The sequence below is a fragment of the Mytilus trossulus genome, unplaced genomic scaffold (genome assembly GCF_036588685.1).
Source record: "Mytilus trossulus isolate FHL-02 unplaced genomic scaffold, PNRI_Mtr1.1.1.hap1 h1tg000373l__unscaffolded, whole genome shotgun sequence".
NCBI classification, from domain to species: Eukaryota; Metazoa; Mollusca; class Bivalvia; order Mytilida; family Mytilidae; genus Mytilus; species Mytilus trossulus.
Genome location: NW_026963340.1, coordinates 1,678,749 through 1,822,927, shown reverse-complemented (window position 1 = coordinate 1,822,927; position 144,179 = coordinate 1,678,749). Strand labels below are relative to the sequence as shown.

At 32.8% G+C, this 144,179-nt stretch overlaps 1 protein-coding gene and 2 long non-coding RNA genes across 5 annotated transcripts; all 3 read left to right on the top strand.

Moving 5' to 3' along the window:
- The first annotated feature begins 5,313 nt into the window (after positions 1-5,313).
- On the top strand, positions 5,314-15,601 carry LOC134701921 (uncharacterized). 3 transcript variants are annotated; one of them, XR_010104254.1, is made up of 3 exons: positions 5,314-5,812; positions 13,781-13,867; positions 15,232-15,601. It is a non-coding gene; the product is annotated as an uncharacterized LOC134701921 (long non-coding RNA). The 3 variants fall into 3 exon arrangements; XR_010104255.1 differs by lacking the exon at positions 5,314-5,812 and adding an exon at positions 10,463-10,504; XR_010104253.1 differs by lacking the exon at positions 5,314-5,812 and adding an exon at positions 10,515-10,858.
- Positions 15,602-43,369: 27,768 nt separating this feature from the next.
- On the top strand, positions 43,370-86,054 carry LOC134701987 (uncharacterized). Its single transcript, XM_063563097.1, has 21 exons — positions 43,370-43,480; positions 50,544-50,589; positions 53,563-53,653; positions 55,153-55,315; positions 56,499-56,724; positions 58,164-58,230; positions 58,818-58,880; positions 60,808-60,879; positions 61,554-61,610; positions 61,986-62,042; positions 63,431-63,535; positions 68,291-68,431; positions 69,542-71,185; positions 71,927-72,001; positions 75,493-75,699; positions 76,987-77,021; positions 78,262-78,385; positions 80,084-80,158; positions 80,924-80,998; positions 82,419-82,532; positions 85,831-86,054. Coding segments are annotated over exons 1-21 (3,600 nt in total). The 5' UTR covers positions 43,370-43,478; the 3' UTR covers positions 85,992-86,054.
- Positions 86,055-93,886: 7,832 nt separating this feature from the next.
- Positions 93,887-95,325, top strand: LOC134701908 (uncharacterized). The gene is made up of 3 exons (XR_010104249.1): positions 93,887-93,927; positions 94,679-94,746; positions 95,155-95,325. It is a non-coding gene; the product is annotated as an uncharacterized LOC134701908 (long non-coding RNA).
- The last annotated feature ends 48,854 nt before the right edge of the window (positions 95,326-144,179 follow it).

Below are 144,179 nucleotides of genomic sequence, written 5' to 3'. Positions count from 1 at the left end.
ATCATAATTATTTGGACTATATGGCGACCTATGGTTGTTAATGTCTGTGTCATTTTGGTCTCTTGTGGACAGTTGTCTCATTGGCAATCATACCACATCTTTTTTATATTGGCTCATTGTTGAAGGCCATAAAGACCTATATATAGTTGTTAATGTCTGTGTATTTTGGTCTCTTGTGGACAGTTGTCTCATTGGCAATCATACGACATCTTCTTTTTTATATTATGAACAATTTCCTCAAATTAAAAATGAATATATGTAATAAAAAGAAGATATTTCAAAATCTTTTTTCATTTACATTCAAACAATTGTCAACAAATTGTTTGTGACTTTTTGTCCTATCAACTTTGTTACTTTATGTATGAGTCTGACATGTGTCTGACTTTTTGTTCTGTGACTTTCTGCACAGGCACTTGTTTCTATCCATTGGAAGAACAACTATCAACGTATATTACGTAAATATACGTTGATAGTGGTTCTTCCAATTGATAGAAACAAGTGCCTGTGAATTTTTGTCGGAATGTCCTGTGACTTTCTGTTCGTTTACCTTCCATCTTAATCAGTGAACTGAATAATTGTTTTTTGCAGAAGTCCGGGGAATGTTAAAAAATCACATCTGCAAATTAAGAGTCAACACTTACACAGAGACTACACATTTACTTTTTCAGAATGTCAGCAAAAAAGGATCACTGGTGACAGGGGAGTGTAACCGATGAATTGATCCTGAATCAGATAAGATTTTCCCGGTACGTCTAAACAACGCGCAGGAGGACCTCCTGAGTGCACTCATGACAGACCCTATATAGTCGTCGTATCTGCACACATGATGGATGTATATATTCGTTATAGATCGTTATATACACTTTTCATTTTAGAGTTAAATTCGCAAGTAACGGCCGGGTAACCTCTTAAGATTTTAAAATAATAATGCTACTAAAAATATATTATTTCCCCTAATTTTCGCAATTTTTTCGCTATAATTATTGAATCTTTAGGCGACTGTGCTTTTAGTGAATATAAATAATGACGAGGGCCTCACAAATAAATATAAATATGAAATATACTGGAACATCGATTAGCATAGATCGAGAAGAAGAGTAAACTTCCACATAAATCTCGAAGTTATTAATGCCGGATAATATAGACTGTGCTCCTGAATAAGTTGTCAAATACATTAATTTGTGTTTTTTTACTTCTACAAGAAATTTGATTCAAATCCTAATTACGCACCATTTGCTGAGCAGAGAATCATTCTAAGCCAGGAACAATCTATACTAATTGAGTGACACGTTCTCATCTAAAATTAGAAATTCTCCGCATATATATGCCACTTAACTTATTTTTGTGTGAAAAGGCCACAAAATTTGGGATTATTGATATATTTCGCGTAAAAAACTCACTGTATAGCATTAACAATATTTGTTTGTCATCTTTTGGCGAGATTTGTGATGATCTGTGATCTTTCTGTGTAAATGCGAACCAAAATTTCATTATTTTATCATAAACCTTTTTCATAGGATGCTAGAATGAACTATTTTAACACCAAGGAAATAGTTCAAGTAAATAAACAGTAAAAAAATACTCATTCTGCATTTTTGTTATACTTTTATGTCATTTTTGAAATATATACATAACATAGCATTTACCCATCTTTATTTCAGATGTTTCAATGAACAGAATGCTAAATTAAGTCTTTTTTCTTTTACTTGTATTTGTCAGGTCTATATGCCTGCATACCACCCTGGTGTATGCTTAAACCTCACTGTATGTGTATACTAGAATTTGTCAGGTCTGTATGCCAGCATACCGACCTGGTTAATGCTAAACTCTCACTCTATGCATATATACTTATATTTCAGGTCTGTATGCTAGCATACCGACCTGGTGATTGTTAAACTCTCACTCTATGCACATATACTAGCATTTTTCAGGTCTGTATGCTAGCATACCGACCTGGTGAATGTTAAACTCTCACTCTATGCATATACTAGTATTTGTCAGGTCTGTATGCTAGCATTCCGACGTGGTGTATGTTAAACTCTAACTTTCTGCGTATATAACTAAGTATTTTTCAGGTCTTTATTACTGCATACAAATCTGGTGTATTTAGAACCTTAATATATTTATTTTGGCATAGTTAAGGTTTGTATGCCTGTATACGAACCTGGGATATGTAAACCGATTTTTTTCCTGCTAGGTACTTGTATGCCTGCATGGATTCTAAAACTTTATTCTGGATTCATGTTTGTATTGGCAAGTCTGTATGCCTGAATGCTAAGTATTTACTGAGTTGTAACATTTCTTTTTTAAATTATGTTTGCATACCTCCCTTAGAAAATAAGGAGATGTGTAATCTTTCAGTCAGTTTAATTGAAGTCTGGAGCTGGCATGTCAGTTAACTGCTAGTATTCTGTTGTTATCTATGTAGCTGAATACTAAAATTTATGATAAAAGGGATGATTTTTCATTTCCTATCGTTAATTATCCGTTTTTAGATGGTGACGTTCCCTTGTCACCATCTTACGGTGTTTATATATCTCAACTTGTACGATTCGCTCTGTTGTTATCTATGTAGCTGAATACTAAAATTTATGATAAAAGGGATGATTTTTCATTTCCTATCGTTAATTATCCGTTTTTAGATGGTGACGTTCCCTTGTCACCATCTTACGGTGTTTATATATCTCAACTTGTACGATTCGCTCGTGTTTGTAACAATGTTTTAGATTTTAACGAGAGAAATTTATGTATTACTGAAAAATTATTACACCAGGGTTTTCGATATCACAAACTAGTCAAAACTTTTACTAAATTTTATCATCGATATAAAGACATCATTCGTAAATATAGCCCAACATGCAAACTTTTTATACGTTCAGGTATTTCACATCCAATTTTTTATGGAAATATTCTTTATAAAGCACAAAGGTGTCAGTATTCACCTCAGAAACTTACAAAACCTTTAAATAGACTGATTAAGAAGGGATATAATTACGATACTGTTGTCAAGTCATTAAAGATTGCATATTTTGGCGTTAATATTGAGTCACTGATAAGGTCTTTGCGTCCGAACTAAAGACATTTATTTCAAAAACAGTTGTTGGCATGACACGGGTTATGTTCTTCTCATATATGTTATGATGGTATGATACTAAACCCCTAACGGGAAGGATTGTGCCTGATGTTCATATGATGAAATCATAATCTTTCAGTCAGTTTAATTGAAGTCTGGAGCTGGCCTGTCAGTTAACTGCTAGTAGTCTTTTGTTATTTATGTATTATTGTCAATTTGTTTATTTTCTTAGGTTACATCTCCTGACATAAGGCCACATTTAAAAATATTTTGGTTTGCCCAAACCCTACCCTAAGGTTGAGACAGTGGGTAGGTAGGTAGGCATTTTCTTTTTTTTTCTTCCAAAAAATAAATTGTAGTATCATATGTTTATTAGTCTTCATGCCTATTTGATTTAAAAAAACTTCTTCAAATCAGGACAATAAAAGAATTTGAGTAGGCAGCTTTTTTCTGGGTAGGTAGCGTTTGGGCAAACAAACCTATTATTTATTATGGCCTAAGACTCGGACTTCTCTTGAACTGAATTTTAATGTGCGTATTGTTATGCGTTTATTTTTCTACATTGGTTAGAGGTATAGGGGGAGGGTTGAGATCTCACAAACATGTTTAACCCCGCCGCATTTTTGCGCCTGTCCCAAGTCAGGAGCCTCTGGCTTTTGTTAGTCTTGTATTATTTTTATATTAGTTTCTTGTGTACAATTTGGAAATTAGTATGGCGTTCATTATCACTGAACTAGTATGTATTTGTTTAGGGGCCAGCTGAAGGACGCCTCCGGGTGCGGGAATTTCTCGCTACATTGAAGACCTGTTGGTGACCTTCTGCTGTTGTTTTTTATTTGGTCGGGTTGTTGTCTCTTTGACACATTCCCCATTTCCATTCTCAATTTTATTATTGTCATTTTGTTTATTTTCTTTGGTTACATCTTCTGACATCAGAATCGGACTTCTCTTGAACTGAATTTTAATGTGCGTATTCACGTTATGCGTTTACTTTTCTACATTGGTTAGAGGTATAGGGGGAGGGTTGATATCTCACAAACATGTTTAACCCCACTGCATTTTTGCGCCTGTTCCAAGTCAGGAGCCTCTGGCCTTTGTTAGTCTTGTATTATTTTGATTTTAGTTTCTTGTGTTCAATTTGAAAATTAGTATGGCGTTCATTATCACTGAACTAGTATATATTTGTTAAGGGGCCGGCTGAAGGACGCCTCCGGGTGCGGGAATTTCTCGCTACATTGAAGACCTGTTGGCGACCTTCCGCTGTTGTTTTTTTTTATTTGGTCGGGTTGTTGTCTCTGACATATTCCCCATTTCCATTCTCAATTTTATTTTTATGATTGTGAAATGTAAAGGTCGAATTACATGGTTGTTTGCCATTTTCAGTTCACGGTATTCTTGCATACAACACTGGTGTACGGTGAAAACTTATTTTTCTTGCATGGATACATACAAGCTTTAATTGCTTGTATACCAATCTATGTTTTATTGAATTGTAGTTTTACATACATTCTAGTATTGTCAAACCAAACTGGTGTTCAGTAAGTGTATGGTTTGCCCCCAGTCTTAAATGTATGCATATACAAATTAAAGTACACAAGAAACAGCATAGAAAACGAACAAAGTCTGAGCAACACGAACCCTAACCAAAAACTGGGGATGATCTCAGATGCTCCAGAAGGGTATTAAGCAGATACTGCTCTACATGTCCAACAGTGGCACCGTCGGGTTGCTCATGTTTTTATAAACCCGATAACTAGCTTTATACAGTAAGTCAAATCCATGAAAAGGGAAGGGGATTGTAGTTATGACGTGAGAAACATATCAGCAATTATCTGTGAAACGGTTATTCCATAACGGTCAACCAAGTTGAACTATATACTATGGTAACAATTGTGTATACACTGGAGTTGTAAAAACAAATCCTTCAACCAGGAAAGCCAAAGAATTGATGCCTTTTCTAGTGAAGCCATGCATACATTATTAGCAGGAACAGCAAACAGACTGTTGTTGTTCATTGGTGTCATAGTTTTCTAGGAAGGCATTGTTTTAACCTATTCAGTCACTAAGAAGTGTTACAATTAAATTCATAAGCAACACATAAATAGTTACATGAAAGGTATAGCCAATGTTTGAAAAATGCTGAAACGAGAAATGGAAACTACATTATTATATTCATATATATATATATATATATATATAATCGAAATATAGATTGTTGGTGTCCGTTTATATGTAAAATTGGTACCTTTGGGGTAATAAATTCTTTGGGGTAATTGAAAAAAATTCGCCCAAAGGTTTGTACTAATTTCAACCTGTTATGTTAATGTTATCATTTTGTGGTTTTAATATGATATACAGCTAGATAATATCTCCCCAAAACGCTTCCAAACATTTAAATCGGACAACTATTTGAACAATTATCGGTTTATGAAATATGACCGTCTGTAAAGTGCATATCTAGCTGGAGTTATAAACGGGCGTTTGGGCTAATTCGCCTTTTTTGGTTTTCCACCAAAAAAACTGATATATATCACTTATATTATTATTTGAGTAAATTGGTGGGAACTTTCTGCAGTTTTCGATTAATTTTCTCCAAGAAATTGTAAGAAATAGAAAAAATATTCGACATATATATGAGTAGCACGTCTGAAATTTCACATATATTCTTTCGAAGATCTTATTCGGAACACCTTTGGATTCATTCGCTTCGATTAAATAGGACAAAATGGCAGCTTGCAGGTAAAATCGTTCCGTTATATAATCATTATTTTATATGTCAATCTTTCAACTGAATTTTAACGTATTGTTGCAGATAGATGTATTTTTGATGGATTGAAGAAAAAAGGTTTTTTTTTTATCTTTTTATTGTTTATTCGTTACTCATGCATGTTGGTTGTACGGAAGCTTGCTTCTGACTGTTTTGTCGGATATTTAAATTATAAATCATGCATGTAAATAAAGAAATATACTCCTTCTTCAACAAGTCAAAGATTTAAGATATTTTATATTTGTTTTCTGTTTAACAAGACGATTGTTTAGTCAGGTGATGAGATCCAGTGAAATTGATATACTTGTGAAATTTGAGCTTTAAAAACTGCCACTTTGACCTTTTGGATGCATCAGCCGTCTGGTGTCTGTCTGCCTGTTGCATATCTGGTGGTAGATCACATTGGCGGATCCAGGGGAGTTTGAAGCTTTAAATGGGGACATAATTATTGTTGGAATACCCCCCCCCCTTTTTTTTAAATTGCTGGATCCTCCCCTGGATCATTCTTATGGTCTTCTTATGATATACAATGTACAACTTAAACTCAAGGATCTGTGGCATGAAGGACATCAATATGCATATGCGAGTGTGTTACTTGGTTGTCTTTTAAGTTTTAGATGTACATTATGTTTTTTCTGTTTATTCATTTATTCCTTGGCGCAAATGGCTTCTTCAGATATTCATGATATATATTTTCAAACATGTTTCTGTCATTTTTGTAAAACATAACAAGTCTGGTTTCCTTTCTTAGTTATTGTAGGGAGTCCATCATGTCTAGCAGTTGTCACATACCTTGCAGCCCTTCTTTGTATAAAAAAAATTGTTCTATTTATTCGTGTTAGTACTAAGACATGTAAGACAAAATGGTAGATGGATTCTTTTGCGAATTTTCTTTTCGTACGAATAATATTTTGTCAGCCTGATCTTCTTTCAACTGGTGGCTGTATAAATGGTCTGTTGATTTTTTGATAGGTTTCTTCCTGTTTGTTTCCCTTTAGACATTGCATTGGTCATGTTGGTGGGGATAAAATTGCATACACCATGATTTTTCCAATATTGCAAGTGTTTCCGATAGGCATGTTTGTAAAATTTTAGCATGGATAGACTCCATGTCTGATTTGCTTACCTGGCCCATAGGGCCAAGTGAGCTTTTCTCATCTTTTCACGTCAGTCTTCATCGTCCATTGTCTTTAACCATGTTTACATATATATTATTAACTTTTAATTTTTAATTTACAAAAATTTTTAATTTACAAAAATCTAACCAAACTTGGCCACAATCATCATTAGGGTATCTTGTTTAAGAAATGTGTCCATTGACCCGGGCAACCAACCAAGATGGGCACCATAGCTAAAAATAGAACATAAGGGGAAAATGTAGATTTTGGCTTTTAACTCTGAAACCAAAGCTTTTATGAGTAAATCTGACACGGTTAAAATTGTTTATCAAGCTAAGATTTATCTGTCCTGAAATATTCAGGGGAATCTGACACCTGGTTGTTGGGTTGCCCCTGGGCTGAATTAGTAATTTTAAGGAAATTTTGCCGTTTTTGGTTATTATCTTGAAAAGTATCATAGATAGAGATAGCCTGTAAAAGCAATAATGTTCAGCAAAGTAAGATCTACAAATCAGTCAGCATGACTAAAATGGTCAAGTGACCCCTAAAGAAGTTATTGACCTTTATAGTCAATTTTCAACAATTTTTGGTATACAATTGCTTTAGAGCAATCTGTAGACTTATACCGATGGCTCAGAGCATTACCCTCACGTCAATCTTTTTATTCTAACAGGGCCGTAGCGTAATGGAGGCAAATGAGGCAAATGCCTCACTTTTGAAACGACGACCAAACTTTTAAAGTCTCATTTTTTTTTAATTATAGATTTTACATTATCAATATGCAAGTTTCGCGTTTCAAATTATCTACCAGCACACTACTCGGGTCTCCATACAATATGTCCAATCTGCAGCAGCGATTGCAGCTTTTACCATAGCGAATCAATGACAGTAAAAAATAAGTGTTCCGAATACAAATCAAAATAAAAAAATTGAAACGAATCTTAATGTCGTTACAAAACTGGTTGAAGATGGGTATTTTAAAGAGAAAAAATATGAAAAAGGTAACTCATGAGTATAAACACCCCATTTAAGTATGCTGGCTTATTACTTTCCTTGGTTTATTTTTAAATCGATCATAGTTATTAATCTTTACAGTAAAATAATTCTTTTTGGCCAAAAATATAATAATTATTCATAATTAATTTAAACAAAATCATTAAGCGCCTTTTCTATGGAAGTCTTAAATGTATAAGGCAATTCTTGATTTTTATTTATCTTTAGTAAAAGAAGGAATGATATATTTTTGGTATTGTTTGAAAAAAAATTAATCGTGTTTCTTTTTCTGTTTATGATCAGCATTGTCTGGTTGTATGCAAGCGTGTTCCATTGATTCTAGTGCGGTAGGTCGTGGGTTCGAACAGCGGTAGGTCAAACCAATGACTTAAAAAATGATAGTCTAGAATAATGTGTCCAAGTAAAGGTCTTCCATCAGAATAATGTGTTCAGGTAGGTCTTCCAGTGGAATGTTTACAGATAACTTGTGATCACTTGTGACATTAGAACGTCAAAAATCCGGTTAAGTAACAATGTTGGTCTATTTGTCTCTGTACCTATTCTTATGGTCTTATAGAAGCTTAAAACTTGACTCGATGTTGGACATAATATACATAAGAACGTATGTTGAAGCAGTACAAGTCACAGGAGAATAGGAAAGTTTTAGTTGACCAACAGAGATTAACTTTAATATTGAAACTTGATTTGTTACTTACTAGGCTAGTTAATAAAAAAAACGCATTTCTGTTATATTTTTTAATTTTTTATTATAGATGTTAATGCTGGAAAAAGCTTCTCCCGTACGTGTCAGACACCCGAACCACCCTTAAAAAAAGCCCAAATTTTTTCGCCTCGCTCCGCTCGGCAAATTGCCTCACTTTAAACAGACCTGCCCTGCGGCCTTGTCTAAACATTAAGGAACATCTCAGATACTTACATGACTTATGATTGTCTTGCTTTAATTCGGTAAGTTGGGTAAATTAGTAGGGTTTATTAAACATAGTAAAATGATGTCCATCTATAATAAAGCAGGTGAAATTGATAATCAGCAGTACTAAGAAATACCTCGGCCTGGTTAAGGCCAAAACAAATTTTAAATAACTTTTTTCAAATTGGCACATACTGTTTAAAAATGCATATTAGGATCAAGAAATATCAACAAAAACATGAAAAACATGAAGATTTTTATGTGATGACGTCACAATTAGGTATTATATATACTGTTTTCACAAAAACGATGAAAAATACAGAGTTTATACAGTTTGCTATCTTTATACAATGTATCTGTTGTGAAAACATATCAGCCAAGAAACAACAAAATAATCATAATAATTTAACAGATGCTTTATTACAACTTTTATGCTATTAACAAAATATCACCAAAGTTGTTTCTTAGGTTGGCACTTCCTTTTCAATCTAAAATATACTTAAAAATTTGAAGAACAACAAATAAAATCAAGAAATTTTACAAATTATGCACATGATGCAAATTAAGTCATGATTTGTTGCCTTGGTAACTCGTTCAATGTCCAAAATTGTTTTCCTTTTTCTGTATACCTTGTATCTTAGATATTGTACAGTAATTTAAAAATATGTACATGATAACTTTTAAATTAACAGTAATTTTTGGAAAGGGCCAAGTTTATTAAAGATAGAGAAAATTGTAAGTAGCAAGAATGTTCAATAAAGTAAGATCTTCAAACACATCGCATCACCAAAACACTATTTGCTCATGAATCCATCTGTGTCCTTTAATTAATATGCACATAGAACAAGGTGAGCGACACAGGCTCTTTAAAGCCTCTAGTTAAATGATGCCATATAAAAAAGAAGATGTGATATTATTGCCAATGAGACAACTATCCACAAAAGATCAAAATGACACAAACATTAACAACTATACATTGTAGGTAATCGTACGGCCTTCAACAATGAGCAAAGCCCATACTGCATAGTCAGCTATAAAAGGCCAAGAAAAGACAATGTAAATCAATCCAAAGGAGAAAAATAACGGCCTTATTTATGTAAAAAAATTAATGAAAAACAAATATGTACATGTACATGTACATATAACACATAGACAAACGAACTACTGAATTACAGGCTCCTGACTTGGTACAGGTACATACATTTTTTGTACATAAATAATGTGGCGGGGTTAAACGTGTAAGCCGGATCCCAACCCTCCCCTAACCAGCTGGGACAGTGGTATAACAGTACAACATAAGAAGGACCTATAAAAATCAGTTGATAAAGGCTTACGTATTGTTATGCGTTTACTTTTCTACATGGGCTAGAGGTATAGGGGGAGGGTTTAGATCTCACAAACATGTTAAACCCCGCCACATTTTTGCGCCTATCCCAAGTCTTGTATCATTTTAATTTTAGATCTTGTGTACAATTTGGAAATTAGTATGGCATTCATTATCACTGAACTAGTATATATATTTTTTTAGGGGCCAGCTGAAGGACACCTCTGGGTGCGGGAATTTTTCGATACAGTGAAGACCATGAAGACCTGTTGGTGAGCTTCTGCTGTTGTTTTTATCCAAGGTCAGGTTGTTGTCTCTTTGACACATTCTCCATTTCCATTCTCAATTTTATTAACTTGTCAGATAGACAAAAAATACAAGTGGACGTGGCTGGGTACTTAAACATCCCGACACAAAAAGACACAATGAACAGATGTGAGCTCGAGAGTACTCACAGTTATCTGACACAGCTAGTTCAAAGCCATTAACAACTAATAAAAAATCATGCAACTAAGACTAAACAATCAATCTGTACACATCCAACATCCAATGGATTTAGTGTAAAGACGTCTTAAACAGCCAGAGAAAAACATGACCTTGTGCAATGCCAAGTTACAGGTATCGACAGATTGTAGATCCATGAATATGTATACATGTATGTATATAACATACCAGTAATATTTAGTTAATCTTTTAATCTACTGATATCAAAATCAATATTTATACCAATAAAACAATGTTCAATGATCTTATTACAGTGTTGAATTGGTAACCTTTTAGAATAAGTTATTTAAGGGAGCGACAAGTTTACATGGATCATTTCTAAATTTCTGGGCACTGTTAACAACATTTCCGTAAAAATGAGGATGTGCTATCCGGTATGAAATAAGTTTGCTACAGGTACAATCAAGCTTCAAAACAAATCTTTATATCTATCATGTCTATGGAAAAATTCAGTAAAGGTTTTAAGTAATTTATGGTAAAGATATCCATGATATCCCTGGTTTTAATAATTTACCAGTAATACATAGGTTGCGTTCGTTAAAATTAAAAACGTCATAACAGACATGGGCATAACAAACAAGTTGTGAAATATAAACACGGTAAGATGGTGCCAAAGGAACATCACCATTTAAAAATGAAAAAAATAACAATAGGGAAAGAAAAGTCGTCTCTTGTGTTGTAAATTTTAGAGTGTAGTTTCCTGTTTAAAACCGAAATATCTAAATCCAGGAAAGGACAGTTATTACCGAATAAATTTGATTTATTTAAAGTAAGATCCTTAGGGTAAATTTCAGCAGTATATTGAGAAAATTCTTGATTATTTAATGAAAAAATATCATCAAGATAACGGTAAGTCATGTAAGTGTTGTTGAATTTATCAAATAAATTTCGATGGGTCTTTGTTGAGTTTAGTCATTAACTGTGATTCGTAACAGTAAAAAAACAAGTCATAGAACATATTCATAGAAAAGTAACTCTCTGACAGAATGTATAAGTACAGAGCTACGTCATATGTAATACAGAAACACAAAAACCCATATGGAAAAAGCATTTTAACAAAAACGAAAGACAGGCCTAAACACTTTTATTACAAAATATATATCAAATCCAAAAACAAATGTTGAGTGCATCTAATTCATCCCATCTTAGGTAAAGTAAATAGTAATGTATTTGTTGAAATTGCGAGATAATAATATCATTTTGCAGATCCCTTTTGCTTAGAAACTAAAAGACAAATAGAAGAATATGTGTTCTTATCAAATCTATCTACTACTTTGAATTGTAAGATGCACTCTGAGAATGAAAAAAATCTTTAATATCGAATAGATTTTATTTTGATAGAAGAACTTCAACATATTTCATAGAAGTTTGCAGTCTTTCAATTTATGGTTATTTAAATCTTTCTAAAATGTGAACTAGTAAAAATCATCGTACTTTTTTTCAACAAAACCTTTGTAAGTATTTCTTGGTACTGCTGATTATCCATTACACCTGCTTTATTATAGATGGACATCATTTTACTATGTTTAATGAACAAAATTGATGGAAATACTAAATTCTTTGTTTTTCAATTTTGACAAAATGCAAGACACCATTTTGTGAACTTTAAACTGGTCCTTCACTTTTGCTTGTGCAAAAATAATCATGAATATATTATAATGCCTACCAATGTTAAAACTACAATAAACATGATAAAGTATTTCTTAATATATATTATTTTTAGATAATCCCCCAATATCATGTCAGAATAGAGTAGCCTTACTTCATTTTTTATACTTTCACAATTCTTATACAGACTCTGACAAGAGTGTAGATACAATTGTAAATATTGCCATTTAACATGATCCCATGCTTAATTTTCAAAATCATCCATATTGCTGCATCTTTGTTAGCCATGGATTACATGTACTTTCAAGTCCCCCTCTTCTGATTTGATTTAACACAAAGGTAATGTAATAAGATCAAAAATACATGAAATATATATATTTATCATATACTCAGACTAAATAACATATCATTTTTACTGTGTGATAATAGCATTTAATTAACGTAAATTCCATATTTTTCGATTGGTGCTTGGCGGGCTGATATGAAAAGTTTATCATTTGCTTCGATTGTTATCGCATGCCTTTCCGTAACATTATCGCATGGCATTCCGGTGATACTCGGAAAATTCCGGAAAATACACCTCAATGCAACGTTTTCAGTGAAAACACATCAATTTACAAAGAAGTGTACAAAACAATATTTGGATACTTGAGAATATATTGTGTAAAATAATTAGAAAAAAAAGAAACAAACAAATTATTAAAAATAATTGCATTTTTAAAACAGTTTCAAACATATTAATTTAGAAAGTTGCTTAAAAAAGTTGACCTCCAAACAATGTTAATTATGTATATTGTTTAATTATATATTTTGTCGATTCATCTATAACAAAATATTTTTCTTCTCTGTTGAGCAGATGATCGAAAGTATTCATATCGAATGAACTTAATTATGAGTCCGACTTCCGTAATCTTTTCACTCTTTGAACTCTATCTGGTAACCACGTAAAATGATTAATTATGATTTTAGCCGTTATTATTCTCCATTGTTGAAGCATATGATAAAAAGATCATAACATGTCATTTTTCTTATCGCATGTATTATCAGCCCTGGGTCAATATCAGCCCTTGAGCCATGCGGCTTTTGGGCTGATATTGCACCTAGGGCTGATAATACATGCGATATGAAAAATACCATGTTATAATCTGATAACATTGTACATGAATATAATCACAAAAAGATGTGTTATCGTTACCAATAAGACAACACTCCATTCAAGCCCCAATGAGTACTAATGTGAAACAATTCAGGTAGGACGAACTTATTGCCAGTCTAATATAAAAAGATTAACAAGCTACATGTACAACCACTAAAGATACTGAGTCGGGACAGGCATATTGTGCATATAGTATAACTGCAGTTAGGTTAAACATATTTGATGGATCCAAATTTTAAACCCTCTCTCTAACCTGAGATAGTGGTGTTAAAGCACAAAAATAAAAAAACATTTAAAACTCTTTTGTAGGGGTTTTTACTCATCAGATGCATGATTCAGATCAATACAGTGGTGTCTGCATAAAAAAAGTTGATGGGAGAATGATGTTTATCAAAGGTAGGGTTTGAACTGGGTAAGAGAATGACAATAGAACAAAATAAATCTTGTAATTTTATAGGGTGTTTTTCAAGGGTTTAAGATGTTTTTAGAACTTTATAGTTAATACAAGTGTTGATTTTGGACTTCATCATGTTCATTATGCGCTGGATGTCACTTTAACTTCAACAAAAATAGAATATACATGTATGGGGTTTTTCAATATGCTGAATCTAACCATGTATTTAGATTTTTAATATTTTGGCCCGGTTAGAATTAAATTGCTCCACATTGAGATCGAAACATCTAAAGGGTGTAAAATTGTACGTTATTTGATTTCATCAGAAATTGAATTTTGGGGTTCTATGATATGCTGAATCTAACCATGTAATTAGATTGTGGGTATTGGACCATAATTTAAAATTTTGAAGTTTCGAAGTTTCGAAGTTTAAGATCTTAGACAAAATTCATTCTGTGATAGAAACCTATGTTGTGTCAACTATTTAATCACAATCCAAATTCAGAGCTATATCAAGCTTAATTGTTGTGTTAATACTTGCCCCAACTGTTCATGGTTGGACCTCTGCGGTCATATAAAGCTGGGCACTGCGGAGCATATGGTTAAATGGGGAAAAAATGCAAATGAATTTACAGTAACTTGTGTATAGTCGGGTTTGTATAAAATTTAAATCAATTAGATTATTAATTAAAGTTATTAAAAAGTTTTCAAATTTTAGATTTTTGAAATTATGATCCAAGTTTTTAGAATATCAAACAGATCATTCAAGTAAACCATTGTATATATTGCCCAAAAAATTTGTGCTACCATTATAATCATTGTATATTTATGAGACTTTTTCAGTGTACCAGGGTTCGATTCCCTGCCTAGGAAATCATCATAGTGCTGGTGCAAAGTGGGCAAATATCCTAGTGGCCCCGCACTGATTAAAGTCTCTTTTATACTTTGTCTTTATTATTTTTTTGTACATGAAGTTATAAATGTGAATGAAAAGAGGGATACCTTACAAAAAGAACCCCAAAAAGTATTTTATTGATAATGCATGCCATTGTATTAAAATTACATTTGTCAATGTGAATGAAAAGAGGGATACCTTACAAAAAGAACCCCAAAAAGTATTTTATTGATAATGCATGCCATTGTATTAAAATTACATTTGTAAATGTACATGTTTGTCATGCATGGTAGAAAAAATATATATGTTTTTTGCATGGTAATAATTTGGCCTCAAACATCACTGATGAAAACTATTTGTTGATCTGCACATCTGGTGCAGCGAAATTGGTATTTTAACATTATTCCCTACAAAGGCCTACACGGACAAGTATATTAAATATAAATGCTATACTATTTGTTCACATTTAAGGTTGATGTAAACAAAGAAAAGAAAATTCAACAGATGAGGCTTTTTGACAAGAAGTGTTATTTTGAAATGATTTTTAGCCAGCAAATCAAGGTTAACAGCATCTAGAGAAATTTGCACAGCAACATGGAGGAGAAAAACCATCAATCCTTGCAAATCTTGCTGGACGGAATTGAGATTTTTTAGCACAAGCAACAATTCATGGAAAAAACTATGAAAAAAGGCTCTAGGTGTAATACCACCATTGATTTTCCCCTATTAGTCTTTGTTAAATTTGCACTTTTCAAAAAATTGTGCAGAATTTATCTTTGTTTCAAATAAAGAAATACTTGGCATGAGTAAAGTTTTATCCTGTCCAGTTCTATAGAAAAAGTTTCACATCACATTCCATTGCATATAAGAAAATAACCATCATTGGAAGTTAACCAATCAAATTTCTCCCCTTATTATACCCCACGCAACGAGTTGCGGAGGGTATAATGTTTTTGACTCGTCAGTCCGTCCGTCAGTCCTGTTTCTTGTCATCGCAACTCCTCTCAAACCACACAACAGAATTTCACGAAACCTGTTCAGATAATAAGGACATACTATGTAGTTGTGCAGATCAACGGGAAATTGCGATTCCCTTTTGAACTTATTTGCCTCAATGTACTTCTGCAACAGTTTGTCATCTTAACTCCTCTGAAACCACACAACAGAATTTCATGAAATTTTGTAGATAATAAGGACATACTATTAAGATGTGCATATTGGCAGGAAATTAATTTTTCTTATACAATTTATTTTTCTTACACTTATTTAATTTCTCCAATGACATGTGGGGACGTGGAGTATGTTCTTATTATCTGAAAAGGTTTTGTGAAATTCTGTTTTGTGGTTTGAGAGGAGTTGCGATGACAAACTGTTGCAGTAGTACATTGAAGCAAATAAGTTCAAAGGGGCGTTACTCCTAGAAAAAAATTGAATCGAAATTTCCCGTCAATATGCACAACTACAAAGTATGTCCTTATTATCTGAAAAGGTTTTGTGAAATTCTGTTGTGTGGTTTGAGAGGAGTTGCAATGACAAACTGTTGCAGTAGTACATTGAAGCAAATAAGTTCAAAGGGGCGTAACTCCTAGAAAAAAAATTGAATCGCAATTTCCAGTCAATATGCACAACTACATAGTATGTCCTTATTATCTGAAAAGGTTTCTTGAAATTCTGTTGTGTGATTTGAGAGGAGTTGCGATGACAAACTGTTGCAGTAGTACATTAAAGTATATAAGTTCAAAGGGGCGTAACTCCTAGAAAAAAAATTGAATCGCAATTTCCCGTCGATATGCATAACTATAAAGTATGTCCTTAAGTTATTATCTGAAAAGGTTTCGTGAAATTCTGTATCAGAGCTGCATCAATTTTAGATATTGTGTCCAAACTAATCACATTAAATTTTGTTTAAATTGCGACCTCTGCAGTCGCAGCCAGGTACACCAAATATACCCAATGTATAAAGTGTATAGGAAATGTAAACCAAGTACATTCAATGTATCACCGGTTATATATGGTCCAATGTACACACCAAATATTGTGCACGAAGTAAACGCCCTGTATACGACATGTACAGGGTTTATGCCTTATGTATTACGGTGACATCCCATTAGTCCGACAACCATTATTCCGACAGCCCATTACTCCGACAGCCCACCATTTCGACAGCCCATTACTCCGACAGCCCATTATTCCGACAACCCATTACTCCGACAGCCCATTATTCCGACAATGCGTTTTTCTTATGTGTATTGGTAAATTTTCTTTAAAAAGACCAACTCCGTTCTTTATGATATGTGTGGTTGTCCGTCTTGATTACAATTACTTTTTCCATGCGGGATATTTGTCTCAGTATATTGGAGTTAATACAAATGCTAATGGCAACTGCTCAGTCTTTACCCACTTCCCATATTCGTTTTAAGTGTAAAGGTACTTTATCTATCTTAATATTTCGTTGTTTGTGTGTCCACTATCAGTATGTGCTGTTCTAGTTCACTATTTGTTCGCATGTGTGTCTCGATCTACCTTCTTTATAAAAAAGAAGATGTGGTATGATTGCAAATAACACAACCATTCACAAGAGACCAACATGACACAGACATTAACAACTATAGGTCACCGTACGCCTTCAACAACGAGCAAAGCCCATACCGCATAGTCCACTAAAAAAGGCCCCGATATGACAATGTAAAACAATTCAAACGAGAAAACTAAAGGCCTTATTTGTATAAAAAATGAACGAAAAACAAATATGTAACACATAAACAAACGACAACCACTGAATAACAGGCTCCTGACTTGGGACAGGCAGATACATAAATAATGTGGCGGGGTTAAACATGATAGCGGGATCCCAACCCTCCCCTAACCTGGGACAGTGGTATTACAGTTCAACATAAGAACGAACTATAAAAATCAGTTGAAAAAGGCTAAACTCATCAGATGGACAATAAAACAAGTGAATGTGGCTGCATGGGAACATGTACATCCCGACAACAAAAAGACACTAGGAACATATCTGAGAGTATTCGGAGTTATCAGAAAGCACTTTAGTTCATAGCCACTAACAACTAATAAAAAAATCATGCATCTAAGACTTTTAAACTAGATCTTCGGCTCCCCCTTTTCGCGTATCAGGGGATTGATGTTTTCCCCACTATTAACTACATATAAAATAAATACTAGAACACACCCGCGAAATCGCGGGCATTCAGAGCGTAGTTTAAAGTATGTAAAGTGTTGTTGGATGAATTTTTTAAAATATTGAATGACTGGAGCAAAAAAAGTATCATAAGTCATAGGTTATTGAGGACAGGAAAATACTTTTTTTTTTATCCCTCCTCCTTTATTTCCAATTATCCCATTTTTTGGTTTTCTATCAATTTCAATATGAACATACATTTAGTATGTTATGAACATTCAAGTAAGGAGCCTGTAATTCGGTGGTTGTTGTTTGTTTATGTGTTACATATTTGTTTTTCGTTCATATTTCTGTACATAAATAAGGTCGCTAGTTTCCTGGTTTGAATTGTTTTACATTGTCAGTTCGGGGTCTTTGAAAGCTAAGTATGCGGAAGGGCTTTGTTCGTTGTTGAAGGTCGTACGGTAAGCTATAATTGTTAATATCTGTGACATATTGGTCTCTTGTGGAGAGTTGCTTCAACATGGCAATCATACCACATCTTCTTTCTTTTGTAATCAATGAATTTTGTAAAAGATTTAATGACTGGAGAATTTCAGAAAAGGTATCAAAACTTCACATGACTATTTTTAGCGCTTATCTGTATATCATGAACATTCATTACTATATAAATATAGCGTATTTACTTTCGATTCTAAGTTTACTAATCGATCCATAGTGGTCATTGATATACTAGTATACAGACCCTCTCTATTTAATAAAGTAAAAAATCTAAGACAATGTGTGACATTCTTGTCCTGCTTGTGTCTTTGTCATATTGTCTAATTTTAAAAACATAGTACATTATGTGTTTTGTTGGAAACTTGACATTTGTTTTTCATTTAAAACATTTTTCAAGAAGAAGAAAAATATTTAAATATTATTGATTTTAAGAAAGGTAGGTCATATGTTAATTCACAATCAGTGCTCTTCCATTACATTAAGAATTGGAAATGCTCGATACTAAAACAATCGTTTTGTACAGCTGACAAAGTTGAGGATGGGAGTTATTTTTCAATCGAATGCTCACTTCATAATAATTTGAGGGTGGAACTCTTTCACCATATTTCTAGCACATGTAAGAACTTTAAAAAGTCAGATAAATAAGATAAATTTTGTTAACACAAGAAAACTTTACTATTATGGGGGGAAATGATGATTACATTCAATTTGTTAGTTCTTTTGACGATTATGGATTACATGTCTTGATACTGACTGTAATTTGATATCCATGTGTTAGTTGGGTTTTTTTCTATTTTGTCTTGGCTCCGATTGTGACCGAGGCTTATAGGGCTATAAAGATAATTATATCGTATTAGTATTGTAATGTTTTAATGTCATGAATGTTGACCCAATCATTAGACCGCCGCTTCGAAAAAGTGGGGTAGACTGTTTTACCTCTGTCTGTCGTATCGTCTAACCGTCAATCCGTCAGTTTGTCCGTCCGTCCCATAAATATTTTCGTTCCATCTTTTTTCATGAACTACATTACAAGGATTTCTGAAAGGTTAATTGAAGTCGGCTGTGGCGTGTGATACTTTTTCAAATTGATTACGCATTACATGTGACAGCCAAGTTGAAAACTGTCGTCACATTTTACTCAGGAACTACAAGAAATTATTTCTGAAATTTGATTTCAATATTTTTATAAGTCAGTTATACTGTGTGATGCTTTTTCCTGTCTACCGAAATGTTTGGGCGGGGTTGTCATCAGTAGCTCGTACCACCAATGGTTGTTCTTGATTTATACATGTATGCTCTTTAAGATCCTTTAATTTGGAAAATGACATATTCTTTTCTGTTTTATTCTATATATATACAGATTTCGAATTGAGTATATATAGAAAGTATTCGAACTACCTTAGCCTCATGTTATATATACGGGATTATTTCTTAAAATATGTTAAAATATTACATATCTAAACGTAATAATACAGACAGACACATTTTATTTTCCCCTGATACCATCAGTGTCGGACTTATGGGTTGTCGGAGTTTTGGGCTGTCGGAGTAATGGGTTGTCGGACTTTTGGGTTGTCGGACTAATGGGTTGTCGGACCATTTGGGCTGTCGGACTAATGGGCTGTCGAAATAATGGCGTGTAACCATGTATTACGCGTACACCGAATATACACAATGCATAAAGTGTACACGCCATGTAAACCAAGTACTTCCAATGTATCACCGGTTATATATGGTCCAACATACACATCAAGTATTGTACACAAAGTAAACGCCCTGTATACTGCGTATACGACAAGTACAGGGTGTATGTCTGATGTATAAAAGTGTATAGGCCATGTATCACCGGTTGTATATGGTTCAATGTACTCACCAATATTGTGCACAAAGTAAACGCCCTGTATACGACATTTACAGGGAGTATGCCTAATGTATTAGCTGTACACGTCATGTTCACCAGATATATCCAATGTATAAAGGGTACATCCAATGTATCACCGGTTATATATGGTCCAATGTATAAATATATATATTAGTTACCATGCGTCTTCATGCAAAATATTCATACCTAGAGAGTACAGTCCCCTCTTCTGGAATGCAGTCCTTCTTTAAATATATATATGAAAGCATGCGTCTTCATCCAAATTATTCATAATAGAGATTGCAGTCCTCTCTTTATGAGTGCAGTCCTCCTTTGAATATATATAGGTAACCATGCGTTTTCATTTAAATTATTCATATACAAGTGAGTGCAGTCCTCCTTTCAATATATTTAAGAAATAATTCATGGGGCATACATCAAAGTCAAAAGAAAAGAAAATATGATTGCTTGGAATAAGTAGAATGTTCTATAAAATAAAAAATAAATGTTATGTCAGTTTGAACTTGAGAACTTGTGCATTTCCACTGCACACAATTATCATACCATCATAACATATATGAGAAGAACATAACCCTTGCCATGCCAACAACTGGTATATTAAAAGTAAATGTGTTAAGTTCCGATGCAAAGACCCCGGGCTATAAGCGAATAAATTAAAAATTATTCAGCTTATTGGTTAAGTGGTTTGAGAGTAAAAGATCTTTGAAATAGTCTACACTGAAGGACGGACAACAGAAGCGACAAAAGACACCAAGTTATTGCAATAACTTAATAGATATAGGATGATGTGGTGTGAGTGCCAATGAGACAACTCTCCATCCAAATAAAAATTAATAAAAATAAACCATTATAGGTCATGGCCTTCAACACGGAACCTTGGCTCACATCGAACAACAAGCTATATAGGGCCCCAAAATTACTGATGTAAAACCATTCAAAAGGGAAAACCAACGGTCTAATTATATTTAGGGAAAGGTGAGCTAAAAAGTTTTCAAGGAACTCTGGTAATATTAATCAATACAATTGAAATCACTGCAAAATTGACAAAAAAGCATAAATTTGTTTACCTCCATCTTTACTGTAACTTTCATTTTGACTGGCATCTCCTGCATCTAAACCAACTGACATAAAAAAAATAATATTATAAATCACTGAAATTTTGCAAATAAGCTACACAAATAATTGTAAAAACTAGGATTACACCCAAAAATTATCTAAATATCTTCTTAAAAGGGCAATAACTCTTATAAAAGATGGTTGACAATTTCGGTCATTCTTACTTTTAAGTAAATTTTAATTGTTGATTTTTTTTTACTGTTTCCAATTTCACTTTACCTGTAAATAAATTCAAGACAATAATTGAAACTGTAAAAATAATCATCATTACAGGGTCGGTAACCCAACAATATGTTGTCAATTTGTTATAAAATTTCAAGAACACAAAGATTTGGACTTGTTCACATTATTCATTAAGCTGGGGTCACACATTCACGATGTTTACTACCGTCCTTGACAGGACCATTCCCGATTGAAATTTATTAAAAGTCTGATCAAGATCCTGTGAATCGTGGATGGAAATTCAAACTTAAATTTAAATCTGTAAAAAAAAAAATTTGATCACGACAACAATCAGATAGTGTTCAGGAAACGTCGATATTCAACCGTTTCAAAGCGAATTAGTCCCGATAATCCCGTTCTGAATCCGCTTCTAATCCGATTTGTATTTTTCGCCGGGTAAAATTCGACCGAGTCTTTCACGATTCCGTTCCGGCTTTACCGAATGTAATCCGACTGAGATCAGACAGTGACCAGACAGTGAACCGACACTGACGGAAGTTATCCGTTCGAAAACTGTCGGCATATTCTGGATGATCAGGTACTGTCGGAACGTAATCCTATCACGGTCCGCTCCATCGCATTGCAAACGGCTTTGTCTGGTCTCAGTCGTATTGTATTCTGTAATTGTCGGGACTCCGACGTGGGTATCATTGACGAATTTCGTATTAATAACGGGACGGTTTCGGAACGGTTTCGGCAAAAACGGTTCGCAATCAACAAGACCTGGATGCAATCTGGACTCAATCGGCAGAAAAAAAGCTATGAAAAATTACTCCAGATCATTTCCGTTCCACAGGACACCGTCCAGAATACACAAGACATTGTTCGGAATTCGATCCGATACAGCAGAATCTGTCACGACATAGCCACGATTGTAATCCGACTAGACAAAATCGGCTGAGTTGCCCCGAATGTTACGGGACGCACCTTACTGTCGGGATGCTTGGCCGAACTATTCGGACCCTTCCCGACCCGTAGGAATCTGTTACGAACTAAAACGACTGCGTTCAGACAATGATAGGACATTCCAGATAATTGAGGATACTAATCCGACTTTTTCACTTTTCGTGTCGTATTGCTGTCTGATCTCAAACGGGAGCAAAAATCGGCAATGTGTGAACCCCGCATTAAATAAATTCATAAATTCAGATCACTGAAAAAAATACATTCTTAACTTCATAAAAAAAAGCCTAGTTTAGATAATTACTAAAATCTACTCTTAATGTTCTACAAACCCTACATAAAAAAATGATTCAAATAAATATACCCATAGAGGATTTAAGTGGCATATACAAGAGAGCACAGTCTTTGGAGTGCAGTCCTCCTTTCAATATATTTATAAGTAATCATGCGTCCTCATGCAAATTATTTATATACTAGAGAGTGCACCTTCTCTTTAGAAGTGCAGTCCTCCTCTTGATATATTTATAGATTATTACATGACATTTTCCATATGGCCCTGGTATGAGCTCTAGACTCCCATATCAAGCCAGAGGGCTTAAGCCCGAGGGCTTGATATGGGTCGTGGGCTGATACCATGGACCCTATGAAAAATGACATGTAATAATCTATTTATCATATATTTTTAAGTAAAAGAAAATAAATAGCTTACATCAAATTATGTTTGATATTTCTTCAAAAATCAAAAAGATGTTTAACGAAAAAAAAAAATGTATCACTGTGAGTTAAAAAAAAGTTCGTATCACAGTACAGTAGATAAACAACGTTTTATGAAAAGTTTCAGAAATAATTAACAATAAATATATTAATTCTAAGAATTGCAAACATTAAAAAACTTCAAAGTTTTACATTACAAATGTTAAAAAATGCTTTAAGAAGAATCCTATATTATCGCTACTCATTCCAGTGTGGCTTCATATATTTTCTAAATTCTTTCTAAATTCTTTCTAAATTCTCGGGCCTATAAAGGCCCTCGGGCTGATATTGATGTCTCGGGATGATACGACATATGATACGGATTTTGCCATGTATTATTCTCTATATACATATATATGTAACCATGCCGGTCTTCATGCAAATTATTCATATATACTAGAGAATGCAGTCCTCTCTTTTTGAGTGCAGTCCTCCTTCAATTTTTTTTTATATGTAATCCAAATCGTCTGTCTTCATGCAAATTATTCATACACAAGAGAGTACGGTCCTCTCGTTAGGACTTCAGTCCTCCTTTAGTTTTCTATAAGTAACCGTGTGTCTTCATGCAAATTATTCATATACAAGAGAGTACAGTCCTCTCTTTTGGAGTTCAATCCTCATGCGCGTAGCTACATGTACGTTTACGTCAAAACGCCCGGGCGTACACTTGAATTTTGAAAATAAAACAAATAATCGACATAGAATAAGAAAAACTGGTCAGAAGCACATCAACCTTGTGCTTCTCTATTCAATGAATTGTGATTTTAAATAAAAAGGGAATAAATTTATTCAAATAGATCATTTATTATATATTTGTTCGAATTTTTGTAAAAGTCTGAATCTTCTATGAATTCTACGTACTTTTCTTATACTTAAAGCAATTCACCATCTGCTCAGAGCCGATATGCTGTTTGTGTTTTTGTTGTAAGCCCTAGTCCTACTATGAGCCTATGATTTATGTCCCTAAAGCGAGACAAAGCAGCCGCAAATATTTAGGTTCCGAATGTGGATAAAGTCTTTTGAATATCGTGTGATGCATTCTCAACAACTTTATGTTTACCGAACACTTTTTACATGAGAGCCAAGTTGTAAATTTTCGTTAAATTTTAAAAACTACAATACAATGATTTCTGAACTTTTGTATCAAGGTTTATATAAGTCAGTTATACTGTGTGGTGCTATTTTAGAATCACAACACAACAACTTCCTGTCTACCAAGATATTTGACAGGGTATCATCAGTAGCTCGCACCATCACTAGTTGGTCTTAATTTGTTTGCTCTTTATAGACCCTGTAATTTGGAAAATGAAATATTCTTTTGAGGCTCCCGCAGGGTAAAAAACGACCTCCGACCTCCGGGCTTTTTAGAGGCGACTTCCGACCTGAGGGCCTTCTAAAAACGACCTGCGACCTTGCCATTTTTATCGCGATGTTTTCCTATGTGGTTCTTTGTCGCTACTTCTGTTATCTGACAGATCTGCAAAATTGCGCGCGATTACTGGTTCTCTGTCTCAGCCTATTCCCTAGCCTGGGATCCGGCCCAATCTAGCTGCGCGTCGTTATGGCCGGGTGGGGAACAAATACCCATTTGACTCTGAATCTAAAGTGAGGCTGAATAAATCTTTGCATAAATTTTTGATGTTTGATGTAAACCAGCGCAATTGGATTCCAATTGACACCTTGGACATGTGAAATTTTAAACTTTTAACTTTCTCACCAGGCGATTAACCCTTTTCTGCTTACTAATTATCATCATACTACTAATTAGATATGATAACACTATACATCAATTCATAAAGAAAAATTATTACAGTCTAATTTTTAGCTCACCTGACCTGAAAGGTCAAGTGAGCTTTTCTCATCACTTGGCGTCCGTCGTCCGTCGTCCTGCGTCCGTCGTCTGTCGTCCGTCGTCCGTCGTCCGTAAACTTTTACAAAAATCTTCTCCTCTGAAACTACTGGGCCAAATTTAACCAAACTTGGCCACAATCATCCTTTGGGTATCTAGTTTTAAAAATGTGTCCGGTGACCTGGCCATCCAACCAAGATGGCCGCCATGGCTAAAAATAGAACACAGGGGTAAAATGTATATTTTGGCTTATATCTTTGAAACCAAAACATTTAGAGCAAATCTGACATGGGGTAAAACTGTTGATCAGGTCAAGATCTATCTGCCCTGAAATTTTCAGACGAATTGGACAACTTGTTGTTGGGTTGCTGCCCCTGAATTGGTTATTTTAAGGAAATTTTGCAGTTTTTGGCTATTATCTTGAATACTATTATAGATAGAGATAAACTGTAAACAGCAATAATGTTCAGCAAAGTAAGACCTACAAATAAGTCAACATGACCAAAATTGTCAGTCAACCCCTTAAGGAGTTATTGCCCTTTATAGTCAATTTTTAACAACTTTTCGTCATTTTTTGTAACTTGTACAAAAATCTTCTTCTCTGAAACTACATGGCCAAATTTAACCAAACTTGGCCACAATTATCATTGTGGTATATAGTTTAAAAAATGTGTCCGATGACCCCGCCTACCAAACAAAATGGCCGACATGGCTAAAATTAGAACATAGCGGTAAAATGCAGTTTTTGAATTATATCTTTGAAACTAAGACATTTAGGGCAAATCTTTCAAGATTTAAATGTCCATCAGAATAAGATCTTTCCCCTCACAAATTTTCAGATGCTTCCGACAACTCGTTGTTGGGTTGCTGCCCTAAAATTGTTAATTTTAAGGAAATTTTGCAGTTTTTGGTTATTATCTTGAATACTATTATAGATAGAGATAAACTGTAAACAGCAATACTGTTCAGCAAAGTAAGATCTACAAATAAGTCAACATGATCAAAATTATTAGAGGACCCCTTTAGGAGTTATTGCCCTTTATAGTCAATATTGAACAACTTTTCGTCATTTTTGTAACTTGTACAAAAATCTTCCTTTCTGAAACTATGGGCCAAATTTAAACAAACTTGGCCACAATCATTACTAGGGTATCTATTTAAAAAAAGTGTATAATGACCCCACCTACCAACCAAGATGACCGACATCAGTAAATACAGTAACAGGTGAGCGACACAGGCTCTTGAGAGCCTCTAGTTACTAATTGATGTTAAACAAGAATTGATTGGATACAGATGTAAAACAAACATTGAGGACAAAATTAGTATTAACCAATCATTGACAGGCAGTACATTGATACACGCCTGGCTATACTGAGAAGATTAGTCAGGACCCCAGGCTACCTATTCCCCCCTTCCCCCAAGACTGTACGTTCTTCCCACATGTAGAACTAGATCGGGATGAACAATCGGCTTGCGTCATCGGACCGATCTGATGAAATAAAATGCCCAAATTACATGTCTGTTATTAAACATAAACTGCTAACTGTTGGTCCCACCAACCATGATCAGCCATACTGTTTTTCCGGCCATCTCAGTCACAATTTTGTCTACTGTAGTCTGTATTATACCCCACTACACACAGTAGAGAAGTTTTACATGGCATGATGGTTTGATGTCCGTCCATACTTTCATCTGTAGTACCGTCCCATAGTGGTATCCAGATGAAAACTTCAGAACGGATCAAAGATTTATATCGTTTGTTCCCATTTGTTTAAGCCCTAGTCCTACTAGACCACGATCGCCCTCCGCTCGCCGCGATCAAAAATAAATTCAGATCGTGGTGAGGTCGCGGTATGAGCGGCTTGAAATGTAAATTTTCGTTGCTTTCACGATATGCTTCTACGTCCTCATTAATACGCTTCTACAACGATCCCGCTACGATTAGACCTCGTTCTCCGCTCATTTTGCGATCTCTACGCTTATCAAGATCTTTCTACGCTCATCACGTTCTCACTACGACCATACCACGAGTTATGCGATTGCAACACGATCTTACAACGCTTTTACTGCGATTATTACATACGTTCATACCGCGATCTTACTCTGTTATCTGTAATAACGCCAAACTCGTGTTCCATATCAACAACCTTCCATTCCTTCTATTTCTGAATAATACATGTACATAGATTTCTTGGAAACAATTATACATTCATGCCACCAAAATGTCAAACTGAAAGAACACATTCAAACGGGAAAACCAACGGTATAATCTATTATATGGTTGAGCCATTAGAAAAAAGGGACAAGAACTACATACAGACAAACAAAACCTGGATATGTAATATTTTTATGTGCAAATGACAATGAGAATGATGGTCGTAGTATGAAAGTAGTCAGGTCGTATGGAGAGTGTGATGAGGACGACAAGGGCGTGCTAGAATCGTACTATGCCTTGTTTCTTAAAAAAGAGAGGATTTTAAAAATAAATAACTCAGCCTTGATAATCACAAAAATAAATGGTTTGTTCTGTGGTTGTTTGAAAATAAATTACCTGACTTGCAATGTATTGTAAATAAATAACTCGGCAGGGTTTATCGAAAGTATGAGATGGCACAAGATTCTTCATAAATTCATCTTTTTACCCCAAAAAAAATCGGGAAACACTTCACAATTTTTTTTAACAATAAAAGTATAAATATTTCTTAAATATACTTGAAATGTCTGAAAATTGGTTTCTTTTAACTTGAGATATATTGTCTCAGGAAACCTTACCTCACTTTTATTCTAACAGGGCCGTAACTACATTGAGACAAATGCCTCATGTAGGAAATTTCAAAACGAAACGCTTGTCTCCATATCAAATTGTGTTCACGGCGAATGCCTTGCAAGAAGCAAGTTCTGTTTTCACTCAGACATAGCCCTGATTTTTCAGAATCAATGTTTCTTATTTTTTCAGTTTCAGGATCAATGTTTCTTATTTATTTGTCTTTTGTTCGTTGATTGCCCTTCTGCATTCTGTTGCATTCCTTTTTTAATCTAGTAATTTTGTTATGAACTTGATCATGAGTTTAAAAAAATAGCAGCCACAGACTTAACTATGTGAATTCCAATTTTGCTTAATCATGCACCTTGGTCTTTTTGTGTATTCTCTAGAAAGTCACTGAATTTATACATTTTGCTTTGAGACCAAAATATAGTAAAAAAATATTAAAACAAAACTTGCATTTTCAAATTATGAAAGGGTCTTCAGGACACCCAGAAAGCATGAATTTGCATCATTTGTTCTATAGCTTCTTGGGCCTTCAGTGGCTCCAAAACGCCTTAAAAAATGTTGCCTCGCTCCGCTCGGCGAAATATCTTGGCCAATACTTTTAAAAGAAGCAAGTTACAACAAAAAAAAAATTCTATGTACGTATGAAATACATGCATATGCAGTTGGGAATATAAAAGATTCATTTCTGCAGACGATGATGATTAAATGGTACATAGTGAATTGACTATACATGTATTATTTAATAAATAAATCATTTAAAAATTTGATGTTTTCGAATATTACAAATAAAGTTGTGAAAATGAACCATCAGTTCCTTGCTTTAATGAAAATGAAAAATCTTGCTTCAATAGTGCAGAAAATGAATAAACTTTCCTGTTAGTTTACAAAAAAAATACTCCCCCCCCCCCCCAGGATATCTAATGGTCGTCCCCTAAGTCGAATCTTCATGAAAATTTGAACCGTACTTTGTATTTATCATAGCATGGCCTGACTAACAACTGTGTAAAAATTGGGGAGTCCAATATAAAATGGACATGAGTGCCGAGCGGGACACATCTGTCTTCAAGACATTTCCTTGTTGCCATCAGTCTATAGATCGTGTTCAAAGTATCAGTAGGTAAATCCAGCTCTACATCCCCGGTGATTTTGGGAACTTGCTCAATATGAATATTGGTTTGGATTAGTGATATACTGAATGTTTGGTTGAAACTACTGTTCTGAAAAATCGAAAAGTTCAAGTCCTGTTTTTGGTCTCAATATGGAAAAGAACGGATATGGGTTAATGGCACGAAGACATCACATATTAATCATTAAATGCCACACAAAATATAAATCTAGAGCTGACAACACGAACTTCAATAGAGCAGGAGCTTCTCGCTTACAGACGACCATCTCTTGATGGCCTCAAACAAAACAAGAACAACCCAGCCCAAGGGCACATCAATGACTTAAATAGACCCTTTAAATATAAAAACGACATCCGGCCTCTATGTTGGAAAAAACGACCTGCGACCTGTACATTTCCCTTAAAAACGACCTCGCGACCTTGCGACGAATTTATAAGCGACCTTGCGACCTGAGGGGGTACCATGTGGGAGCCTCTCTTTTCTGTTCTAATCTATATATAGATTTTGAATTGAGCATGCAGAAAGTAATCGAATTACCTTAGTCGTATGTAATATGAACGGAGTTATTTCTTGAAGTATGTTATTACATCAACGTAATAATACAGACAGACACTTTTTATTTTACCCCGATACGTATACCCTGATACTTGACTTGATAAGTGTCGGACTTATGGGTCGTCGGGGTATTTGGCTTTCGGAGCAATGAGTTGTTGGACTATTGGGTTGTCGGACTAATGAGGTGTCGGACAAATGGGTGTCGGACTAATGGGCTGTCGAAATAATGGCGTGTAACTTCAACGTATATATCCAATTAAAAAAGACTGTTCTATCTTGAATATGAATAATTTGTACGGCGGAAACGGAAAACTGAACGGAGACGGAAACGGAAGAAATAATTATATGAACAGAACATAAGGGGTAAAATGGAAAGAACTATGAAAATGAATAACGACTGAGGTACAAATAAAATCACACAACAACTATCTTGACAATAGAATAGGAGCTATATATCAAAGACAATAGCAAACAGTTTTGGAAATACACAACATTGACAGCTAAAACCCAAAAATGCTATAAAGACCACGTGACATTCTTCTGCTCTAGGTAGATGTGTTCAACAATGAGAACTCTTCAACATTGTAGACTTAAAAAGTTCATGATAAAAATCTCTCTACCTTCTCTAGTTTCAACCAAAAACACAAGAGAAGATGAAAAGTCGTCCGTCAGTAAAGGTCCATCATTACTCTGAAAAGTCTACTTACATGTATTATATCGGAAATATTAACTTGTTTGTAGATCTTGTCTTGCTGATCATTTTTGTTTGAATAGTTTCTAGAATACTGATCGCAAAAACAACGTAGTTATCTATCCTGGGATCTTGTGTTTCAAAAACATAGTCTCAGTCAGCCTCTTGCCTTTGGTAGTCTTGTTAGATTTTTGTTTTTTGTTTTAATGGTCCACTTACGGTAAATGGGCATTATGAGTTCTGGACTGTGCGCCCGTCTGTTCGTTCGTTCGTCCGTCCGTCTCTTCGTCCGTTCCTTCCAGGTTAGAGCTTTTGGTCGATGTAGCTTTTGATGAAATAAGTTGATGTCCAATCAACTTGAAACACAGTACACATGTTCCCTGAACAAATCTTTCTAATTTAAATGCCAAATTATAGATCCCCCATTTTCTCGGTCCATTCAACATAGATAATGATAGTGCGGATGGGGCATCCGTGTACTGGGGACACATTCTTATTTGTGTATAATTCGGAGTTTAGTATGACGTCAATCATTACTGTAGTAGTATACATATTTGTTTAAGGGCCAACTGAAGTACGCCTCCGGGTGCGGGAGTTTATTGCTGCTTATAAGATCCATTGGTGGCCTTCGACTGTTGTCTTCTCTATGGTCGGTTTGTTGTCTCTTTGACACTTTCCCCTTGGTCATTTTCATCCATACCCTGCTTAACTTTTTCATTACTTTCTACTGGATGTCAACGAGTACTCGAGTACCAGAGTATTGATTACAAGGACCAAAATGATACTCGACTAAGGCAACAACCATTTTCTTATCGGGGGGGGGGGGGGGGGGGGGGGGGTATGGGCTGGGATTTTTTGGAAACAAATATTTTGATGGCCTAGCTGAAAGAAAAAAAAATGTTTTGCACTGTAGCTGAAAAAAAATGCGTGCTTTCACCTGCTTGAAAAAAAAATGTGCACTGCTGAATTTGAGAATAACAACAGTTATAAACATGAAATATGAAAAAAGAAGATGTGGTGTGATTGCCAATGAGACAACTATCCACAAAAGACTAAAATGACACAGACATTAACAACTATAGGTCACTGTACGGCCTTTAACAATGAGCAAAGCCCATACCGCATAGTCAGCTATAAAATAATAGTCCTTTTGTAACAGGGATAGATAAAGTAAAATAAGCAGTCTTTTAAAGGCCTTCGATTGTGTAGGACACATACTTGTATACCGGTTATTCGTTATACCTCTTTTTTGAATGGAATGTCAATTATCATAGTTGGAAACAGTGGATGTTTATAATTTGGAGCTACTCACTCTTTGCCATTACATATGGCAATGGTGGCCACTTCAATTGCAGTATTAAAATTCAAGGACTGAGGTTCCTGTAAGGCGGACTCAGAGAATATCAATATGTAGAAAGTGGGTTAAAAAAACTACAGAGACAACAGCCAATGTCAGGATATAGATAGAGCCATGCACTTTACAATTTATATCAATTAAAAAATTAAAATGAATTCTATGTAAATTTTATGGTTTTGAGAGAAAAAAAATAAGTTTCTGTTCCACATGATAGGAAAAACATGTTTGCTTTCCTTCTCAAAAGAAAAAAATATTTTATCGAACGAAGGTTCTGAATTTTTTTTTATGAAAAAAATAAAAATTCGAATGTTATGTTTACGTAAAGCGGTCATTAAAAATTCCTGCGACCAGAGGTACGTGTAGAATATATGGACAAGAGCATATTTCCAACGAATACGATTTCCAGCCCAATTAATCTTAGTCACTCCCCAACTTATGTACCGTTAGAGCATGTAAGTTCACCAGTAAAACTGTAAGTTACCCAATAAATTTTAGAAATTGCTACGTCCAAGAAAAGTTGGCAAGATAATATTTTTTAATTAGTACAAATTCGTTGCACCATGTATCGACCCTCAGAAAATAATTAATGACATTAGTTCTAATCAACCCTTTTTAGTATTTTTAGGGCAGCTGAGGGTGAAACAAACATTTTTTATTTTCAGAATCAAAAACAAATTATTTTTTTCTCTCCCAAAACTGGAGAAAAACTTAAACTAGAGGCTCTAAAGAGCCTGTGTCGCTCACCTTGGTCTATGTGCATATTAAACAAAGGACACAAATGGATTCATGACAAAATTGTATTTTGGTGATGGTGATGTGTTTGAAGTTCTTACTTTACTGAACGATTTTGCTTCTCACAATTATATCTATCATTCTATCATGAACTTTGCGCATTAGTAACAGAGAACTATATTTGGTAAAAATTTACATAAATTTACCAAATTAATGAAAATTGTTAAAAATTGACTATAAAGGGCAATAACTCCTTAAGGGGTCAATTGACCATTTAGGTCATGTTGACTTATTTGTAGATCTTACTTTGCTGAACATTATTGCTGTTTACAATTTATCTCTATCTATAATAATATTCAAGATAATAACCAAAAACAGCAAAATTTCCTCAAAATTACCAATTCAGGGGCAGCAACCCAACAACCGATTGACCGATTCATCTGAAAATTTCAGGGCAGATAGTTCTTGACCTGATAAACATTTTTGTCCCATGTCAGATTTCCTCAAAATTCTTTGGTTTTTGAGTTATAAGCCAAAAACTGCATTTTACCCCTATGTTCTATTTTTAGCGGTGGCGGCCATCTTGGTTGGTTGACCAGGTCACGCCACACATTTTTTAAACTAGATACCCCAAAGATGATTGTGGCCAAGTTTGGATTAATTTGGCCAAGAAGTTTCAGAGGAGAAGATTTTTGTAAAAGATTACTTTAATTTACGAAAAATGGTTAAAAATTGACTATAAAGGGCAATAACTCCTAAACAGGTCAACTGACCATATTGGTCATGTTGACTTATTTGTAGATCTTACTTTGCTGAACATTATTGCTGTTTACAATTTATCTCTATCTATAATAATATTCAAGATAATAACCAAAAACAGCAAAATTTCCTCAAAATTACCAATTCAGGGGCAGCAACCCAACAACCAATTGACCGATTCATCTGAAAATTTCAGGGCAGATAGTTCTTGACCTGATAAACATTTTTATCCCATGTCAGATTTCCTCAAAATTCTTTGGTTTTTGAGTTATAAGCCAAAAACTGCATTTTACCCCTATGTTCTATTTTTAGCGGTGGCGGCCATCTTGGTTGGTTGACCAGGTCACGCCACACATTTTTTAAACTAGATACCCCAAAGATGATTGTGGCCAAGTTTGGATTAATTTGGCAAAGTAGTTTCAGAGGAGAAGATTTTTGTAAAAGATTACTTTAATTTACGAAAAATGGTTAAAAATTGACTATTAAGGGCAATAACTCCTAAACGGGTCAACTGACCATTTTGGTCATGTTGACTTATTTGTAGATCTTACTTTGCTGAACATTATTGCTGTTTACAGTTTATCTCTATCTATAATAATATTCAAGATAATGACCAAAAACAGCAAAATTTCCTCAAAATTACCAATTCAGGGGCAGCAACCCAACAACCGATTGACCGATTCATCTGAAAATTTTAGAGCAGATAGATCTTGACCTGATAAACATTTTTATCCCATGTCAGATTTCCTCAAAATGCTTTGGTTTTTGAGTTATAAGCCAAAAACTGCATTTTACCCCTTTGTTCTATTTTTAGCCGTGGCGGCCATCTTGGTTGGTTGACCAGGTCACGCCACACATTTTTTAAACTAGATACCCCAAAGATGATTGTGGCCAAGTTTGGATTAATTTGGCCAAGTAGTTTCAGAGGAGAAGATTTTTGTAAAAGATTACTTTAATTAACGAAAAATGGTTAAAAATTGACTATAAAGGGCAATAACTCCTAAACGGGTCAACTGACCATTTTGGTCATGTTGACTTATTTGTAGATCTTACTTTGTTGAACATTATTGCTGTTTACAGTTTATCTCTAACTATAATAATATTCAAGATAATAACCAAAAACAGCAAAATTTCTTCAAAATTACCAATTCAGGGGCAGCAACCCAACAACCGATTGACCGATTCATCTGAAAATTTCAGGGCAGATAGATCTTGACCTGATAAACATTTTCACCCCATGTCAGATTTGCTCTTAATGCTTTGGTTTTTGAGTTATAAGCCAAAAACTGCATTTTACCCCTATGTTCTATTTTTAGCCGTGGCGGCCATCTTGGTTGGTTGACCGGGTCACGCCACACATTTTTTAAACTAGATACCCCAATGATGATTGTGGCCAAGTTTGGTTTGATTTGGCTCAGTAGTTTCAGAGGAGAAGATTTTTGTAAAAGTTAACGACGACGGACGACGACGACGACGGACGACGGACGACGACGGACGACGACGGACGACGGACGACGGACGCCAAGTGATGAGAAAAGCTCACTTGGCCCTTCGGGCCAGGTGAGCTAAAAATAAAAACCATAGCTCCCCCCCCCCCCCCAGAAAATCAAATGGTTGCTGCCTTAAAATCCGTCACTAATTTTATATGAAAACGGAAACTGCCTTTCGTCATTATAGACTGAGATTTTCACATGCTGGATTTTATCAAGAGCAGATGTCAGTCTTTATTTTCGTTGCGGTTACAACTTCCTGTAATTGTCGCTATTAATCAGAGTATATGTTGACCTTTGATCCTTTTTTATTTTAAGAATGTGTTTACGTCAGCTTTTTTTAGAAAGGAATGGCAATTGGTGTAATTTGTCATAAGTTTAGTTCACTGGCTACATATATCTATTTAGTATTTTACATTGTCTTTTCGAAATTGAAATTTCTTAGTGATGAACAAGTTGACAAGGGTTAATTAAGCTTATTGTGGCAATCTAAAACACAATGTATGGTCCCTACAACACATATATTTGTGTGCTAAACTTATTTGCTTATCAGGTTTATAACCGTGTCTGAAATTAGAAAAAAAAGGTTGCATATCAATTCAATTCATCCTTTCGTGCCATGAAAATTAACTTATATGCTCCGCCGATTGCTACTAAAATGCAGCCATTTCGGGATTTTTCATCAGTAAAACTAGTATTTATATATATTTTTTTAGGGGTCAACTGAAGGACGCCTCCGGGTGAGAGAATTTCTCGCTACACTGAAGACCTATTGGTGACCTTCTGCTGTTGTCTGTTCTATTGTTTGGTTGTTGTCTCTTTGACACAACCCCCATTTCCATTCTCAATTCTCTTTCCAACTAAAAAGCGTCCGGAAGCGCTCGAGAGCGCCCAGGAGAAGAAAAACCTCCCGGGGAAAGGAAAAAGCGCCCTTTCTAGTGGAAGGTAATTTGGCACCCGGGGGGGGGGGGGTTAAAATAATAATATTTTATAACAATAATGTTTTTCCTTAAAAAAAATAATCATTGGTTGTTTTGTCCTTAATATAAATGTGGCCTATGATGCCTAAAATCTAATATGTTCGCAATTGCATGGAGAACACTTTTTTATGCAGATGCTGATATACATTTATTATAATTTTTTTTATGAAACTAAATGTTTCAATGGTATGCATACATTTTTTTTTGTTAAAATTGAAACATTCATACTTGTTTTATTACAAATGTCTATTATCTGAATTTGAAAATTCCTTGTCTAAAATTAATAAAAATTAATGTGCTTAACTTATTTCATCAACACAAAGTTGTCTCATGCCAGTAAAATATCTATATACTTTTCCCCGGCGCATATTCTTTTCCGGGGCGCTATTTTTTATTCCCCGGGCGTTCCCGGGCGCATTTTTGTAGGACCCTCAATTCTATGATTTTAGCATGACAACCGATCTTTCTGTTAGTTCAACATAGCGTATGGTTGATTTTACATTTTCTTCTTTTATTCTGTTCGGCAGCCATTTTCAAAATAAAAAAAAATGCTACGTCTATGTAAAGCGTCTAACACTTTTGTAAAGTTTTATGAAGTTTTGAGCATTTTGACATTTTTGCCTTGTGTCTATGGTAGCGGCAGTCATTTTAGAAAGTCGAATGCCACATATGTCACCTAACCTCACCTTTTCTCTTCATGCCGGTCGGCATTTATGGCCATTATACACTTTTCCATTTTACACGGTCTTTAGTGAGTTCATTTACGTTTTTTATTGAGCTAAGGCTTCCAATTGATATTTTTTCGTGTTTTTTTTTTATGTTGTGATGTTATAATACTATTGTTTTAGAAATTAAAGGAGAAGGTTTGGTTCCATAATCATTAAAACGTTTAATTCCGCTGCAAATGTTGGTGTGAGCCAAAATTTGTTCCTGTGAAAAAAGTTTCAGTGGAACTTATATCACAGGGAGTTTGTCCTGGGAGAACGTTTTTCATAAATAATTTTAAAATAATTTGTTCCATCTCTATAAAATAAGTTCCACACTTTACCTGGTGAAATAAGTACAGGGTTGGTGAAATTTGTTCCTTGCTTAGTGAAATATGTTCCAGGTTTTGGAGATGTGTTAATTACCTGGTGAAATTAGTTCTGGGTTTGTGAACTCACCTGGTAAAATAAGTTCCTAGTCTGTGAAATATGATCCACTGGTTAAACAGGTTTTGATTTGACGGTCCCAAATCTCCGTTTTACTGTCTCCGCTACGCGTCGCCAGTAAAACTGCATTTGCGATCATCAATATAAAAAATGATGTGGTATGATTGCCAATGAGACAACTATCCACAAAAGACCAAAATGAAACAAACATTAACAACTATAGGTCACCGTACGGCCTTCAACAATGAGCATACTGCATAGTCAGCTATAAAAGGCCCCGATGAGACAATTCAATAAAACAATAAAACAATTCAAACGAGAAAACTAACGGCCTTATTTATGTAAAAAAATGAACGAACAACAAATATGTAACACATAAAAAAACGACAACCACTGAATTACAGGATCCTGACTTGGGACAGGCACATACATTAGTAAATCTACAATTGACGATGGAAACTCTTCAACTACAGTACTGTTATTCCTTAAATGTAAATCGTCCAATTGGGACTGTGGACCTTAGCAAATGTTTCATCATATACGTTAAAAATATCAAAATGACAGTCCCACTTTTGAGACAGAAAAGACAAAAATAAGAAAAATCTTTCAGAAAAAAAAAATATAGTTCAAGATGAACATATGAACTAATTTAAAAGGACAAAATGATTGATCAATTATTCCAAAAGACATGAAGAAAAACAAGACACACTCTTTTGATTTTTTTCCATGACAAGTTTACTAGTATGCCTAAATACAGGGTCATGCCAGTAAACGGGAATGAGGAATATCACATAAAACATAGATACAAATTTTGGTCCATTTCTATCGATTTATCCTGTAGAACTTAACAGTCATGCCTACAATTGCACATGTATCTCATGCCAGTACACTCAATACATCATTTAGCTTGCATTATAAGTTAAGTGTACCAAGAAAATGTTTCGCTGTGCAATATGTTGCAAAGGTAATTATTTCGTGTTTCGTTTTCTTATATAGATAAGATCGTTGGTTTTCCCGTTTGAATAGTTTTAAACACTCGTACTTGTGTGGCCCTTTATAGCTTGTTGTTCGGTTTGAGCCAAGGCTTCGTGTTGAAGGCCGTGCCTTGACCTATAATTAATGGTTTACTTTTATAAATAGTTATTTGGATGGAGAGTTGTCGCATTGCCACTCATACCACAGCTTCCTATATCTATTTAGCTGCTATTCTTTCTTTAGTCCAGCTAGTATTCCATCTGAGTGATGTTCTTTCACTCTCTACAGTTCGTCTTCAGGGAGTTTTAAAAAAAATGCCACATCTGTATTTGCCAGTATACATTTCTGTAAAGTTTTATACATTTTTGAAGAATATTTATAATTTCGATATTTTTGAACAGTTTCCATGGCAACATTGTAGATCTGAGAATCTCAAAACCATTGTTTTAATTCATCTTTTTTTTTTTTAAACATGGACAACGACCTGTTCACGAGATGTTCCATTCAAAACAAACCCAGCTTTTAAAACAAATTGATTTTCGCAGCTGAACAACTTGAAGAGATCTTGCATGAAGAGATGACATTTGTCCCTGAATAAAAACTGGAACAAGACATTCCTTGTCTCCCCATCATTTGAGCAATGACGGTGACCTAACAGAGTCTGCACTTTATATAAGTATTCCATGTTTGCTTAAATGCTCTCAGTACATTGTGATGTAATGTTGCTTCGAAAGGTGGTGACTTGGCCATACCTTCTTCTTTTTCTGCTACAAGTCAAATTATCAATTAATTGAGACTAGAGAAATCTGCTGGTTTTGCTATGTATAAGGGCTAACAGCAAACTATTTAATACAAACCAAAGTATATTCTACGTTTCTCTCTAAGAAAAAACCAACTTATAATCAAAGTACTGAAGTACTGAACATCGGATGACCACAAGTTCTTGTGGATTGTCAAAAGTAAATGTCACAGAAAAAGATCACATCTCTATACCTGAAATTGAGTTTAATGTACAGAGATACTTTTTTTCTGATACAAGTTCGTGCGTGGAAGATGCATAAATGACAGGAAATTTAACCGCACCGTAATAACTACATGCATGGTATTGTAGTGATACGCATTAGTATATTTGGTACTATAATTATACTTATATAATAATAGTCCAAGAGAATTATACACTGGTTTGTTGTTATATACTATAGTAACATAACAGTTACATAGTTACATGTATATATAGTATATATAATTTTCATCCATTTGTATATATATCATTCAATTATACTATTATAACAATTAGTTTGCGTGCAAGTGCAAGTGCAAGTGCACGGTGGCAACTATCCTGAAAAAAAAATCGATTTTTCAAAACGATTGGATATGATAAACCATTCATTTCCCCCCGAAAAAACAATAACAGAGTTACCGTTCATTACCGGGAGCCAGTTATATTATCTAAATTTCTTACTTTTATATACATTTCTTACGACAAAACATTTTCATATCATTAATTTGTGTTAAAAATTTTTTTTTATGGGAATATATCAATTGAAAAAATAAATTTAAAACAAGCGATAAGGAATGTTATTTTTCACTAGATAGGGTCCATGTGGACCCTTTGGCTAAAATGGCCGTATTTTCACATCACAATTCACTCTGTGTGCAGACAAACCTGTACTTCTAGAAAAGTTTTAAGACATAGCATGCCCTAGATAAATAAATTTCAAAAATAAAAACTTAACAGGATTTTGCAGTGCTCTTTTTTCATTTCTCCAGAAGGTACCAAAATAAACTAAGTTGAGAAAGAGATTTAAGATCTTCCCCACAGGTAATTATTGGATTGAACTGTTTTGTTTGAAATGGGCAATAGATGGACAATATATATGTACATTACATGACAATAATTGGTGACTTAACTGTGTACCAGCGTGGACCATATCAAGCAAAAAAAAGTACACTGCAAAATCCAGTTGAGTTATAAATTTTCTGAATTATACAATGCTTTTGAATTCTAGTTATCTAGGCATGCTTTGTATTCAAACTTTTCCAGATGCACAGGTTTGTCTGTACTTGTTCATAGTAAATTTTGAGGTGAAAATGCAGCCATTTTAGCCAAAAGGTCAACATGAACCATAGTGTCCGCATATCTATGATTTTTATAGATCGGTTGAAAACCCCCAAAAATCAGTCAAACTTCTCAGACTTGCTCCTGAGAACCTTATAAACTGTTCTTTCCTATACCGATCACTAACGATGTTGAACCATAAACCGATAAACGATGTGCAGCTTTGTTTGGAAGGGAAGGGGGCTGCTTCAATACTTAATTGATAGAGGGTTTCGCTAGAGCTCTGTTACCCCAACCTTTTTATATAATCTAAAACTTTATAAATGTAAACATTTTCATATATTGCGTACTGCAGTTAAAAATGAAACTGTTTCCCTTATTGTTTGGGTTTCATGTGGTGTCTAATGTAAGAATGGAATAACTTAGTGTCATGCAAAAGAGAAAAAAACTAGTTGATATATATATATACCGGAAAAAACTTGTAAAACTCACAGTGTCAAATAAAATCCCATTAATGTAAAAAAAAATGTCGTTCAGTGTTAGATTATAATTTGTTAAATAAGGGACGACATCAAAAGATCGATGTAGGACAAAAAAACTTCATTCAAATAGTTTGGGGGTGGGGGTCAACATTGCTGCAAGTTTTGTTAATCTAAAATCGATTTTACATATATCCCTATTGGTCAATCAATTTTTCCAAAATTAAGTTAAGAGAGGGGGGGTGTGGGGGTCAGTGAAAAAAACTATGTGAATTAAGTTTTTTATTCTTCATTGAACTTTTGATGTCATCCCTAAGACTGATCTACTATAACACATATAGTGTTATAGTAGTCTCATTATAAGACCATAATGAAATATAAATTCGATAAAAATATGAAAGAAGTTTAATAATCAACAAAAGGCATACTGAGAAAACACATATGGGGCGTATATACATGTATATAAACTGGTTGCGGGTGCAGGAATTTCTCGCTGCATTGAAGACCTGTTTGTGACCTTCTGCTGTTGTCTGTTCTATGGAGTTGTTGTCTCTTCAACACATTCCCCATTTCCATTCTCAATTTTATGGCAATAAGATAATATTTTGGAAAAATAGAGAATTTAATTTAAACTGTCAAATAATGTGTCATGCCTAGTATGCTAGTTTGTTTGTCGCAATGCGCTTCTTTCAGTCCGGAGAAGATTTCTCTTCCAAATTTGGTGTCCATGCAGCGTCTTATTATAATTAATATTTTAAAAACTTGTGGTATCAGGTTTGCCACTCCCCGAACGTTTCGTGAATGATTCAGGCCTCATCTTGTTGGAAATAGAGCCAAGAGTTTCCAAAAAATAGGACTTACCTAAAGCTAAAGTCATTTATGCTTTAGTGAAAACTGTTGTCGTGTAACTTCGATTGGCGTGAACGGCGTCAACAATTTTATATAAAAAAGAAGATGTGGTATGATTGCCAATGAGACAACTCTCCACAAGAGACCAAAATGACACAGAAATTAACAATTATATGTAACCGTACGCTCTAAACGGCCCCGGAATGACAATGTAAAACAATTCAAACAAGGAAACTAACGGCCTTATTTATACAAAAAAATGAACGAAAAACAAATATGTAAAACATAAACAAACGACAGGCTCCTGACTTGGGACAGGCCGCACATTTATACATAATGTGGCGGGGTTAAACATGTTAGCGGGATCCCAGCTATCCCGACCTCTTACCTGGGACAGTGGTATAACAATACATCATAAGAACGAACTATAAAATTCAGTTGAAAAAGGCTTAACTCATCAGATGGACAAAAATACACGAGAACGTGGCCGGGTATTTGTACATCCCAACAACAAAAAGACACTAGGAACAGATCTGAAAGTACTCGCAGTTCACTGACAGGAACAGATCTGAGAGTACTCGCAGTTAACTGACAGCTAGTTCAAAGCCACTAACAAACAATAATCTGTTCATACTTTTAGTATCCGAAACAGAGTATCAAATTTACGGGTATAAAACATTTTTAGGAAAGAACCAGGACTATTTGTCCGGCCAGTACAATGCGCATGTCACTATTTGTGTGTGCGTGTAATATTATCTTCAGTAGCACCAGGGGGTAGCATATATGTTTGTAATCTTTATTGTAAGGGCCTTATCTTGTTACTGGTAATTGTAATAGTTTTTTCTTTCTTAATTTATATACTAGTACATAGTCCAATCTGGATTACGAATAATAAAAACAAATCATATATATTCCATATTTATTACTTCATCTATTTTATTTCCGTGATGTGGTCGAGGTGACACGGTGTGCTCTTTTTCCCAAATACCTCTTTTCTTTTTTCTCCAAACCCCACCTTTAATGTCCCCTATATGTCATAACCCACTTTTTATAATTATATATCCAACATCCCCACTTTTTGCACATGTATCCTCAAACCCCTCCCCTTAATATATATCCCATTCCAAGGGCTACTTGCAATATTCATTTTTGGAATATAATTATATTTTATTAAGTTAGACATGCCATTGTTAAGGCCTTTCTCAACAACTAGTACTCTTGATTTGAAAATCATTTCCACCATTCATTCGGCTGATTCGAGTCGAATTATTTAGTAAAACTATAGTTCTACGAGCAATTACATTTTATTTCCCATATTCCTTGTGATTTCAATTATTCTTGAGTCTCTCTCTTTTTTTTTTATAGATTATATCATTCTTTGAAGTTCATACTTTCGTATGCCGTTGTCAAATTCTGAAAACTGCAAAATTTATCACAAACGTTGATATCGCCGAATTCAGTCGTGATCTTAAAATTGAAAATCAGTGATCGAATTAAGCGCGCCCCTCCTTGTGCTACTGAAGATAATATCACAAATGTCAAACGCACTCCCAAACGCACATAATATGCCATGCGCATTCCAATGGCCGGACAAATAGCCCTGGCATTATTCGTCCGGCTAGCTGGATAAATAGCCACTCCGTTTAGGAAACAATTGCGCTTTTTGGCGCATCTGTTAGTATGATTGACATGAAACTTTACATGAATTGTGGGATTAATATAGTGTTGCGTTATACTTTCTCAAAATGCGCGGAATACGCAAAACAATTTTCTACAAGTGAAAATTCTTCTTATTGTGTACCAAAAAAGGGAAGGGGTATTTTTAGAGATATAGTTTTTAATATTACATCAAATATGAATTTTCTCTACATTAATATCTTTCATTCGTTTATACAACTAATTTTTTGTTTGTATGTTTTTTTTTTTATCGATAAACAATAAAGTGTTATAGATATGATATTAAATTTTCAACTATAACCACCTACATTTGTATGTTTATATACATTAGGTACCTTCGGAAAACCGAAAATTTCATGAAAGTTGTCTTATTACAACATGTACAAATTGTTTACGACCCTCTCTAATAGAAAATATAGACATCTTCAATAGAGTGAGCATAATTTTATCCATATTATTGCGGTACAATACTCCGAATGTATGCATCTTTCCAGACATCATCCAATCAGGTTTGACATAAAACTCTCATATTACTGCAGTGGTGTTCGCATAACACGTGATATTTGTAACATTCAAAGCTACGTTGTTTTGAACACACGACAGTTAATTATTGATATTTGCTTTTTTGTGAGACTTTTATCCGAATATTTCTGAAATTTGTGTGAAAGTTAGAAGAAAAGGTTTTTGTGAATATCCAAAATGTGAGTATTTATTAATTTATCAATCCATTGTTCATTACTCTTCATTGGTTGCATAGTACACTATAAAACTATTTCACGAAATTGGTGAACCAATGTATCCTGAGCTCATAGATCAAACTGTATCACATTTATGCATTTTATTCTCTTTTGAATTTATTTTTCACTTAGACAAATTAGAGATGTTGTTTGTATGTGCCAATAAATAGCAGCACATGACCTACAAATATATGTTTTCGGATAGTTAAACACGATTCCTGCTTTTTAAAAGTTAACTTTTGAGAGAATTATAAGAACGGGTAGAAAAACATTTATTCAACATTTTAACAAAAGAGGCAGATACCTTTGTAAAGCAAGAAAGGTTCGTTCTATTGATACATGTAGTTGTTCTTAGTAGTGAAAATACAATGCGTAGAAATCTTAAAAGCTAGACACAGGACGCTAACACCACTCCTTTGAATTCTATAAACCACCCTCCAAGGGTGATAAAGAGACGTCAAACCTTAGTGATTCATTCACCATTCTACCATCTAAAATGGACACGACAAGGACGCGACTAGTGACCGCCAAAGGTAGACACGAATAGTCACGTCATATGATATCCTATTCATACCCGTAGCGGGGGGGGGGGGGGGGGGGTGGGGGTTCGGTTCGTTCGGACGAACCCCCCCTTGAAAACAAATAAGCACTGTTAAAGTCGATGTTCTGTTCGAATTGTGACTGTTAAAGTCGAGTTTGTGAGTCAAACGAACCCCCCTTTGGAAATTCCTGGCTACGGGCCTGCTATTGCTGGAACATCCAAGTTGGGTGGACACCTTTGAAAGTTGACGTAAAAAAAACAAGTCATCGGGAATTTAGATAGCAGCTTCGTGGATTTATGAACTCCCTGACGACATCCCAGTGGTACGAGTTAACTTTTTTGGTACGAGTTAACTTGCTTCTGTTTAACATGTGTTCAGGCTCGTTCATTTCATGATCATTAAAATCGGAAAAAATGCCAGTTCGGATCGACCATCCTTCACGACGTTTGGCTCTGAAATTACGTACCAATTCATCATTTCCGACATCTCCTACCCCGTTGATATGCAAAGCCAAAGGGTCTAAGACCCATCACGCAAGTACTAGATTAGGTAATTCAATATGATGCTCATTAAAACATACGGATCTCCTGTAATTGGTGATCTTCTTCTTCTTCATTTTCTGATATACAGTTACAGCTTCATTATTATTGAAGATTACGAACTGTTGCATGCGCGGAGTATATGATATGAACAAAAAATTATCTTTTACTTAGTAGAATACTTGGTGATATTTACATGAAAGAAAACAACAAGTGATTAAAAATATGTACATTGTTATTTATAGAATTAAATTATGTTGTGGAGAACAGTTGGTGTCAACTGATCTCTGTAAATTTCAATGGTTTGACTTGCTTCCACAACTTGTGGCAACATGTTCCATTGAATGATTGTTTGCGGAAAGAATGACCATTTGTAAATGTCTTTAGAGGTGGACATTTGCCGAAATGTTTGAGTATGGAATTTTCTTGTTCTAGTATCTGATGGTATGAGGACTAGTGATGGGATTCAGGGATCTCCATGGATGAAAATTGAACCATGGAGGAACTTTCACCATCATAAATTGTATCTACGCCGTACAGTGTAGCGGTATCGAAAGTATTTCATTCCTCCACATAAGGATAGGTGAACATGCTAATTCATTGCTTATTTAAATTATATTTTCATTATAAATACTATATATAGAAGTATATGTATTTTCCATAATTGCCGTTTGTAACTCTTCAAAGGACAAGCCCTCATGCCCCCTCCCTTTCCCTTAGAATGACAAATAACTATCACAAAGGTCACCATGTAGTTTTCTTGCTTGTTTTGGTAATTGGTATGGGGGTTAAAAATCATGTGGAGATTATTTTTCACGGACACTGTCAAATTCAGAAGTCATGAAACCATTACCGGTATGGTTGATTTGCAGCAACGACAAAACGAGTCGTACGGGTCAAAAAAAAAAATGTATTTTTTAACAAACGTTGTCAAATGAAAAGGTTTTTAATGACTTTATTTAGCAAATCCATGCTATGCAACATGCATCTTTCAAGTCTGAATAGAAACCGGAAATGCGGATGTATCATTTTCATTGTAAACTACGAAATGAATTCGGAATTACGATACGATATTTCTTTACAGGAAATATTAAAAGTTTATAATTTTTAACTTTTAAAGTAATTCTATATTATCGTTACAATACAGCAGTACTCGAGCTATTTGAAATGAAATAATAATTACTGTTTTACGTTTTATTTTGTAAATTTTAAAAAGGGGGATGCTGATTGCGTAAGTCAAAACAAAAGCACGTGTTCGACTTGTTAAAATTTGTAACTGGATTATTAATTTATTTATTTAATCTAAATTATCATAAGCATTTGCAGAAACTTAGTTAAATAATTCGACAAATGAATCGTCTATCTTCAGATAATATTCTCCTTTCTGGTTTGTTGATCTACCTGTACAAGCTCAGGTACAAATGATTAGCGATTTTAATCCGGATATCCCCTAGGCGTGAGAACTGTATTGGATTATACTATAAAAAAAAGCCTGAGTGTTATGCAATTACATGCATTTGATTAAAATTGCTACAAAAATGGCGTCAGGCTATAAAAACGACCACAGTTTTTCGAACGATGGCGGAAGACAATTGAACGATGGAGCAAGTCATTTGACCATGGCGGAAGACATTTGAACGATGGCGGGCGCCATCGTTAAATAGGTCATGGAGATCCCTGGGATTGCAATGAGTCCATGGATGACCTTGTACAATGTAGAACATGATAAGTCTGGTTTTGAGACGGCGGTCACTGAGTGAGGGCCATTGTAGTTCATTTAACATGGATGTTACACTACTGGTGTTGTGGTAATTGTTACATACATATCGGGCCGCACACCTGTCCTCTGTACCATTTCTAGCTTATTTTTATAATCTGCTGTGTGTGGATCCTATAGACTACAGGCATATTCAAGTTTTGGTCTCACTATTGATTGGTAAGCACGGGATTTGATACTGGAGTTAGAAATTTTTAAGTTTCGCCTAAGAAAGCCAAGAGATTTATTTGCATTTGATACGATGTTGTTGTAGTGAATGTTCCATTTTAAGTTAGACTGTAGGGTTACGCCAAGATATTTTGCAGATGTTACTAATTCTAAAGTATGGTTATGAAGGATGTTATCGTGTTTAAATGGTTGTTTTTGTTGTGTGATGGTTAAGATAGTGCATTTTCCAGGATGGAAGGCCATGAGCCAATCAGCCTCCCATTTCGCTGCTGCATTAAGATCTTTTTGTAAATTTGTGCAGTCTTGTTGACATGTAATTTCTCGGTATATAATACTGTCATCAGCGAAGAGTCGTAGTTTGCTGTGTTCCAGGTATTCTAGAAAATCATTAATGTATATTAAAAAGAGTATAGGCCCAAGGACAGTTCCTTGGACAGATCGCAATACTGGTATACCTTGTATAATGTATATATAATATTGGTGCCAGTATTGTAACTTTAAAAAAACCATCCCAGAGCATTGCCAGACATCATTATTATTTCATGTATTTGGTCTAACTCTATCTGTATTTAATCCATACTGAAAATTGTAGTTTTTGGTAAGTACTATTTCTTGATACATTAAAATACATGTAGGTTTGACAGTGATAAACTAAATACTACAAATGAGTAATTACTTTGTAATTTGTAAGAATAGTACATGTATATATAATATTGATGAAAGGCAAGTTTTAATTCATGACATTTGTGGCAGGATTGCTTCCCTTAGAAAACGTAGTAGATACTTAGTCAGCCGTAAGCGGTTGAGCTAAGGAAGTACTTCTTTAGCTCAGTCGGTTAGCGCGCTGCCTTGTACCACAGATGTCCCGGGTTCGAGTCCCGATGGAGACAAGCAATTTTGTAATGAAATTCGTGCTCTCCGGTTACACAATCAAAGATGATTTGACAAAGTTATTTTGTCTGTGACATGCTTCAAAAAGATAAGATCTTAATATTGCCTTAGACTATAAAATATATCTTTCAAATTATGAACCAAAGTTTATATTTCCCAGGTATTCATATGTTTTGCACACATTTTTTTTTACCCACCTACACTGTATGATAGAAGAGGGACATTATGTTTTCTCGTCTGTGCGTCTGTTTATCCGTCTATTTGTTTGTCTATCCAGCTTCAGCCAAGTTCAGGTTAAAGTCACTGCTTCATACTTTGTTCATATGATGTCTCATGTTAAGAAGTTTCTGTCAGTCACATGTCCAATGTCCTTGACCTCATTTTCAGGATAACTATATTAGGCATGTGTGTACCTTGCAAGGTCCATGTCCATCAGACAGTTTTCACTTGACCTCAACCTCATTTCATGGAGCAGTGAACAAGGTTAAGTTTTGGTGGTCAAGTCTCATATCTCAGATACTTCAAGCAATATTTATAGTGTATTTGGTGTATGGAAGCACTGTAAGATGTACATGTCCAAATGACAGGTGCCATCTGACCTTGACCTCATTTTCATGGTTCAGTGGAATAATAGTTTTTGTGTTTTGGTCTGTTTTTCCTTTATGCAATAGGTCTACTATATTTGGTGAATGGAATGATGGTAAGGTGTACATGTCTAACTAGCAGTTGTCATCTAATCTTGACCTCATTTTCATGATGAAAGCTAAGTTTTAAAAAAATTGTCTTTTTTATGATACTGAAAATTACTATCATATAAAAAAGAAGATGTGGTATTATTGCCAATGAGACAACTATCCTCAAAAGACCAAAATGACACAAACATTAACAACTATAGGTAACTGTATGGCCTTCAACAATGAGCAAAGCCCATACCACATAGTCAGCTATAAAAGGCCCAGATAAGACAATGTAAAACAATTCAAACAAGAAAACTAACGGCACTTCATACTATATATATATCCAATAGGTCAACTGTATTTGGTGTATGGAAATATTTAAAGATCTCTATGTCCATGATGTCAGTCGTGTAGGTTTTATTTGACCTCGACCCCATTTTCACGGTTCATTGCTCATTGTTAAGTTTTTATAAGACTCCAAAAAATTTTTTGGATTGTATAATGGTATGATGTTGTGTGTCTGACTGTGTGGTCGCTGTCCGGAGACACATTGGTTTAATAACTTTAGTTTGAGTGAATAGATCTTCATGAAATTTTTTCAGAAGATTCAATACCACAAAAATATGTTGGAATTAGGGGCCAAAAAGAAGCATGTTTCTGGTTCCAAAACAATCAAGACAATAACTTGTGTTTTAAGTGTATGGATCTCTCTGAAATTGTACTACAAGGTTCAATCCTGCAATGGATTTTTACCATTTTTGAAGGGCTTCCTTTTTTTTAATTTTTTAAAATTTTGAACTTCGTTTTAAGAAGAAATCTTTAATTGTGCACATAGTTTTTTTTAGATCTTTGACCACATAAATTTTGTGACAAAAACCTATATTATGTCAAAAATTTTATCACAATCCAAATTCAGACAGAATCAAGCTTGAATATTGTGACCAAATTTGCCCCAACTGTACAAGGTTCAACCACTGGGGTCTTATAAAGCTGTGCCCTGCGGAGCACCTGGTTGTCTTTTGGTCTGTTAAACTATAAGTAGTAGGTCAACTATATTTGTTGTTACTTGTATGGAGGAATTGTTAGCTGTAAATGCCTGTCTGGCATGGTTCATTTGACCTTGACCTCATTTTCATGGTTCATTTGTCAATGTTTGATTTTCTTGGTTGATGTTAAGTTTATGTGACAGTTGTAATAAAACCTTTATATTTATGACCATCAACATAATATCAGTGATTAGTTAAGAAGGAGAGACATTTCAATGTGTACATGTGCACTCTTGTATCATTTCATGATGGTCATTTGAGACTTTGAATTACCTATTTTTACAAGAATTGTAAACTTGTACAACACCTGCCCTGGGTGTATTAGTTGCTATAAAAGTCTTCTGAACTTAAAGGTAACTGACAGTGACACTATGTAAAAAGGTAATTGCTGTAAATTGAAACAACAGCTGCTAACATGGCTAATGCAAATATATCAAGAAATTTTCCAGAATTTTTCTTTTGTAATTTACAAAGTTTCATTGTAAGATTAAGCTGGTTATGCTTCATTTGTCATGTTTATATTTCTTTCCTGTAGTCATATAGCATTTAATAGTACCCTTAAGAATACTTGTTTTGATCAAGGAAGGCTGCACTATCATATGTGATGTTTTTTTATGTACACCTAAAGGCATTGTAAAGTATTTGGTAATTTATGGGTGTTATTCTTATATCATAAACACAGAACCCAAAAGGCTATAAGCTACCAATGTACCCTATTGTCGCCTACATGAATAATTACTTCACTGTTAACCTAAATTTACTAATCTGTATCAGCTAGAATATTTTCTTTAACCTTTGGTTTAATAGATAAAATACATGACATCTTTTGTTTTGTTGCCATCTAAGACATCGTTCAGCAGGTTTTGAGCTAATTTGGCACAAACTTAAACCCTCTACAACCCTATTAATGGTCAAAAGGCAAAGATGGAAGAGTCAAAATATTTACACTGTGAACAGAACCCACCTCCTCTTTGTTGAAAACTTTTAAACTAGCAATTACTTATTTTAAACATCAGTTAATTTATACCAAATATATAAAAAAAATCTTATACAAAGTTTCCTTATCTTTTGGGCTTCCAGCTTACCAATCGAAAGATTTTGCAATGTTTTATGACCAGTAAATGAAAATAGCACTCTCCATACAAGTCACAATTGTATTTGAAGTAAGGTTACCACAGGAAGATCTTCAACACAGAGCCCTGGCTCACATCAACAGTAATTAAGCTATACCAGGGCCCCAAAATGGAAAGTGTAAAAACTAGCTCTTTATGTCTGCTTACTAACAATTAATATATATACAAAATATGTGCCTATACATGAATATACATTGTAGTATTAAGCCTATCAATTAAATTTGTAGATTATGATAACTTATTGATTATTCCAGGGAAAGAAGAAGTACAAGATTAAATAACACAGCAAATCAGAATACTGTAAGTTTGATCATTTCACAATTTCTTTTCTAACTAAAATTGTGCCCACTTTTTGGCAATTCTTTAATTTTCTTATAATTAAAATTGGTTTTCAGCACACTTCCAGCTGACATTTAAAATTATCTGTGAATGAGTTTTTTGTATTCGTTTCTGGATAAAAGTAATGATTATCAAATGTTAAGTTCATTTTTTTCTGCCATTCTTGTCAGACTTTCTATTTGAAAGATATGCACATTGACAAAAAGTTGAACTTTCAAAATCTTTTAATGAATACTTGAAAGATCACTGACATTATGGAATTTCTGTTGATAAAATTGTGATCATGTAATCTTTTTAATGTAAAATTTGGTGCAAATGTCAAAAATAATTGTATTTATAGCATCTATGTCTAGTTTCAGTGGAAATACCACATCAGAAAATGAAGAAAGATTAATTGGTTTGACAAATATATATGCCTTTCTAAAGGTGGTTTAACTGTATTTAAAATGTATACTGACATCTGATAAGTTTCAGATACTTATGCATGTTATGATAAAATCGAGCAATGGAAAAATTTCTCACCCTTTTCACAGTGTATCCTAAACTCTGTCAGACCGACAAAATGTCATACAAAAATCATTCGAAATTGCTATGAGGATGGATATAAAAAAAATCTTAAAATGCACAAAAGAGCTGCAAGTATTATTATACTTGATAGTACATGTATAGCATTTTCTTGGTTTTCGCACAATGACTTTAGTTTAAGTAAATAGAAATCTATGAAATTTTGACACAAGGTTTATGACCACAAAAGGAAGGTTGGTAGTAATTTGGGGAATTTTTGTCCTAACAGTTTAGGAATAAGGGGCCCAAAGGGTCCAAAATTAGACTTTGTTTGATTTCATCAACATTTGAATAATTGGGGTTGTTTGATATGCCAATTCTAACTGTGTATGTAAAATCTAAATGTTTGGTCCTGTTTTCAAATTGGTCTACATTAAGGTCCAAAGGGTCCAAAATTAAACTTAGTTTGATTTTGACAAAAAATGAAGCCTTGGGGTTCTTTAATATGCTGAATCTAAAAATGTACTTAAATTTTTGATTATTGGCCCAGTTTTCAAGTTGGTCCAAATAGGGGTCCAAAATTAAACTTTGTTTGATTTCTTCAAAAATTGAATAAATGGGGTTCTTTTGATATGCCAAATCTAACTGAGTATGTAGATTCTGAATTTTTGGTCCTGTTATCAAATTGGTCTACATTAAAGTCCAAAGGGTCCAAAATTAAACTTAGTTTGATTTTAACAAAAATTGAATTCTTGGGGTTCTTTGATATGCTGAAATCAAACATGTACTTAGATTTTTGATTATGGGCCCAGTTTTCAAGTTGGTCCAAATCATGATCCAAAATTGTTATATTAAGTATTGTGCAATAGCAAGAAATTTTCAATTGCACAGTATTGCCCAATAGCAAGAAATCTTCAATTGCACAGTATTGTGCAATAGCAAGTATTTTCAATTGCACAGTATTGCGCAATAGCAAGAAATATCTAATTGCACAATATTGTGCAATAACAAGAAACTTCAAATTGAGTTATCTTTCTTTGTCCAGAATAGTAGTTGAATCAACTTAAATCATTGTTTTATACAATATACAATGTATATTCACTTTTACTACCAAATGATAAATTCAAACAATCTTTACCATTCAGTGATAACAAGCACTTTCTTTTACATTTTAATATTTTATGATGTATTTAAATGAGTAATTATTGTTGCAAACTCCATTAGAAATTTGAATTGAGATTGGTTTTGGAATAAAGGAAAGGGGGATGTAAAAAAAAATGGGGGGTCAATTTTACTCATTTGAAATTTCATAAATAAAAAGAAAATTTCTTCAAACACTTTTTTGAAAAGATTAATATTCAACAGCATAGTGAATTGCTCAAAGGTAAAACGAAAATTTTAAGTTCATTAGACCACATTCATTTTGTGTCAGAAACCTATGCTGTGTCAACTATTTAATCACAATCCAAATTTAGAGCTGAAACCTCTTTATTCTAGTGGACCAGTCTATTATGTTTTTTACATAAATGCATGTTAAAAATTATTTCTGTACAACATGTTTGCATTTTTTATCAGTTTTTGTTCTTGAATATTATTACTCACTTTAGTTTCCTGAAATTGACAATGAGCAACCTCAGTCTGATCTGTTTAGGAAATAATGGTTTAATTTCTTCTTTGTCCGTGGACACGATGTAATGCAATGTTTATGATAGCTGAGCAATAATATTTCATCTAAATAAAAATTTAAGAAATGTCATGAATTCAGAATAGCATATCAAACATTTTGTTAGAAAGGTGAAATATATATTTTTTGGAAGATTTTTTTTTCTTTTCTTTTTTGAACTGACCAACCTGAGTTTTTCATAGGAAAAATCCGTAAACCAAAAAGTTTAAAAACCCTGGCCTTATTGTGCATTTACATTTTGGACCCTGAATTGAAATTAGTCCATATGAAGCTTTGAAGAGTTAAAAATTAAACTTTGTTTGAATTCAACTAAATTTCAGGGCTGTAACTAGCCCCTTTTATTACTGAGGCAAAATATATTTGCCAAGCATGGTGAGGCGAAATTTTTTTGGTAAGGGGAAGCTCTGAGAAAAATAACTCAAAATCGTGTATTCTAAGCGTTTCCCTGACTCCTTCTTAAATAGAAATGCAAATCATTTTTAGTAATTTTTTCGACAATATTATGGTCTCAAAGCAAATAAAATAGATTCATTGTTATTCAAGACTTTAAAGTTTTACAGAAATTAAAAAAACATTAAAAGACTGATATGTAGGATAAAGCAAAAATCGTAATTTTCATAATCATTAATACTTTAATTTTATAGAATATTTGTTTTTATTTGAAGGTTGAGGAACAGCTTTGTAGAAATTTCTATTTCTAAACTATCTGATGAATAAAAAGCTTTTAATTCTCTATCTTTTTATAGGAAACATTTCCTGAAAATCAGGCTGAACAATATATCAGGTTGAAGAAAGACAAAGACGGTTTTGTTGTAAGATATATAGATGATACAATTGGTAAGGATATATATTTTCATTGGTTGTAGTTATTAGCTCACCTTTCGTGAAAGGACTTGTGAGCTTTTTCAATCACTTGGTGTCCGTTGCCCTTGTCCATCATCCGTCCAGTGTTAACAATTTTAAAGACTTTCTCCTTTAAAAACTTCTGAACCAATTTTAACCAAACTTTAGTTAAATGATTCTTAGGGTATCTAGTTTAACTGTTTTGTCAAAAAGCATGGCAGTTATGGCTAAAAATAGAAGATAGGGGTAAAACTGATTTTTTTGGGGTATTGCCTTTGAATTGATAATTTTAGAAAGTTTTGCAGTTTTTAGTTATAATCTTGAATATTATTATAGATAAAAATGAACTGTAAACACCAAACATGTTCAGCAAAGTTAAGATCTACAAATAAGTCAGTATGAAACAAAATTGTTGATTAACATCTTAAGGAGTTATTGTACTTTTAAAGTAGATTATTTTTATGTTGCCTTGATGGAGTCTAAAAGTGAGACATAGGTATGCTGTTTCCAGCGTCAGCGGCGACGTAATGGTGTCAACAATGTATAAGTTTGTGATTTTAGTTTAGTTTATGAAGAACGGCAAGGGTTAGGTCAACCAAATTTGGTATGCAGTTGTATAAGCATTGGCACATCTCATTTCCATGGAGATTATTTGACCCTGCCCCCTCAGTTATGGTTTATTGACTTCAAAACTTTTGCTTATTTTACATGTACAAATGTATTAGTTAGTGATAAGGTCAGTTTATGGGGAACCACAAATGGTAGGTCAATGATATTTGGTATGCAGTTGTATACGCTTTGGCACATCTCATTTCCATGGAGAATATATGGCCTTGCCCCTTAGTCCAAGAATTTTGGAACTTATCTTAGTTTACATGTATTAGTTTGTGATTAGATCAGTTTAAGATACACTGCTGATGGATTTTTTTGCACCAAAGGGAGATAATTTAGAGCTTTTATCATGTTATAACATTTTAAAAGTCATCTAGGTCCAATTGATTCTTTTGGTTAATATTTGTTCCATATCATAAAGTTATTACTGATGGTGTAATAGATAAAATTTGTAATGAAAAAGAAATGTTTAGCTTTTTGCTGCAATTTTTGCACCCGCAAACCTCCTTAAGACAATTTTTCTTAATTTGAAAAAAAATGATGGAGTATAAGAAGGAAAATTAAATGTGAGCAATTCAGGCTCTTGAGAGCCTCTTGATTTCTTTTTACTGTAAGGTTGGTAACGGTTGAGATTTTATATATATTTTGTTAAACACTTGTTACCACTTTACTGTGACTTAGTCATATTACCACCTTTACCTTATTTATCCTGTGTCAGAAACTATGCTGTGTAACTATATTCAGAGATATATCAAGCTTGGACAATTATTAGAGTTTGCACATTTTCTTTTTGTTCATCTATACCTCTAATGCTTAATCATTAAGGAACCTTTTGGATTTCCCTTTCTTAACACCTTTTCAATTCTATGGTTTTTAAACAGGAAAAGGGGTGTTTGCTGAAAGATCTTTTAGCAAAGGTGAATTTCTTTTGGAATATGATGGGGATCTTGTTTCGAACAAAGAGGGAACTAGGAGATTGGAGGAACACAGCAATACCTTTGGCTGCTATGTGTTTTTTTTCAAGTATGGAGGCAAAAGTTTAAGGTAGGTGTTTAGCCTTTTTTACTTTTAGCTTTCCTGAAAGGAAATGTGAGCTTTTGCCATCACTTGGCGTCCATGGAATATACCTGTCGTCTGTCGAGTGTCAAACATCTCCTCTGCTACATGTGAGTCTACCATGATGAGTTACAGATAAAGTTTATGTTTTGTTCTGCTGTGATGAATTTTGCCAAATATGTAGGCTTTGTTTTGCTTTGAAGATTTTAACAGAAACTACGGGATTTAGACTGAAGTATATTTTGAAAAAATAGTTGTACATACTTTTCCTGTAGGCCAACATAATTTAATTTGTATAAAGAATATTTCATTACATATTAAAGAAATAGTGTTTATCTGTTAGGTTTATTATTTAGCTAACAATTTGTTTCAATATGCAGTGATCATGGCAATCAGAAAACATAAAAAAACAGTATTTGAATAATGATACTCAGACACTTTATGCATGAAACTAGGGGTAAAAATGAGATTGAAATATTCACAATTTTACCGCAACCATTGTTAATCATGCATATATTTAGGAGCAGTGAAGACACCTTTATTTGAATTTGTTTTTGATTAGTCAGCAGGTCAAATGGTCATGGTCACACTTACTGGATGAAATACAATGTTTCTTTTGAAAATTTGTTTCAGATGCATAAGTTCTTTAAGCCTTTGTTACACAGCAAAATTGTTCTTGAATATTATGACATAAAGAAAACATCCCACTTACTATCATTCTTTTTCTATATAGTTCTTTTATGATATCACTGAATAAACTATGAATTACTTTGGGAAAGTTTAAGTAAACTACATGTAGTATGCTTTGTTCTGAATTCTTGCAATTGTTTTACTAGTCATTTAAGTTCATTCTCTTCATTAAAATGTTAAGCAGTCATAATTTTTTGCTTATCTTATTAGAAATGATTTTAGATACAAAAGTAGAATAGTTTAATTTTCAGTTCTAACAGTCTTCATCATGTTCATGGCTAATAAGAAAATTACATAGGCATGATAGGTGAAGACTTTTAGGTAGGGAAGAGGACTGTTGATTTTTGGATTTTGGTGTCAGTAGTTATATATAGGTCAAAGGTCAATGTCACCCATACTGACATACAAGTAGTCATCTGAAAATTTTGAATTTTACCTTGAAACAAACATTGTCATTTTTGTATCTCAATCATTATTTTAGCATAGATGCTACTTTTTCTAAACAAATGGGAAGGTTTGTTAATGATGGAGTTGGAGCAGATGAGAATGCTTTAATGAAAAGAATTGTTGTGGATGGGAGCCCACATTTAGTTTTATTTGCCAGAAGGGATATATATATAGGAGATGAAATCAGATATGACTATGGTGATGTTAGTCGAAACCTCCCATGGAGAAAGAGACCACTAACAGATGAAAAAAAAAATACGGTAATTTCAATTTGAATTGAAAAAAACGGTCCCATATAAATATGTTTCTGTTACCGCCAAACAAAGATGAAGACTTACAGTCCTTTTATAATCATTTGTCATTCTTTTTTACATCATAAGTGGTGTAGATATTATATACAAATTGGTACTTAGGTTTCAGTTATAACAGACACACAGTTTTTGTCTACCCTGCAACTGTAGTTGCAAAAGCAAGACATAGCCATCCTACATTCCATTGTTGTCCACAAATATTCACTCTGTGGTGAAAGTTTTTTAAATTAAAATAACTTTTTTCAACTATCCCAGATTTCTACAAATCTTGCAGTAGGTGAGACACAGGGTTCACGGAACCCTTGTGGAACCCTTGTGATTTTTTTTATGAATTTATCTTTCTTTAAGTGTTAACTCTTAGATCGATTGTGATTTTTCTGAGAGTGAAAGTGTTATACTTAGATATAAAAATAAATCTACATACGGTTGCGTTGGTATATATATTCTTCGAAATGACGGCCTTTTGGGGTTTCATCCATATTCTCAAATAATTTGGCAGAACTTGAAGATAAAAAACAAAGAAATATATTCCATGTTTTCATGTCATTTTTCTGAAAAGATAAATCCTGTTTCCCTTGTCTTCAATCAAAATTTTATTTTCACATTTCTTTGGTTAATGACTTGTGACATGTGGGTATTATGTTTTCTGGTCTGTACGTCCGTTCCTCTGTCTGTCTGTTTGTCCGCTTCAGGTTAAAGTTTTTGGTTGAGGTAGTTTTTTATGTAGTTTAAGTCCAATCAACTTGAAACTTAGTACACATGCTCCCTATGATATGATCTTGCTAATGTTAATGCCAAATAAGAAATTTTCCCCTATTTTCACAGTCTGCTGAATATAGAAAATGATAGTGTGGATGGGACATCCTTGTACTGGGGACACATTCTTGTTTGTTATTGAAATTGTTAAACCTATCATTTTAAGATAAAATTGCAATGTTAAGGCACTAGTTCCCAATCTATCTTGATTGTTCAAATTTAAACGCAAGCTGTTTTTTTTAAAGATCAATTTAATTCAGAGCAAGTGATAACAGGCTCTAACATTTCTCCAATATGAATGTGTGTTAAGCAATCATCCATTTATTTATCTGCATTTGCTGTGTGGCAGAGTGATTTCATGTGTATTACAAAGTTACTTAAGTAAGACATAGTTCAATTCTTTACTTATACTCTCAGTTCTGCACTGTTAACAGGATTCTGAAAATGTGTGTTTACATTTTATTATTTCCCTATAATATGTGTCATTCTCATGCAAGCTGGGCTTTTTCAAAGTATGCAGGTATTCACTTGTATGAATTGTGTTATATCCCAACAAATGATACTTTGTTGATATTTACTTTATTTATGTGTAAACTTTGTAAACTTTGTAAAATTAAATGTATATCTTACAGACATTGAAAGAATGTTGTGTTTCAATAAGAAGACTGGAGATTAAAGATGATAGTCATAAAGTGGCATGTATGTTATATGAATTTGTATAGAAGTTCTGAGCTAAAGAATGTACTTGGGTGAAATTTAAAAAGTCTAGAATTTAGAATTGATAATATAAAACAGAAGAGCATTAAACAAGGAACAAGACAATAGCAATCAAAACCAAGGAGTAAACAAAGACTCACAAAACCAAAGGACATTAAATAATAATTAAGAAAAAACATGATCTCCACTAAAAACCGAGAGTGAAATCAGGTGCTCTGGAAGGGTAGGCATTTCCTGTACCGTACATGGCACCTGTCATGTTATTTCTTTGTTCAGTTCGGTTATGATTGAAGGTTATTATGAAACATTACAATATAACAATATCAATATTTTTTTCCGAAGTACTGGCTACAAGGGTACTGGTGATAAATATTACAAAATGTAAAATTCTAACATGCAAGTTTCACTGATGAGAAATCTAAAAGTTAATGAGTTACACATAACACATATTTTGCACATATTATTTATTTTGTTCTTAAAAAGATTGAGTTTGGTTAGGTTAAATTGATATGTTGAGTAAAACAGCATGCATATATTGTTAATTCTTTCATAATCTCAATTATTCATAGGCAATAGAGAGGCATATTCTGACAGTGATAGTGATATTGAGAACTTGACAAGGAAACATAGAGGTATGTCTTTTATTATCATATACTTAGACTAAATAACATATGATTTTTACTGTATGATAATATCATTGAATTACCGTAAATTCCATATTTTTCGAATTGGTCCTTAGCGGGCTGATATGAAAAGTTCCGGAAAATACACTTCAATGCTACGTTTTTTTGTGAAAACTATTACAAAGTAGTGTACAAAACAATCATTTGGATACTGGAAAGTATATTTTGTGAAATAATAAAAACAAAAATAAAAAAACCCAACAAATTATTAAATAAATGCATTGTTTAAAAGTTTCAAACATAATTTAGAAAGTTACTTTAAAAAGTTGCCAAACAGCTGTCTTCATTATGTGTATTGTTAATTTTTGTTTGTTTTTGTCGATTCGTCCATATTAAAATGTTTTTCTCCTCTATTGAGGCAAATGATAGAAAAATTTCATATCGAATTTACTAAATTTGGGGTCTGACGTCCGTGAACTTTTCAATCTTTAAACTTCTATTACAGAACCATGTAAAAGGATCAATATACGAATCAGTTATTTTTTCTCCATGGTTGAAGCATATGATAAAAAGATCATAACATGTCATTTTGCCAATCGCATGTATTATCAGCCATCGGTCGATATCAGCCCTCGAGCCATGCAACTCTCGGGCTGATATTGAACCTAGGGCTGATAATACATGCGATATGAAAAATGCCATGTGATAATCTGATAATACCACATTCCTTTTGAAATTGTATTCAATATCAATTCGCTATAGGTCCAGGTTGAATCCACCATTTTTTTACATTTGAAAATGTCTGTACCAAGTCAGGAATATGACAGTTCTTGTCCATTCGTTTTTGATGTGTTTTTTTTTTTGTGATTTTACTTTTTGGTATTGGACCTAGTTAGAAGCATAGTAATTGTATGCCCCAGTGAAAGTTATTTAGTAATAACCTTTTGCATTTGTACACATAACACTGAATGTTTAAGGAATAATTAATCCAAGAATTAAAATTAAGAAAAACATTCAATATGTGACCAACCAACACATAAATGCATGAATGTGCCTACCACATGAGTTAATCATCAGAGTTTTTCAGTCAAGCTTTTATTTTTATGCCCCACCTAGGATAGTAGAGGGGCATTATGTTTTCTGGTCTGTGTGCCTGTTTGTTCATTCGTTCAGTCTGTCTGTTTACATGTCTTTATAGCTTGTTGTTCTGTGTGAGCCAATGCTCGATTTTGAAGGCTGTTCCTTGACCTATAATAGTTTACTTTTATAAATTGTTATTTGGATGGAGAGTTGTCTCATTGGCACTCATACTACATCTTCCTACATCTTGCTAATGACTTGAGTTACTTTCATATGAAAGAGTATATTATATATTGTTAATATCAAGTTTTTAGCTTACCTGGTTAAAATCTCCAGGTGGCAATTGAGATAAATAGAGGTGGATTTAGAGGGGGCCGCTCCTCCTTTTCTAGGAAAATTTTGGTTGACTATATTGAAAATCACTGAAGCATGACTGTAGACTGTAGCACTTATGAAAACTTCTGGATCTGCCACTAATGAATTTTTCAGATAACTTGAAAATACTTACATAAAGGAAAAAAAAAAAAAAAAGAAAATACTTACATGTAGATAGCAAATGGAATATTATCTTCCATAGTACTATAAAAATCAAGTAACTCATGCAACTAGTTGATTTCATTTAAGAATATAAATATTCAAAATATAAAACCTTAACCTTAAAAGCTTTAAATTTTCTTTCATGTGAAAAGCGTATCATAAGATTGGAATAAAGCTTTGACATTGGGATGTCTCCTATTTTCAAACTGCCAGACCCCATATTTATTTTTGATTAGTTTTAATTGAGATAAACCCTTAGCAAAACATTGCATACACTCTTGTTTTTATACGACCGCAAATTTTGAAAAAAATTTTTTAGTTTTGAAACTACCATCTGATGATGAAGATGAGGAGAAACAAGAATTAGACCTAAGTAATGAGAATAAACAAGGTAACTTTGAATAATTAAGTGTATCCATACATCTTTCCTACATGGTTCAATTAATTCATGAAATCTAGAGAACATTTCATAGAATATTTACAGAATTCGTTCGAAGCAATAGCATCATTTGCTGAGCTTGTTTAAGATGTTTTACTATATCATATATATGCATGTTCTTCCTGTTAATTGAGTGTAAAGTTTGAATTTTTGTGTTCTTTTTTTGTATCATTTTCAATCATCTACATCCTAAAAATCATTATCACACTGCAGGTAAATTATCATGTTGTGATTGGTTAAACACTGTCACATGGTTACCCCCTATGGATTTGTAGGGGGTTAGCTACGTTGTAACTTCTGTCAATGGTGACTTCATCTATTGATGTTGTTGGGTTTCATTGTTTATTTTTCTTTGGAACCCAGCAGGAAAAGTCCTGTTTGCAATATTTTCTGCATACAGTTTACTACTGACCTGTACAAAACCATAGAGGGATATTAAATCCGCCTGCCTCATCACCTATGTATTTTACTAACCCTCTTTGGATCTGTAGGGAGTCAGTAACAAACCATATAACTTATAATATTGGGACTGATAAGTGTGCTATCCTTGTTCAAGGCCACATTTATATTTGAATCTGGAGCCATGATTTATCATATGTCATTATATTTCTCCTGTTTAATTTTAGTATTGAATCAACCACCAGAAGATGAGGAAGTTGGTAGTAATATTGGGGTTAGAGAAGGTAATGTGAACTTTGTAAAAATCATGCTCAAATTTTATTTTGGGAACAATGAATTTTGTATTGCTATGCAATACTCTCAGTGTGCTGGATACTATCCATGCCATTCTGTTTCCACCCTTATTATCTTAAACATTATCATAGATGTAGATAAACTGTAAAACGCAAAAATGTTCAGCAAAGTATGATTTACAATTCAGTCAATATAACTTAAATTGTTAATTTGCCTTAAAGAGTTATTAGCGTTTAAAGACAATTTTAAACAATTTGTTCATCATGTTTGTTAACTTTAGATAATCTTCTCCTCTGAAACTACTGAACATTTTGCAGCCAAACTTATTTTAAATGATCCTTAGGATGTTTCCTGTTTTATTTTAGTTTTGATACAACCATTAGAAGATGAGGAAGAGGGCAGTAATATTGAGGTTGAAGAAGGTAATGTGAACTGTTGTTCAGGTATATTTCCGATTGTGAATGGGTTTCGGACATTAATTGTCTAAATCAAGCCAGAGCTTTGTCCTTAGTATAAATTTGCTTGGCTGTATTTACTTTTTTTATGACCCTGTCACAAAGTGGTTTGGGCCATATAGTTTACCCTTGTCTGTCTTTCTGTCATTCAAACAGCAAACCATTATACTGGCTTTTAAGCTCAGGGGGGCCATAATTTGACGTCTGTCGTCTTTGTCGTCTGTCATCGTAAACTATTTAAAAAATCTTCTTCTCTGGAACTACTGGGCCAAATACCTTCAAACCTTAACTAAATATTCTTAGGGTATCTTGTTTGTAAATTGTATCCAAAGTTTTGATCCATCGACAAACATGGTTGTCATGGCTAAAAATAGAACAAAAGTGTAAAATGCAGTTTTTGGCTTATATCTAAAAAAAATCGATTTCACAGGCTGATATATTTTTATGCCCCACCAACGATAGTAGAGGGGCATTATGTTTTCTGGTCTGTGCCTCCGTTCGTCTGTTCGTCCATTCGTTCATTCATCCTGCTTCAGGTTAAAGTTTTTGGTCGAGGTAGTTTTTGATGAAGTTGAGGTCCAATCAATTTGAAACTTAATACACATGTTCCCTATGATATGATCTTTCTAATTTTAATGTCAAATTAAAGTATTGACCCCAATTTCATGGTCCACTGAACAAAGAAAAAGATAGTGTGAAGCTCAGGTTAAAGTTTTTGGTCAAGGTAGTTTTTGATGAAGTTGAAGTCCAATCAACTTGAAACTTAGTACACATGTTCCTTATGATATGATCTTTCTAATTTTAATGCCAAATTAAAGTATTGACCCCAATTTCACGGTCCAGTGAACATGTAAAATGATAGTGCGAGTGGGGCATCCATGTACTATGGACACATTCTTGTTTTGGGTTTATTTGAAGGAAAGATAAAGTTGGGTATTAAGAGTTGCAGCTCATATATATGGATAACAATAAAAATAAATATACTGGAAGACATGTACTCAAATTCATATGAAAATCAAACTTCAGATAAATTTAACTGCTAGTATACTGTTGACAATATATGCCAAAATTTCAGAACCTCACTTAAAAAACAATGATTGGTACATGAAGAGTTGTAAAGCCAGACTGTACAAAACATCACTTTAATGATCAATTGACATGGTAAAGGACATATGCATGATGTTAGGTACTCACACTTCAAAGGCACATGTTATTTTACAGAGTCATTTTACTATGTTTGATTTGTTCTTCATGAATTGAGATTATTCTAAGTGGCATTCCTTATTTTGTTTTCCAAAATTTTGTAAAACAATTATAGAAGCATTATTTATTTTTTCTTTTGTTATTTATTGCAGAAAAATCTGAAGGGGAAACTGAAAAGCTATTTGTATGTGCCCTATGTGATAAAAAACTAAGAAGTAGAGAATCATTTCTGAGCCATATGGGTGTGCATTTCACTGGTAAGAATTTGGTGTATTTAGATTTTTTTATGCCCCACCTACAATAGTAGAGGGGTCATTATGTTTTCTGGTCTGTGCCTCCATTCGTTCGTCCATCTGTGCCTCCATTCGTTCGTCCGTCTGTGCGTCTGTCCATCTGTCCCGCTTCAGGTTAAAGTTTTTGGTCAAGGTAGTTTTTGATGAAGTTGAAGTCCAATCAACTCGAAACTTAGTATACATGTGCCTTATGATATGATCTTTCTTATTTAAATGCCAAATTAGAGTCTTAACCCCAATTTTACGGTTCACTGAACATAGAAAATGATAGTGCAAATTTCAGGTTAAAGTTTTTGGTCAAGGTAGTTTTTGATAAAGTAGAAGTCCAATCAACTTGAAACTTAGTGTACATGTTCCTTTGATAACATCAGTCAAATTTTAATGCCAAATTAGAGAATTTTTCCAATTTCATGGTCCACTAAACATAGAAAATGATAGTGCAAGTGGGGCATACGTGTACTGTGGACACATTCTTGTTTAATGTGAAATGAATTAAGAATTTAACGCTAGGTTTACTTTAAGTTGCAACTTACACTGTCATTGATTTAATGTGAGAGTGGGACATTTATGATTTGAAAAATAAGAATAACTGTATTTTGCAAATTGGAACAAAAATGTATTTGATATTTGAGGTATGTGTGAAAGTGTAATATTTTATTAGAAAAATCAACATATGTTGACACTGGTGACAAAATGGAGGTCAAGATCAGTATTGATGATTTTCACTATTACTGTTCAGCAGTTTTGGTTCTTGTGTTATTGAAAAATTTGGGGACTCAAATAAATGTTATAAAAGCCAGTTTATTGTCAGACAGCTCTTGTTTGAACTGTATACAAAATGTTATTCTTTAAAGTTTTTACATCAATAGGTATGAAGTTTTAGCCACTTTTACAAAAGTCTTTAATTTTAGACTTTTGTAAAAGTGACTCAATTAGATAATATTTCATTATGATAAACTAATTTAATACTGCTCATATAGGATATTTTACATTTCTTTGAAGCCCCTGAGGCCAATCTTGGTAAGGGTATAGAGTTAATTAAAGTTTGTAATATTCTTCTGAACATTAAGTCAATTGATATGTTGTGTAATGTCATGGTAACACAAATATTTCACTTTGAAAGCACCAACAAAAATGTCTTATTTCCAATATTTGCACTGTTTTTAAAGATACCCAATTTAGAGGGCCATGTCAGGAACCTTTAGTTGTATATTGGTATCATGTTGGCGGCGTCCTCGTCCGAAAACATTTGGTTTTCACACTCTAACTTTAGTTAAAGAAAATAGAAATCTATGAAATGTTAACACAAGGTTTATGACCATAAAAGGAAGGTTAGGATTGATTTTGGGTGTTTTGGTCCCAACAGTTTAGGAATTAGAGGCCAAAAACAGGTCCCAAATAAGCATTTTTCTTCGTTTTTGCACAATAACTTTAGTATAAGTCAATAGAAATCTATGAAACTTTAACACAAGGTTTATGACCATAGAAGGAAAGTTTGGATTGATTTTGGGAGTTTTGGTCCCAACGAATTAGGGGCCCAAAGGGTCCAAAATTAAACTTTTTTGTTTGATTTCATCAAAAAAATGAATTATTGGGGTTCTTTGATATGCCAAATTTAACTGTGTGTTTAGATTGTTAATTTTTGGGGTTCTTTGTTATGCTAAATCTAAACATGTACTTAGATTTTTGATTATGGGCCCAGTTTTCAAGTTGGTCCAAATCATGGTCCAAAACTAATATGTTAAGTATTGTGCAATAGCAAAAAAATTTCAAATGCACAGTACTCAGCAATAACAAGAAATCTTCAATTGCACAGTATTCCGCAACAGCAAGTAATCTTCAATTGCACAGTATTGCGCAATAGCAAGAAATATCTAATTGCACAATATTGCGCAATAGCAAGAAATTTCTAAGAGCACGGTTTTGCTATATAGTAAGAAATATTCAATTGCACAGTATTGTCTCATTTTCAAATTGGTCTGCATAAGGTCCAAAGGGTAAAAAATTAAACTTTGTTGGATTTCAACAAAAATTGAATATATGGGGTTCTTCAATGTGCTTAATCTAACCATGTATTTAGATTTTTAATATTTGGGCCCAGATCAAATTGGTCCACATTGAGGACCTCAATTTGAGATCATTAGGGTCTAAAATAGAACATTATTTGATTTCATTAAAATTGAATTCTTAGCGTTTTATAATATGCTGAATCTAACCATGTGTTTAGATTTTGGATATTGGACTTAATAGGTAAATATCTAATTTAAATTTTTTAAGTTTTTAAGTTTAAAGTTCTCAGACCACACTCATTTTGTGTCAGAAACCTATGTTGTGTCAACTTTTTAATCACAATCCAAATTCAGAGCTGTATCAAGCTTAAATGTTATGTTCATACATGCCCAAACTGTTCAGGGTTTCGACCTCTATGGTCGTATCAAGCTGTGCCCTGTGAAGCATCTGAATACTGTTTAGATTAGAGATGTTGTGTTTTTGAAACATTTATCTGATTTCACTTTTTATTCTAAAGATAATAGTTTGTATGACAGCCGCTATCCTGGAAATAAGGCATTCAGCTTAAATCCTTAGCAATAAAGTAGCACCTAGGCAGTGAGTTTATTGCCTACATAATGTTAGGCATTAGTCTTAAATCCTGAAAAATATGTGCAGGCATATAACTCAATTCCTAGGTGTTAGCTTATTGACTACGATTTAGGCTTCATACTTAAGATCACTTTTTGCCACTACCATATACATGTACAAAACAATAAATAACAATAGCTATTGATTTTATATTTCTATAGATAATGTAAAGAGAATGCTACCCAAATCAAATGATACTACAGAACACATACCTGCTCAAATTGAAATGAATAGTCAAGAGACAGCCAGTTGCAGTAAAGGACCAAAAAAGGATAGAGGCCCACCACTTAAATCCTCTATGGGTATATTTATTTGAATCATTTTTTATGTAGGGTTTGTAGAACATTAAGAGTAGATTTTAGTAATTATCTAAACTAGGCTTTTTTATGAAGTTAAGAATGTATTATATTCAGTGATCTGAATTTATGAATTTATTTAATGAATAATGTAAACAAGTCCAAATCTTTGTGTTCTTGAAATTTCATAACAAATTGACAACATATTGTTGGGTTACCGACCCTGTAATGATGATTATTTTACAGTTTCAATTATTGTCTTGAATTTATCTACAGGAAAAGTGAAATTGAAAAAAGTAAAAAAAAAATAAGCAATTAAAATCTACAAAAAAGTAAGAATGACTGAAATTGTCAACCATCTTTTATAAGAGTTATTGCCCTTTTAAGAAGATATTTAGACAATTTTTGGGTGTAATCCTAGTTTTTACAATTATTTGTGTAGCTTATTTGCAAAATTTCAGTGATTTATAATATTTTTTTTTTTATGGCAGTTGGTTTAGATGCAGGAGATGCCAGTCAAAATGAAAGTTACAGTAAAGATGGAGGTAAACAAATTTATGCTTTTTTGTCAATTTTGCAGTGATTTCAATTGTATTGATTAATATTAACAGAGTTCCTTGAAAGCTTTTTAGCTCACCTTTCCCTTAATATAATTAGACCGTTGGTTTTCCCTTTTGAATGGTTTTACATCAGTAATTTTAGGGCCCTATATAGCTTGTTGTTTATGTGAGCCAAGGCTCCATGTTGAAGGCCATACATTGACCTATAATGGTTTATTTTTTTTATGAATTGTTATTTGGATGGAGAGTTGTCTCATTGGCACTCACACCACATCATCCTATATCTATTAAGTTTTTGCAATAACTTGGTGTCTTTTGTCGCTTCTGTTGTCCGTCCTTCAGTGTAGACTATTTCAAAGATCTTTTACTCTCAAACTACTTTACCAATTAAAGCTGAATAATTTTTAATTGATTCGCTAATAGGGTCTTTGCATGGGAACTTAACACTTTTACTATAATATACCAGTTGTTGGCATGACACGGGTTATGTTCTTCTCATATATGTTATGATGGTATAATTGTGTGCAGTGGAAATGCACAAGTTCTTTCAAACTGACATAACATTTATTTTTTATTTTATAGAACATAGAATAAAAAACTGTTCTACTTATTCCAAGCAATCATATTTTCTTTTCTTTTAACTTTGATGTCACATCTATCTCTGAAACAATTTTAAATTGAATAAATCTATTGTTACAAAAAAGAATAGATTTTTACCACAGGGTGTGAAGAGCAGGGTTTCTCGAAACACTTGCTTCTACATCCAGAAAGTACAGTCCATTGTTATTCATAACAATAATTTTTTTTTAATAGCATAAACAGAAGTGATTACTAGGATAGTGTTCATTACAATTGCATAAAACATTCAACAGCTATTTAGATTTGGATATTGGGCTCTGTTTTTAAGTTGATCCACATTAGCATGATTAGGGTCCAAAGGGTCAAAATTAATATTGTGAGAGGCTATTTAATTTTGGGCCTGTTTTCAAATTGTCATCTTTGAGGTCCAACATACAAATGTCTTCTTTTAGAGAATCACTGAATGGAATTAAACCAAACATAGCAGGAATGTGCCTTATGAGGGTGACCAGATTATTTTTTTTTTTATCTAGGACAATTAAAGTACCTCTTCCCCAAGTCACTTATTCTTAAAAATGTCAAATTGTTTTAAATGACAGTCAATGTCCAAAATATCTGTTTGATATATTTTTATTTTCATACAGATAATATTGAAAGAATATCACCTGCATTCAATGATACTTCAATACGCATACCTGCACAAAATAAGATGAATTGTCAGGAGACAGCCAGTTGCAGTGAAGGACCAAAGAAAGCTAGAGGCAGACCAGTGAAATCATCTACTGGTATATTTATTTCATTAGATTGGATGGTCTGTTTGCGAAGCAATAAATTTGAGATATTTGATATACTACAGAAATGAATTTGAAATTGATAACATATACTTTTATAGCCTATAATATGAACACAAAAAATATGTTGTAATGATGAAACAACCCTCCATCCAAGATCCAAAAGTAGTGAATATAAGCAATATAGATCATACTGACTTGGGACAGGTATAAAAAACCGCTCAACAATACGCACAATATGCACAGTAAAACTAGTAAGAGAGGTCTGAATTTGATGTCAGAATATGAAACAAAAGAAAATAAACAAAATGACTTTAATATTTTTCCTTAATCTGTAGACTATCTGCCTTGTGAAATTAGCTTTCGTAATGATGATTTTACTTATCATTTTTTGGACCACAAGGGTTGTCCTGCCATTTTTGAAGTTATAAATGAATACTGTACGCAATTGAGTAATTCACTTACAGAAAAAAGAGGGGGGTGTCATGAACCATCATTCCAAATTTATATGTTGGGTCATAGTATGATAATTTGAAGTATGTATGTAATCTTTTGTAAAAAAATCTTCTTCTCTGAAACATATGTGTCAAATTTATCCACAATTCTCATTAGGTTATTTGGTTTTAAAAATGTGTCGAATGACCCCACCTGCCAACAATAATGGTGGCCATAGCTAAGATCAGAACATAGGGGGAAAATGTAGATTTTAGTTTATCTCCAAAGCATTTAGAGTAAACACTGACCAGTTCTACAACACATTGTTTGGTTGCTGCCCCTGAGCTAGTAATTAACAGTAATTTTGTAGTTTTTTTTAGCTCACCTGGCCCAAAATAATCTATGGTAATCTTTTCCTGAAGGTAGAAAATCCTAAGTTAAACCTATCTTACTGTTAAGTGCAATGTCTTTGTTTTTGGTAAAAAAGCACATGCTCAACAATTATTTTTAAGCTTAGAAACAGTTTTATTTTTGTAGGCGGAATACAGTCCTCAGCACATCTCCTGCTTTCATTATTCCCTAAACAGAAAAATTAAATTAAAGTCATGAGTGGCTCTCTTTTATTGAATGAGTTTTTATTAACTTGATTCTTTTAAATGTTTCTTTCAGGAGAAAAAAGCAAATCAACAAGGTCAAAACCTTACAGACCCTGCCCTTTCTGTGGTCTCCTTATGGCTAGATTGTCCAATCACATCCTTCGCAAACACAAAGATATTCCTGAGGTCAAAGTTTTAAAAAGGCTGCCCCATCAAGATCAAGTAAAGCAAATGGCTAACCTGAGGAAAGAAGGTATTTGGAAAGCTAATTTAGACCAGGTGAAAAAAATGGAGGATGAAGGATCTCAAGCAGAAGTAAAATATTTTAAAGAGAGGGAGCATGGAGCAGGTCAACTTGCTTACTGTTCTTTATGTAAAGGTTTTTTAACAAAGTCTTACTATAAGAGACACAGATCCACATGCACTGCAGTTGAATCTACAACAACTACAGCGAAAGCCTTAGATCCAGTGCATATTGCATCTCCAAAGTTTACTTCTTCATTTAACTTTGATGTTCTAGCAAAATTCCATAATTCTGAGGTAGGAAATTTATGTAGAACAGACAATCTTATAACATCATTTGGGCTGCAGATGTATAGAAATGTGGAGGCTAAGAAAAGTAAAAAAGAAGAAAAAAGAAAATCAGTTATGTCAGATATGAGGAGACTGGCACATTTATTGTTAGAATTTAGAAAACAATGTGAGATAAATGGTGATGCTGAGGCTAAATCAGCTGTAAACATGTTTGACAGAGGCAATTTTCATTCGTTGGAGTCATCCATTTTAGCCCTAACAATAAATGAAGAAACTGGGCACACAAAAGCAGGGCTAAAAATCGGATATGGCTATCTCATAAAGAGAGTTATCAAATATCTCACTGGAGAATTTCTCATCCAAAAAAAAGATGCTGAAGTTGATGAGATTAAGCGCTTCGGAGATCTATTGGAATTTTGCTGGCCAGGTATATTTGGGGATGCAGAATATAAAATAACTGTACTAAGACAGAAAGAATTGAGGATGCCATCTCGCCTTCCAGATGAGGATGATGTTAAGATGTTGAAAGAATGGCTGGAAAATAAAATTAAAGACATTAAAACGAAATTCCAATTTATAACTTCTAATGAATATGCTGAGATTAGAGATTTACTTGTATGCAGATTAACACTATTTAATGCTCGAAGAGGAGGCGAACCTGCTAGGCTTTTACTATCAGAATGGGATGATGCAGAAAATGGGGTCTGGTTTTCGCAAGATTCAGTGGAAAAGGTGGAGGACCCCATTGAGCAAAAATTATTATGTGAATTAAAGATTGCATACCAAGCAGGAAAAAGAAAGCTTGTGTCACTGTTAATACCCCAGGATTGTTGGGATGCCATTAGAATCCTTGCAGATGAAAAAGTTCGAGATGATGCCGGCATTGGGAAAGGAAATAAATTTTTATTTCCCACAACTGCTGGTAAAGATGAACATGTAATTGGATGGAGTTGTGTAAAAAAATGTTGCAAAAAAGCCAGACTTAGCAAGGACATCACTGCTACTGATATGCGACACAGGGCTGCAACTTTATATGCTGCAATGGACATCCCAGAAAAAGAGCGCCGATTATTTTATTTACACATGGGGCACAGTGCAGACATGAATAGAGATGTATACCAGTGCCCTGAATCCGTGAGGATAACAACATCTGTTGGGAAAGCTCTTCAATGTTTAGACAGGGGTAAGTACATTGTTAAGGATCATAACCCTTGGCTAGCAAAGATGTAGTTGAGTTTTTGATGTCATATAATTACAATAGTTTTTATAATAACTCCCCTCCTTCATAAAATCAGTCTTGTCATTCATTCTATCCATGCACTCCATGAAACTTTGCATACAAGATTAGGCGTCGTATGTATAGATATAAGAAGCAAGACAATAATGGGGGTAAGTCCCAACATTAGAGTTTTACATGTTCATAAAAATAAAATGTGATATATTGTCAGTGAGACAACTCTCCATCCAACAGTAAGTAGTAAATATAAACAATTAAAAGTCACAGTACAACCTTCAGCATGAGTCCTTGACTCACTTTGCTACAAATGGCCCTAAAATAACTTTTATAAAACAATTCAGGCAATACAAACACACAGTCAGATTTATTTAAAACGCCATAATGAAATATTATATGACACAATTAAACATAAGATATATATATATACATAAACTATAAAGGTCTAAAAATCAGAATTAAGAGATACAATATAACTGAAGATGCTGGAGCCAAAACAATCAATTTTAATGAAAACCTACTAGTTACACTTGTCAAATGATGAAGACAAATATATATCCTGAACCAAATTAAACCTATAGATGAAAAATAAGTGTCTTAAGATTTTTGCAAGCAGATGTGGTTCTCAACTCTGATTGAGGTTTGCCTTTGCGTTAAATGTTAATGCTGAAAGTTCAATTTTTTTTGCAGGAAACATGAAAGCTTCCTCATCAAAAGTTGCAGAGACTGGTCCAAAAAATCCAGAAATTACCTTCTCTCTTAAAGGTTAGTCAAATTTAATTAGTAAAATGGTTAGGTACATACAGTACTGTGAAAGTACTTTAATTCTTGTGGTTTGAGCAACATTTACATCTTCATTGGTTTTTAGATTCATTGATTTTAGTTTTTCAAAAAAAAAAATTGAAAAATTTAAGCCATTACATATGAAGATTACAAATTGTTTGAATTGACAGAAACTGCAAAGTAACCATTGACCCATGTAAGTTATAACAAACTCACTTAAACCCTGAGATCTTGTGATCAACAGATTAAAGACCATCAAAGGTGTTAATTAGGTCACCTAAAGAAAACAGTAACATGAACTTTTGATATAAATGTATCTTGAATTTTAAAATAATTCTTATCAAAATCAAGCCCAGGATAAAATTACTATTTCCCATATGTACGAGAACTATGAGGATATAAAATTCACACTTTATCGTACTAGCATCTCACTACCAGAAATCTGACTTTCATTTATCAAAATTTTGTTTTTATAATAATTAAAAGATTAAAAGTTGCAGTTTAGATTATTAAATATTAAATGGGTATCATTCTGCATGCAGTTGTAGTTCATAGTGTGTTTGCCCTGTGACTTTTTTTTTTATAATATTCTGTACTTTCACAGTTTACTAATTATATATGACCAAAAGTGATTATGTTATAGTGTAAAGTGGTTTCCTTGCGTAAATTATGTTTTTTTTATTATGGTACATTATCAGAGGAGTGTTTATATTTTATGTAGTTTTCTTTTGTTATTCATATTTTTATATAGTATTTGTATTGTTGTGCTGACTGGTCTTTTCCATTTAGTTGCTCTCTAATATATCCTATTATGTCTTTTACTACTTATTATATATGAATTTCATTCAGTCTGCCTGTAGATGGATGTCTATCTGTTGGTCAATACATTTTTTTAGTGCAACTCTTTCTCACATTAACAATGTTTTGATGAAACTTAACCTTGGTACTGGCATTAAAATACAGATATTGTTTTAATTAATTTGCTGTTAGTCTGATATATGATTTGGAATTTATCTTAAAGGGACATTAGCTGTAAAATTGAATTCATGTTCTCTGATTTGAATCAAATTCTCATTTGGGATTTATAACTATGTAAAACATTTATCCAAATTATAAAAAGTCTAAAATTAACACTTTACCGTACATTTGCTCAAAATATGTAGCTTTATTTTTAGGCAGTTTAACTGCCTTATACAAGCACCCTGGATTTGTGTTCTACCCAATAATTGCTGAAATACTTGCCATTGTTATTATCTAGCTGGATTTTATGTTATTTATAACTTATTGGACAGTTTTTCATACTTTTAATTCTGATTTACAAAAATATGACAAGAAACACCTTAAATGATCGTCGATTTTTCCAAAAGTTTTGAAGTTGCACATAGGAAGTAGAGCACATATGTAGTTTATTATCCCCTGAGCTTTTGGCTAAGATGTCAAAAACAAATGTATGAAATATTTAATCGCTGAAAATCTCTAAAGACAAATAGTTTAGATTTCCCTAATGGCAAAAATTGAAGGAATCAAATGAATTATAAGGGGGTCTCTAGGGTAACTGTATACCATCCTGTTTAAGAACTTGGAAACATTTGAGATCCTCAACCCTAAACCATAATTATTCATGTATTGGACAATATACTAGTAACTAATCAAATGAAATATAGGGGGGTCCCTGGGGGTCGCCCACTCCTCCTGTTTGAGAACTTCATAACCATCAAGATCCCCACCCCTACACCATATATATTCATGTATGGAACAATATAACAAATCATATTAAATATAGGGGAAGTCCCTGTGGTCACCCCATCCTTCCTGTTTGAGAACTTTGAAACAGTGGGGATCCCAACCTCTAAATTAAATAAAATATAGGGGGAGTCAATGCAGTCACCCCACCCCTCCTGATGGAGTTATTGGAAACAGTCAAGATCCCCAACTTTAAATTAAACCATATATATTCATGTATGAGAACTTATCAAATGAAATATAGGGAGAGTTCTTAGGGTCACCTTACCCTCTTCTGTTTGATAACTTAGAAACAGATGAGATCCCCATCCCATAACCATATATATTCATGCATTGGACAATATAACAAATCAATTGAAATATAGGGGAAGTCACTAGGATCACCCACTCATTCCTGTTTGAAAACTTGATAACAGTTGAGATCCCCACCCCAAACCATATTAATTCATATGACAAGATAAAAAAATAATTGAAATATAGGCGTAGTCCCTAGGATCACCCCACCCCCTATTGTGTGTGTTTTGAGAACTTGTAAAAGATTGAAATACCAACTCCTAAACCATATTCATTCCTGTTTTTCATTTAAAAAAAGACTGAATGACATACAAATGATAGTGCAAGTGGGGCATTCGTGTACTTTGGACACAATCTCGTTATAATTACCTGTCATTTTATTCCAAACTTAGACATCATAGACTTGGGGTGAAGGTGGGGGTCATTTACATTTACTATGAACTGGTCAGTCAGACCTCACCTTTGATCCCTGTAGTAGTAAACATTTGTCTGATTTGTGTCTCATACCTTTTGTACTGTAGAACACAAACTCAGTTTTCTTTTCAGGAAAGCAAGTCCATTCATACTTTTACAAGCTCGTACTAAAGTCAAATTGAAATACTAACAGTCAACTTATATGGACATTAACTATAAACTAGAAGAACTGCAATCATTGCGAATTTGTACCACTGCAGACTCATGACAGCGAAAAAAATATACTTGATATATGTGTTGCTTTTGAAAACCTTGATAAACTATGAATTATTTGCATAAATGTACAATTATATATGAATGTTTAATGTTTGTTCTTTTAAATCTTTGAAAATAAATTGAAGCAATATTACCACAGTTTTCATAATTATGTTTGCCTTGGTTTTTGGTTATCTGCCTACAGTGCTTACAGCGGTTTTATTTGTGTACATAAGCCTAGATGCCACCTAAATAATTAACTGTTGAGTTGATCTTCAAAATCAGTTGTATTAGTGTTTTGGTTTAAATATTTCAGCCTTGAACATCACTGAAGAGACATAATTTGTTGAAATGCACATATGTTGCAATAAATTTGGTAGTTTATGTTATTTATATTATGCATTGTAAGTGATTATAATACTTAATGAGATGATCAACAGAAGTCACAAAAAAAAAAAGATCAGCAACCTTTAAATGTAAACAGTCAATTGTTGTAAATCTTTATACATTAATAAATAATGTGGTTTAAACAGAATTTTTTTTCTTAACCACATGACCACTGAATATGTACCCGTTTTTACAAACTGATTAGGTTGAGGAATGATAAAATAATAGTTTTTGTGACTGTCCTTAACATGATTAATGCTTGTAGTAATTGCCAGATTGCAATATCAGGTTCATTCATTGTCCATAGACAATAAGATCAAAAATATTATGTTGTTAATGAATAACAGAAATATTTAAATGTTGATTACTTTTGATTTCAGACTTTTTGAATGAACTGGTGGATGATAATGTTGCAGTAAGGGCAATATCAGGAAAAGGATTGATAGAGGAAGATGAAGTAGAACAAAGACCAGAAAAAATAAGAGCTGCAAGCTGCATGAAAGATCTGATGCTACAAGATGCAGCAAAAGAATACTTCACAGATGATGCTTGGCTGGCAGCTGAATCAGTTTTTGATTTACTTCCAGGTATGAAGAATGAAAATAATATGTTTCATGCAAAAATCTATTTTAAGCGCCTTCTATCCAATAGGTCAAGTTTCTTTTAATTTGGCGTCATCTTCTATATAAACATCCATAATTTTTTTTGTCCTCTCAAACTGGATAGTGGGACCTACTGAAAATTTGTATACTTCAATGTCAGGAGCTTCAGGACGTTTAATTTTGGTGCTTTTGGTGATTTTTTTTAAATGGGCCTGTTTTTAATTGGAATATGCATTATCTCCGTGATATGACATCTGTATTTATGTAGTCACCCTAGTAGTGCACATTTTTTGGGATGATCATGCATGCATAAATTTTTTCCATTTAATTCCATTTGGGTAGTGTATAAGTCAATAGAGTGGTTAATCGTGCATGTGAATTTTGTGAGTGGGATTTGGAATGTTAAACATTTCAAAAGGTGTAAGAGTCAATACTTTCTTTAAAAATCCATACCTGTAAGTTGACATAAAAATGTTAACTTTGCTTGGTAATTTGTATGCCCAAACTATAGCAGGGGGACATTTGATTTTACCCTTGTCTGAATGTACCTACGTACCTCTCAAAATTTGTTTCTGTTCTCTAACTTAAGTTTGCCTCAATCAAATGTTATGTAACTTGTACACAAGGTGTATTATCACAAAATACAGATCAAGTTTGAATGATGGTAGTGTCACTCTAACCATTATAGAGTTCTGTCCCTTTATAAATGGGAAAATTACAAAATTTTAAACATAACTTTGCCTCTACCAAATGTTATGTACAATGTTTATTACACAAAACACAGATCAAGTATGACTTTTGGTGGTGTCACTTTTACCGTTCACAGTTATGGCCCTTTATAAATAGAAAAATAGCAAAAATTTTAGTTTCTGTTTTCTGACTTGAGTTTGCTTAAACCAAACATTAGAAAACTTATACACAATACTTTTTACCACAAACACAGATGAAATTTGGTTGCATCATTTGAATCATAATCTGGTTAAAAATGGAAAAATTGCATAATTTTTAGTTTCTGTTCTATTACTTAAGTTTGTCCCTACCAAACATTATGAGACCTATACACAATTTACAATACTTGTTTGCCAAAAAAAACCAGAACAAGTACATGTTTGGGTAGTGTCACTTTTCAAGTTCTTGAGCTATGTCCCTTTATAATTTTTAAACAGGGGCATCATTTATGGACACAACATGACAATCTCCATTTATTTGTGTTTATCTCCAATATGTTATTCTGAACATTTAGATATCAAACTGTTGGTGTTTTTTTTTCAGACTGTAGTGATGATGAATCTGAGAGATCCCACATGGTAAATATCACCCTATAGCTAGTTAATAATACATGTTGTATTTTTGTCAGTACTTGATATTTACAAGGTACATAAATGTTTTATAGTGATTTTGAAAAAAAGATGGATCATACATAAACTGAGGAACCTTTTAAAAAAGCTTGTAGAATTTTAAAATATTTTTACTCATTAGATGACAAAATGGAGGTCATGCTTGATATGAAGGATTTTCACTTTCACTGTTCATGAGCTATGGTTCTTGAAAGATTGAAAAATGGCATATCCAGTTGTATTTGTGCATTTATTCATAAATCCTTCAAAGCAAAGCTTTTCAAATTTTAATATGTTGTTAGTAATGATAAAATGGAGGTCAATATAAAAATGAAGATGTGGTATGAGTGCCAATGGGACAACTGTCCACAAGAGACCAAATGACACAGACATCAACAAATATAGGTCACCATATGGCTATCAAAAATGAGCAAAGCCCCATACTTGATAGTCAGCTATAAAAGGGCCTGATAAGACAATGTAAAACAACTGTTTTGTATTGATGATTGTCACTATTCCTGTGCAGGATTTTGGTCCTTGTGATATTGAAAAATGCTGGGACCCAAATAGATGTAAAAAAAGTCTGGTTTCTTGTCATTCTGACAGCTGTTGTTTAAACATTCTTTCTTACATTTTATGTCAAGTTCAAAAGTATTAAGTATATTTGGATGTCTTGTATGCTATGAATCTTGAAAGTGGAGGCTTTACTGCAATTGCTATGTTTCAGAATACATACGCACTTTCATAACAGATTTTGCAGGTTCTTCCATAAAATATTTTATACATCTTAAACAGGAAAGTTTTGAGAGTATTTAGATATTGGGAGATGTGATGTGAGTGCCAATAAGACAAATCCCCATCCAAATAACAATTTATAAAAGTAAACCGTTATAGGTCAATGTACATCCTTTAAAAAGTAAAATCACAAAAATACTGAACTCAGAGGAAAATCAATTTGGAAAGTCCATAATCACATGGCAAAATCAAAAAACAAAACGCATCAAAAACGAATGGACAAGAACTGTCATATTCCTGACTTGGTACAGGCATTTTCAAATGTAGAAAATGTGGATTAAACCTGGTTCTATAGCGCTAACCCTCTCACTTTAATAACAGTCTCATCAAATTCCGCTACATTTACATGATGCGTTAAATAAACAGTCACAATTAATAAAATAGTCAACAAGTATTAAGTTTGTTTTCTGTTTAGATTTTAAATACAACAGATGTAAGTGATATAAACTTAAGAGATTGTGAAGATGAACCATATTCTTCAAATGATTCTATGATATCTGGTGATACAGAGGAGCAAGTAGAGAGAAGAACAAACAAAAGTAAGTTTAAACTTAGAACAATGGCTGTCTTGTATAACTTGTTATTAATTTTTTTTAAATGAATGGGTAAATAATGTGATAGTGAGTTAAGCTGTGTTCTTGTAATCAATTTTGCTACTTTTCAATGTTGCACATCTAATTGGCCTATTTAAAGAACAAGTCCCTTGAACATCAGGTGCCAATGTTTTTAAATCCTGTCAGGTTGAACATCCGAAATACAAACTTTCCATGCAGCTCAACAGTTGTTTTGTTAAGTGTTTTGAAGTTTTACTTACACATGTATGTTCTAAATGGAAGTTAAACTAATTAACACTAATGAATTTGGAATAAGTTGCTAGGGACAAAATAGATCGTTGCTATATGGTAACTCAAATAAAGTTCTCCGACCACATTTATTGTGTCACGAGTCTATAGTAATGTATAACTAACTTGATCATATTCCAAATTCACACCATTTCAAGGTTGAAAATTGTGTCCAATCTTGCTCCAACTGTTTAGAGTTTGACCTCAGCAGTAATATAAAAAACCTCCAGATGGAGCTTATTTCTTAAACATAGATAAGAAAGGAAGACAATAACAATCAAAACCAAGGAGTAAATAAAGACTCACAAAACCAAAGGACATTTACATCAACAGTTATAAATAATAATTAAGAAACAACATGAACTCCACTATAAACCGGGAGTGAAATCAGGTGCTCTGGAAGGGTAAGCATTTCCTGCACCGTATACGACACCCATCGTGTTATTTCTTTGTTCAGTTCGGTAATGATGGAAAGTTCTTATGACTGAGAAAGAGTATTATAGATTGCATCATACTATATAGTTGAGTTATTGTTATTGTTAGGGAAAAGTTCAATATATGATGATAACAAGGCTGCAAAACTTCAGAAAGTTCCAACTGAACCTGAGTCAGAAAAAGGTAACTTTCTATAACTTTGACACTAAAGCTGCAATAATAATTTTATCTCATACAGTCAAACCTTAGTAAACTGACCCTGAATAAACTGGTTTCCTGTTCATTCAGCTAAAACTAAAGTCCTATTTTTTTCACTTCAAAGTCATTCTTAAAATACCCTTTGTAAAATGGACCCCGTGTATTCCAAATTCCTGTCTAATGATTTAGTCTCAATACTCTTATTTACATCAATTATTACTTGTCAAAACTAATCTCTTGTGTCACAACTCAGATAACACAAGGATTCTAATGCAAAAAGAAACAATGAACACAAAGGGAAAGTGTCAAATCAGAGACTGATGTTACAGAGGTCTATTTGACAAATTGATCACATTCCAAATTCACACCATTTCAAGCTTGAAAATTTTGTCCAATCTTGCTCCAATTGTTTAGGGTTTGACCTCAGCAGTAATATGAAAAACCTCAAGACAGAGCTTATTTCTTAAACATAGATAAGAAAGGAAGACAATAACAATCAAAACCAAGGAGTAAACAAAGACTCACAAAACCAAAGGACATTTACATCAACAGTTATAAATAATAATTAAGAAACAACATGAACTCCACTATAAACCGGGAGTGAAATCAGGTGCTCTGGAAGGGTAAGCATTTCCTGCACCGTATACGACGCCCATCATGTTATTTCTTTGTTCAGTTCGGTAATGATGGAAAGTTCTTATGACTGAGAAAGAGTATTAAAGATTGCATCATACTATATAGTTGAGTTATTGTTATTTTTAGGGAAAAGTTCAACATATGATGATAACAAGGCTGCAAAACTTCAGAAAGTTCCAACTGAACCTGAGGCAGAAAAAGGTAACTTTCTATAACTTTGACACTAAAGCTGCAATAATAATTTTTATCTCATACAGTCAAACCTTAGTAAACTGACCCTGAATAAACTGGTTTCCTGTTCATTCAGCTAAAACTAAAGTCCTATTTTTTTTTACTTCAAAGTCTTTCTTTAAATGGACCCTGTGTATTCCAAATTCCTGTCTAATGATTTAGTCTCAATACTCTTATTTACATCAATTATTACTTGTCAAAACTAATCTCTTGTGTCACAACTCAGATAACACAAGGATTCTAATGCAAAAAGAAACAATGAACACAAAGGGAAAGTGTCAAATCAGAGACTGATGTTACAGAGGTCTATTTGACAAATTGATCACATTCCAAATTCACACCTTTTCAAGCTTGAAAATTTTGTCCAATCTTGCTCCAATTGTTTAGGGTTTGACCTCAGCAGTAATATGAAAAACCTCAAGACAGAGCTTATTTCTTAAACATAGATAAGAAAGGAAGACAATAACAATCAAAACCAAGGAGTAAATAAAGACTCACAAAACCAAAGGACATTTGCATCAACAGTTATAAATAATAATTAAGAAACAACATGAACTCCACTATAAACCGGGAGTGAAATCAGGTGCTCTAGAAGGGTAAGCATTTCCTGCACCGTATACGACACCCATCGTGTTATTTCTTTGTTCAGTTCGGTAATGATGGAAAGTTCTTATGACTGAGAAAGAGTATTATAGATTGCATCATACTATATAGTTGAGTTATTGTTATTTTTAGGGAAAAGTTCAACATATGATGATAACAAGGCTGCAAAACTTCAGAAAGTTCCAACTGAACCTGAGGCAGAAAAAGGTAACTTTCTATAACATTGACACTAAAGCTGCAATAATAATTTTATCTCATACAGTCAACCCTTAGTAAACTGACCCTGAATAAACTGGTTTCCTGTTCATTCAGCTAAAACTAAAGTCCTATTTTTTTCACTTCAAAGTCTTTCTTAAAATACCCTTTGTAAAATGGACCCTGTGTATTCCAAATTCCTGTCTTATGATTCAGAAGGAGAAATCTTCAATTGCACAATATTGTGCAGTAGATTTGCAAGATCTTGACATTTGTTTTGTGGCAAAAACGCGTACTGTGGATTCATTTATTTTCGTTGGTATCAATTTTTGTGGATTGCTGAAAACTTGCAATTTCGTGGATATTTAATTTCATGGTTTTGCCAATCTCTGTATACAGAGCCTAATGATAATATGAACATTGAAATTTGTGGTTCACCTGTACCCACAAAACCCACGAAAATTGGTATCTAACGAATAATAATGAATCCACAGTATTATGTTAACAATTTAACAAGTTTCCCTCTGTTTTAAACTTTTAAATTTTTCCTGTCAAATTTATTCAATTAGAACTTCTGTGGATGCATTATTATTTGTTGGATACAAATCATTGTGAATTTGGTGGGTACAGGTAATCCACAAAATCAAATGTTCAACAAATAAAAAAAAATCCATAAGTGTGAATGCAGATTTTGGCAAAACCATGAAATTAAATATCCATGAACATGTTAGTTTTCCTATTGGTTTCATCATTATTCATAGCAATTTTACAATTTTTCTGTTGATGCAATTTTTGAATAGCTGACCCATCTGATTTTCTATATATTACAATATCATTGATCTATGTTTCCCCCACATCAAATGATGTTGCAAGTTTCCCTGAACTGTTGAATTTACAATCATACACAAATTTTTTATCAAACTATAGGAAGTATCTTTCTTGTCAATGTTATGTGCCTGTACAAAATACCAAAGCCTGTTTTACATGAGAACATTAGCTGGCTAATTTTTTCAAATCTAGCATGAAAACACCTAGCCACTGGCCAGATAAAGGAATTGGCTATACATGGGAGGTACTTCTGCATATAATTGCAGAATTGTAAGCCTAACATGGACCAATAAGGGAGGTGGCCGTTCTAGGGTGGGGCTGTTTCATAGAGGGACTACTGTAGTGATATTTAATATTGTATTGGAATTTGTCTATGCAGCTGATGAACGATATGGATATACATTAGAATTTGAACATCAACATTTAATTATAAATTAGAATAAATATTTTGCAGGTTTTCAGAATTTATATTCATGGAAATTAAAAGGTTGATGTTCAAATTGTTATTTATTTCAAACCCAAAATCTATGGAGATTTTAGGTAACTTGATTTATGAGTGATTACAATTATTAAACAAGTAGCTTTGTAATTGAATATTTTATAGGAACAAAAAGAAAATATAAATTATGGACTGAAGAGAATACTAAAGTAGTGGATGTTTATTTTAAGAGATGCATTACAGATACATCTAGCTTGGACAACAAAGGGTCATTGCCAGGTAAACTTTTGCATTATCGATTATCAAATACAAAACCTATACAGAAAAATGATCACTAAGCCAACTGCATTGCTCAACTGGACCAGGCCTTGACAATAACGCTTGTCCGATTGCCCGGTACCAGAGGTGAAAAAAGTCGGACAAGTGAAAGCTGTCGGGACAAGCACAATTATTCAGCAGAAAATAAATGTAATCCAACTTTGAAGAACAAAGTTATTATAAACAAAAAACACGAAAACAAATATTAATTTGACATGTTTCTGCATTCTGTTTATTTAAATGCAAAACTTTTTTCTTCAACATGTTTACTTGCAATTGATTATTTTCAACTGGTTCTTTGTCAGATACTTTTTAACAGGTGAAAGGTATTTACTGATCCAAATCAATGATGCGTTTTGTAGATCAGGTAACTTAACAGGACAGTTCGTCACCTTTTACAGTTTTAATAGACAGTTTGGCACTGAGAAAACATATTTAGTAGACATGATTGATAGACAGTTTGGCAAGGCAGGAGATATTTTGGGACCAAGACAAATCAGTACCTCATTTTGCTACATTATTCTGTTCCTTATAAGAAATACCATACCAGTAATTTTTTCACAAAAATATTTTTTTTAATTTACCATTAAATTCACAAACTCATATTTGATCATAAGTAGAAAAAAAAACAATACTGACAATATGGTGACCTATAGTTTTCTGTGTCATTTGGTCTCTTGCAGAGAGTTGTCTCATTGGCAATCAGACCTTATCTTCTTTTTATTGATTGCATTTCAATAAACTTTTTTCAACTTAAAAAAAAACCAGGATACAAATCCAATGAGTGTACAGGCCTATCAGATGGTGCCTCTTGTTTAGAGTCTGATGAGACTGACATTGATGAAAAACTAGAACCTTAGTCCCGTGACATGACTAGATTTGGTTGTACTTGACTCATATTTTTGAAAAGTATTTCAAATCAAAAGAAATACATCAAATCCTGTCTATTGTTTAAATTCGTTTTGTTCCTTTTATCAACTAAAAATGTAAAAAGGTTATTTTTTAATAGAAATTTTTTGGACAAGTAACAATATCATTGGGACAAGTAAATTTTGGTAGGACAAGTTGAAAAAAGGGTATCGTAGAGGCCTGCTGGCCGCCAGTTGAACTTAGAGTTGAGGGCTAGCTGGCTATCAGTTGAGCAAATAGTTGAGGGCCAGTTGAGGGCTACCTGGATTTTTGCCATGCAAATTAGGTAGCCCTCAACTAGTAATGCTCAACTTTATGTAAATTAGTGAGCAACTTTAAGAAAATATCACAGTTGAGGACTAGGTGTCCAACAATTGAGCAATTAGAGTTGAGGGGTACCTGGCCAACAGTTGAGGACCAGGTCATTAAAAGTTGAGGGCTAGGTCTTAAAAAGTTGGGCATTATCTGGTAATTGCAAACTGAGGGCTACACATTGTAGATAAAATAAATTAAAATGTTTTTTTTATAGCCAAAATTTTGCTAATAGATCTCAACTCACAACACACTACATTAATACTTTAACCTTGCTTTTTGGATCTAGTAAATTAGAATGGATCTATAATTTTATACCAAATTCATCATATTAGAATATTCTTATTTTATTAGTAATACTTTTTAAAACAAATTATCTTAATAATAAAATAAATATGTCTCCTGTCTTACACATTTTGATAATATCTAAGTTAATGCATAACTATATTGTCTCATTTTTTTCTTCACTCTTCAAAAATAAGAAGACATTTTAAATATCACTATTTTGAATTATAAGAGCATATACACTTATTCAATCTGGTGGAAATTTTAATCCAAGGTATTTACAAAAAGATGTTTCCAGAAATATATGTTAAAACATCAATATTCCTAAATCCAAAAGTCATGTCATCAGAAGAATATACTGCACTATTCAATGTCAATACAGTTATTTGTAACTTTTTTTATCTACATCCTTTGTAAAATTCATATTTTATTCATGATAGCTTGAAGACATCTTTGTTTGCCATGTCTATGCTCAAACCAAGTTCAAATTTTAAATGTTTGAGGTTCTTTAGGGTACTGTGACAGTGTGATTTACCTCTAATAATAACTGTTACCCAAACCTTGAATATTTGATATATCTCATAATAAAGAAATACTGTTTGTTTTTTTATCTTTATTTCAAAGAATTTGTAAAATACAGAAAAACGATATAAATATGTGCTTCCCTTTATTTTGCCTCAAACTTTGTGTACATTTATAATAATACTTCCTGTCCATTTGCACCATACACAGAGAAAACAGATGGCTAATAACATTCATATCACCAGGTCATATTTCTAATTGCTCAACTTTTCCTCAGCTACAAAAAATTCCAAGTCTGAATGCTTAACTTTTGCTCAACTATATGAAAACCAAAAAACTTAATGTACAGCTTCAGTTGAGGGCAAGTTGAGCGACATCTATCAAACCTACAGTTCTTGTCCAGGTTTGAGTTGAGCTAAGATGCTCAACACCTAGCCCTCAACTATTTTTCTTATAGGTTGCACTCTTTTAATACAGCTGTTTCTCAAAAAATGCCTCTTTTGGGGAGATCTTGAATACTTGTAGAAAATTAATTTTGCTTACATACTGGTTCCCAGTTGTGTTCTCTGTGATCCACCTCACAGAGACATAACTTGGGAATGTTAGCAGTAAATAAACATGTGCATATTGTTTACATTAAAATCTGTTGTAACCTTTCATTTGAGGTAGGGGTAGTTAAGAAAATTAGTGTTAGTTAAAACTCTGAAAAGTTCAGGGCAAAGAAAAGTTGAAAATATGCCGCACAGCTCTATATCTTGACCTTTGAAAAATTTTTTGGTGAATATTAACTTTCAATTCTAGGATAAACAAAACTTCATAGTAAAAGTAGTACAGTTTTAGCCGTAAAAGGAGTTCCTATTGGAAATTGCATTGTCAATATTTACAGAAATGCAACCTATAACAGCTAACCCTCAACTGTCCACCACATGGCCATCAACTGGCCCTCAACTTTTTTTTCTACAGGGGAAAGGCATGGATACCTTAGAACTAAATTACAACACTAAGAGATTGTAAAAGTAGCCCAAAGAATAAAAAAATAAAAATAAAGCAAAAATGAGAAAAAAGTAAACAAATATAACATCAAATATAAAAGTCAGCCACATTTCAATAGACACTGCCTTATCAAATGCACATTATGGGTAACTCTGTAAAAAAAATTCAAACAAAATTTTTTTTTTCTGTATGCTTAATGAATAACTATGCCAATGAACAAGATTGTTGTTTTTTTCAGGATCAAAAGATGTAAGAGAGTTTCTTCAGAAGCATCCAATCCTTCAAGATATTGAACTTAAAAAAAGGATAACAGCCATCAAGACAAAAATCTTCAATGATAGAAAAGTTTACAGAGAAAAAATTTCAAAGAAACTTAAGAAAACCCTCCAAAGTATGTGAGCATTCTGAATATCATGCATTCCATATAATAGATTGACTTGTAATAGGCCTCTTAATCTGTAATCATCCTCATCTATCCACCAACAGCCAGTATCATGTAAACTGAATATGCGTCATCATCTCTCCACCAACAGCCAGTCTTATGTTAACTGAATCGGCATCAACATCTCTCCACCAACAGCTAGTCTTATGTAAACTGAATCGGCATCATCATCTATCTACCAACAGTCAGTCTTATGTTAACTGAATCGGCCTTTTCATCTCTCCACCAACAGCCAGTCTTATGTTAACTGAATCGGCATCAACATCTCTCCACCAACAGCTAGTCTTATGTTAACTGAAACAGCATCAACATCTCTCCACCAACAGCCAGTCTTATATTAACTGAATCGGCATCAAAATCTCTCCACCAACAGCTAGTCTTATGTAAACTGAATCGGCATCAAAATCTCTCCTCCAACAGCCAGTCTTATGTAAACTGAAACAGCATCCTCATCTCTCCACCAACAGCCAGTCTTATGTAAACTGAATCGGCATCAACATCTCTCCTCCAACATCTCCACCAACAGCCAGTCTTATGTAAACTGAATCAGTTTCAACATCTCTCCTCCAACAGCCAGTCTTATGTAAACTGAAACAGCATCCTCATCTCTCCACCAACAGCCAGTCTTATGTAAACTGAATCGGCATCAACATCTCTCCACCAACAGCCAGTCTTATGTAAACTGAATCATCATCAACATCTCTCCACCAACAGCCAGTCTTATGTAAACTGAATCGACATCAACATCTCTCCACCAACAGCCAGTCTTATGTAAACTGAATCATCATCAACATATCTCCACCAACAGCCAGTCTTATGTAAACTGAATCATCATCAACATCTCTCCACCAACAGCCAGTCTTATGTAAACTGAATCATCATCAACATCTATCCACCAACAGCCAGTCTTATGTTAACTGAATCGGAATCAACATCTATCCACCAACAGCCAGTCTTATGTTAACTTAATCAGCATTCTCATCTCTCCACCAACAGCCAGTCTTATGTTAACTGAAACAGCATTCTCATCTCTCCACCAACAGCCAGTCTTATGTAAACTGAATCGGCATCAACATCTCTCCACCAACAGTCAGTCTTATGTAAACTGAATCGGCATCATCATTTTTTTACCAACAGCCAGTCTCATGATAACTGAATCGGCATCAACATCTCTCCACCAACAGCCAGTCTTATGTAAACTGAATCGGCATCAACATCTCTCCTCCAACAGCCAGTCTTATGTAAACTGAATCAGCATTCTCATCTCCTCACCAACCTCCAGTCTTATGTAAACTGAATCATCATCAACATCTCTCCACAAACAGTCAGTCTTATGTAAACTGAATCAGCATAAACATCTCTCAACCAACAGCCAGTCTTATGTAAACTGAATCGGCAATAACATCTCTCCACCAACAGCCAGTCTTATGTAAACTGAATCAGCATCATCATCTATCCACCAACAGCCAGTCTTATGTAAACTGAATCAGCATCATCATCTCTCCACCAACAGCCAGTCTTATGTGTAATGAATCGGCATCAACATCTCTCCACCAACAGCCAGTCTCATGTAAACTGAATCAGCATCATCATCTCTCCACCAACAGTCAGTCTTATGTAAACTGAATCATCATCAACATCTCTCCACCAACAGCCAGTCTTATTTAAACTGAATCGGCATCAACATATCTCCACCAACAGCCAGTCTCATAACATCTCTCAACCAACAGCCAGTATAATGTAAACTGAATCGGCATCAACATCTCTCCACCAACAGCCAGTCTTATGTTAACTGAATCGGCATCAACATCTCTCCACCAACAGCCAGTCTTATGTAAACTGAATCAGCATCAACATCTCTCTACCAACAACCAGTCTCATGTAAACTGAATCAGCATCATCACCTCTCTACCAATAGTCAGTCTTATGTAAACTGAATCGACATCAACATCTCTCTACCAACAGTCAGTCTTATGTAAACTGAATCGGCATCAACATCTCTCCACCAACAGCCAGTCTCATGTAAACTGAATCAGCATCATCATCTCTCCACCAACAGTCAGTCTTATGTAAACTGAATCATCATCAACATCTCTCCACCAACAGCCAGTCTTATTTAAACTGAATCGGCATCAACATATCTCCACCAACAGCCAGTCTCATAACATCTCTCAACCAACAGCCAGTATAATGTAAACTGAATCGGCATCAACATCTCTCCACCAACAGCCAGTCTTATGTTAACTGAATCGGCATCAACATCTCTCCACCAACAGCCAGTCTTATGTAAACTGAATCAGCATCAACATCTCTCTACCAATAGTCAGTCTTATGTAAACTGAATCGACATCAACATCTCTCTACCAACAGTCAGTCTTATGTAAACTGAATCGGCATCAACATCTCTCCACCAACAGCCAGTCTCATGTAAACTGAATCAGCATCATCATCTCTCTACCAACAGTCAGTCTCATGTAAACTGAATCAGCATCATCATCTCTCCACCAACAGTCAGTCTTATGTAAACTGAATCAGCATCATCATCTCTCTACCAACAGCCAGTCTCATGTAAACTGAATCGACATCAACATCTCTCCACCAACAGTCAGTCTCATGTAAACTGAATCGACATCAACATCTCTCCACCAACAGCCAGTCTTATGTAAACTGAATCATCATCAACATATCTCCACCAACAGCCAGTCTTATGTAAACTGAATCGGCATCATCATCTATTCACCAACAGCCAGTCTTATGTAAACTGAATGGGCATCCTCATCTATTCACCAACAGCCAGTCTTATGTAAACTGAATCCGCATCATCATATTTCCACCAACAACCAGTCTTATGTTAACTGAATCGGCATCATCATCTCTCCCCAACAACAAGTCTTATGTTAACTGAATCGGCATCATCATCTCTCCACCAACAGCCAGTCTCATGTTAACTGAATCGGCATCATCATCTCTCAACCAACAGCCAGCCATATGTAACTGAATCGGCATCATCATCTCTCTACCAACAGCCAGTCTTATGTAAACTGAATCGACATCAACATCTATCCACCAACAGCCAGTCTTATGTAAACTGAATAATCATCAACATCTCTTTACCAACAGCCAGTCTTATGTTAACTGAATCGGCATTCTCATCTATCCACCAACAGCCAGTCTTATGTAAACTGAATCATCATCAACATCTCTCCACCAACAGCCAGCCTTATGTAAACTGAATCAGCATCATCATATCTCCACCAACAGCCAGTCTTATGTAAACTGAATCGGCATCATCATCTCTCCACCAACAGCCAGTCTTATGTGAACTGAATCGGCATTCTCATCTATCCACCAACAGCCAGTCTTATGTAAACTGAATCGGCATCATCATCTATCCACCAACAGCCAGTCTTATGTTAACTTAATCGGCATCAACATATTTCTACTAACATCAAGTCTTATGTAAACTGAATCAGCATCATCATCTCTTCACTAACAGCCAGTCTCATGTAAATTGAATCGGCATCAACATCTCTCCACTAACATCAAGTCTTATGTAAACTGAATCGGCATCATCATCTCTCCACCAACAGCCAGTCTTATGTAAATTGAATCAGCATCATCATATCCCCTTCAACAGACAGTCTTCTGTAAACTGAATTGGCACAACATCTCTCAACCAACCTGCTGGCTTATACTGAATTATTATCCTCATCTCATAACCAACAAACAGTCTGGCATATATTGAATAAGCATCATCACCTCTTTACCAACAAACAGTCTGGCATACACTGAATAAGCATCATCTTCTTTCACCCAATCATGAGCCTAGTGTGTACTGAATAACCATCTCTCTACCAATAAACAGTCTGGCATATATTGAATTAGCATCATCATCTCTCAACCAACAAACTGTCTGGCATATTCTGAATAAGCATCATCATATCTCAGCCAACAAACGTCTGGCATATATTGAACTAGCATAATCATCTTTCTACCAGCAAACAGTCTGGCATATATACTGAATGAGCATCGTCATCTCTCTACCAACAAACAGTCTGGCATATACTGAATAAGGAATATCATCTCTCAACCAACGAACATCTTAGTTGTACTGCACTACAATCCTCATCTCTTAACCAACAGTCTGGCATTAACTGAATCAGCATCACCATCTCTCTACCAACAAACAGTTTAGCATATACTGAATAAGCATCATCATATATTAAGGAACAAACAGTATGGCATATCCTGAATTACCATCATCATCTCTCAACCAACCAACAGTCTAGCATATCCTGAATGAGCATCATCATATATCAAGGAACAAACAGTATGGCATATCCTGAATTAGCATCATCATCTCTCAACAAACAACAGTCTGGCATATACTGAATTAGCATGATCATCTCTCAACAAACAACAGTCTGGCATATACTGAATTAGCATCATCATCTCTCAACCAACAAACAGCATAGTATGTACTGAATTAGCATCCTCCTCTTTAAACCAACTAGCAGTCTGGCATATATTGAACTAGCATCGTCATAATCCTACAAACAAACAGTCTGGCATATACTGAATTAGCATAATCATCTCTCTACAAACAGACAGTCTGGCTTCTACTGAATTACCATTCTCAACTCTCAGGCAACAAACAGTCTAGCATATACTGAATTAGCACCATTATCTTTCAACCAACAACCAGTATGGCATATACTGAATAAGCATCATTATCTTTCAACCAACAAACAGTCTGGCATAAATTGAATAAGGAACATTATCTCTTAACCAACAAACAGTCTGGCATATATTCCATTAGCATTATCTTCTATACCAACAAACAGTCTGAGATGTACTAAATGACAATCCTCATGTCTCAACCAACAAACAGTCATATACTGAATAAACATCATCATGTTTCAACAAATAAAACGTTTGGCATATACTGAATTAGCATCATCATCCTTCAAGCAACAGTCTGGCATAAACTGAAGAAACAGCATCATCTTTCAACCAACAAACAGTCTGGTATATACTGAATAAGCATCATCATCCCTCAACCAACAGACCGTCTGGCATATTTTTATTCAGCATCATCATCTTTCTACCAACAAACAGTCTGGCTTATACTGAATTACAATTTCATCTCTCAACCAACAGACAGTCTTCCATATATACTGAATAAGCATCATACTCTTTCAACCAACGAGAAGTCTGGCTAATACCGAATTAGCATTATCATCTGTCAACCAACAAACACTCTGGCATATACTGAATTAGCATAATCATCTCTCTACCAACAAACAGCCTGGCTTATACTGAATTAGCACCATTTCTCTCAACATACAATAGTCTGGCATATACTGAATTAGCATCATCATCTCTCAACTAACAAACAGCATAGTGTGTACAGAATTAGCATCTTCGTCTCTAAACCAACTAGCAGTCTGGCATATATTGAACAAGCCTTGTCATCTCTCTACCAACAAACAGTCTGGCATATACTGAATAAGCAAAATCATCTCTCTACCAACAAACAGCCTGGCTTATACTGAATTAGCATCATTTTCTCTCAACATACAATAGTCTGGCATATACTGAATTAGCATCATCATCTCTCAACTAACAAACAGCATAGTGTGTACAGAATTAGCATCTTCGTCTCTAAACCAACTAGCAGTCTGGCATATATTGAACAAGCCTCGTCATCTCTCTACCAACAAACAGTCTGGCATATACTGAATAAGCAAAATCATCTCTCAACCAACAAACAGTATGGCATATACTGAAATAGTAAAATCATCTCTCAACCTACAAACAGTATGGCATATACTGAATTAGTATCATCTTTCAACCAACAAACACTCTGGCATATACTGAATAAGCATCATCATCTTTCAACCAACAAACAGTCTGGCATATACCTAATTAGCATCATCATCTTTCAACCAACAAACAGTTTGGCATAAACTAAACAAGGAACATTATCTCTTAACCAACAAACAGTCTGGCATATATTCCATTAGCATTATCTTCTATACCAACAAACAGTCTGGGATGTACTAAATGACAATCCTCATGTCTCAACCAACAAACAGTCAGGTATATATAAATTCAGCATCTTCATCTCTCAACCAACAAACAATCTGTCACATACTAAATTAGTATCATCATCTCTTTACCAACAAACAGTCTGGCATATACCGAATTACCATCCTGATGTCTCAACAAGTCACCAGTCTAGCATATACTGAATAAGCATCATCATCTCTCCACCAACAGTCAGTCATATACTGAATAACCATCATCATGTTTCAACAAATAAAACGTTTGGCATATATTGAATTAGCATCATCATCCTTCAAGCAACAGTCTGGCATAAACTGAAGAAACAGCATCATCTTTCAACCAACAAACAGTCTGATATATACTGAATAAGCATCATCATCTCTCAACCAACAGACCGTCTGGCATATATTGAATAAGCATCATCATCTTTCAACCAACAAACAGTCTGGCATATACCTAATTAGCATCATCATCTTTCAACCAACAACAGTCTTGCATATATACTGAATAAGCATCATACTCTTTCAACCAACGAGAAGTCTGGCTTATACCGAATTTAGCATCATCATCTGTCAACCAACAAACACTCTGGCATATACTGAATTAGCATAATCATCTCTCTACCAACAAACAGCCTGGCTTATAATGAATTAGCACCATTTCTCTCAACATACAATAGTCTGGCATATACTGAATTAGCATCATCGTCTCTCAACTAACAAACAGCATAGTGTGTACTGAATTAGCATCTTCATCTCTAAACCAACTAACAGTCTGGCATATATTGAACAAGCCTCATCATCTCTCTACCAACAAACAGTCTGGCATATACTGAAATAGCAAAATCATCTCTCAACCAACAAACAGTCTGGCATATACTGAATTAGTATCATCTTTCAACCAACAAACAGTCTGGCATATACTGAATAAGCATCATCATCTTTCAACCAACAAACAGTCAGGCATATACCTAATTAGCATCATCATCTTTCAACCAACAAACAGTTTGGCATATACCTAATTAACATCATCATCTTTCAACCAACAAACAGTCTGGCATAAACTAAACAAGGAACATTATCTCTTTACCAACAAACAGTCTGGCATATATTCCATTAGCATTATCTTCTATACCAACAAACAGTCTGGGATGTACTAAATGACAATCCTCATGTCTCAACCAACAAACAGTCTGGTATATATAAATTCAGCATCTTCATCTCTCAACAAACAAACAATCTGGTTCATACTGAATTAACATCATCATCTCTTTACGAACAAACAGTCTGGCACATACCGAATTACCAGCCTGGTTGGTACTGAATCAACATCATGATCTCTTAAGCTAAAAACAGCCTAATGTGTACTGAACTAGCATCATCATATCTCCAACTACTGACAGCATGGTGTGATTTGAATCAACATTAGCACATCTCATTATTAGACATACTTGTGTGAACTGAGTCAGCCTTCTCATCTCTCCATGACAGATAACCATGTTTAAATTTCATCAGCATCATCATCTCTCAGCCAACAGACAATCTAGTATCGACTTAATAAGCCTACACATCTCTCCACCAACAGACAGCCTGGTCTAAACTGGAACAGCCTTTTAATCTAAAAACTAACAGCCAGCCTGGTCTGTACGGAATCAGCATCCTCATCGCTCCATTTACAGATAGCCTGGTGTGTACTGATACAGACCTTCATATCTCGTGATCAACAGATATCATGGTTTGTACTGAAACAGCTTTTCATCTATCAACCAACAAACAACCTGTGTTATTAATCAGCATCATCATCCCTCCACCAACAGAAAAACAGGTGTGTATTTAATCAGACTACTGATTTCTCAACCAACAGACAGTTTTAATTTAAAGTATCCGAGTTGTGGGGTTTTATTCAATTAAAAAAGGGTTATTTTCCAGTTAAGGAACAATATCTCAAAAATGCCTTAAGCAGTTCTCATTAAACTTGGTTGAATTTATTATTCTATTGATTAACGCTCCTTTTTGATTTTCATCAATTGACATTGAGAAGTAATCAAACGTTATTCTTTGAAAATGAGACAGGTGTATCATATGCTTACGAGGCAGCTGTTTATTTAACGTTCTTAATTAATCAGATTTTTCCTAGGTTTTGTGGTTTCTGAGCTATTAAGGGGGCTCATGGGTCTAAATCTATTTTTGTTTATCTAATATAGGATTTGGATATATCTTTCTTTAAAATGAACTTTGTCTTATACTTAATAGACAAATGAAATAAAAAAAATGGGGTCACCATTCATTTACACTCACAATCTCCCTTTGAAAGAAGCATACATTTTTGTAAATGTCCTTTTTTTCTGTTGAACTAATAGGAGAAATAGTGGTAATATCGAAATAAAAAAAAGAAGTAAATTACAGAAATCTCTTAAATTTTACAATTATTAAGTTTATGTACAGCATATTCGAAAACAAACAATAAAAAATAAAGGTCAGCGATGAGTTAAAAAAGATAATTCAATTTTGGCATTTTTGCACCAAAGGGAGATAATATGGAGCTTTTTTAATGATATCTACATTTTAAATTTCAGCTGAGGCCAACAAGAATTGACTTTTAGGAATGATGTTTGTGCCATATGATAAGTAACAACTACTTAAGGTAATAAATAAAACTTGTAATGAAAAATAAATGTTTCATTTTTTCTGAAGATCTTATACACCAAAGATGTGGTATGATTGCCAATGAGACAAGGCTCCACAGCAGACCAATTGGCACATAAATTAACACTGTACAGCCTTTACCAATGAGCAAATCCCACACTGCCTAGCCAGCTATAAAAGGCCAAGACATGACAATGTAAAACAATTCAAACAATAAAACTAACTGCCTAATTAATGTACAGAAAGTGACAAGAAAACAAATATGTAATACATAAACAAAAGACAACCACTGAATTACAGGCTCCTGTACTAGAGTAATAATTTTGTTTAAGTCAAAATCATATTTTTAATGATTCATAATTCATCAACTTTTTTTCATTGCAGGTTATTTTTCCTACACTTTTAGTTGTGACCTGCAGCAGATATTTTAGTCAATATTTCACCATTGTAAAGCCCTGCAGCTGAAGAGTCTCAGAAAATGCTAAGTATTTTACTGCTTTACCATAGCTTATAATATATATGATTAAAGGTTTACCACAGCTTATATAAAATTTTGTTTAAAGGTACTATAATTGACGCTTAAATGTTGGTGTAAAATGCAAGTTTTGTTTTAATTAGCTTTAAGGATTATTGTTAAAAAATTGTACATACAAAAAACTTGAAACCCTATTTTAAATGACCATAAATTTTGGCGGTCTTGCTGCTGTTCAACATTATCAGCCACAAATATAGTTTCCTGACTAAAACTGAAGTATTTGCTCAATTGTTAATAATTTTATCTTAACGTAAATGAATGTGTGTATCACGAGTTTCTCTCACTGACAACACTGGATAATAGCTAAGTGCTATATGCTAATGACTAAAAAATTAACCTTGTTAAACTTATATTTTGTGACTTCACTAACTTGTATTTAAAAGGGAAGTTACAAACATATGTTAAATAAAAATATAGATTCTATATCAATGAAACTGAATTAATCACGGAATGTAAAATATATTTCTGTTTGATTTTGGTTTTATTATCTCAAGATGATCTAGGCTTCCCCCCCCCCCCCCTTTTCAATGCAGAAATTAGAATATTGTTTAAACATAGCTCTTGTCAGAAAACTACCATTCACCAATTGGCCTTTAGGAAGATATATAAGCATATATGTTCTTTTAGCAATATAAATGATATTTTCTTTAATAATTGAGCTTTGTTAATGGTCTTTTTGGCATTTTAACTTTCATTGCTTATCTCCCTTTTTATGAAAGTTATATTAAGTCCTTGCAATGTTGCTCTCTTTTGAAGCTTTTGTTGTTGGATAGATTAATTGACTAATTGTTTTGCTTATTCATTCATAGAACAAGTACAGTATGAAATTGTGTACAGTCTTTTGCAGCAATTCATATGATTGTCTGTTTTATTTTCAATTTTTCTGGTTCAGGACTTACGCCAAACACTGCTGGTTCATGTCATTTTGGTGTATGATAGAGAAATGCTTGTCTTTAAATGACTTTGTAATTTTCATACTTTTATTTTAGACAATTCCTTATATGGGTATTTAGTCAGATCTTAAAATTTACTTTTGATTTGTTTCAAACCGGTTTTGATCAAAATAAACAAACAAATGACAAAATTATGTTATAACATATACAGTAATTTTATGTACATGGTGTTTGGTCAATTTTTTAAAGTAGACATTTTTTTGTGATCATTGTTTTAATTTTATTACCTTAGTAAGTTCTCCTTCGTCATCTTCAGTTCTATTTAATCAGCTTTTCTATTACAGCTGTTATCTGGTGCTCTCCTCCTTTTCTTGGACTTTGGTTCCTCAACATCTTAATGAACAAATAATGGAAAAAATTTATTTAATCCTTATATCTATCTTTCTTATGGATTGTAGAAAAAAATAATTGTAAATGTATAAAATCAAAACTCAATGTTTCAATATTAATTGTAAAATGGTAAATGGGTCATATTATATTTTAAAGTCAATGGTGATTGCCATCTTATTTAAATATCAAAATTTTGTAAGTAGGTATGAAGGACGCCTCTGATTTACTAGTAGTCAATCCTTATATCCAACTTTTTTATGAATTGTAGAAAAATAATGGTTAATGTATAAATCAAAACTCAATGTATTAATACAGATTGTTAAATGAGTCAGATCAGATTTTACTGTCAATGACATTTTTATCTTATTTAAAATATCAAAATTTTGTAAGTAGGTAAACTAATCATTGAATTTATGTTGTAAGTCTTTAAGTTTCACACAAAATGCCCTGAGAATTCAGATGTTGTTGAAATCATATAAAAGTTTAATTTTGGATCCTTTGGCTTTCAAAATGACTCAAGGTTTTAATGAAATATCTGCTATATATATATTTGATATGACTTCAACATTAATCTTATTATACCCATCACAAACAAAGTATTAGAGGGGAATATAGGAATCACCCTGTCCATCTGTCTGTTTGTCCATTTTCTTGTAAGCACAACTCCTTCTAAGCAGTCAGATGGATTGAATTTTCATTTGGTTTCTTGTGCCTCTTAATTATTTTGATCTGCCTTGATTAACAAAAAAATATTGACAAATTATGTATTGTTGCATGCTAAGAAAAAATAAACAAAAATACCATGCTTTTGATAACAATATATTTCCAGGAGGCATGCATGACTAATTTTTTATATAGTCTTAAAAATAGTTATGAAATTTCTTTAGATGAAATTGTTGGTAATATCAACCTACCAGATGCTATGTACAAGTTTATAATATATATCAAAATGAAGGTACAAAATATTAACAATTCTAAGTCCTATAACTACAATGACTGTCTTATATAATTTTTTTAACATTTAGGTTTAATGAATTAAGTCTTATAAATTTGTGTTGTAACTATTAACATATGGTTAATGAACTGTGGTATTAAAATATATTTGAAAAAAGTTATTTTCTGTATTGATATATTTTGCTTTGGCAAGATATTGAAGTCTTTGTGCTATAATCTCAAGAGATATTCTTATAACTTCAGGTTTTATCAGTCTTGTATCTAGTCTTTTCGTACCATTTAATTGCATTCTACACAGATCACTAAAATTAGGTTGAGCAATACAAATTCAAGCCTTTGTCAGATTGTTGCACATGCCTTCTATTGATTTTTACAAATCTGATACTGATACTATTATCTGACAGATCTGGGACTTTTTGGGATCTTCGAAATTTCTATTCAAAGTTACATCTTCTAACAATTGTAAACTTTTTATTTGTGATTTTATTCCTATCAATTTGTGACTTTCTGATATCTGTGAAATAATATTGTTTGTAGTTTATAAAACTATGTTTAGCAACACGATGAATAATCATCATCAGATCTCAGGAAATAAGCTCAATGACTAAAAATTCAGGCAATAACTTAATGCCTAGGCGTTAGCTTATTGTCTAGGATTCAAGCTTTAAATGGCTAATTTCACTTATTGTCACTAACATATATATTTATTGCAAATCTTTTCCCACATATGTTACAATCATATTGCTTTTGGTTGGATTGCTTTATTTGCTTGTGGGTGTTCAGAAATAGTGACTGTGAGAAAGCTGTGTAACAAATATCACGATTATATAGGTTTTCTTCAGTGTGTGTCCTCTAGTGGTTTTTCAGGAATGAAGTCGTTTAAAACATATTTCCACACAAATTACATATGATGTTTCTTCATCTTACAATTAAAGCTTTCTTCTTCATTCTAGTATTCATCCTTTGCATAGTGTCTATTGTAACACTAGATCTTAAGCTTGTCAATTCGCAGTTTATGTATATCTTTTCTACACTGTTGGCAGAGAAAAGCTTCTTACAAATTAAGCACAAATCATTCCCATGATTTGGAGGAGATGATTCAAACATTCGTATTGCTGATTCTTACATTGAACTCAGGGTTTTACCTTGAAAAGCTCTTTTAAATTCAGTACCTTTTCAATCAAAAACAAAAAGAAAGGTCATCTGTATGAGGTGTCCATGCGACGATGGCCCTACACACTGCCTCTCTATGGTCATAGTTGCTCTCTGGTCCTCTACAATAATGCCTAGGATGCAAGAGTGTAGTTACAATATATGCTGTTGCAGGGAGCATTATAGAGGTCTTGAATAGTGTAAGAGGCTATGTACTGGCAGAAAGACTTACATGCTCGTCTTCCTGTTCACCTACAAAGCAAACTACATCTTACAATTTAAGCTTTCTTCTTCATTCTAGTATTCATCAGTTAGCATAGTGTCTATTGTAACACTAGATCCTAAGCTTGTCAATTCGCAGTTTATGTATATCTTTTCTACACTGATGGCAAAGAAGAGCTGCTTACAAATTGCCATGATTTGGAGATGATTTCAACATTCGCATTGCATGATCCTTCCCTTGAACTGAGGGTTTTGCCTTGAAAAGCTCTTTCAAATTCAGTACCTTTTTAAGCAAAAACAAAAAGAAAGGTCATCTGTATGACGTACTAAGTATGTCCTCATTCACACAATTTAGAGTTGTATTTTGTGTTGTGTCCGTATTCAGCTTCTGTTAGAATTGCCTGCCAATAAGCCATGCATGAAACCTATCTGTTAAATTAGATTTTACTGTCTGTGTTTTACTTCCCATAAACTATTCCTACGATGGCTGACAATCTCTGTCTTACTGTCTTTTCTTTTTGGGTCTGCTTCCATAGCCTTAGATATTCCAAGATCTTACAACAAGGCAGTGGTACTATTTATTAAAGCAGGGACAAGGTTGATGAATGCAAAGAGATGTCCATGCGACGGTGGCACTACAGACTGCATTCCTAGGGTCATAGTTGCTCTGCGATCCTCTACAATAATGCCTAGGATGCAAGATCGTACACAATCCTGTGGTACAATCCACCATGCAGCAAACAAAAAAACAAAAAAATAATATACTGTACATGTTTTTCTTTCTCTGCATTTGCTCTGTGTATTGATGATTGGATTTCAGATTATTTTGCAAAATTCACTTCTCTTTTGCCAAGGCATGAGTTCCTCCTTTCTGTAGCATGAATTTAAAGTCTGTTTTTCTGTTTTTTTCATAGTTGTCTTAAATCTTATATTAATCACTGAAGGCTTGCATCAGAGGCGAATGTCTGTCTCTGTTTTCAAAGAGTACTACACCACTTTTGAAACTTAGAGTTATTAAATTCAATCCAACAATGTAAATCATCTAAATTAAGTTTTTACTATTAATAGAATAAGTCATAGAAAGCTGATAAATGATGAATTATAGATTATATTTGAATTGCATTCCGGTCTATAAGTTTGCATATTTATTTACTAAAAGATTTAGATAGCGCTGAGATCAAAATAATTCATCAAACATACTAGACTTATAAGTTTGTGTTGAATCAGTTATACTGAAAGTTAAGCATTTTTAACAAATACTATCATAATATATTTCATTAGACTTAAAATCAAGTTTTTTATTGTAATTATTGTTTGTACAATTTAGTTCTAGTACTCATTGACTGATCATTACAGCAGTTTGTGTGGTATTTTGCATGGCATGCAATTAAAACTATCTGGCAGGTCGAAACTTTTCTGGTTCAGATCAAAATTACGTTTTTGGACCCTGATTAAGAAAGATAAAACATGTAATTATGTTGTGGATTATTTTCTACAATGTAATATCACTATAAATTTTGAATATGCTGTTTAGATTAAAACACGATCTTTGGCTTGTTAATTTAAAAAAAAAAAAATCTATGATGATTTTTCAGAAGTGCTGTATATAAAAACATTTACAAGCATATAGAACCAGGAAGGTCTCAGGGAAAAGTCAGATTAGTATGTTATGTTCCTCACAAATTGTAAATTTGATGCATTCCCTGACTGATGAGACCAAATATGCAATCAAATTTATGGTTTTTTCAGATAGTTATATAAAAGCACATATCAAATTGCCCTGCTATTTTTATGCCCCACCTATGATAGGAGAGGGAGATGATGTTTTCTAGTCTGTGTGTCCATTTATCCGTCCATCCGTCTGTTTTCTCAAATGGGATTCATGAGCTTTAAAAACTTGTTTTTTTAAGAGGAGTTGCTATCCTGTTTAAAAATAATTTTGAAGAATTAATCATAGTCATCTGATAAATGATGAATTATAGATTATATTTGAATTGCATTCCCGTCTTAAAGTTATATAGTTATTTACGTTAAGATTTAGATAGTGTTCTGCTATTTTACAATCAAGATAACAAAAGATAATTGAGATCAAAATTATTCATCAAACATACTAGACTTATAAGTTTGTGTTGAATCAGTTATACTGAAAGTTAAGCATTTTTAACAAATACTATCATAATATATTTCATTAGTGCTTAAAATCAAGTTTTTTATTGTAATTATTGTTTGTACAATTTAGTTCTAGTACTCATTGACTGATCATTACAGCAGTTTGTGTGGTATTTTGCATGGCATGCAATTAAAACTATCTGGCAGGTCGAAACTTTTCTGGTTCAGATCAAAATTACGTTTTTGGAACCTGATTAAGAAAGATAAAACATGTAATTATGTTGTGGATTATTTTCTACAATGTAATATCACTATAAATTTTGAATATGCTGTTTAGATTAAAACACGATCTTTGGCTTGTTATTTTCTTTTAAAAAAAATCTATGATGATTTTTCAGAAGTGCTGTATATAAAAACATTTACAAGCATATAGAACCAGGAAGGTCTCAGGGAAAAGTCAGATTAGTATGTTATGTTCCTCACAAATTGTAAACTTGATGCATTCCCTGACTGATGAGACCAAATATGCAATCTAATTTATGGTTTTTTCAGATAGTTATATAAAAGCACATATCAAATTGCCCTGCTATTTTTATGCCCCACCTATGATAGGAGAGGGAGATGATGTTTTCTAGTCTGTGTGTCCATTTATCCGTCCATCCGTCTGTTTTCTCAAATGGGATTCATGAGCTTTAAAAACTTGTTTTTTAAGAGGAGTTGCTATCCTGTTTAAAAATAATTTTGAAGAATTAATCATAGTCATCTGATAAATGATGAATTATAGATTATATTTGAGTTGCATTCCCGTCTTAAAGTTATATAGTTATTTACTTTAAGATTTAGATAGTGTTCTGCTATTTTACAATCAAGATAATAAAAGATAATTGAGATCAAAATTATTCACCAAACATACTAGGCTTATAAGTTTGTGTTGAATCAGTTATTCAAAAGTTAAGCATTTTTAACATATGCTATCATAAAATATTTTAAGGGTGCTTAAAATTAAAAGATTTTTAATGTAATTATTGTTTGTACAATTTAGTTCTAGTACTCATTGACTGATCATTACAGCAGTTTGTGTGGTATTTTGCATGGAATGCAATTAAAACTATCTGATAGGTCGAAACTTTTCTGGTTCAGTTCAAAATTACGTTTTGTTGGACCCTGATTAAGAAAGAGAAAAAATAAAATAATGTGGTGGGTTGTTTTCTACTTTGTAATATCACTCTGAATTTTGAATATGCTGTTTAGATAAAAACACAATCATTGGCTTGTTATTTTCTTTAAAAAAAATCTATGATGATTTTTTGGAAGTGCTGTATATAATCACATTTACAAGCATATAGAACCAGGAAGGTCTCAGGGAAAAGTCAGATTAGTATGTTATGTTCCTCACAAATTGTAAACTTGATGCATTCCCTGACTGATGAGACCAAATATGCAATCAAATTTATGGTTTTTTCAGATAGTTATATAAAAGCACATATCAAATTGCCCTGCTATTTTTATGCCCCACCTATGATAGGAGAGGGAGTTGATGTTTTCTGGTCTGTGCGTCCATTTATACGTCCGTCCGTCCGTTTTCTCAAATGGGATTCATGAGCTTTAAAAACTTGTTTGTTAAGAGGAGTTGCTATCCTGTTTAAAAATAATTTTGAAGAATTAATCATAGTCATCTGATAAATGATGAATTATAGATTATATTTGAATTGCATTCCCGTCTTAAAGTTATATATTTATTTACGTTAAGATTTAGATAGTGTTCTGCTTTTTTACAATCAAGATAACAAAAGATAATTGAGATCAAAATAATTCATCAAACATACTAGGCTTATAAGTTTGTGTTGAATCAGTTATACTAAAAGTTAAGCATTTTTAACATATGCTATCATAATATATTTTATCAGTGCTTAAAATCAAAAGATTTATAATGTAATTATTGTTTGTACAATTTAGTTCTAGTACTCATTGACTGATCATTACAGCAGTTTGTGTGGTATTTTGCATGGAATGCAATTAAAACTATCTGGTAGGTCGAAACTTTTCTGGTTCAGTTCAAAATTACGTTTCGTTGGACCCTGATTAAGAAAGAGAAAAAATAAAATAATGTGGTGGGTTGTTTTCTACTTTGTAATATCACTCTGAATTTTGAATATGCTGTTTAGATAAAAACACAATCATTGGCTTGTTATTTTCTTTAAAAAAAATCTATGATGATTTTTTGGAAGTGCTGTATATAATCACATTTACAAGCATATAGAACCAGGAAGGTCTCAGGGAAAAGTCAGATTAGTATGCTATGTTCCTCACAAATTGTAAATTTGATGCATTCCCTGACTGATGAGACCAAATATGCAATCAAATTTATGTTTTTTTTCAGATAGTTATATAAAAGCACATATCAACTTGCCCTGTTATTTTTATGCCCCACCTACGATAGTAGAGGGACATTAGTTTTTCTGGTCTGTGAGTCCGTTCAACTGTCTGTCCGTCCGTTCATTTATTCAAATGGGATTTATGAGCTTTTAAAATTTGTTTTCACGAGGAGTTGCAATCCTGTTTAAAAATCATTTTGAAAAGATGAGGATGGCAATTGGTTAGGGTTCGATATAAATATTGAAGACTTGAGATTTACTCTGATAAATGTGTATGGGCCCAATACTGATAATCCTTGCTTCTATGACAAAGTAACACAAATCATAGACTTTTTTATAATCAACTGTGTCTGATCTGTGGGGACTTTAATCTTGTTAAGAATTTTGACATAGATACCCATAACTGTAAACATATAAATTATCCAAAATCAAGGGATACAATTTTAGAGAGAGATACTCTGATCTTAAAAGATTTACATGGAGAAAAAAATCCATTTAAACAATCACAGTTAGATTTCTTTGATCTCTGAAAGCCTTGTAAATGACATATGTGATATAAACATTGACAATAGCTACAGATCAGACCATTCACCAGTAATTTCGACTTTGAAAATGAATGAGTTTATAAGTCTCCTTCAAGATACTGAATATGTAAAATTTATTAAAAAAACAATTATTAGCACAGTGCAGTGCTAGGTTATTGCAGAGATGCTTTAAACAGTAAAATTGATGATTTTGATATACAATTTACAATCAGTGACCAATTTTTTGTTTTTTGAAACACTTCTCAATGAGGTCAGAGGTAAGACTTTTTTCTTATTTGACATTTGAATGTCTGCTTGATAATGTACTTTAATTTCCCGTTAACGGTACGGTCACAGGCTTGAAGCTCTTCTGTTGTACTTGGGGGAACAAACACTGTACGAATACGGTTTTTGTGAAGCAGTGCAAGAAAGTCCTTGTCTTGATGTGCCTTAAAGACATCGAATATGGCTAATGCATGTGCCTTGCTTCTCCCGGAACGTTTAATATCTTTACAAACTTTGTCAAAGTAATGTATCAATACGGATTTTGCGTATTCTATCATCGTAACACTTGTAGACCAGTGATTCTCAGAATGCGTTACGTTCCAGTCTTTAGGAAATGTGTATGAAGGATGACATCTATCAGTTGGACCCTTGTAAATTATTTGAAACGGAAGTAATGCACCCAGTCAGGGAAATTCCTACCACACCCGTTATTTCTCTTTTATCATCTAATGCAACGATACTACATTCTTTTGATCCCTTTTCTTCTAATGTCCATTCACTTATAAGAACCATTTTAAGACCTGTCTGGTCAAAGTTTATAACCAGTTCATGTGGAATGTTATACTCGTCAACACATTTTGTAATTTTCTTCAAATATTCGGCCTTTAAGTTTTCAAAATCAACCGGTAACTTTCTTGCCGTTTTTGTCCCTTTCCTTTTGACAAATTTTGTTCTACTCATAAGTGATTTGCATATTCGCGACTAACATCTAAATGTCCTCCGTTTTCAACAAGTAAAGCATGGTTTTCAGCTCTAACTATACCATGCTTGGTATAATTGGTTTTTTATTGTGAAGTAAGATAGTACTATAATGATAGATGGTCTATCTATTGAAACATGCTTGGTATAATTGGTTTTTATTGTGTAGTAAGATAGTACTATAATGTTAGATGGTCTATCTATTGAAACATGCTTGGTATAATTGGTTTTTATTGAATAGTAAGATAGTACTATGATGTTAGATGGTCTATCTATTGAAAGATGCTTGGTACAATGGTTTTTATGGTGTAGTAAGATAGTACTATAATGTAAGATGGTCTATCTATTGAAACATGCTTGGTATAATTGGTTTTTATTGTGTAGTAAGATAGTACTGTGATGTTAGATGTTCTATCTATTGAAACATGCTTGGTATAATTGGTTTTTATTGTGTAGTAAGATAGTACTATGATGTTAGATGTTCTATCTATTGAAACATGCTTGGTACAATGGTTTTTATGGTGTAGTAAGATAGTACTATAATGTTAGATGGTCTATCTACTGAAACATGCTTGGTATAATTGTTTTTTTGTGAATAGTAAGATAGTACTATGATGTTAGATGGTCTATCTATTGAAAGATGCTAGGTACAATGGTTTTTATGGTGTAGTAAGATAGTACTATAATGTAAGATGTTCTATCTATTGAAACATTCTTGGTATAATTGGTTTTTATTGTGTAGTAAGAAAGTACTATAATGTAAGATGGTCTATCTATTGAAACATGCTTGGTATAATTGGTTTTTATTGTGTAGTAAGATAGTACTATAATGTTAGATGGTCTATGTATAGAAACATGATTGGTATAATTGGTTTTTAATGTGTAGTAAGATAGTACTATGATGTTAGATGTTCTATCTATTGAAACATGCTTAGTATAAATGGTTTCTATTGTGTAGTAAGATAGTACTATAATGTTAGATGGTCTATCTATTGAAACATGTTTGGTGTAATTGGTTTTTATTGTGTAGTAAGATAGTACTATGATATTAGATGGGTATCTATAGAAACATGCTTGGTATTATTGGTTTTTATTGTGTAGTAAGATAGTACTATAATGTTAGATGTTCTATCTATTGAAAAATGCTTGGTATAATTGGTTTGTATTGCATAGTAAGATAGTACTATAATGTTAGATGGTCTATCTATTGAAACATGCTTGGTATGATTGGTTTTTATTGTGTAGTAAGATAGTACTATAATATTAGATGTTCTATCTATTGAAACTTGCTTGGTATAATTGGTTTTTATTGTGTAGTAAGATAGTACTGTAATGTTAGATGGTCTTTCTATTAAAACATGTTTGGTATAAATGGTTTTTATTGCATAGTAAGATAGTACTATGATATTAGATGTTCTATCTATTGAAACTTGCTTGGTATAATTGGTTTTTATGGTGTAGTAAGATAGTACTATAATGTAAGATGGTCTATCTATTGAAACATGCTTGGTATAATTGGTTTTTATTGTGTAGTAAGATAGTACTGTGATGTTAGATGTTCTATCTATTGAAACATGCTTGGTATAATTGGTTTTTATTGTGTAGTAAGATAGTACTATGATGTTAGATGTTCTATCTATTGAAACATGCTTGGTACAATGGTTTTTATGGTGTAGTAAGATAGTACTATAATGTTAGATGGTCTATCTACTGAAACATGCTTGGTATAATTGGTTTTTTGTGAATAGTAAGATAGTACTATGATGTTAGATGGTCTATCTATTGAAAGATGCTAGGTACAATGGTTTTTATGGTGTAGTAAGATAGTACTATAATGTAAGATGTTCTATCTATTGAAACATTCTTGGTATAATTGGTTTTTATTGTGTAGTAAGATAGTACTATAATGTAAGATGGTCTATCTATTCAAATATGCTTGGTATAATTGGTTTTTATTGTGTAGTAAGATAGTACTGTGATGTTAGATGTTCTATCTATTGAAACATGCTTGGTATAATTGGTTTTTATTGTGTAGTAAGATAGTACTATAATGTTAGATGGTCTATCTATTGAAACATGCTTTGTAAAATTGGTTTTTATTGTGTAGTTTTATAGTCCTATAATGTTAGATGGTCTATCTATTGAAACATGCTTGGTATAATTGGTTTTTATTGTGTAGTAAGATAGTACTATAATGTTAGATGGTCTATCTATAGAAACATGATTGGTATAATTGGTTTTTAATATGTAGTAAGATAGTACTATGATGTTAGATGTTCTATCTATTGAAACATGCTTTGTATAATTGGTTTTTATTTTGCAGTAAGATAGTACTATAATGTTAGATGTTCTATCTATTGAAACATGCTTAGTATAAATGGTTTCTATTGTGTAGTAAGATAGTACTATAATGTTAGATGGTCTATCTATTGAAACATGTTTGGTGTAATTGGTTTTTATTGTGTAGTAAGATAGTACTAATATATTAGATGGGTATCTATAGAAACATGCTTGGTATAATTGGTTTTTATTGTGTAGTAAGATAGTACTATAATGTTAGATGTTCTATCTATTGAAAAATGCTTGGTATAATTGGTTTGTATTGCATAGTAAGATAGTACTATAATGTTAGATGGTCTATCTATTGAAACATGCTTGGTATGATTGGTTTTTATTGTGTAGTAAGATAGTACTATAATATTAGATGTTCTATCTATTGAAACTTGCTTGGTATAATTGGTTTTTATTGTGTAGTAAGATAGTACTGTAATGTTAGATGGTCTTTCTATTAAAACATGTTTGGTATAAATGGTTTTTATTGCATAGTAAGATAGTACTATGATATTAGATGTTCTATCTATTGAAACTTGCTTGGTATAATTGGTTTTTATGGTGTAGTAAGATAGTACTATAATGTAAGATGGTCTATCTATTGAAACATGCTTGGTATAATTGGTTTTTATTGTGTAGTAAGATAGTACTGTGATGTTAGATGTTCTATCTATTGAAACATGCTTGGTATAATTGGTTTTTATTGTGTATTAAGATAGTACTATGATGTTAGATGTTCTATCTATTGAAACATGCTTGGTACAATGGTTTTTATGGTGTAGTAAGATAGTACTATAATGTTAGATGGTCTATCTACTGAAACATGCTTGGTATAATTGTTTTTTTGTGAATAGTAAGATAGTACTATGATGTTAGATGGTCTATCTATTGAAAGATGCTAGGTACAATGGTTTTTATGGTGTAGTAAGATAGTACTATAATGTAAGATGTTCTATCTATTGAAACATTCTTGGTATAATTGGTTTTTATTGTGTAGTAAGATAGTACTATAATGTAAGATGGTCTATCTATTCAAATATGCTTGGTATAATTGGTTTTTATTGTGTAGTAAGATAGTACTGTGATGTTAGATGTTCTATCTATTGGAACATGCTTGGTATAATTGGTTTTTATTGTGTAGTAAGATAGTACTATAATGTTAGATGGTCTATCTATTGAAACATGCTTTGAAAAATTGGTTTTTATTGTGTAGTTTTATAGTCCTATAATGTTAGATGGTCTATCTATTGAAACATGCTTGGTATAATTGGTTTTTATTGTGTAGTAAGATAGTACTATAATGTTAGATGGTCTATCTATAGAAACATGATTGGTATAATTGGTTTTTTGTGAATAGTAAGATAGTACTATGATGTTAGATGGTCTATCTATTGAAAGATGCTAGGTACAATGGTTTTTATGGTGTAGTAAGATAGTACTATAATGTAAGATGTTCTATCTATTGAAACATTCTTGGTATAATTGGTTTTTATTGTGTAGTAAGATAGTACTATAATGTAAGATGGTCTATCTATTCAAATATGCTTGGTATAATTGGTTTTTATTGTGTAGTAAGATAGTACTATGATGTTAGATGTTCTATCTATTGAAACATGCTTTGTATAATTGGTTTTTATTTTGCAGTAAGATAGTACTATAATGTTAGATGTTCTATCTATTGAAACATGCTTAGTATAAATGGTTTCTATTGTGTAGTAAGATAGTACTATAATGTTAGATGGTCTATCTATTGAAACATGTTTGGTGTAATTGGTTTTTATTGTGTAGTAAGATAGTACTATGATATTAGATGGGTATCTATAGAAACATGCTTGGTATAATTGGTTTTTATTGTGTAGTAAGATAGTACTATAATGTTAGATGTTCTATCTATTGAAAAATGCTTGGTATAATTGGTTTGTATTGCATAGTAAGATAGTACTATAATGTTAGATGGTCTATCTATTGAAACATGCTTGGTATGATTGGTTTTTATTGTGTAGTAAGATAGTACTATAATATTAGATGTTCTATCTATTGAAACTTGCTTGGTATAATTGGTTTTTATTGTGTAGTAAGATAGTACTGTAATGTTAGATGGTCTTTCTATTAAAACATGTTTGGTATAAATGGTTTTTATTGCATAGTAAGATAGTACTATGACATTAGATGTTCTATCTATTGAAACTTGCTTGGTATAATTGGTTTTTATTGCATAGTAAGATAGTACTATAATGTTAGATGGTCTATTTATAGAAACATGCTTGGTATTATTGGTTTTTATTGTGTAGTAAGATAGTACTATGATGTTAGATGTTCTATCTATTGCTTGGTATAATTGGTTTTTATTGTGTAGTAAGATAGTACTATAATGTTAGATGTTCTATCTATTGAAAAATGCTTGGTATAATTGGTTTGTATTGCATATTAAGATAGTACTATAATGTTAGATGGTCTATCTATTGAAACATTCTTGGTATAATTGGTTTTTATTGTGTAGTAAGATAGTACTATAATGTAAGATGGTCTATCTATTCAAATATGCTTGGTATAATAGGTTTTTATTGTGTAGTAAGATAGTACTGTGATGTTAGATGTTCTATCTATTGAAACATGCTTGGTATAATTGGTTTTTATTGTGTAGTAAGATAGTACTATAATGTAAGATGGTCTATCTATTGAAACATGCTTTGTAAAATTGGTTTTTATTGTGTAGTTTTATAGTCCTATAATGTTAGATGGTCTATCTATTGAAACATGCTTGGTATAATTGGTTTTTATTGTGTAGTAAGATAGTACTATAATGTTAGATGGTCTATCTATAGAAACATGATTGGTATAATTGGTTTTTAATGTGTAGTAAGATAGTACTATGATGTTAGATGTTCTATCTATTGAAACATGCTTTGTATAATTGGTTTTTATTTTGCAGTAAGATAGTACTATAATGTTAGATGTTCTATCTATTGAAACATGCTTAGTATAATTGGTTTCTATTGTGTAGTAAGATAGTACTATAATGTTAGATGGTCTATCTATTGAAACTTGTTTGGTGTAATTGGTTTTTATTGTGTAGTAAGATAGTACTATGATATTAGATGGGTATCTATAGAAACATGCTTGGTATAATTGGTTTTTATTGTGTAGTAAGATAGTACTATAATGTTAGATGTTCTATCTATTGAAAAATGCTTGGTATAATTGGTTTGTATTGCATAGTAAGATAGTACTATAATGTTAGATGGTCTATCTATTGAAACATGCTTGGTATGATTGGTTTTTATTGTGTAGTAAGATAGTACTATAATGTTAGATAGTCTATCTATAGAAACATGCTTGGTATAATTGGTTTTTATTGTTTAGTAAGATAGTACTATAATGTTAGATGTTCTATCTATTGAAAAATGCTTGGTATAATTGGTTTGTATTGCATAGTAAGATAGTACTATAATGTTAGATGGTCTATCTATTGAAACATGCTTGGTATGATTGGTTTTTATTGTGTAGTAAGATAGTACTATAATGTTAGATAGTCTATTTATAGAAACATGCTTGGTATTATTGGTTTTTATTGTGTAGTAAGATAGTACTATGATGTTAGATGTTCTATCTATTGAAACATGCTTGGTATAATTGGTTTTTATTGTGTAGTAAGATAGTACTATAATGTTAGATGTTCTATCTATTGAAAAATGCTTGGTATAATTGGTTTGTATTGCAAAGTAAGATAGTACTATAATGTTAGATGGTCTATCTATTGAAACATTCTTGGTATAATTGGTTTTTATTGTGTAGTAAGAAAGTACTATAATGTAAGATGGTCTATCTATTCAAATATGCTTGGTATAATTGGTTTTTATTGTGTAGTAAGATAGTACTGTGATGTTAGATGTTCTATCTATTGAAACATGCTTGGTATAATTGGTTTTTATTGTGTAGTAAGATAGTACTATAATGTTAGATGGTCTATCTATTGAAACATGCTTTGTAAAATTGGTTTTTATTGTGTAGTTTTATAGTCCTATAATGTTAGATGGTCTATCTATTGAAACATGCTTGGTATAATTGGTTTTTATTGTGTAGTAAGATAGTACTATAATGTTAGATGGTCTATCTATAGAAACATGATTGGTATAATTGGTTTTTAATGTGTAGTAAGATAGTGCTATGATGTTAGATGTTCTATCTATTGAAACATGCTTTGTATAATTGGTTTTTATTTTGCAGTAAGATAGTACTATAATGTTAGATGTTCTATCTATTGAAACATGCTTAGTATAATTGGTTTCTATTGTGTAGTAAGATAGTACTATAATGTTAGATGGTCTATCTATTGAAACATGTTTGGTGTAATTGGTTTTTATTGTGTAGTAAGATAGTACTATGATATTAGATGGGTATCTATAGAAACATGCTTGGTATAATTGGTTTTTATTGTGTAGTAAGATAGTACTATAATGTTAGATGTTCTATCTATTGAAACATGCTTGGTATGATTGGTTTTTATTGTGTAGTAAGATAGTACTATAATGTTAGATAGTCTGTCTATAGAAACATGCTTGGAATAATTGGTTTTTATTGTGTAGTAAGATAGTACTGTAATGTTAGATGGTCTTTCTATTAAAACATGTTTGGTATAAATGGTTTTTATTGCATAGTAAGATAGTACTATGATATTAGATCTTCTATCTATTGAAACTTGCTTGGTATAATTGGTTTTTATTGCATAGTAAGATAGTACTATAATGTTAGATGGTCTATTTATATAAACATGCTTGGTATTATTGGTTTTTATTGTGTAGTAAGATAGTACTATGATGTTAGATGTTCTATCTATTGAAACATGCTTGGTATAATTGGTTTTTATTGTGTAGTAAGATAGTACTATAATGATAGATGGTCTATCTATTGAAACATGCTTAGTATAATTGGGTTTTATTGTGTAGTAAGATAGAACTATGATGTTAGATGTTCTATCTATTGAAAAATGCTTGGTACAATGGTTTTTATGGTGTAGTAAGATAGTACTATAATGTTAGATGGTCTGTCTATTGAAACATGCTTGGTATAATTGGTTTTTATTGAATAGTAAGATAGTACTATGATGTTAGATGGTCTATCTATTGAAAGATGCTTGGTACAATGGTTTGTATGGTGTAGTAAGATAGTACTATAATGTAAGATGTTCTATCTATTGAAACATTCTTGGTATAATTGGTTTTTAATGTGTAGTAAGATAGTACTATAATGTAAGATGGTCTATCTATTGAAACATGCTTGGTATAATTGGTTTTTATTGTGTAGTAAGATAGTACTCTGATGTTAGATGTTCTATCTATTGAAACATGCTTGGTATAATTGGTTTTTATTGTGTAGTAAGATAGTACTATAATGTTAAATGGTCTATCTATTGAAACATGCTTGGTATAATTGGTTTTTATTGTGTAGTAAGATAGTACTATAATGTTAGATGTTCTATCTATTGAAACATGCTTGGTATAATTGGTTTTTATTGTGTAGTAAGATAGTACTATAATGTTAGATGTTTTATCTATTGAAACATGCTTGGTATAATTGGGTTTTACTGTGTAGTAAGATAGTACTATGATGTTAGATGTTCTATCTATTGAAACATGCTTGGTGTAATTGGGTTTTTATTGTGTAGTAAGATAGTACTATAATGATAGATGGTCTATCCATTGAAACATGCTTGGTATAATTTGGTTTTATTGTGTAGTAAGATAGTACTATGAAGTTAGATGTTCTATCTATTGAAACATGCTTGGTACAATGGTTTTCATGGTGTAGTAAGATAGTACTATAATGTTAGATGGTCTATCTATTGAAACATACTTGGTATAATTGGTTTTTATTGAATAGTAATATAGTACTATGATGTTAGATGGTCTATCTATTCAAAGATGCTTGGTACAATGGTTTTATGGTGTAGTAAGATAGTACTATAATGTAAGATGTTCTGTCTATTGAAACATTCTTGGTATAATTGGTTTTTATTGTGTAGTAAGATAGTACTATAATGTAAGATGGTCTATCTATTGAAACATGCTTGGTATAATTGGTGTTTATTGTGAAGTAAGATAGTACTATAATGTTAGATGTTCTATCTATTGAAACATGCTTGGTATAATTGGTTTTTATTGTGTAGTAAGATAGTACTATAATGTTAGATGTTTTATCTATTGAAACTTGCTTGGTATAATTGGTTTTTATTGCATAGTAAGATAGTACTATGATGTTAGATGTTCTATCTATTGAAACATGTTTGGTATTATTGGTTTTTATTGTGTAGTAAGATAGTATTATGATGTTAGATGGTCTATCGATTGAAAGCTGCTTGGTACAATGGTTTTTATGGTATAGTAAGATAGTACTATAATGTTAGATGGTCTATCTATAGAAACATGATTGGTATAATTGGTTTTTAATGTGTAGTAAGATAGTACTATGATGTTAGATGTTCTATCTATTGAAACATGCTTTGTATAATTGGTTTGTATGGTGTAGTAAGATAGTACTATATTGTTAGGTGTTCTATCTATTGAAACTTGCTTGGTATAATTGGTTTTTATTGTGAAGTAAGATAGTACTATAATGTTAGATGGTCTATCTATAGAAACATGCTTGGTATAATTGGTTTTTATTGCATAGTCAGATAGTACTGAGATGTTAGATGGTCTATCTATTGAAACATGTTTGGTATAATTGTTTTTTATTGTGTAGTAAGATAGTATTATGATGTTAGATGGTCTATCGATTGAAAGCTGCTTGGTACAATGGTTTTGATGGTGTAGTAAGATAGTACTATAATGAGAGATGTTATATCTATTGAAACATGCTTGGTATAATTGGTTTTTATTGTTTTGTAAGATAGTATTATGATGTTAGATGTTCTATCTATTGAAACATGCTTGGTATAATTGGTTTTTATTGTGTAGTAAGATAGTACTATACTGTTAGATGGTCTATCTATTGAAACATGCTTGGTATAATTGGTTTTTATTGTGTAGTAAGATAGTACTATAATGTTAGAATGTCTAGCTATTGAAACATGCTTGGTATAATTGTTTTTTTATTGTGTAGTGAGATAGTTCTATAATGTTAGATGTTCTACCTATTGAAACATGCTTGGTATAATTGTTTTATTGCATAGTAAGATAGTACTATGATATTAGATGTTCTATCTATTGAAACATGCTTGGTATAATTGGTTGTTATTGTGTAGTAAGATAGTACTATAATGTTAGATGGTCTATCTATTGAAACATGCTTGGTATAATTGTTTTTTTATTGTGTAGTAAGATAGTACTATAGTGATAGATAGTCTATCTATTGAAACAAGCTTGGTATAATTGGGTTTTATTGTGTAGTAAGATAGTACTATGATGTTAGATGTTCTATCTATTAAAACATGCTCGGTACAATGGTTTTTATGGTGTAGTAAGATAGTACTATAATGTTAGATGGTCTATCTATTGAAACATGCTTGGTATAATTGGTTTTTATTGAAAAGTAAGATAGTACTATGCTGTTAGATGGTCTATCTATTGAAATATGCTTGGTACAATGGTTTTTTATGGTGTAGTAAGATAGTACTATAATGTAAGATGTTCTATCTATTGAAACATTCTTGGTATAATTGGTTTGTATTGTGTAGTAAGATAGTACTATAATGTAGGATGGTCTATCTATTGAAACATGCTTGGTATAATTGGTTTTTATTGTGTAGTAAGATAGTACTCTGATGTTAGATGTTCTATCTATTGAAACATGCTTGGTATAATTGGTTTTTATTGTGTAGTAAGATAGTACTATAATGTTAGATGGTCTATCTATTGAAACATGCTTGGTATAATTGGTTTTTATTGTGTAGTAAGATAGTACTATAATGTTGGATGCTTTATCTATTGAAACTTGCTTGTTATAATTGGTTTTTATTGCATAGTAAGATAGTACTATGATGTAAGTTGTTCTATCTATTGAAACATGTTTAGTTTTATTGGTTTTTGTTGTGTAGTAAGATAGTATTATGATGTTAGATGGTCTATCGATTGAAAGCTGCTTGGTACAATGGTTTTGATGGTGTAGTACGATAGTACTATAATGAGAGATGTTCTATCTATTGAAACATGCTTGGTATAATTGGTTTGTATGGTGTAGTAAGATAGTACTATATTGTTAGGTGTTCTATCTATTGAAACTTGCTTGGTATAATTGGTTTTTATTGTGTAGCAAGATAGTATTATGATGTTAAATGGTCTATCGATCGAAAGCTGCTTGGTACAATGGTTTTTATGGTATAGTAAGATAGTACTATAATGTTAGATGGTCTATCTATAGAAACATGATTGGTATAATTGCTTTTTATTGTGTAGTAAGATAGTATTATGATGTTAGATGTTCTATCTATTGAAACATGCTTGGTATAATTGGTTTTTATTGTGTAGTAAGATAGTAATATAATGTTAGATGGGCTAACTATTGAAACATGCTTGGTATAATTTGTTTTTATTGTGTAGTAAGATAGTACTATAATGTTAGATGTTTTATCTATTGAAACTTGCTAGGTATAATCGGTTTTTATTGCATGGTAAGATAGTACTATGATGTTAGTTGGTCTATCTATAGAAACATGCTTGGTATAATTGGTTTTTTTGTGTAGTCAGATAGTATTGTAATGTTGGATGTTCTATCTATTGAAACATGCTTGGTATAATTGTTTTTTGTGTGTAGTAAAATAGTACTATAATGTTAGATTGTGTATCTATTGAAACATGCTTGGTATAATTGTTTTTTTTATTGTGTAGTAAAATAGAACTATAATGTTAGATGTTCTTTCTATTGAAACATGTTTGGTATAATTGGGTTTTATTGCATAGTAAGATAGTACTATGATATTAGATGTTCTATCTTTTGAAACATGCTTGGTATAATTGGTTTTTATTGTGTAGTAAGATAGTACTATAATGTTAGATGGTCTATTTATAGAAACATGCTTGGTATTATTGGTTTTTATTGTGTAGTAAGATAGTACTATGATGTTAGATGTTCTATCTATTGAAACATGCTTGGTATAATTGGTTTTTATTGTGTAGAAAGATAGTACTATAATGTTAGAATGTCTATCTATTGAAACATGATTGGTATATTTTTTTTTATTGTGTAGTAAGATAGTTCTATAATGTTAGATGTTCTTTCTATTGAAACATGTTTGGTATAATTGGGTTTTATTGCATAGTAAGATAGTACTATGATATTAGATGTTCTATCTTTTGAAACATGCTTGGTATAATTGGTTTTTATTGTGTAGTAAGATAGTACTATAATGTTAGATGGTCTATTTATAGAAACATGCTTGGTATTATTGGTTTTTATTGTGTAGTAAGATAGTACTATGATGTTAGATGTTCTATCTATTGAAACATGCTTGGTATAATTGGTTTTTATTGTGTAGAAAGATAGTACTATAATGTTAGAATGTCTATCTATTGAAACATGATTGGTATATTTTTTTTTATTGTGTAGTAAGATAGTTCTATAATGTTAGATGTTCTATCTATTGAAACATGCTTGGTATAATTGTTTTTATTGCATAGTAAGATAGGTCTATGCTATTAGATGTTCTATCTATTGAAACATGCTTGGTATAATTGGTTTTTATTGTGTAGTAAGATAGTACTATAATGTTAGATGGTCTATCTATAGAAACATGATTGATATAATTGGTTTTTATTGTGTAGTAAGATAGTACTATGATGTTAGATGTTCTATCTATTGAAACATGCTTGATATAATTGGTTTTTATTGTGTAGTAAGATAGTACTATAATGTTAGATGTTCTATCTATTGAAACATGCTTGGTATAATTGGTTTTTATTGTGTAGTAAGATAGTACTATAATGTTAGATGTTCTATCTATTGAAACATGCTTCGTATAATTGGTTTTTATTGTGTAGTAAGTTAGTACTATAATGTTAGATGGTCTATCTATTGAAACATGTTTGGTATAATTGATTTTTATTGTGTAGTAAGATAGTACTGTGATGTTAGATGGTCTATCTATAGAAACATGCTTGGTATAATTAATTTTTAATGTGTAGTAAGATAGTACTATGATGTTATATGTTCTATCTATTGAAACATGCTTGGTATAATTGGTTTTTATTGTGTAGTAAGATAGTACTATACTATTAGATGTTCTATCTATTGAAACATGCTTGGTATAATTGTTTTTTTTTGTGTAGTAAGATAGTACTGTAATGTTAGATGGTGTATCCATTGAACAATGCTTGGTATTATTGGTTTTTATTGCATAGTAAAATAGTACTATAATGTTAAATGGTCTATCTATTGAAACATGCCTGGAATAATTGGTTTTTATTGTGTAGCAAGATAGTATTATGATGTTAGATGGTCTATCGATTGAAAGATGCTTGGTACAATGGTTTTTATGGTGTAGTAAGATAGTACTATGATGTGAAATTGTCTATCAATTAAAACATGTTTGGTATAATTGGTTTTTATTGCATAGTAAGATAGTACTATGATGTTAGATGATCTATAAATAGAAACATGCTTGGTATAAATAGTTTTTATGGTTTAGTTATATAGAACTTTAATGTTAGATGGTCTATCGATTGAAAGATACTTGTTGCAAAGGTTTTTAAGGTGTAGTAAGATGGTACTATGGTGTTTAATGGTCTATTTATTGAAACATTATTGATATAATTGTTTTTTATTGTGTAGTAAAAAATTCCAATGATGTTAGATGGTCTTTGAAAAGAAACATGCTTGGTAAAGTTAGTTGCTTGGTACAATGGTTTTATGGTGTAGTAAGATAGCACTATGATGTGAAATGGTCTCTCTTATAAAAAATGCTTGGTATAACTTGTTTTTATGGTATAGTAAGATAGTACTATGATGTTAGAGGGTCGATCTATTGAAACATGTTTGGTATATTTGACTTTTATGGTAAAGTAAGATAGTACTATGATGTTATATTGTCTACCTATTGAAACAAATTTGGTATAATTGGTTTTTATTGTGTTGAAAGATATTACTATGATGTCAGATGGTCTATCTATTGACACATGCTTGGTATTCTCGGGTTTTATGAAAGACTTGCAGTGTTTGACAGTAAAGGAAAATTCACCATCTTGAAAGCGGAACAATGAACCAAGATATTAGCCTCACGCCTTAACCTTTTAAGACGAAAGGTCATATGAAGGCAGTTGTCGAAAAAAAAGACACACAGTTCCCTTAAATAACTAGTGACAAATGAAGAACATATTATTGTCCTATCTTGATACATTACTAAAAATTTAATAGAATAATGGAAAGTTTTAACTCCGATGAAGAAACTGTTTTTTTTTTATTTTTGAATTTGCCCAAGGGTCCCATATTAACTTTTTTTATTCACCCAAAGGTCCCTGATATTTATAAAAAAAATTATCAACCGTAAGGTAAATATCAAGTTATGTTTATGAATTTAAGTTGCATGAATTTTAATCTTCGTTCGAATAAAACATAACGCTGCCATTAATGATAAGCATTTTACTTATACAATAGTGTATTGTATAGATAATTAATTACGTATACGCACTAGAATATATTTTCATATTGAAGCATAGACTGTTCTTAAGTTATTAACACAAAAATGTTTTATTTAAATACAAAGGTATATCCGATCAGAAATGGAAGACATGGAGAGTTTACTAATACAATGAATCAAGAAATGTGCCTCATTCCTTACCCTTTAAAGAAGAAAGTTCATATGAAGGTGGTGTTGGAAAAAATAAAGACACACAGTAACTTAAATAACAAGTGACAAATAAAGACCATATTATTGTCCTATCTTGATACATTACTAAAAATTTAATAGAATAATGGAAAGTTATAACTCCGATGAAGAAATTGGTTTTTTTTATTTTTGAATTCGCCCAAAGGTCCCATATTAACTTTTTTTATTCACCCAAAGGTCCCTTATATTTATATAAAAAAATTATCAACCGTAAGGTAGATATCAACTTATGTTTATGAATTTAAGTTGCATGAATTTTAATCTTCGTTCAAATAAAACATAACGCTGCCATTAATGATAAGCATTTTACTTATACAATAGTGTATTGTATAGATAAATAATTACTTATACGCATTAGAATATATTTTCATATTGAAGCAAAGATTGTTCTTAAGTTATTCACACACAAATGTTTTATTTAAATACAAAGGCATATCCGATAAGAAATGGAAAACATGAAGAGTTTGCTTATAAAAGAAAACTCACCATCTTGAAAGCGGAACAATAAATCAAGACATTTGCCTCACGCCTTACCCTTTTAAGACGAAAGTTTATATGAAGGTAGTGTTCGAAAAATAAAGACGCAAAGTTACCTTAAATAACAAACGACAAATGGAGTACATATCATTGTCCCTTTTTGATGCAATAACAATAATTGGAGAGAATATTGGAAAAAAAGAACTCCGATGAAGAAACTATTTTTTTCTTTTTTAATTCGCCCAAAGGTCCCATATTTACTTATTTTATTCGCCCAAAGATCCATTTTATTTATCAAAAAACTATCAACCTTAAGGCAGATACCAACTTATGTTTATGAATTTAAGTTGCATGAACTTTAACCTCATTTCAAATAAAACATAATGCTGTCATTAATGATAAGTATTTTACTAATATAATAGTGAAGTATATTGATAATTAATTGCTTTTACGCACTAGAATATATTTTCATATTGATGCATATATTGTTCTTAAGTATTTCACACAAAAATGATTAATTGAAATAACAAGGCATATCCGACCAGTAATGAAAGACGTGCAGTGTTTGCCAATAAAAGAAAACTCACCATCTTGAAAGCGGAACAATGAATCAAGGCATTTGCCTCATGCCTTACCTTTTTAGGACGAAAGTTTATATGAAGGTAGTGTTCGAAAAATAAAGACACAAAGTTACCTTAAATAACAAACGACAAATGGAGTACATATTATTGTCCTTTCTTGATACAATAACAATAATTGGAGAGAATATTGGAAAAAAAGAACTCCGATGAAGAAACTATTTTTTTCTTTTTGAATTCGCCCAAAGGTCCCATATTTTCTTATTTTATTCGCCCAAAGATCCTTTATTTATCAAAAAACTATCAACTTTAAGGCAGATACCTACTTATTTTTATGAATTTAAGTTGCATGAACTTTATAACCTCATTAATGATAAGTATTTTACTAATATAATAGTGAAGTATATAGATAATTAATTGCTTTTACGCACTAGAATATATTTTCATATTGATGCATAAATTGTTCTTAAGTATTTCACACAAAAATGATTAATTGAAATAACAATAATTTGAAAATCAAATGGTTGCTGCCTAATTCTCCACAGTCGACAAAAGGGTTTGTATATTGGTAGGGTCATTCACTACCAGAGTAACATCATCTGCACAGGTTGGAATAGGACAGTGAATGTGTCCAATATGGGAACCCAGTGCACTGTCCTCTACTTGGTTTAGAACATCATGTATATCAAGTTTATATAAATCTGTGCTTAGTATTCCTCCCTGCCTAACTCCCTGCTTAATATCGAATGGTTCAGAGACCAGATTTCCCCATCGAACTGATGTCTGAGCACCAACACTTAGATCATGCAAGAGCAGCCATAATGAACCGGAAATCCCTGCTAGATATAACTTCCTATATAAACTACTATAGTTTACGACGTCAAAAGCAGATTTTGCTTCGAGCAATGCTACATATAAAGACGTTTTTTCTGTATACTGCATTGATATTCATAATGACTTCATTAAGTAGAAGAGCGCAAAATAATGGTGATATTTTAGACGTGAATCCTCTCTGAAATTGGTTTTGGATGGCAACGATTATTTGTCACAGGTGTTCCTTAAGGAGTATCTCTAGAAATTTACCAATAACAGTAAGAACTGTAACTCCTCTGTGGTTTTTCGGATCAGTTGGCAAACCTTTCTTTTTTTTTTAAAATTGGTGATAAAATTCCCATCTTGATATAATTTAGGATAATGCATGATATACATATTTTGTTAATTATCTTTGTCAATGCATCAGTCAGGTCGGGTCCACCATGGATGAAATGTTCTGCAGTTATTCCATAAATGTCCGGATATTTGTTTTGATTTAATTTGTTAATAGCATTCTGGACCTCTAAAACTGAAAAGGAAATTGGGATTGAGCTAATTAACTGCCCAAACATTTTGGTTTCAATGTTGTTTTTGACAGATAGTGAGATACGATTTTACTCGGATTTACACATTATTTATCGGCGATTTTATGTATAAAGCTAGCGGTTTAACAAATTGAACATCGCTGTAATGAATAGTAATGATGAAAATAAGTTTGAAATCGCTTTTTAGGAAACTTTGGTAAAAATGTTTGCAATGTTATTTTTTTTTATATTTTTCAAGGTCCGTCGGGCATGTCGTGCGTAGCTAGTAACCAAATAGAAAGTCCGACTGCAACAGTGGAAGGTCGCAGACCTCGGAACACCGCTAATTTGAACCCCTGCGTACAAATTGAAAAGATACAAACAGTTCGTCTTCTTTTAAATTCAAAATTGCCGCCAACAGAGTGATCAGTTGAACTTATATACGTAGTTGACTACGTATTGACGACAAACAATATTCCTAAGACTTTTTTTCAATTTGGGAAATCTTAACTACTTGCAATGTCTTTAGAGATTTTCGGCGATTAGATATTTCATACATTTGTTCTTTGACATCTTAGCCAAAAGCTCAGGGGATAAAACACTACTTAAAGGATTCCTAATGTGCTCTACTTCATATGTGCAACTTCAAAACTTTTGGGAAAATCGACGATCATTTAAGGTTTTTCTGGTCATATATTTTGTAATCCAGAATGAAAAGTATAAAAAAAAAACTGTCCAATAAGTAACAATTAATATAGTAGCCAGCTAGATGATAACAATGGCACGTATTTCAGTATTTATTTGGTAGCACACAAATCAAGGGTGCTCGCATAAGGCAGCTTAACTGCCTAAAAATGGAGTCACCGTTCATTTATACGCTTACAATCTGCTTCGAAAGAAGCATACATTTTTGTAAAAGGTACTTTTTTCTATTGAACTAATAAGAGCTAGTTTGTAAAAAATCAATCGGGTCCAGGACCAATCCAGTAAATCTTATCACAACCCTTCGTGTTTTTAATCATTTTCTATGTGCATACATTTAGAGTAATTAAGAGCTAGTAAACTCATTTTATACATGATAAATATCAGGCCGTAACTAGCCTCTTTTTATAATGAGGCAAAATATATTCGCCGAGGGTAGCGAGGAGAAAAAAAATTTGCGAAGTATCTGGGGGTTGCTTAAGGCCCCCCAGAGGCTTTGAGTAAAATAACGCAAAATCGTGCACTCAGAGCGTTCCACGGACTCTTTCTTACATTAAAACGCTAACAATCTTTAGCTATTTTTTCGACAATATTCTGGTCTCAATGCAAAAACATAGATTCATTATAATTTAAGACTTTTAGGGGCAATATTAAAAGACCGAGATAAAGTAAAATTCGTATTTCTAATAATCATTAATACCGGGTCTGTCTGTCTGCTCTTGTTTTGTATTGTGCTGACTTTGGTGGTTTTGTTTATGACTAGATTTAAATATAGTGACAGTGCAGTATTATACTTTAAGTACTAGTACTGCTTAATTCGACACTAGGGACCATCTTTCCCTTCGTTTACAGTATAAATGATTCTTTTATTATTGAGTACCCTCCAGCAACTATCAAGATGAAGAACAGGAATAAAAATTTTGACCATTGATCATTTGTATTTTGTCTATGCATTGACTTTGTGTGCGATAAGTTCCCGTGTATGTTTACCCCATATTCCTTTATTTTCTGTCTGAACACGACTTAATGCAAATTTAACCCTTCAATGTAAAAGGTCATATGGCAATACATTGTTGTTGTTTTTTTTCAAATGATTTGGTACCGGGAAATCGGTGGTCTTACTTAATTTAAACCATGTCAGCTATTTAGTTTTGTCCACAGGCGCTTGGGTATATGATACCAAGGATTTGTATAGTAAGACAAACTATTTAGTTAGTCTAACTAAACGACTCAGAGAAAATACCCAATTTTTCTTAGTAAGGATTGTAAAATTAGGTATTTTCTCTGAGACATGTACAAAAGTGATACATATGTATTATAAATATAGAAAATTTAATATCTTAATCAACGAGAAAAAAATATATTTGTATCATATGCCCAAGGCCTGTGGTTTAATATGTATTCTTTGATATCAAGTTCAATTATCGATGCAGAAAAGACAAGTTTTTCTGTGTCCAGTAGCATCGTAGAGCATATTCTTAAAATATTTTCCCGCACGATATCTGGACATTGGTGGACATGTAACATTGCGCACGTATAGAAATGAAAATCAACACTCAGACTATAGTCATGAAGTCGGAAAATAAAAGAACAAAAGACTGTGAACCCCCAGACACAGAAGTACAAACAATAGACCATCAACTCCGAAAACCAAAAGTAAAATAGAAACATGGATCACGAAAAAATGCAGGGGCGACATCAGGGAGTGAAGAGAACTTGCTTCTTGCACGACACTTTCCGGGAAAACAATTTAATATGAAGACAATCTTTTTTTTCAGTCTTTTATTTTTGAAATTTCCAGCATGAGGCATTTGCCTCAATGTAGTTACGTCCGAATAATAAAACATTTCCGGTTATGGATTACATTCTTCTACACTTGTTTCCATATTTTTCTAAAAAATTCACAATTTCATGTTTGTAGCATAATTTTTGTGTGTACTAAAAAAAAAGTGATTTGGTTATGGTCATGTAGACCTAGACTTATCCTAATCAGGTATCCCTAACCTATATGTTTCCTCTTTTGTAATATGTAGAATAGTTCAAATTTGATTTCCTGTTTACACCATATTTTTTTTTTTTTTTTTTAATCTTTTTTCTTCTTTCTGTTTTTTTTGTATTGTTTCCTCATTTTTATTAATAAACTCTTTTAGTCCCAATTCCTGAACCTTCGAGGTTATTACTCACAACTAATTCACAGCCTCCCCTTTGTGATATAGAACCTTGTGGTGCAATATTAGAAAGAACCATACACTCACAGTTATAGTCTGGAAACTAGAAAATGATTATTTTGATTCCCCTTTGGACCCAAAATTACTAATGATCACTAATCTGTTGGGACCATCACCCCTAAAATCAATCCTCAAATTCGTTTTGTGGTTTCAAAACTCATGTTTAAATTTCATAAAGATCCATTCATTTTAAATATATTTATTGTCCGGAAACCAAGTGTCTCCTGACAACTGAGTTACTCTGTGATACCAATATACGACAAAAATAAGTTGCAGTGTATAATAACTCAAAATTATATGTCAATTGACAATTTTGATAATTTTGACTTATTTGGAGATGTTTCTTTGCTTGATATTTTTGCTGTTTATTATATCTCAATCTATAATGATATTCAAGATTATAACAACAAACTGCAAACATTATTTTATCTATATTTTATTAATATATACTTTTACAAAATAGAAGTTATTTCTGAAGCTGATTGCACACTAAATACATTAATACATGATATAAAAAACACCATAAGTTATATACAATTTTCAGTGTATTGCATAACATAAGAAAAACAAGAATGTGTCCCCAGTACACAAATGGCCCTCTCGCACTATCATTTTCTATTTTCAGTGGACCGTGAAATTGGGGGTCAGAACTAATTTGGCATTAAAATTAGAAAGATCATATCTACAGGAACATGTATCCAAAGTTTTAGGTTCTGAAACAGGACAGACGAAAGAACGAACGGACGGACGATACCTATACAACCACAAAATTGTTTGGCTGCATAGTCGTATAAAAACTGCATTTGCAAGGCCATGTTGGTTGACAGGTGAGTTCATTGGACTCATTTTTAAAAATATATACCCTAATGATGAATAAGGTCAAATTTGGTTACAGTTGTTTACAGTAGTTTTAGAAAAAGTAAACAACGACATATATTGGACACCTAGTACTTGGCCCCTTTAGGGCAATGAAAGCTGAAAAATAAGGATATCAAGTTTTTGGAAGCTCTTTACAACAATATACATGGCAATAATTATATCATTTTCAAATGTTACAAATTCATTTATTTCAGTACAATACTAAATATATAACCAGATGCTCCGTAGGGCGCAGCTTTATATGACCACAGAGGTCGAACCCCAATAATTCAATTTTTGATGAAATCAAATTATGTTCATTTTTAGACCCTTTAGACCTCAATGTGGACGTATTTGATAACTAGGCCCAAATATTATTCAGATGCTCCACATGGCACAGCATACAACCGATGAGTTCGAACTCTGAACAGTTGGGGGCAAGTATGGACACAGCATTCAAGTTTGATACAGCTCTGAATTTGGATTGTGATTAAATAGTTGACACAACATAGGTTTTTGACACAGAATAAATGTGGTCTAAGAACTTAAACTTTAAAATTTTAAATTGCACATTTACCTTTTATGGTCCATTATCCAAAATCTAAACACATGGTTAGAATCAGCATATCAAAGAACCCGGACAATTAAATTTTTGATGAAATCAAAAAGAGTTCAATTTGGGACCCTTTAGACCTCAATGTGGACCAATTTAATAGCTGGGCCCAAATATCAAAAATCTACATACATGGTTAGATTCAGCATATATCAAATAAAGCCGTAAATTCAATTTTTGTTGAAATCAAACAAAGTTTAATTTTGGACCCTGATTTAATTTGACCAACTAGAAAACTGATACAGCTCATATGTTTTCTTGAGTTGCTAAATGCCTAACATAAAAAACTCTACCTAAAATGACAAAAAATAGTAGCTCTGATATAAATTACTTATTCAAACCAGATGCTCCACAGGCGCAGCTTTATACGACCGCAGAGGTTAAACCCTGAACAGTTTGGGAAAGAATGGACACAACATTTCTAACACAGAATGAATGTGGTCTAATGAACTTAAATTGTTTGCCTTTGAGCAATTAACTATGCTGTTGAATATTAATCCTCTCAAAAAATGTTTGAAGAAATTTTCTTTTTATTTATGAAATCTGAAATGAGAAAAATTGCCCCCCCCCTCAATTTTGTTTTCACATCCCCCTTTCCCTTATTCCAGAACTGATCTCAATTAAAATTTCTAATGGAGTTTGCAACAATAACTGCTCATTTAAATACATCATAAAATTTTAAAATGTAAAAAAAAGTGATTGCTATCACTGAATGGTAAAGATTGTTTTAATTTATCAGTTGGTAGTAAAAGTGAAAATACATTGTATATTGTATAAAAAAATTATTTAAATTGATTCAACAACTATTCTGGACAAAGAAAGACAACTCAAAATTTTCAAAGAATATTGAAAATATCTTGCTATTGTACAAATAACTATTCTGGACAAAGAAAGATAACTCCAATTGAAAATTGATTGCTACTGCACGATATTGTGTAATTAGATATTTCTTGCTGTTGTGCAATACTATCAATTGAAGATTTCTTGCTATTGAACAATACTGTGCAATTGAAAATTTCTTGCTATTGCTGAATACTGTGCAATTGAAAATTTCTTGCTATTGTACAATACTTAATATAATGATTTTGAATCCTGATTTGGACCAACTTGGAAAACTGGGCCCATAATCAAAAATCTAAGTACATGTTTGGATTCAGCATATCAAAGAACTCCAAGATTTCAATCTTTGTTAAAATCAAACTAAGTTTAATTTTGGACCCTTTGGACTTTAATGTAGACCAATTTGAAAACAGGACCAAAAATGAAGAATCTACATACACAGTTAGATTTGGCATATCAAAGAACCCCATTTATTCAATTTTTGATGAAATCAAACAAAGTTTAATTTTGGAACCCGATTTGGACCAACTTGAAAACAGGGCCTATAATCAAGAATCTAAGTACATTTTTAGATTCAGCATATCAAAGAACCCAACCCATTCATTTTTTGTCAAAATCAAACTAAGTTTAATTTTGGACCCTTTGCACCTTAATGTAGACCAATTTGAAAACGGGACCAAAAGTTAAGAATCTACATACACAGTTAGATTCGGCATATCAAAGAACCCCAATTATTCAATTTTGATGAAATCAAACAAAGTTTAATTTTGGACCCTTTGGGCCCCTTATTCTGATGGGACCAAAACTCCCAAAATCAATACCAACCTTCCTTTTATGGTCATAAACCTTGTGTTTAAATTTCATAGATTTCTATTTACTTATACTAACATTATGGTGCGAAAACCGCGAAAAATGCTTATTTGGGTCCCTTTTTGGCCCCTAATTCCTAAACTGTTGGGACCTAAACTCCAAAAATCAATACCAACCTTCCTGTTGTGATCATAAACATTGTGTTTAAATTTCATTGATTTCTATTTACTTAAACTAAAGTTATTGTGCAAAAACCAAGAATAATGCTCATTTGGGCCCTTTTTTGGCACCTAATTCCTAAACTGATGAAACCAAAACTCCCAAAATCAATCCCAACCTTTCTTTTGTGGTCATAAACCTTGTGTCAAAATTTCATAGATTTCTATTAACTTAAACTAAAGTTATAGTGCGAAAACCAAGAAAATGCTTATTTGGGCCCTTTTTGGCCCCTAATTCCTAAAATGTTGGGACCAAAACTCCCAAAATCAATACTAACCTTCATTTTGTGGTCATAAACCTTGTTTTAAAATTTCAAAGATTTCTATTCACTTTTACTAAAGTTAGAGTGCGAAAACTAAAAGTATTCGGACGAAGACGACGACGATGACGTGATAGCAATATACGACGAAATTTTTTTCAAATTTTGCGGTCGTATAAAAATCTAAGTACAATTTTATATTCAGCATATCAAAGAACCCCAAGGATTCAATTTTTGTTAAAATCAAGCTAAGTTTAATTTTGGACCCTTTGGACCTTAATGTAGACCAATTTGAAAACGGGACAAAAAATTAAAAATCTACAAACACAGTTATATATAGATTCGGCATATCAAAGAACCCCAATAATTCAATTTTTGATGAAATCAAACAAAGTTTAATTTTGGACCCTATGGGCCCCTTATTCCTAAACTGTTAGGACCAAAACTCCCAAAACCACTACTAACTTTTATGGTCATAAATCATGTGTTTCAAATTTTGCGGTCGTAAATGATTGCTTTACAAATCTTTTTAACATAACCCGTACCACTCCTTTTGTTGTTTCTGAAAACCAGCCAGTACTGGCTTCATGACATTTGAATTTGACTGTGTTCCTGAAAATTTGCTCCACATGATTTTTCACCCCCATAACAATTACCAATAAACAGCTGCGCCATGAGCCCATGATACGCGGACGTCTTGTGTGGAATAATCATAAAAAGTTTCTGAGAAAGTTTTTAGCAATAACCATATATTGTTTTTGAGACACAGCGGGACATGTGAAACCCTCAACCTTGTTTTTATAAAAAAACTAGAGGCTCTAAAGAGCCTGTGTCGCTCACCTTGGTCTATGTGCATATTAAACAAAGGACTCAAATGGATTCATGACAAAATTGTATTTTGGTGATGGTGATGTGTTTGAAGTTCTTACTTTACTGAACGATTTTGCTTCTTACAATTATATCTATCATGAACTTTGCCCATTAGTAACAGAGAACTATATTTGGTAAAAATTTACATAAATTTACCAAATTAATGAAAATTGTTAAAAATTGACTATAAAGGGCAATAACTCCTTAAGGGGTCAATTGACCATTTAGGTCATGTTGACTTATTTGTAGATCTTACTTTGCTGAACATTATTGCTGTTTACAGTTTATCACTATCTATAATAGTATTCAAGATAACCAAAAACGGCAAAATTTCTTTAAAAATTACCAATTGGAGGGCAGCAACCCAACAACCAGTTGTCCAATTCATCTGAAAAATTCAGGGCAGATAGATATTGACTTGATTAACAATTTAACTTCTTGTCAGATTTGCTCTAGATGCTTTGGTTTCATAGTTATAAGCAAAAAACTGCATTTTACCCCTATGTTCTATTTTTAGCCGTGGCGGCCATCTTGGTTGAATGGCCAGGTCATCGGACACATTTTTCAAACTAGATACCCCAAAGATGATTGTGGCTAGTAGTTTCAGTGGAGATTTTGTAAAAGATTACTTAGATTTATGAAAAATGGTTAAAGATTGACTATAAAGGGCAATAACTCCTAAAGGGGTCAACTGACCATTTTGGTCATGTTGACTTATTTGTAGATCTTACTTTGCTGAACATTATTGCTGTTTACAATTTATCTCTATCTATAATAATATTGAAGATAATAACCAAAAACAGCAAAATTTCCTCAAAATTACCAATTCAGGGGCAGCAACCCAACAACCGATTGACCGATTCATCTGAAAATTTCAGGGCAGATAGTTCTTGACCTGATAAACATTTTTATCCCATGTCAGATTTCCTCAAAATGCTTTGGTTTTTGAGTTATAAGCCAAAAACTGAATTTTACCCCTATGTTCTATTTTTAGCGGTGGCGGCCATCTTGGTTGGTTGACCAGGTCACGCCACACATTTTTTAAACTAGATACCCCAAAGATGATTGTGACCAAGTTTGGATTAATTTGGCCAAGTGGTTTCAGAGGAGAAGATTTTTGTAAAAGATTACTTTAATTTACGAAAAATGGTTAAAAATTGACTATAAAGGGCAATAATTCCTAAACGGGTCAACTGACCATTTTGGTCATGTTGACTTATTTGTAGATCTTACTTTGCTGAACATTATTGCTGTTTACAGTTTATCTCTATCTATAATAATATTCAAGATAATAACCAAAAACAGCAAAATTTCCTCAAAATTACCAATTCAGGGGCAGCAACCCAACAACCGATTGACCGATTCATCTGAAAATTTTAGGGCAGATAGATCTTGACCTGATAAACATTTTTATCCCATGTCAGATTTCCTCAAAATGCTTTGGTTTTTGAGTTATAAGCCAAAAACTGCATTTTACCCCTTTGTTCTATTTTTAGCCGTGGCGGCCATCTTGGTTGGTTGACCAGGTCACGCCACACATTTTTTAAACTAGATACCCCAAAGATGATTGTGGCCAAGTTTGGATTAATTTGGCCAAGCAGTTTCAGAGGAGAAGATTTTTGTAAAAGATAACTTTAATTTACGAAAAATGGTTAAAAATTGACTATAAAGGGCAATAACTCCTAAACGGGTCAACTGACCATTTTGGTCATGTTGACTTATTTGTAGATCTTACTTTGCTGAACATTATTGATGTTTACAGTTTATCTCTAACTATAATAATATTCAAGATAATAACCAAAAACAGCAAAATTTCTTCAAAATTACCAATTCAGGGGCAGCAACCCAACAACCGATTGACCGATTCATCTGAAAATTTCAGGGCAGATAGATCTTGACCTGATAAACATTTTTACCCCATGTCAGATTTGCTCTAAATGCTTTGGTTTTTGAGTTATAAGCCAAAAACTGCATTTTACCCCTATGTTCTATTTTTAGCCGTGGCGGCCATCTTGGTTGGTTGACCGGGTCACGCCACACATTTTTTAAACTAGATACCCCAATGATGATTGTGGCCAAGTTTGGTTTGATTTGGCCCAGTAGTTTCAGAGGAGAAGATTTTTGTAAAAGTTAACGACGACGGACGACGACGACGACGGACGACGGACGACGACGGACGACGACGGACGACGGACGACGGACGCCAAGTGATGAGAAAAGCTCACTTGGCCCTTCGGGCCAGGTGAGCTAAAAACTAAATATCACTAAAATAAAATTTTGAATCAAAACCAAAAAGTATAAAGATCTTTAGAATTGTTTTTGAGATACGGCGCGACATGTAAAAAAAAACTCCCCTGTTTAACAAAATACTCAATAACTCCAAAATAAAGTTTTGAATCATTACCAAAAAGAATAAAGATCTTTAGATTAATATGACAAAGAAGTGGGTAAATTTTTAAGCAATAATCATAAATTGTTTTTGAGATAAGGCACAACATGTAAAAAAAAACTCCCCCTTTTTTACAAAATACTCAATAACTCAAAAATGAAATTTAGAATCATCACCAAAAAGTATACAGATCTTTAGATTGATATAACAAAGACATGTGTAAAGTTTTAAGCAATAATCATAAATGGTTTTTGAGATATGGTGCGACATGTAAAAAAAAACTCCCTTTTTTTACAAAATACTCAATAACTCAAAAATAAAATTTTGAATCATCACCAAAAAGTATACAGATATTAAGATTAATATAACTAAGAAGTGTTTGAAGTTTTAAGCCATAATCAAGAATAATTTTTGAGGTACGGTGCGACATGTGAAAAAAACACACCCCTGTTTTAGTAACAAAGTGCCGTAACTCAAAAAGTTTTAATCTTATTTTCACCAAAAAATATACAGATCATTTGACCATCATAAGAAACAACTATATTAAGTTTCATGAAATTTGACTAAGTCGTTCTGAAGTTAAGTTGTGACATGTTTACCCCGGACAGACAGACGGACAAATAAACAGACAGACAGACTGACAGACGGATGGACGAACACCAGACATTTGAATACCATAATACATCCCATCAAAATTTTGACAGGCGTATAAAAAAAGAAAGAAAACTACATAGGGATCTTTGTGATAGCTATTGGTCATTCTCGACTAGGGGAAAGGCAGGGGGCATGAGGGCTTGGCCTTTGAAGGGTTACAAACAGCAATTATTGAAAATATATATATACTTCTATATAGTACTTATAATGAAAATTCAAATATCTATAATTAAAATAAGCAATTATTTAGCATGTTCATCTATCCTTATGTGGATGATGAAATACTTTAGATCGTGCTACACTGTATGGCACAAGTCATTTGACGATAGCGCAAGACAATTAAACGATTGCAGGTGCCATCTTTAAACAGGCCATTGAGATCCCTAGGCAAGAAATTATTAAACGTGTTGTTTTCAATATATCACCTTATATACATCCTTAAAACATATAAAATCTGACAACTTGTCCTTTGCAGGCTTTTTTGTAGTTACCGTTTTCAAGATGTCAACCAAAATTTGGAAAAAAAGCAAATAAGGGGCCAAAACTCGTAGAGCAGAAAATTTTATCTAAAATGTTCCAATGAATAGAAAGATTGTACCTAGATGCAATCTGTCGTAATTCTATGAACATAACAAGATCTATCAATTAAGTTTGATTTTTTTTTCATTTAGCAAAGGTTGTTGTTTTCTTCATGATCTTACAAGAAAGTGGAGTTAAGATTAGATTCAAGTGCACCCACACCAGCGGGTTGAAACTCACAACCTTAGTGTTGACTGGCTAATGATTACAGTAGTAACTAATTAGACTACTTGGCCAATAAGGCTCCAAGAAGATTTTTTTTAAATAAGTTAAAGAAAATTTGGAAAAAAATGAAAAATAAAGGGCATAACTGGATGATGGATTTTCTGATTAATCTGAAAATTTCAGCATAGTTAGATCTTGACATGCTGATAATTCTAACTCTCTGCCAGAATTTTGATAAGTTACCATTATTTTTTTTTTTTTTTTAGAGGAAACAAAAACATCGACATAATGTTCATAGTAGATACCCTAAGGAAGTCATGATCATCTTCAGTGGTTTCAGAGAAGAAGATCTCTGAAGAACACTAAAGCATGATGAATGCGAGTTGATAACAAAAGCTCACCCTGACTTTTAGTCATGCAGAAAAAAAGAAGGAGGAAAATAGTAGGAACCTCTATATATACATGATTTAGCTATTTAAAAGAAATGGTAATTTCAACCAAAATGACAACTTTCAGTCAACCTTTTTTGAAATGCATCTTGTTTTAAATGCCCACTTTAAAACAGAATTAATAAATGTATACAACTGATCAAGGCTATTCAGATCAAGTTTCCCTTTTCCATTATCATCCAAAAATACAAACTGAATTTCTGGTGAATCTAAATAATGTAGCTTATTTCCATGTTTTACAATAGCAGACATTTGATAACTTCTAGGTGTAACAACCAAACCAAATACAGCATCTTGGAAGAAAAGTCTTGAAAGCATTTGTGGTATATTCTGAATATAACCTTCCTTCTCACTATATGCTGGCTTCATTTCAACAACCAATGGAAAGGAACCTGGGTCATCAGCAATAGCAACACATAAATCTGGCACAACTTTGCATTTTGAAACTGTATTGCGTGCATTGCCAGTTTCAGCAGATGTGCTGGACAATGCAGAATAAGATTCAAGACTCAATGAAGATAAATTGGATGTCATTGAACCAACAGGAGTTTGTACAAAGGGTGCATTAAACTCCATCTGTGTCATTACATCTTCTAAATCACCACAAATGCTTTCAATAATAGTGTTGGTACTACAATGATTAGATGGTGCTATACAAGATACATCATCAATGTCATTACCAGTGGTCTGAACTATTTTCTGTACTAACTGTTCCATCCAAGCTTTTGCTGGGCCATTTTTCATATCACACTTCAAAGCAGCTCCAAAATGAGACAGATATTTTTGTTGGCCTGAAACAAATTAAGTGCATACAATTTATATTTGAAAAGTAAAACCTAAACAATACATGCAATAGCTGCTGTGGCACAGCAAATTTACAGAAAAATATATTTGAATCATCTACAGTAAACAAAATTATGTTTAAATAAACAACAATGACATGCATCATGTTTTCAACTACCATGCATTAAGGCCTAAATTAAAATATTGTTTGTTTGCCCTTTTCCGACCCTATGTTTTGAAACAGGGTAGGTAGGTAGGTAAAAAAGTTTATTTTTTTCCCCAAAAAAATAACTTTGGTCATTTGACTTATTTTTGAGTCTTAAATTGCTGTACATTATTGCTGTTTACAGTTTATCTCCATCTATAATAATATTCAAGATAATAACCAAAAACAGTAAAATTTCCTTAAAATTACCAATTTATGGGCAGCAACCTAACAATGGGTTGTCTGATTCATCTGAAAATTTCAGGGCAGATAGATCTTTACCGGATTAACAATTTTACCCCATGTCAGATTTGCTCTAAATGCTTTGGTTTTTGAGTTATAAGCCAAAAACTGCATTTTACCCCTATGTTCTATTTTTAGCCATGGCGGCCATCTTGCATGGTTGGCCGGGTAATTAAACACAAGCTTTAAACTAAATACATCAATGATGATTGTGGCCAAGTTTGGATTAATTTGGCCCGATAGTTTCAGAGGAGAAGATTTTTGTTAAAGATCATGGATATTTACAAAAAATGGTTAAAAATTGAATATAAAGGGCAATTACTCCTAAAGGGGTCAACTGACCATTTTGGTCATGTTGACTTATTTGTAAATCTTACTTTCCTGAACATTAATGCTGTTTACAGTTTATCTCTATCTATAATAATATTCAAGATAATAACCAACCAGATGCTCCGCAGGGCGTAGCTTTATACGACCGCAGAGGTTGAACCCTGAACGGTTGGGGCAAGTATGGACACAACATTCAAGCTGGATTCAGCTCTAAATTTGGATTGTGATTAAATAGTTGACACAGCATAGGTTTCTGACACAGAATGAATGTGTTCTAATGAACTTAAAATTTTGTTTTCTCTTAGAGCAATTCACTATGCTGTTGAATATTAATCCTCTCAAAAAAATGTTTGAAGAAATTTTCTTTTTATTTATGAAATTTCAAATGAGAAAAATTGAACCCAATTTTTTAATCACATCCCCCTTTTCCTTATTCCAAAACTAATCTCAAATAAAATATTCTAATGGAGTTTGCAACAATAACTGCTCATTTAAATACATCATAAAATATTAAGATGTAAAAAAACTGCTTGTTATCACTGAATGGTAAAGATTATTTAAATTTATCAGTTGGTAGTAAAAAGTGAATATACATTGTGTATTGTATATAACAAAGATTTAAGTTGATTCTGGACAAAGAAAGATAACTCCAATTAAAAAAAAATCTTGCAATAAGATATTTCTTGCTTACTATTTTGGACAAAGAAAGATAACTCTAATTAAAAAAAAAATTGCTATTTCACAACAATGTGAAATTAGATATTTCTTGCCATTGCACAATACTGTGCAATTGAAAAGACTTGCTATTGCACAATACTTAATATAATAATTTTAGATCCTGATTTGGACCAACTTGAAAACTGGGCCCATAATCAAAAATCTAAGTACATGTTTAGATTCAGCATATCAAATAGGCCCAAGAATTTCATTTTTGTTAAAATCAAACTTAGTTTCATTTTGGACCCTTTGGACCTTAATGTAGGCCAATTTGAAAACGGGACCAAAAATGAAGAATCTACATACACAGTTAGATTTGGCATATCAAAGAACCCCATTTATTCAATTTTTGATGAAATCAAATAAAGTTTAATTTTGGACCCAGATTTGGACCAACTTGAAAACTGGGCCAATAATCAAGAATCTAAGTACATTTTTAGATTCAACATATCAAAGAACCCAACCGATTCATTTTTTTTCAAAATCCAACTAAGTTTAATTTTGGACCCTTTGGACCTTAATGTAGACCAATTTGAAAACATGACCAAAAGTTAAGAATCTACATACACAGTTAGATTCGGCATATCAAAGAACCCAAATTATTCAATTTTGATGAAATCAAACAAAGTTTAATTTTGGACCCTTTGGGCCCCTTTTTCCTAAACTGTTGGGACCAAAACTCCCAAAATCAATACCAACCTTCCCTTTATGGTCATAAACCTTGTGTTTAAATTTCATAGATTTCTATTAACGTTATGTTGCGAAAACCAAGAAAAATGCTTATTTGGGTCCCTTTTTGACCCCTAATTCCTAAACTGTTGGGACCTAAACTCCCAAAATCAATACCAATCTTCCTTTTGTGGTCATAAACATTGTGTTTAAATTTCATTGATTTCTATTCACTTAAACTAAAGTTATAGTGCGAAAACCAAGAAAATGCTTATTTGGGCCCTTTTTGGCCCCTATTTCCTAAAATGTTGGGACCAAAACTCCCAAAATCAATACCAACCTTCCTTTTATGGTCATATACCTTGTGTTAAAATTTCATAGATTTCTATTCACTTTTACTAAAGTTAGAGTGCGAAAACTAAAAGTATTCGGACGCCGACGACGACGCAGACGACGACGCCAACGTGATAGCAATATACGACGAAAATTTTTTCAAAATTTGCGGTCGTATAAAAAGGAACCAAAGTTGGAATACCAAATTATGGTCCATATCTGACTGTTTACAACAATCAAACTTTAATTATAACTCAATTTTGACATAGTTGAATGTGTCTTGAAAAAATAACATACATCGGATGTTACCTATCAAATTAGGCTGAACTCGAGGAAATTGGCTAAAATATATTGTGGTAATGTCTACGGACAAGACAATTTCAGTTAAAAACAAAATCTGTTAGAATGAATTGAGACTATATTCATGTTGAAAATACTGAGTCTTAATTTGAATAGATAACTTTCTTCACCTAAAATAAGATTTAAGTTCTATAGCAGACAATTAATTGAATTTAATACTTGTTATGTACAAGTGTCTTGTCCGTAGACACTTCCTCATCTGCTGTTAATACTGAAATACAAAAGATAAAGTAAGAGAGAGAGAAATACTTTTTCTAAATATGATTTAGTTAACCTTTTAAGGTATGCAGCAACTGGAATAAACAGTATTGAAGTAAAATAAGGTATGCTTTTTATGACTGATGATCTGCCACTTTTTAAAATCCACAAGTTTCTGTAAAGTAATTTTTCAAAAATTGAGAACACTTAAATTACCATTTATTTATTAAAGGTAAGATATGTTTAAGTTTAAACAACACATAGGACTAATTTAGACCCATACAGCCAAGCAATATTGATAAAAAGACATGTCTATGGACAAGACATGTGTCTACGGACAAGACATTCTGACATATTTTTAAAAAATTTCCTCTATTAATAGATGGTAGAAAAAAATGTTAGTAGTGTTTTCATATCTACAACAGGAACTTAGCAATGCAACATTGAAGTTATTATACTTCCAGTTTATAACTAGGGAATGCATGTCTACAGACAAGACAATTTTTCACTTTATTTGTATATCCAACTTTGATGGCATATATCTCCAGATAGGGTACTGCAATTTTGATAAATGAGGTAGTTTTTGATAAAGTATATACTAAAAGAGAAAACAAACATGACAAAACACATAATAGTATAAATTTGATTCATTTTTCTCTTATATCACTACACTGAGCAGGCTAAAAACAAAAGTACAAAATTTCATAACAAACCCATAGTATTCAACTTTTGATCATACAATGTAACTTTGTAACCACTGGAGATTTTTTGTTGCAACAACCAGTAAAAGAAAGATGAATAAATTGTCTATAACAGTGAACCAAAAATGTAGTTCAAACTAATTTCACTTATTAACTATCAATTGTTAAAAACAGGGAAATTTTAAATGAAACAACATAACGTGAAATTTTGCCCATTTTCAGCGTGTATTTTAGTGTTTTATTTAAAAACGGTAACACCTATACATGATATTTGATATTCATTGTGAAGCCCTACATTCTCTCCTTCAGTTCAAACATGTATTACTTATGTAAACATTATCTTCTTGTCTTTACAAGCCTATAACATAGACCCACTATGAAATGCACATCTGATCTTGGCTAGGCCGATAAGTTTTCTGGGACTATTAGTTTTGAAAAAAAATATCACGTAGAATGTGAAGCTTATTCATATGCACTACTATTTTGTTTTCAAATATCAAAATATAGAGCTGTGACGCATAATGTCAACGTTTATATGCCTGGAACTTTGAAGAGTTTGAACTTGCACTTACATGACTTATATTCTGTACTACGTACCTTGTACGCTTTCCTTAAGGTTTTCTGTTAGAGATAACTTCGTACTGGTAAGATATGTCCGGGCAGACATACATTACTAGTAGAAAAGTCCCTAGAGTGTTAAAAATTTTATGTGTGCCTTCGTTTCCAATAAAAAATGCTACAAGACTTAAAACTTGTACAGGCAGACAGGGTTTTGTCAATTTGGGTTCATGTCAGATATAAATAATATACAATGATATAGCGGCATCGTTAACATAATCATCCTGATCTGCGGATCACAAAAGGCCATCCCTACATAGAATACAACGTCCGTTTACAAATTAGTTTGTACACACGTTAATAATTTTGAATCAAACAAACTTTTTTGTAAATGAACCCTGCTCTTTAAGTATAAAGGTACAGAGTAACGTAGTCTTATCATAATTTCGGGAAGCGTTCAACATCGATTTCAAACAAATGTTTTGAAACTTGAATTGCAAGTTTTCATGTCAAACGCTCAGGTGATACCAAACGGACTGGACCTTATACGTTAAAGATAAAACCCGAGGATTCCGGTCAAAAAGTTTTGAGCGGGAAATACAAATATAAGATTTTCGGTAGAAACCAAAAAATAAAATAAAATAAAATCTTACTGGTAAATACAATTAAAGGATTTTCAGGCAGAACGAATTTATAGGGTCAGTCGGTAAAGGGCAAACAAACAATATTTTAATTTAAGTCTAATGTATACTGTTGACCATGAACGTATAAATAATGTCCAGGTTTACGTCCTGTGTTGACTGAGTAAGGTACAAAATAAAAGTCTTGCATTTGTTTATTCAAAATAGGATTATATTTTAGATTCCGGTTAATCAATTGTAAAAGGACCTTCTCATGCTTCTAGCTATAGGGCCTCAATCATAAGACACACAAATGTCAATCATTACAAAGCAAATTTAAACCCTGAATAAATTTTAATTTATCAGAATTTTGTGGTCATATAAAAATGACCTTGTATTGTGTCAACAAATTTTCTAAAGGAATGTATGTATGCTTTGCCAAAACCACGAAATGAAATATCCAGGAATATGCAAGTTTCCCTTTAACCATGAAATTTGAAAAATAAATGAATCCACAGTACATGGTTAGATTCAGCGTATCTAAGAACCCCATTAATTCATTTTTTGTTGAAATCATTCATATTTTAATTTTGAACCCTGATTTGGATCAACACAAAACTGGGCCCACAGTCAAAAATTGAAGTATATGTTCAGATTCAGCATTTTAAAGAATCCCAAGGATTCAATGTTTGTTAAAATCAAACCAAGGTAAATTTTGGACCCTTTGGACCTTAATGTACAAGAAAAATCATAGACCCATTTGTGGACTTCGGATTTTGTGTGCTCTATGATCAGTTTGTTGTCTCTTTGACACATTCTGCATTTCCATTCTCAATTTTATTTCAATCTGTAAATTAGAAGAAAAAAAATTAAGAATCTCGATACATGGTTAAATTTGGCATATCAAACATGTCAAAGAAACCAAATAATTCCATTTTTTATGAAATCAAACAAAATTTAATTTTTGACCCTATAGTCCCTGAAATCCTAAACTGTCATGACTGTTGGGACCAAAACTCCCCAAATCAATCCTAACCTTCCTTTAGTGGTTGTAAACCTTGCATTACAATCTTATTGATTTCTATTTACTTGTACTTAAGTTATTATCAAGAAATCGTCTGTCTTTGGACGACGTTGACAACGACACATTGCGACATGCATGACATGATACCAATATACATGAAATACGACCAAATAAAATTTTAATTTTTGCAGTCATATAAAAAGTTGTGTTAATCTATCTAGCATGTCAGTGATACATCTTCACTGAATTGAAGTTTTGGACGTATCATAATGAGGGACCATCAAAATCCCAATTAATGTACATGTAATTAGATATAGGAACACTTTACAGCTTAAATATCTCCTACATCATGTACATGTCCTAGCTATTATGTAAGTCTCACCTGCTGAAAGCTTTATATCAGATGCTTTTTTTTTTAAGGCTTGAGCTGTCATTGTGGAATTAGTCACCCATTGTGTTACGGATCCAACCAATTCATACTTATAGTCTAAAAGCTCTATCCATTGTGATATTTTATTCCAGTATTCATCTTTTAATTCGGAAATCTCAAATCCCTCTAAATATCTTGCAAGCCATCCATAAAAATCCTTGTATGACCAAATGCCTGCTCCAATGTACTCATAGCCAGATCCCTCACAAGAGCTGTCTTCTCTTGTGATGAATTTAACATGCTTTGGCTTTCTAGCAATCTTATTCTTTACAACAGGTGACACAATTCTTACACAAACTGCTCTTTGATTATAAGATGCCATCCATCCCTGAAAGTTTTATGAGAATAATTATATTACATAAAATAATATGTTAGTCAAAGAGATACTTTATATAATTGTTTAAATAAACCAATTTTTCAAGACGTTTCGGCCAATGGCCTTCTTCAGTTCTTTATTTTTCCTCTCAACTACATGGCTGCCATTACATTCAATCATTGATAAGATCATGAAGATGTTATAGCTAAAATCTACATTACAGACAAAATATGTAGTTTTTCAGATAAAGAAATGCAATATATTTTATGTAATTATACTCAACCATTCAAACAATTTGGCATGACATGGGTTATGTTCTTCTCATGTATATATATATATGTCATGATGGTATGATACTAAACCAATAACAGGAGGGATCCTGCCTGATATTCATATGTCATAATGATGAAGACATAATCTTTCAAAAAGATTAATTGAAGTCTGAAGCTGACATATTAGTTAACTGCTAGTAGCCTGTTGCTATCTATTTATCATTGTCATTTTGTTTATTTTCTTTTGTTACATCTTCTGACATCAGATGCAGACTATTCTTGAAATGAATTTCATGTGGGTATTGTTGTGTGTTTACTTTTATACCTTGGCTAGAGGTATAGGCCTAAGGGGGAGGGTCAAGATCTCATAATTAAAATTGAGAATGGAAATGGGGAATGTACTCCTTAAAGAGTTCATTGACGATTTTGGTCATGTTGACTTATTTGTAACTCTTATTTTGCTGTGCATTATTGCTGTTTACAGTTTATCTCTATCTATAATAATATTCAAGATAATAACAAAATACGGCAAAATTTCCTTAAAATTACCGATTCAGGTGCAGTAACCTAACAAAGGGTTGTCTGATCTATTTGAAAATTTCAGGGCAGATAGATCTTGACCTGATAAACAATTTTACTTCAGTGAGATTTGCTCTAAATGCATTGTTTTTGAGTTATAAGCCAAAAACTGCATTCTTATATGACGTCCTTATTACGCTTTGTTAACAAAGCTGTGTTCTAATGAGCACAAAAAATATGATTTACACAAGCGCACTGACTTACTGTTTATATTAACGTTATTTCCATCATTATCGTTTTAAATATTTAAATTTAAGCAGCTCACATAAACTTTTATTATATATCTGTATCAAACAATATATATTTGCCCTGCTTGTAGTTTTTAAACTTATCAAAATATGAATGCAATATACAGACTCCTCGGGGAAGATACGGGAACAGCCAAACATTTTTACGGTATTTTTGTACGCTTAGACCTATATAAATATATTGTATTTGTCATATCAGAATCGAAATAATTCCTTCATGTCATGCTCTATGCTCATTTTAACATGGGTAGGCATTATATTTGACCACATTTTACACCTCGTCAATGCTCAGTGTAAACTATCGACAAATATAATGCCTACCCATGTTAAAATGAGCATAGAGCATGACATGAAGGATTTATTTCTTAATTTTACCGCCATGTTCAAATGCTTTTTAACTTGTACTTGTTTGCAGCTTTATAATTTTTCGATATGAGCATCACTGATGATTCTTATGTAGACAAAACGTGCATCTGACGTACTAAATTATTATCCTGGTACCTTTGATTACTATTTACACCACTAGGTCGATGCCACTGCTGGTTGACATTTTGTCCCAGAGGGTATCACCAGCCCAGTAGTCAACACTTACTTTAGTGTTGACATGAATATCAATAATTTGGTCATTTTAATAAGCACTGTTTTACATTTTAATATTTTATGATGTATTTAAATGAGTAATTATTGTTGCAAATTCCATAAGAAATTTAAATTGAGATCGGTTTTGAATTTTGGTCCCAACAGTTAAGGAATAAGGGGCCGAAAGGGTCAAAAATTAAACTTTGTTTGATTTCATCAAAAATTTAATAGCAAGAAATTTTCAATTGCACATTTTTGCGCAATAGCAAAAAATCCTCAATTGCACAGTATTGTGCATTAATAGCAAGTATTTTCAATTGCACAGAATTGCGCAATAGCAAGAAATATCTATGGTAATTGCACATACATGACATAAAACTGTCAGGACAAAAACTCCAAAAATCAATACCAACCTTAGTTGATACACAGTTAGATTTAGCATATATCAAAGAACCCCATTTGTTCAATTTTTGATGAAATCAAACAAAGTTTGATTTTGGAACCCGATTTGGACCAACTGGGCCAATAGTCAAAAATCTAAGTACATTTTTAGATGTAGCGTATCAAAGAACCCCAAGGATTCAATTTTTGTCAAAATCAAACTGAAGTTTAATTTTGGACTCTTTGGACCTTATATAATGTAGACCAATTTGAAAACGGGACCGAAAATTAAGAATCTACATACACAGTTAGATTCAGCTTATCAAAGAACCCCAAATATTTAATTTTTGATGAAATCAAACAAAAAGTTTAATTTTGGACACTTTGGGCCCCTTATTCCTAAACTGTTAGGACCAAAACTCCCAAAATCAATACCAACCTTCCTTTTGTGGTCATAAACCTTGTGTCGAAATTTCATAGATTTCTATTTTTTTCAACTAAAGTTACTGTGCAAAAAACAAGAAAAAGGCTTATTTGGGCCCTTTTTGGCCCCTAATTCCTAAAATGTTGGGATCAAAACTCCCAAAATCAATCCCAGCCTTCCTTTTATGCTTTAACCTTGTGTTAAATTTTCATAGATTTCTCTTCACTTTTACTTAAGTTAGAGTGCGAATACTAAAAGTATTCGGACGACGACGACGCAGACCCTTAATTAATGTGATAGCAATTTAACCAAAAACAGCAAAATTTCCTTAAAATTACCAATTCAGGGCCAGCAACCCAACAACAGGTTGTCGGATTCATCTTAAAATTTCAGGTCAAAGAACCCCAAGAATTCAGTTTTTGTTAAAAACAGGACCAAAAATTAAGAAACCAAATACACATTATTACACGGTTAGATTTGGAATATATCAAAGAACCCAAATGATTCATTGTTTGATGAAATTAAACAAATTAAACAAAGTTTAATTTCGGACACTTTTTGCCCCAAATTCCTAAACTGTTGGAACCAAAACTCCCAAAATCAATCCCAACCTTCCTTTTATCATGTTTATGGTCATAAACCTTGTGTTTTCATAAATTTCTTTAACTTATATACAAAAGTTAGTGCGAAAACCAAATGTCTTCAGACAAGGATGATGACACCAACTGCATACCAATATATACGACCAGAAAGTTTTCTATTTTTGTGGGGTATAAAAACTTACAAAATTTTCTTAAAATTACTTATTGGGGGGCTGTCCCCAACAACGAATTGTCCATTTGTCTGAACAATTTAGGGCAGATAGATCTTGACCTGATAAACAATTTTACTGCATGTCAGATTTGCTTTAAATGCTGTTTCAGAAATATTAGCCAAAATAGCCTAAATCTAGATTTGTACTCTATGTTCTATTTTTAGCCATGGCCCAGTCTGTGCCCAAAACGTTTTGAAGAACTAGCCCTATATATGGGCTAGTTACAAAAAAAATTTACTAGCCCAAATTTATATAAAATCTGTGTCACAGTTGAGGATCACGAAGTGATCGGAACCAGCTAGGAGGGTTGGGGGCATCCCCTCCCCAAAGAAA

Coding starts and splice junctions, on each gene's coding strand:
- LOC134701987 (XM_063563097.1), top strand. Junction 62,043..63,430: donor TAATATTGAGGTTGAAGAAG/GTAATGTGAACT, acceptor TATTTATTGCAG/AAAAATCTGAAGGGGAAACT. Junction 68,432..69,541: donor ACCAGTGAAATCATCTACTG/GTATATTTATTT, acceptor TGTTTCTTTCAG/GAGAAAAAAGCAAATCAACA.